This window comes from Equus asinus, chromosome 3 (assembly GCF_041296235.1).
Source record: "Equus asinus isolate D_3611 breed Donkey chromosome 3, EquAss-T2T_v2, whole genome shotgun sequence".
NCBI lineage: Eukaryota > Metazoa > Chordata > Mammalia > Perissodactyla > Equidae > Equus > Equus asinus.
In genome coordinates, this window is record NC_091792.1 from 119,130,621 (window position 1) to 119,274,799 (window position 144,179).

The following is a 144,179-nucleotide window of genomic DNA, read 5'->3' on the forward strand; positions in this document are numbered from 1 at the left end:
TCAGCAAAAAGAGGAGGATTGGTAGCAGATGTTAGCTCGGGGCTAATCTTCCTCAGAAAAACAAGAAAGAAAGAAAATGTAAAAATCAAAATCAAAACAGAAATTAAAAAAGGTGAGTGGGACACTGAATTCACAGGTGAGTTTTGCTCCAAGCAACATGAAAGACCAGAATCAGGCTCACTGCAGGACTCCAAGGCCTGAGGTCAGGGTCCCTGGCACACACACACACAAATTGTGATTGCTCACCCTACAGGTCCTAGGGCTTTGAGCAAGCTATAGAGCTCTGGAGACAGAATGAAACAGAAAGTGCCTGGCAACAGAAACTGAGCCCAATGGGCTCCACAGTTCTCGCAAATCACCACTGGACAGGAGCCCTGAGTTGCCTAGATGAGACTTGGTTCTTAAGTGGGGCAGTCCCGGTGGGGCCAGCCTTAAAACTGATAATAGGGAGAAGGGATAGCCAGATATAAGAGAAAGAGAAATAAATAAACTTTCACTGAAAATGAGCTTGCAAACCAAAATAATGAAGAAATCTAATGCTAACAGAGGTAGCCAGCAAGATAATCAAAACATGAATTCTTTCCAGATGAAAAAGTCTGATGATGCCTTTAAAATGAAGATAGTTAAGAGGATCTAGAGCAAGTTTTCACGACCTGGGCACTTTTAACATTTTTGGGCTGGATAATTCTTTGTTATGGGGGGCCTGTCCTGAGTATCATAGAATGTTTAACTGCATTGCTGGCTTCTACCCACTAGATCCCAGAAGCATCCTCCCAGTTGTGACAATCAAAAACGTCTCCAGACATTGCCAAATGTCTCTTGGGAGGCAAAATCACCGCTGTTTGAGAACCACTGGTCTAGATGGATGAAGGAATAATTGCTATTACAAAGAATGAAAATTATTAAATAAGAACAAATGGATATGAGAGGGAACCAACCAGAAAATTTGGAAATTAAAAATATAGTCATCAAAAAACTTTAAAATTTAAAAAAAATTATTAAGTAGGATAAACTATAGATTAGATGTCTGTTAAAAGAATTAGAGAATTTATCCAGAACCCAGTGCAGACAAAGAAATAAAATATATTTTAAAAGCAGTTAAGAAATAACAGATAGGGGCTGGCCCGTGGCTGAGTGGTTAAGTTCGCAGGCTCCGCTTCAGCAGCCCAGGGTTTCGCTGGTTCGGATCCTGGGTGCAGACATGGCACCGCTCATCAGGCCATGCTGGGGTGGTGTCCCACACAGCACAACCAGAAGGACCTACAACTAGGATATACAGCTATGTACTGGGGGGCTTTGCGGAGAAGAAGAAGGAAAAAAAAATACAAATAATACCTTGAGCTGCTCGAAGAAGGCACTGGAGGGGATAGTAGTTAGGGTAGGCAGACCCTCTAAAGATATCCACACCCTAATGCCTGGAATTTATGAATATGTCATGTTACATGGCAAGAGGGACTTTGCAGATGTAATTGAAGGTAAAGGCCTTAGAACAGGGAGATTGTCCTGGGTTATCCACATGGGTCTAATGCATTTGCACAAACCCTTAAACGCAGAGAAGCATGAGAAGGACTGGATGAGCCGCTGCTGGTTTGAAAATGGAGGGTGCAGTGTGATGAGGAATGCAGGGGTCCTGAAAGGGCTGAGAGAGGCCCCCAGTTAACAGCCAAGGAATTGTAAACCACAGCCCTCCAGCTGTAGGGAACTGACTTCCTGCCAACAACCTGAGTCATCTTGGAAGTGGATTCCTCTCAGTTCTCTTACCTCCAGATAAAAGCCCAGGCTGCTAACATCTTGATTTCGGCAGCAGAGTCCACCTGGACTTCTGACCTACAGAACTGTGAGATAATGAATTTTGTGTTATCTTAAGCTGCTAAGTTTGTGGTGACTTGTTAGAGTAGGAATAGAAAATGAATTCAGCAGAGAAGCAAAATTTGAAAAGATAACAGCTAAAAGTTTTCCAGAATTGAATCAAGGTACAATCTTCAGATAAAAACTTTGCATCATTCTAATTAAAGATGGCAGGTTAAATGGACACAGTAGCTTCAGCCTCCCTCCCTCCTTCATCTTTCTAAAATGACAGTAAAGGGATTTTTAAGGTACTTTTTAGAAAGACTTTAGGACAGAGAATGGTGAAGGAGACACTGTGAATAAAACAGGGACTGGAAAGCAGTTGGACAGCTGGGAACTGATTTCTCAGCCTTGAAAAGTTTGAATCCCAACCAGCAGTGGGAAGAGCTAAGAAGCAACCAAACTACTCTGTACAAACCTCAGAGGCCCAGGAACTGGTGGCACCAGGTCCCCCTGGCGGGGCTAGCAGCAGCAGAGTTTTGGGCGAAGTGTATCCCACTGTCCTGCTCTGTAGGAAAGCTTGAGCTGGTTCCGTGTAGTTTCACCTTAGTTGAGGATGGATGTTTTGTCTCCCTCACCTGCACTACTTGTGCAGGTGCCCCCAGCAGATGGATCAGTTGCAGGCTGAGCAAACTCTCCGGGTACTGACAGGCATTATTCGTGACGGACATCATCGAGCTATTTGCTGGCTGACTATCAATATGGGTCCTCTCCAGAGAGTAATGAGAAGGGCAGCTGAGAAAGCTCCTAGATACAGGTGATATAAATGCGGGGACAGCCTGTCTCCCAGAGGTTCCTTGGCACTCCTTGCTCAGCAGGTGGGACATGGAAGACAGGGATTTCCTACAGTCTGGGCTTTGATACTGATTCTATTAGCTTCATTATAAATTATCACAAAGTGGGGGGCCTCAACAGAAATGTGTCCTCTCAGTTCCAGAAGCCAGAAGTCTGAAATAGGAGTGTCATTAGGGCTGCGCTCCCTCAAGAGGACCGGGGAGAGAGTCCTTCCTTGCCTCTTCCAGCTTCTGGTGGCTGTTGGCATCCTTTGGCTTCCTTGGCTGATGACCACATCACTCCAGTCTCTGCCTCCATCTCCACATTGCCTTCTCCTGTGTATCTGTCAGATCTCTCCTATGTGTCTCTTATAAGGATACTGGATAATTATATAATCCTGGTAATCTCTTCAACGTTCTTGACTTAATTACATCTTCAAAGATCCTTTTTCCAAATAAGGTAACATTTGCTGGTTCTGGTGATCAGGATGTGGCCATATCTCTTGTAGGGCTACCATTCAACCCACCACACTCCCTCCACTAGTTTTTGAAGTTTTTATTTAGTCTGAGTGAGCAGGAAGACAAAAGACTGTGTCATACGTCCCGCAGAGCCTTACACTTGCATAAAGGTTTCATTTCTTTCCTTCCTCCCTCCCTCCCTTTTCATTTTACTTAAAAGCCAAGAATTTTCCATCTTTGCTCATTTATTTGGTTGTGGCTGGGGTGGGAGAGGGATGAAGAGGCTATCCAGGTAAAAGTGAAAGAATTTAGTGAAGTGTAAAAGCATTATTCTGCCGTTGCTGTATGCTGAAATAGAGCAGCACAGCAAAATATGAAATAGCGTCTTATTGGAAGTGAGATTATGAAGCTGGCCTATAAGGCAAATGTATTTATCAAATATATTATCAAACACATAGTTTTAAACACTAGGTCACATTCTCAGTGACTAGATGCTGACTTTTCAAGAGGCACAAGGAAATTTCGACCACCAAAGTTATTCAAATTATGTTTTTCCTTTTTTCTTATTTCTGTGTTTTTTGGCTGGGAGCATTTTGTTGAATTTGTGTAAATAAGTGCTCTGTGATGGAACTCCATTCTACATTGTTATAGGTTGTATTGTGTCCTCCTCCAAATTCCTATGTTGAAGTCCTAACTCCCAGTACTGCAGAATGTGACCCTATTTGGAAACAGGGGTTTTGCAGATGTAATTTGCTAAGATGAAATCATACTGGAGTAGAATGTGCCCCTAATGCAAGATCGCAGTGTCCTGATGAAAAGAATGCCATGTGAAGAGAAAGAGACACACGTAGAGGGAAGACAATGTGAAGACACAGGGAAAACACCATCTACAAGGAACACCAAGTACTGCTAACAAATCACCAGAAGTCAGGAGAGCAGCATGGGGCAGGTTTCCCTGCACAGCCCTCGGGAGGAACCAACCCTGCCAACACCTTGATCTCAGATTTCTGGTCTCCAAAACTGTGAGACAATAAATTTCTCTTATTTGAGCCACTCAATTTGTGGTTCTTTGTTACAGCAGTCCTAGAAAATGAATACATATGTGTTTAAGTACCAGTTTATGGCACAGAATGAATGTCACAGGTATTCGTAAAAGAAAACAATCCTTTAAGGAAAAGAACAACCACTCAAAGTTTCATGGAGCAGATGGGATCTGGATTTGAACCTTGAAACAACCAGAACTTGGATGCATAAAAGAGAGGGAGAGAGAGATTTGGGGAGAGGAAAAAGGAGGAGAGGAGATAACATGGTAAGAAAGATGCTGATGGGAAAGCATGATTGCTTCAGTAACAACAAAGGCAGCCATCTGACGGGGACAAGGGTGAACAGAGTGGCACAGATGATGAAAAGACTGGAAATGAAAAGCGACGTCAGATTACTAAAGGACTCACCAAATGGTAGATTTCAGAGCTTGAATTTTATCCATATGGAATGGAGAGTTATTGAACTTTTGTGGTTCTTTTGAGGAAGATTAGCCCTGAGCTAACATCTGCCACCAAGCCTCCTCTTTTTGCTGAGGAAGACTGGCCCTGAGCTAACATCCATGCCCATCTCCCTCTACTTTATATGTGGGACGCCTGCCACAGCACAGCTTGACAAGTGGTCCGTAGGTCCGCACCCAGGATCTGAACCGGCAAACCCCGGGCCACCGAAGTGCAACATGCAAACTTAACTGCTGCTCCACCGGGCTGGCCCCTTATGGAACCTTTTTAAACTGGAAAATCACATGATGAAATTAGTTTTGGGAAAATTAATCTGAGTAGTAAAAGGATGGAATGGAAAATGGCAGAAAACAAGGTTGTCTAGGACAAGAGTGAGAAGATTATTTTAATGATGAGATAAAGGTCTGAGGGAAATATGAGAAATATTACAAAAGAAGAAGGGGCAGGGTGTAGTGAGAGACCAGCCTCTCTAAGTGAAGGAGTGGAAGGAATCCAAGTAAATGTCAAGGCATTGAGCTTCAGAGACTGAAGAAGGTGCTGCCAGGCAGATTCCTAGATAGTACAATCAAGAAGCCCTCTTAGGGTGTGCCAGGGCAGGAAAGGGACACGGGGTGGACGGTAAGTTTGGTCTGTGATATACGGGGCCTGAGGTGATATTACAAAAATATCCAGGTGTGGCATATAAGATGTTTAGTCTTTTTCTCCAGGAACAGAGCTCCTAAAGTCCTTGGAACTTCCTGAGTGATGAGGGTGACAACAGCATCTTTTGTTCTAATGAGATGACTCTCAGCAGGGCCCTAGATAGCTGCAGGATGGGGATGGTCACCAAAAAGACCAAGCCTTGATTAGAAGCTTGGAACTTTCAGCCTCATCCCCCCCCCCCCCCAATCTCCAGAGAGGGACGAGGGGCTGGAGATTGAATTAATTACCAATGTCCAATGATTTAATCAATCATGCCTAGGTAATGGGACCTCTGTTAAAACCCTAAACGTGGGATTTGGAGAGCTAGGTTTGTGAACACATCAAGGTTCTAGGAGGGTGGCACAGGGGGAGAGGGCAAGGAAGCTGCACATCCCCACCCCCTTCCTTGCCCAATGCATCTGTTTGGCTGTTCCTGAGTTGTATCCTTTATAATAAACTGGTAATAGTAAGTAAAGTGACTTTCTGAGTTCTGTGAGCCACTCTAGTAAATTATCTAACCTGAGATGGGGTCACGGGGACCCCTCCTCCCCAATTTATAGTTGGTCGGTTAGAAGTACAAGAGGCCCAGGACTTGTGACTGGCATCTGAAGTAGCGGAAGTCTCGTGGGACTGAGCTCTTAGCTGGTGGCGTCTGCAGTAACACCGGGTAGTTAGTGCCAGAACTGAATTGAATTCTGGACCAGTTGGTGCCCAGAGAGTTGGAGAAGTGGTTTTGGAAATGACACTGTATAGTTGGCAAAAAAAACCTCTCATCTGGTGTCAAAAGTGTTATGAGTAAAAATAACTCACTAGGAAACAGTTGACCGTGTGTAGATAATATTTAGGAGAAACTTCACAGAGAAAAATCGAGGTTCCTTTTTCATGTTTATTCTCTGTATTTTCAAAACATATTCTGTGTATCCAGGTGTCATTAACTCTACTGTAGTCACTGATTATCCTCTTTCCCCCTTTAGACTGTGAGCTCCTCACAGTATACAGAAGACTAGTGTGTTCTTTATGCCCATAACCCAAGTAGAGTGTCTGTCACTTAATAAAAGGTCGGAAAGTGTGAATTGAACTGAATTGAACAGAACTGAACCGAATTGAGCTGAATGAACCAGGCTTTCTGACACCAAGTCCAATAAACACAGTTGCCTCCCTTCAGTGACTGGCCCAGAGATGGGGCAAAATATCAATATTACTGCTAGCTAATTCAGATCCTTTTATGTAAGCAGTAGGGACTCAATTTCCCTCTTGCTACAGGTGTATGGTTTGGTTGGCAATCTGATTATTACTGGCAGATAAGGCTAATGGTTACGATAGCTCCAGTCTGTCTGGAGCCTTGCAGTGGAGGCTCTGTAGTGACTTGGCTACAAAAGACGCTCAAACTGTGTGATTGATCAGATGTTATGAGAAGCTAGCTCTTTAGCAGCAGAGACTCTGGAAAATTATTCTCAAGAAAGGGTCCCTTCTAAAAGCACAATGCTCAAGTATCTTGCTGATGTCGCAGTTTATTTTGTGTATCTACAAAGACATCAGAAATTTTCAATTCATAATGCTAGTGCAAGGAATTACATTTTTTTTAGTGAGGAAGGTTGGCCCTGAGCTAACATATGCTGCCAATCTTCCTCTTTTTTTTCTTTGCTTCCCCAAAACCCTAGTAACTAATTGGGTTTTTTTTTTCTGCTTTTTCTCCCCAAATCCCCTTAGTACATAGTTGTATATTTTAGTTGTGGGTCCTTCTAGTTGTGGCATGTGGGATGCCACCTCAACATGGCCTTGGGAGCGGTGTCGTGTCTGCACCCAGGATCCGAACCAGTGAAACCCTGGGCCGCCGAAGCAGAGCGCGCGAACTTAACCGCTTGGCCACAGGGCCGCCCCACCAGTGACTAACTGTATATCCTAGTTTCAGGTCCTTCTAGATCTCCTATGTGGGACACCGCCTCAACACGGCTCGACAAGTGGTGCTGGGTCCGCGCCCAGGATCTGAACCAGTGAACCCCAGGCCATCAGAGCAGAGTGCATGAACTTAACCACTACGCTACTGTGCCAGTCCTGGAATTACACTTTTTAATCATCTTTTGGAGTCAGTGAGAACAGAGATAAGAGTGGGGGTTCTGCATGAATGAAAAGATTGATGAATACTAATATATATATTTGAAAAACCTTCTGCATGTCAAAAGTTCTATGGTCAAAAGACAAAGGATAAGCTGGGAAAAATATTTACAACTATTATCATTTACATAATATATAAAAAGCTTCTATAAGTTGATAGTAAAATGAGTAACAAATAATAGCATATATTAGGAAAGTTATTTTAAAATGGGCAAAGGTATGAAAATGTAATTCATCAAATGGCTCTTTATCATTTGAAAAGAGACTCAAACTTACTGAAAATAAGAGGCATGTAAATTAAAACTACCAGAAATGTTAAGGATGAGTAGGTAGCCAAATAAAAGGTGGAGAAAGTCAATAAACAAAGCTACTAATAAACTAATAAAAGCCATTGTGTTTTGAGTGCTTGTTAGGTTCTGTTCTAAGTACTGTGTATGCTTTACAGGTACTATTTCATTTAATCACTGTAATAACCCTATGAAGCAGGAAATATTGGCATCCTCATTTTACAAATGGGATTAAGTAACTTACTAGAAGTCACCAAGTAAGTGATAGAGTCTTGACTTCAACTCTAGAAGTTAAAACAACTCTGAATTTGGCATTCATTCTTAAAAGAAACATTCTTCTTTATATGAAGCTAGACTCTGCCCTTCCTTATGATGTGATGACCTTTCAGAAATACCTCAAATGCTTCACCCTTTGCTCACGTAACATGGTCTCCAAGCCCATTACTTATCCAGGGGCCTCCTCTGGAGTAGAAACACTCTACTTTCTCAGTTTTCTTACTGAAATTTATACCCAGAAGTGATTACATCAGATTGGGGCTGAGGACTGCCATATATTTATTTCCCTTGATATATATGCACAGCACATTCAATATATATCAACACAGCCTAGTATCACATTAGCTTTTTTAGCAACTGTCACATATTCTCCAGTGAAGAACTGTGCACAAGCCTCTTTCTATGACTAAGTTTTTAATATCTACATTTATTTTTATTATCCATTCAAACATGAGGTTTCTGGAGCAGAGATCAAAGTTATTATTATTTACACCAATAACTATCAGTCCCCTTGCCCAACCCAGCAGGGTGATACGCTGAGAGCCAGATGTCGCCCTATGTATACAGGGTTCTGTACTGCAGGAGAGGAAGCCCCTCCAAATTAAGAATCTGAGGGATTGGCCCCGTGGGCGAGTGGTTAAGTTGGCGCGCTCTGCTTTGGTGGCCCAGGGTTTCCCCAGTTCGAATCCTGGGCACGGACATGGCACGGCTCATTAGGCCACGGTGGGGCAGCGTCCCACACGCCACAACTAGAAGGACCCACAACTAAAGATACACCACTATGTACCGGGGGGCTTTGGGAGAAAAAGGAGGGATAAAATCTTTAAAAAAAAAAAAAAAGAATCTGAGAGTTTATATATGACAGGGTGAGCTCTGTCCCCGCCCCTCCTGAGAAAGGGAGGGAAAACTTTGCCACCTGGGGTACCCTCATTTTCCTTGGGAAGAGAAGAGAAAGGTCCTGGGTTCTTACCTTCTGGAATATAAATAAATGTCTCCAGGGGGAAGACAAGAGAAGCCTCTCCTGGTTTACCACTCCTGGGATGGCTCCATGGTGCCAGGTTTTGCCTCCCCTTGAAATGTAAACACACATCTCCAGGGAGGAAAATCTCTCCGGAGTTCTCTCACTACCAATCAGTCATAGTCAGAATTTAACTTCCAAAGCTTGTTCTTTAACGCAAGTTCTGGTAAAACTTGCTCAGAAAGTCCTAACTGCAGAAACAAGGAAATACTCGCTGACTTGGGCTTGATCTAAATCTTTTTCCTAGGCCCAGATTCTCTCTCTCTCTCTTACAAATCACAGGTTCCCGAGACTCAGTCTGAGTATCAGTCAACATGCATTTGGCTGCAAGTTATCAGAACACATGATTAATAATTGGTTAGGTAATAGGAGCATTTTGTGCTTTTGTAACCACGGGCCCATTTAGACCCAGTTTGAACAGACCCCATCTCTTATCAACAAAGTGATTAAGGATTGTCTTTCAGAAAAACTGCAATGTCATGTAGCCAGAGCATGCGCAAAAGAAGAAATCGTGACCAGAAATGACCAGGGAACCAAAGATCCTCCTTCCCACGGAACCCAAGGACACGGACACGACTGGAACTTGAAAGTTGGACTCATCAGAAGCGAGGGGTCCCTCATTCAGGAAGATCCAGTGTTAAAATTCCTTCCTCACCTCACCAAAAATGTTTAGAACCTCATCCTAAATGTTTAGAACCTCACCATAAATGTTTAGAACCTCACCATAAATGTTTGAAGCCCATCAATCAAAACCTGTTCTGCTGGTGTTTCCGAGTGCCAGCCTATTCTCCCTCACCTCTTAAATTTTGCCCCAAATCATGAACTGGGGAGACAGATCTGAGGGCATACGCCCCCCGTCTCCCTGCAGGTCGATCTCACTGATGCTGTAATTGGCTATTTATGTGCATCGGGCAAGAGAACCCCAATTTTGTGAAGTCACAGTCTCACTTGACAAAATACCTGGCAGTCCTAGTTAGCAGGTCCTAGTTTGGTTTGTGGTTTAATGGCGCCATCAAGGACCTGACCACTTTTCATCCTTCTACTCCCTCTCCTCAGTGGGTGACTTTTATCCCCAGACTTTTTGCTCCACGGCCACAGGATGGCTGTCACAACTCTAAGAAACAGGTCGGCATGCAACAGCCCCAAAAACAAAAAGCAAAGGCAGGAGACAGGTATTATGCGGCAAGAAAAAAAAATAGTTTTGTCTCATAGAACCCTATGGAAAAAGTCTCTCCCAGAATCCCCTAGTAGAGTTCCCTTTATTGGCCAGAACTGGGTTCCATGCCCACGCCTAGAGCAACAGAAAACAATCCTGTCTAGGAAGGTCTCCAGGAAAGACAAGGAGTCTACTGCTGCGAGAGGCTGGAGATAGTGCTAGTTCAAGGGGCGGAGGAAGGAGTAAGGGACCACTAGGAATAGAGATGCATTGACTCTTGGCTAGTGAGCTTCAAGTGAGAGACCCTGAGGGGAGGGAGGAGGGTTTCCAAAGGACCCACAAGAAAAAGAAAGAGTCAAGTTTAAACACCCGGCAGGGTCAGAGAGCAGACACTGGTTCAGAAACACTGGTCAAGTAAGAACTTCCCTGCCCCTTGCCGTCTTCCCCCTCCATTAGGAATTTGGGTATAAAAGGGTTTGAAGAGGGGTTGGGAATAGAGGAAAGCAAGTAACCACTTCCCTTTTCTTCTCTGCCTGCAGCAGGCCAAGCTAGGAAAGGGTGAGAGCATTGACCATTAAGCCATGTTTAAAGTTTTGGTTATCGCAGGATAAGAAACAGAAGTCTCAGGAATACCCTCTGCAGAGACTTAACGCCTCCAACAGATGGTGCGGATGTATAAAAACATTCAAGCAGAGTTGGAGAAATCAACGGATGCCAAACAGGTCATGGGAGAAGCTGATGATATTTCAAGGGATACCTTTAGTTTTCTAGTTGACAAAACGCAAAGTCAAAATCAGCCGTGCTCCCCAACTCGACCCGTCGGCACATGTGCCCAGGGCAAATGTGCCTTTTCCACTGGGAAAGCCAAATCCTGGGCTGGATGCTCTATGGGTCTGATCCAACATAGTAATTACTTTTGCTGCCTAGAGCTCCCATAGCACCCTATGCTTCTTTTCCTAGCATTTAATACTTTGTATTGTAATTGATTTTTAAATTTATTTAGCAGGATTGTGAATTTAACTCACACCACTTCTCAGAAGTATGGAGAAATTAGAGTCCTTTTGTTAACTAATTCAGCCTTCGTCCTCAGTCCCCACCTGCTGGTAAGCAGTAAAAACAATTAATGTTTAAATTCTTCCTGGTTTGGGGCCGGCCCGGTGGCGCAGCGGTTAAGTTCGCACGTTCCGCTTCTCGGCGGCCCGGGGTTCGCTGGTTCGGATCCCGGGTGCGGACATGGCACTGCTTGGCAGCCATGCTGTGGTAGGCGTCCCACGTATAAACTAGAGGAAGATGGGCACGGATGTTAGCTCAGAGCCAGGATTCTAGAGGAAGATGGGCACGGATGTTAGCTCAGAGCCAGGATTCCTCAGCAAAAAGAGGAGGACTGGCAGTAGTTAGCTGAGGGCTAATCTTCCTCCAAAAAAAAAAACAAAACAAAACAAAAATAAATTCTGCCTGGTTTAAACTTAATCTGACCCAATAATTTAAAACACTCCCTTTAAAAGGTGGTGTTAGTCTGTCCAGGAAAATAAAAGCTCAGTCTGTCAGATTTTTCATCCTTTCATCTCCAAAACGTTAACGGGGTGTATGCATGTGGGGAGGTGTGGGGTTGCTTGATCATGTGGCTGAGGGGCAGGCTGTGGTCCTTGGAGACCTCCCTTACCTTTGTCCATCTGGTTGCTCTCAGTGTCTCCGGCATTGCAACTGAAGCCTGTAGCCGGTGTGATGCACGGATCTCTCCCTCTCTCCGATGGCCCTCTCTGACTCACTCTGCCTCCCCGGGCTACTCCTAACACTACACACTCCTCTGACTTCTGGCTGTGACTCCCACATCATCCTGACCCATCTCGCAGTCCCTCACCCACCTCTCTGGAGCTATGGACCCCCAGCCAGATTCTCGGATATTCTCAGTCACAAGGGCCCCATGTGGAAAGTATAGGTGACTCTAAAGTTAAACCTCAGGACCTCTCTCCGCCTGGCCATGCTGGCCCCACTGGGGTTGATACACGAGGCAGCCTGCAATGAAGCCTCGTCTTAGAGTCCCAAATGGAGAGTGGGGGAGAAGAACCCCCTTCTGTCCTTGGTGTCTCCCCCAGTCACCTGCTACACACTCAGGACGCATGTCTGACAGCTCTGCTCCTCTCTTGCGCTCTCCTTCCTCCCACAGTCCTGGGGCTGAAGAGGAACAGCTTCCCTCCCGGCTTCCTCTGTAGCACACCTTCCTTCTACCACAGAGCGGTTAGACCCCTCTGTGGGTGTCTGCTCTCCCCAGGAGAGAACTCTCTGAGCCAAGGCATCCAGGCTTGGTTTCTAATGGATGGAGGGTGAAAGTGAATTCTGAGGCTGTTTGGCTGGACAACCTTATTTTGAAGGTCAAAAACTGATTATTAATTCTATCTTTCTTTTCGCATTACCTGTAAGTTGCTTAGAACAGTGTCTGCCATCCAGTAAGCCATGAATGTTCTCATTCTGTAACAAATCTCTTAATCTCCTTCTGAGACTGGTTGATGTCTTGGGCCAACCAAATGAAAAGCGAAAGAGAAAAATCATGTTATTAAGATATAAGATATTCTAAGATATTAGATATCTAAGACATTAACTTTCTAAGATATTAACTTCAACATTTACATTTTACCATATTTCAAAATTACCAGCTAGTATATACTTGTAGCAGAATTCAAACAATGTATAAATATCAAGATTACAAAGTGAAAGTCCCCACTTAACTTCTTTTTTTTTTTTAGAAATCTTTTTCTTGTTTTTTTTGAGAAAGATTAGCCCTGAGCTAACATCTGCTGTCAATCCTCCTCTTTTTGCTGAGGAAGACTGGCCCTGAGCTAACATCCGTGCCCATCTTCTTCTACTTTATATGTGGGATGCCTACCACAGCACGGCTTGACAAGTGGTGCCACCTGGGATCTGAAGCGGCAGAACCCCAGGCCGCCGAAGCAGAATGTGCAAACTCAACCACTGCACCACCGTGTTGGCCCCTGTTTTTTATTTTTTATTTATTTTTGCTGAGGAGGACTGTTACTGAGCTAACATCTGTGCCAATCTTCCTCTATTTTGTATGTGGGACCCCACTACAGCATGGCCACTGATGAGTGGTGTGGGTCCAAGCCTGAGATTCAAACCGGTGAACCTGGGCTGCCGAAGTGGAGTGTACTGAACTTAACCACTAGGCCATGGGGCTGCCCCTTTTATTTAGATTCTAACCTTTTCCCTGTCCTGGCCACCCCCCTCCCTCTTCCATTTTATTCTTTTCCCTGAAGACAATGACTGTAAGCATTTTGGTTGGATCTTTTTACTTGTCTGTCTCCCCCATTACCCTATGAGCTTTTGAAGCTTATCTCTGTAGCCCCACAGGTCATCAGTAAATGTTTGATGAATGAACAAATGATTGAATAATGAATGACCAAATAATATAAAGTAAAAGAAATATCTTTAAGAAAAAACTTACTGTTATATAAACTTGTGAAGATGCTATGCAGTTATTTTTTGAACTTCCTTGATAGGATGACATCTGATTAAAATAGAACAGATTAAATTATGAAGTTTTATTTGCAGGTATTTTTTAAATGCTTCCTGTTGTGCTTCAGAGACCTTATACTGAGTAATAGAATGAACAGATTGAATAATGACACAGCGTTTCATCAAGGCTTACGTGCGTTTATGTGAATGTCTGATACCACAGCAGTAAGGTCCAAAGCTTTCATGGCTTATTTTATTTTTGATGTTATAAAGCAGCCAGTACAGCCTCTGCTGTCTACTGTGCTAGCGTAAAATGGAAGGCACTGGTGATTGACCCATTGGATTTGTCAGTGTTTTGAAAGGTGGTAATATGATCCTTTCTAAATTAAAAAAGACATAACTTTGGCAGTCTGATTAAAATGGGGAAGAGACATGCCAGTCTAGCGAATAGATTATTGGCCTCTGATTAAGAAACAGGACTCAGTTTGTGTCTAGTTTCTAGGATTGGTGGCCGGGGCTCATCCCCAGGTTAGTTTGGAGAATTCTACACCAATTTCTTGGAAGGCCAGTTGAGGATAGAAGGCCTTTTCTTGTGCTTTGTCCAAAGTGGGCAGGTAGTAAACATCTCTCTCCTGGGGAGACAGAGCTGGGTACAAGCTGTGCCCAAAAAGCACACATGAAGTCAGATAGGCCTGGGTTGGCTCCATCACTTCCTATCAGTGTGACCTTGGGACAACAGTATAACTTCCCTAAGAGGACTTGTTGTAAGAATTAAACTAGATCATGCATTCTGATCATAGCGCTTTGCACATGGTGCTCAAGGTAAATTACAAACAACTAGCCATCTCGAAATGAGGGCTCTGTTTCTAACCAGGATATGTTTGTGTTGCTACTGGAAGAAGCAAACCTCCACTTCCTGCATCCACATCTGTAGTCGTCTAAACAGCACATGTCCTCTTCCCTAGCACCATCTCACAGGTGGAGTAGGGAGGCTATGGTGGTGGCAGCTATGGTGGTGGCAGTGGTGGAAGCCATGGGTTGCAGCTGTAGTGATGTGATCTTGAAGCAGAAAGTTCAGTGGCGGCCCTCTGACTCATGGCCTTCTGCCACTTGTTGATTTTGTAAGCACTTAATTTCATGAATTAAATTCCTTTCTTTTTGAAATATCTGGAATGTTTTTTATTTCCTGCATTGAACTCTGATGGATACACAGGTTCAAGACCATCTTAATAAAGTCCTGGCTTTGATCCTGGGTCCCCATCTGGGTCACTATCCTTTTCTTCATAATCAAGCTTCTGGGAAGAGGAGTCCTTCTATACCATAAATCTTCCCCTTATCTCCTATTTGTACTCAATTCCACCACAATCAGTTCTCCTCTCTGCGACTGAAGTGCTGAAATGCTTTGACGAAGGTCAGCGATGACCAACCAAATGCCAAATTAAGTGGACTCTTTCAGTTCTTGTCTTATTTAACCATTGGACACTGTTGATCACACCTTTCTTTCTGGAACCTGTTCTTCTCTGGGTCCTTGTGACACAACATCTCCTGACCTTCTCCTACCTCTTCGGCCATCCTGGTCATCCTCTGTCGTGAGCTCCTTTTCTTCTCTAATCCCATTAAATGTTGGTGCGTCCCAGTTCAGCAATTCCTCAAAAAGTTAAGCATAGTGTTACTATTATGACCCAACAATTCCATTCCCAAGGATGTACCCAAGAGAAATAAAAACACATGTACATACAAAAACCTGTACACAAATGTTTAGAGCAGCATTGTTCGTAATAATCAAAAGGTGAAAACAGTCCAAATGACTATCAACTGATGAATGGATGAATAAAATGTGATTTCCTTTATAAAGTCTTCTTTGACTTTATTAGGCCACAAATATACCTAGCTCCTTGGAGCTATTGCAGTATTTGCTGTCTGTATCATTCACTTGGCACCTATCATTTATTGTCTTACATAGTTTATTTGATTTTGTGTATATGCATGTTTTGGCTGGCATCAAGAGGGGGTCTTTGGTTGCAAGCTACAGAAACTAACTTCTGCTAACTTAAGTGCTCCCTACCACTCCCGGACCTCAAAATGGGAAGAAGCTTGGGTGACTCCCAGAATCAAAGGAAAACAGAATCACCTGACCTTGGGAGGCATAGAAACCGGGACAACTCTGGGGATCTTATAGAAGACATTTATGAATGGTCTTGTTTGGTATGACCACTAGAATGATTTACTCCAAGTGCCTTCATTCCACCCAGTGTCACTCTGCTCAAGATTCAGATTCCTGGCAGAGGCAGAGTCTGATTGGTCTGGCTGGTATAGTCATCTGCCTAATCCTTATGGAGCATGGGGACTGTCATGGATAGTCCTACCAGGATCCAGGATGAATCTACTGTGATATGGAGTGAGAAACAGCTCAATTCATTTCTAGAGTATTTTGATAAATTTTATGCCCCCTGATAAAAAGCAATGTAATTTTTCAGGCAGAAAAAAGAAACTGTGGTCCAAAGACAAGGGTAAGAGACAGGAAATCATTAAAAGGCAAGGGACCCTGAGAAGAAGCTGAGATATCATGATTCTTAGGATGATGCCCCAGGAAGAGGCATATTACTTTAGGCTTCATCAGTAAAAGTCAAAGTATTCAGTGCATTGTACTCTAACTGTTTCTCCTCTCTTCTGTTTAGAGAACGGTTCACTCTGATAAATCTTATGGTTTGATAGGTCTTACAGCAGATTACTCCTCCTGAGTAAACAAATATGGAAACGAATTTTTATGAGCACAAGTTAGATGTGGTACATTTATAGCTATAATTTAAAGTAAACTTGGCTTAAAAATCTTAGGTAAAGTTATAGTAAGTAAATTTTGATACAAACCACTTCAAGATTTTTTCTTCAAATTAAATTTTGGTGCCTACAAACTTTCTTCCGAAAGCATGTGGTGCTTTGGATTAAATGTATTATTCCACTACTTAGAAATCCTTTCAGAAAGTTCTCTTTCCCTAAGTGCTATAATATTGACTGGTCAATGCTGACCTCAAAATAGTGGCAGAGAATCGATATTGGCTTAGTTACAGCTTGGCAAAGCCCGCAGGGTAAACTAATAGGAGCTGTTCGTTCAGAAAAACCATCCAAAGATAAGGGGCTCTTTTAAAGTATAGCAAATGCAAGATATGTTAAATGCTAATGCAACAATGTAAAATTTCTTCCAAAGAACTGTCAGACTTTTCTGCATGTATTATTACTTAAATCATCCACAAAACACAAAAGGACCATGACTGTGCAATGAAAGTTAAATAGAAACCTCTGATGATTAATAGTAACTTATGGATAACCATTAAAGAAATTAAACCCAGTGCCCTAAAATTTCAAATAATTTCACTTACTCTGTTTACTATTTGTACACATGTTATTTTTGCATATTTGCTATTAACGCACACATGTCATTCTATGATTTACATTTTTCTTTGATTCCTCAACATAATCCTCCTACCTTCACGGTCACATCTGCCACAGCCCTAATTGTCTCTTCATTTCACAACATACCAAGAAGGAAGTAGACATAGAGGCAAAAGTCCCATGTATCTCAGGAACTTCCTCTTTTGGAAGTTCCTCTCTGATCTCAGAGAAGATGCCTTCTTAGGATTGCTGGACAAGCAGTTTGCTCATAGATTGATGTTGCTTTGTCTTGGTTGCCATGGTGTCCATTGCCCCTTTGTACCTCGTTTGTCTTTTTTCATACATTCCTCTCCCTCTTTCCATCTATCTCATTGCCTTTTGAGTGCTTTCTCCATCCTCTTTTGGAAATATGAATTACTCCTAAATGAACTTAGTACCACACTCTCTCAGGACTTTAGGTAAGGGAGCATTGTATCACAGTGCCGCCAAACATAACAACTGAGAACTCTTTTTAAACCACAAGCATAAATGTCAGCTGTCTCCCAAAGGAGAAAAAGCCAAATTATCCTAATTTGCTCAGAGGTATGAATGATGTAAGTCTACACTGTAAAGCTTTGCAACTCAAACTGTGGGCTATAGACCAGCAGCACTGATATTACTCGGATCTTGTTAGAAATGCAGAATCTCGGACTACACAAAACCTGCTGAATCAGAATCTACATTTCAACAAGATTCCTGGTTGTTTCACATGGACATTAAAGTTTGAGAAGCACGGATGGAAAGGATCCCAAAGCATATACTTATGCAAATTAATAATCTTACTTTTTTGACACAAATCTACTATTATGTATTTAACCTTCCTGGCACAGCCATTTTTACTTAGTACTTTTTCATTTACAGATATTCTCTAAATTATCATTTTCAATGGTTTGTCTAAGAGGTCTGTGTTCCTCTTCCTCTATCCTTTCTAGCAAACCATAGCATAGATCTTTAAGGTCTAGAAAACTATAGCTAATGGGAGTCATCCACTGTCTTTTCTTTAAATAAGAGCCGTACACTTTCTGTTAAAATTAACCGTTGCCTGTTAATGGAGATATTGGACAGTGTTTGCTCCTTGGATGGGATGTGTATTTCTATCATTCCTGCTATCAGTCGAGAAAAAGAAAGACCAGCCCTTTGAGAGGAAGTTTAGTGTTGTGTATCAGCTCTGTTAATACCTGGCTTGGACCTTGATCAAGTCACTGGGTCTTCTTTGGCCCCAGACTGTCATCTATAAATGTCCAGATTTCATTATATAGCAATAAAGGTATATATATACACACACGTATATAATATATATGAATTTGATTTTAAGTTTTTAAATGAAATGTTGCACTGATATAAAATAAGATTTGTAAGGTGTATGTAAGGTATAAAGTGTCATGGTCCAATGAAACTCATGTACCCACTGCCCAGTTCAAGTAAAAGAACATTACAATATGCCTTTAAAACCCTGTGTGGCCCTCCCACGTCCCATACCCTTCTCTTCCTGCCCTCTAATTACTCTCCAGAATTTTGGGATCACTCTCTTGCTTTTCTTCAGTTTTACCACATTTGTAACCCTAAACAATACATTGCTTAATTTTGCAGTTGTGTGTACACTGTTGTGTGTAGCTAAAATTCACTCATTTTCGCTACTATATTGGCATTCCATTGAATGATTATACCTGAATTTATCCATTCTATTGTTGATGGACATTGGGTTGTCTGCAGTTTTTTGCTACTACAAACGGTGCTGATAGAGTCTTTGTTAAGACTTTGCGCTAATGCCTAAGTGCATGAGTCTCTTTATGGAAGTGATTCTCAATCCTCACTGAATATCAGAATCACTGAGGAGCTTTCAAAAATTGTAGAATGCCTGGACTCTGCCCTGACGCAGTTGAAATCTAACGTCTGGAGGTGGGGCCCAGGCATCTGTATTTTACAGGGACACTTAAGTAGTTTGTGTTGAGCTTTCCTGCTTTGGAGCACACCGTTAGGAGTAGAATTGCTGAGTCATACACTACACTCGTCTTTAACTTTACTAGATAATGTCAAATTGTTTAAGTAATTATACCAGATTATGCTTCTTCCAGAAGCATTTGTGTTCTGGTGACCTCACATCTCTTTAAATTTAATTCACATTTCTGTGATGTCAAATAAAGGTGAACACTTCATATGCTTATTGGCCATTCTGTTTCCTTCTTCTGTGAAATGTCTGTACAAGTTTTTCATCCTTTTTGTCTATTGGTTTGTCTGTTTTTTCTTTTTACCTGATTTTTAGGAGTTTATAAGTTTTGGATACTGATTGTTATATGTTGCAACTTTTGTCTCTCAATTTGTGGTTTGTTGTTTCACTTTCATCAAAAGATGAACACAAGTTCCTAACTTTAACGTAGTCAAACATAATTTTTTTCTTTATGATTTGCAATTTTGCATCTTGTTTAACAAAATCCTTCTCTGTTCTGAGATTAAAAAGATACTCTCTTATACTGTCTTCTAAAGGTTCTATGGTTTTGCCTTTCACGTTTGGGAATTCAATACACGTGGAATTCGTTTTGTCCATGGTGTGAGGTAAGGGTTCAATTTTTACATTTTCTCTTTTGGACAACCTGTCCCAGCATCATTTATTCAAGTCTATCTTTTCCCCACTGATTTGCCACACCACAGCTGTGATAAAGCAAGGGCCCATAGTTGTGTGGGTCTTCTTCTGGGCTCTCAGTTTTGTTTCACTGGTCTACTTATTTATCTTTGCACAAATACAACGCTGCTTTAATTATAATAAGGAAATTCCTTCTACCTCATTTCTCAAGAGCGTCTTGGCTATTAGATTTTTGTTTTTCCATATAAATTTTAGAAATAGCTTTTCAGGTCCCACAGAAACCAAACCAAACCAAAACAGTTGTGACCTTTGCCTGGAATTGCACTGTGTGTTTAATCTCCAAGTATTTTGGGATTTTCCTGTTATCTTTCTGTTATTGATTTCTAGTTTAATTCCATTGCAGTCTGAGAGCAGATATTATATCATTTCTGCTCTTTTAAATGTATTAAGGTGTGTTTCATGGTATAGAATGAGGTTTACCTTGGTGAATGTTCCATATGACCTTGAAAAGAATGTGTATTCTTCTGTTACTGGATGAAGTAGTCTATAGATGTCCATTATATCTGTTTCATTGATGGTGTTGTTGAGTTCAATTACATCCATAGTGATTTTCTGCCTACTGGACCTGTCCATTTCTGACAGAGGCGTCTTGAATTCTTCAACTATGCATCAGTTTTTACCTGATGTATTTCAGTGCTCTGTTGTTAGGCTTATACACATGAAGGATTGTTATGTCTTCCTAGATAATTGACCTCTTTATTATTGTGTAATGCCCTTCTTTATCCTTGATAACTTTCCTTACTCTGCAGTCTGCTCTTTCTGAAAATTTTTTTGAAGTATTTTTGTCTTTTATCTACAAACAACTAGCATTGTATCTGCCATAGGTAGACATCTTGGATGACCCATCCAAGGAAGGTCACTCAGTCCAACTTCATGAAGCCGATGTCCTTAGCATACTTGCAGAAGCACTGGTGGCACATGTTGAGGCCATTATTTCCAGATCAGGCCGTGCTGGTTGGAGTAGACATGGCAAGAACGAGAACCCTGGCCAAATTTCCTCCAATGTCTTCAGTAGAGCTGCTGGTGACCCATGTTGCATTCTCTTCTTTCTGAAATTAATATATGTACTCCTGCCTTCTTTTGATTAGTCTTAGCATGGTATATCTTTCTCTATCGACTTACTTTTAATGTATATGTGTCTTTAAAGTTTCTTGTAGACAACATATAGTTGGGTCTTGATTTTTGATCCTCTCTGAAAATCTCTGTCTTTCAATTGGTTCATTTAGACTATTGACATTCAAAATGATTTTTGATAAAGTAGGATTAATAGCTACCATATTAGTTACTGTTTTCAATTTTTTGTCCTTGTTTTTTGTTCCTAGTTTTGTCTTCCATTTTTCCTCTATTGTTTGTGGTTTCAATTGAGCATTTTATATCATTCCATCTTCTCTCCTTTCTTAGCATATCAATTATACTTCTGTTTAAACTTTTTTACATGGTCGGCCTAGAGTTTGCAATATACATATACAACTAATCTAAGTCTTCCTTCAAATAATTCTATACTGCTTCGTGGATGAGTCCCTTATAATAACAAAATAATCCCAATTCCTCTCTCATACCTTGCATCATTGCTATCATTCATTTCACTTATAGATAAGCATATATCTGCATAAATAATCGAACATATTGTGGTTATTATTTTGAACAAACTTTTGTCTGTTAGATCAATTAAGAATACGAAAAATAAAAGTTTTCTTTTACTTTTACTTATTCTTTCTCTGAGGCTCTGCCTTTATGTAGATTGGAGTTTCTGACCTACATCATTTTCCTTCTCTCTGAAGTTCTTGTAACATTTCTTGCAAGGCAGGTCTATTGACAACAAATTCTCTCAATTTTTGTTCATCTGAGAAAGGCTTTTATTTCTCCTTCATGTTTGAAGGATAATTTTGCAGGGTGCATAATTCTAGGTTGGTGGGTTTTTTTTCTCTCAGTACTTTCAATATTTCACTCCACTCTCTTCCGTCTTGCATGGTTTCTGAAGAGAAGTGGAATGTAATTCTTATCTTTATTCCTCTATAGGTAAGGTGTTTTTTTTCCTCTGGCTTCTCTCGGGATTTTTTCTTTATCTTTGATTTTTCTGTAGCTTGAAAACAATATGCCTAGGCGTAGTTTTTCTGGCATTCATCCTGCTTGTGGTTCTCTGAGTTTCCTGGATCTGTGGTTTGGTGTCAGACATTAATTTGGGGTAATTATCAGTCACTATTGTTTCAAATAGTTCTTCTGTTCTTTTCTTTCTTCACCTTCCAGTATTCCCATTACATGCATATTACACCATTTGTAGTTGTCTCATGGCCCTTGGATAGTCTATTCTGTGTTTTTTTTCAGTCTTTGCTTTTGGGTTTTGGAGGCTTCCATTGAGATATCCTCAAGCTCAGAGATTCTCTCCTCAGCTGTGTCCAGCCTACTAGTAAGCCCATCAAAAGTATTCTTCACTCCTTTTACAGTATTTTTATCTCTAGAACTTTCTCTTGATTCTTTTTGGAATTTCCATGTCTCTGCTGACATTACCCATCTGTTCTTGCATGCTCTCTACTTTGTCCATTAGAGCCCTTAGCATATTAATCATGGTTGTTTTAAACTCCTGATCTGATAATGCCAACATCCCTGCCATATGAGAGTCTGGTTCTGATGCTTACTGTGTATTTCAAACTGTCTCTTGCCTTTTACTTATGTATTTATTTTTTGCTGAGGAAGATTCTCTCTGAGCTATCATCTGTGCCACATAGTATTTATGTGGATCACCACCACAGCATGGCCACTGACAAGTGGTGTAGGTCTGCCTGGGGAAGTGAACCTGGGCCGCCAAAGCAGAGCGTGCTGAACTTAACCACTAGGCCATGGGGCCGGCCCCTGTTTTTTGCCTTTTAGTATGCTTGTAATTTTTTGATAGCCGGACATGATGTACCGTGTAATAGGAATAGTTGTAAATAGGCCTTAAGTAATGTGGTGGTAAGGTGTTGGGGGAGAGGAAGCATACTATATTCCTATCATTAGGCATGTCTTTTAGTGAGCCTCTACCTCTGGCCTGTGAACTTCATCTGTGCTTTTCAGTCCCCTCTCCCCCTTTAGGTGGGAAAGGATGACTAGAGTGGGCTGAAGTTGGGTATTTCTCTTTCTCTGTGTGTAAGGCTAGAACCAGCTGGAGTTGGGTATTTCCCTTCTCCCAGGTCAGTTAGGCTCTGGTTAAAGTTTCTCCTAAGTGCAGACTTTGTTAAGAACAGAATATGGGGCCAGCCCCAGTGGCCCAGTGGTTAAGTTTGGCACGCCCCGCTTTGGTGGCCCAGGTTCAGTTCTTGGGCATGGACCTACACCACTCGTCTATCAGTGGCCATGCTGTGATGGTAGCTCACACACAAAATAGAGGAAGACTGGCAACAGATGTTAGCTCAGAGTGAATCTTTCTCAGGAAAAAAACCCCCACAAAACGGAATACACTGGCATATTTCAAAATGGTTCCTTCCCCTCCTTGTGCCTGCAAGAAGCACAGGGGATTTTTCTTTGATACTCAATGTGACACCTGTGATAGAGCTCTAGGAGTAAAACTTACAAAAGTTTTACCCCCAGTGACTGGGTCCTCCCTGAATTTTTATTTCTCAGACTTATCCACACTCAGCCTCCAGGACTTTGTCAGCTACAGTTCAGTTTTCTCTCCCTCAGCACTGGTTCCTATAGAGGCTTCAACTTGGGGGTTTCTGCTCCTGTAAATGGTGATTCTCTGTAATCCCCTGTCAGTCTCTCCAGTTGTGTCAGTGGTTCGCCCTGTGACCTCACTTCTCATACAGATCTAAGAGGAGCTGACTTTTCAGTTTGTTCAGTTTTTTACTTGTTGTTAGGATGGAGAGACTACTTCCAAACTTATGTGCTGGACTGGAAACTGGAAGTCTGCAGTGAATCTTTAAATTTAAGAATGACTTCTCTTTCTACTACATTATGTATTGTTATCTAGAAACATGAAATACTCCTCCAATTATTTAAGCCTTCTTTAATATCTTTCAATAGTTTTATAATTTTCTCCATAAAATTCTTATACATCTTGCATTAGTCAGTTCAGGCTGCCATACAAAATACCACAGACCGAGAGGCTTAAACAACTGAAATTTATTTTCTCACAGTTCTGGAGGCTGGAAGGCTGAGATCAGGGTGCCAGCTTGGTTGGGTTCTGGTGAGGTCTCTTCCTGGCTTGCGATGGCCACCTCCTTGCTGTGTCCACAGATGGCAGAGAGCGAGCTTTGCTGTCTCTTCTCAGATCTACTGGATCAGGGCTCCATCCTTATGACCTCATTTAGCCTTAATTACCTCCTTGAAGACCTTATCTGTAATACAGTCACATGAGGGGAGCAGCTAGGGCTTCCACATCTGGATTTTGAGGGGGACGAAATTCATTCCTTAGGACATTGTGTTACACTTAGTCCGAAGTACTAGATATTTTTCATGCATATTATAAACGGTTTTATTTTTCTTATTACACTTTTAAGTGTTTTGCAGTAAATGAACACATAATTAATTTTTGTAGATTGATTTTCTAAGAAGGTGCTTTTATATATACAAAAGAGCATATAACAGATCTAAGAAAATTATCAAATTTCAACTTTTTTGAAAATTTTTTAATTTCAGAATCATTGCTACACAGTCACATAATCCTCAAAACCCAAGTTTACAACTGCTCATCACAAGATCCCTTATCCACATACACATTAGTTAGAGGGAAAAAATTCTATACAATGTTTTAGTAGTTACATGATTTGTAAACAAAACTGAATTAGTGAGAGCTGAAGAACTCTCAGGGTATTACACAGAGGATACCTACTCTCAAATACAAGAAGCTGGGCAATCAAGGAAAATTTCCTATTCAGTCATAGAAAAAGGCTAAAGGCATTTTATGATGCGATAAATACTTTAAGTTAGTACACAACCTACTGGGCAAATAAAATTGTTACATAGGTTGGTACCTTTGCCCTTGAATACTTGTAGTATGGTATTACCCATTTATCTGATACTTAATAATACACAGAATTTCAAGTCTGGGGGCCAGCCCCGTGGCTGAGTGGTTAAGTTCACTTGCTCTGCTTCAGCGGCCCAGTGTTTCACCGGTTTGGATCCTGGGCGTGGACATAGCACTGCTCATCAGGCCATGCTTAGGTGGCGTCCCATGTGCCACAACTGGAGGGACTCACAACTAAGGTATACAACTATGTACTGGGGGGATTTGGGGAGAAAAAGCAGAAGGAAAAAAAAAATTTCAAGTCTGGGTTTTCAAAACAGTTGCTTGATGTTTTTGAATAATGTACTCAGACTGCTTTTTCATTTATCTTTTCTCCTTTCATACAGTTTAGTGGGACTGTGCGATGCTGGAGCAATAATCCAGAATGTCCTGAATAGTGAATTCCATTGTAACACCAGATCCAGGGTAACAGCGAGCTATCAAACCTTCAAAGTGCTTGTACTGGCGTATAAATTCATCCTGCATGGAGTGCCATACCACCTATTACAAAAACGAAAATAAAAATCATTTAACTATGAATGGAAATAACACAGAGTCAAGTAGGTAGAAATAACATCAAGACATAGTCTAAGAATTTAGAACATAGTTGAGCACATAGTCATAGTTGAGAACATGCATTCTGGAGCCAGAATCCTAGCTCCTCCTACTTACAAGATTTGTGACGTTGAGTATGTTACATCACTGCTCTGTGCCTCAATTTCCTTATCTGTAAACTGAGGTAATAATAATAATGCCTTCCTATAAGTTTATTGTGAGGGTTAAATGAGTGAATGTATGTTAACTGCCCAGAACAGTGTTTGACACACTAAGCACTCATGCTATTTTAGCTGTTGTTGTATCTCCTCCAATATCCAACACAGATGTGAATATGCAAAATTATATATGGAAAAAAGACTAGTGATTAAATGAAATGCAACAATTAATGCTTAAATCTTATTTCAGATGAAAGTTTAAAAATTTCTTTATCTAGGGGCTGGCCCCGTGGCCGAGTGGTTAAGTTCGCACACTCCGCTGTAGGCGGCCCAGTGTTTCGTTAGTTCGAATCCTGGGCGCGGACATGGAACTGCTCATCAGACCACGCTGAGGCAGCGTCCCACATGCCACAACTAGAAGAACCCACAACGAAGAATACACAACTATGTACCGGGGGGGCTTTGGGGAGAAAAAGGAAAAAATAAAATCTTTAAAAAAAAAAAAAATTTCTTTATCTAAAATTGATGATGTGAAACATTGCTTGATGCCGCAGAGGACACCAAGATGAGGCAGACCAATTATCAGCATCCAAGGAATTATAATCTTGGAGTGGGAACTAACATGTAGACAACTATCAAGACAGAGTCTGATACGCACACTGACATAGCAGCTAATATTAACAGGTTACATTTATTGACACTTGCTCTATATCAGCACAGTACGAAGTGCTTAATGTACATATTATTTTATTTAAGTCTCACGACAACCTGGTGAGGGTGGATACTATGATCATCATCCCTATCTGACAGCTGAGGGAATGTATTCTTCCACAATTTTTCCTTGTAAGTCTTAAATTTCATAAATCCTCAATTCCTGTCAATTTAAGACTATTTACTGAACAGTATTACACTTTTTACTTTTCATCTTTTAGCTCATGGCATTTCTTCCACCTGGAAGCAACTCCTCCCACTTGATCTGTTAATTTACCATCTGGCTCTCAGAGGCTAACACAATGCAACACCCCCCATGTAGGCTTCCATGATGTTGAAATCAGATTTATTCTCACTCATCTCTGGGCTTTTCGGTATGGTTTATAAAGAATAAGGGCTCAATATGGGGTTTAAATCTCGCTCTACCATCCATTAGCTATGGGATCTTGGTCACATCACTCCATCTCTATAAGTTTTGATTTTCTCATCTGTAAGATGGCAATGACAATACAGAAGTGCCCACTATACAAGAGAGGTATTATTTCCGCTTTTCAAATAAGGACATTGTGGCTCAGAGAGGTTAAGTAACTTGCCCAAAGTCATGAAACTTAATCTGGAGCCAGATTATGAACCCATTTCCAACTCCAACCCTCATGCTCAGAATCACCCCACTGTACTCTACTATATTCCATTTCCTTCCTCCCCTCAAATCTAAAAAAACAAAAAAATCCCATTCCAAACAAAAGAACAACTTAATGCCTTAAAACAATAAAACAGAAATGTAAAATAAATAGGAATAGCCATATAAACATATAAATATTACTTTCTTCCTCACAATTCATTAGTGTGGTCTGTACTTTATGAAACTTTCCTCTTACATTAAAATTCGAAATCTGTAGCATTTCCAGAGGAACATTTCAGAGAAGGTAACATATGCAAGGATGTTCAAGCTAGGATGGTTACAAGGGCTCAGCGTACCTGCAGTAAGTTCTCCTCTTCACACAAATGCTTATCAACCTTCTTGTAGAGGTTGTCTAAGCCTTTTTTCACTTCCTTTCCAGGGTACTCTTTAATAACTTTACGAAGCTCTTGTTTGTTAAATGCAAGCTGATAGCTTACTTCTTCCTCTCTTATACCCTGGGCTACACGAGCTTCAACGCCTTCAAAGAAATGCTTCAAGGAAATGAAAAGAAATAATGGCTAAGAACTGCTTTTATTACCACTTAAATTTTTAAAAATCTGATTATAAAACAGTATATATTCACTTTGTAAAAAATCAGACACTGTGTAAAAGCATAAATGATAAAATAACAATCAGCTATTATCACACCACTCAGAGATAACCACTGTTAACATTTTAGATTTCTTTCTAGTCTTTTGATGTATGTAAATGAGACTATAATTTTGTTTGTTGTAGTTTCCATTTAATATTATATATGTTTTTTCCTAAGTATAAATTATAATGGCTGTATAATATTCCACCCAATCACAGAGCCATAATTTATTTATTCATTCCTCCAACACTGGATATTTAATATTTTTCAGAGTTGGCAAAGTCTACTCAGATTTTAAAAAATCTATTATAAATACAGTTTTCAGAAATATCTTCTGTACATAAGTATTTACCTACATTACTGATTACTTTTCAGTATAAATTTCTAGGACTGCAATTCCTCACTTGAGAAGTATAATTTTAAGTATTCTGAAGACTCTTCACATACACAAATTACTTCCTGAGAAAGTTCAATTTATAATTCTGTCAACAGTCTATGAGACTGCTACCTTACCATACCATCATTAGCATTATCACAATTTAAAAAACACCGCCATTTTGATGAGTGTAAAAGGCTTATTTGTTGCTTTAGTTCGCAATTCTTTGGCTATAAATGAAGTCAACCTGCTTTCACACATTTAGTAGTGTATTCAGGACCCTGGTCCATTTACATAATGGGATCTTACTGCTTTCCTTGATTTAAAAAATATCTTTACACTAAACATCTGATTTTGTTGTATTCTTACAAATATTCTTCTCAGGTTGTCTTTTAAGTATATTTGTTTTTTTAAAATGCAGTTTCATTGACTGGCATGCATTTATTTGAGCACTATACAATATGATTTAATACTGACAAGTCAAATCCTCTTATATTACTTTTCTCTAAAATTTTCTTAGCAATTATTATGTTTATTTTTCATTATTCTTTTTTTGATAACTTTTTGATAAGCCTATTCCTGGTTGCTCTTAAAATTTTGTTTCTACATAAGTTTTTAACTGATTATTGCTGACATGCAGGAAATAAATTGTTTTTCTATATATTTATTTTGAATCCTGCCACTTTACCAGAATGGCAAAATTACCAATAATTTCAACATATTATGTACAGCTAATTATAATTCTGACTCCCCTTTCCATATAATTTATTTAATGTTTCAGGTCTTATCACACTGGCTACTGTTTCCATAACAATGTTAAATAATAAAGGATCTAGCAATGTTTCTGCTTTAAATCTGATTCCAAAGGGAATGCCTCTGATGCTGCCGGTAAGTATCACGAAGGCTTTAGGTCTGAGACAGACCCTTCACCTAAAGGAGCATCTGTCTGTTCTTCAGTTTTACAAGGAATTGATTCTGCATTTGATTAAATGTGGTTTAAGTATTTCTTTGAATTGTTGACAAGAGATACGTATTTTTTATTTGACTCTAATCTCAAGATAAAAACACATAAAAGATGTCTAATCATGGTGCGGACAAAGTTAGAAAGGGCCATTTAAGCTTCCACTATGTTGCAAAGTTCTCTAAAACCATCATTTCTTATTTTTAATTATCAGACTTGCTCTGGGGAATGACAAGTCAGGAAAGAAAAGGAAAAGAAAAGCCAGTGAACAAAACAATTTTTGGTTTTATCTTGATAAAATTTTTGAAATCTTCATCTGTAGTAGGGATAAAGGTTGGCCATTCACGAGGTAAGAGTGAGAGTGTGGTATGATGGAAAGTTCACTCCCCCGCTTTACTACTTACAAGCCATCAAACCCTCAAGCAAGTTTATTCACTTTCAGTTTCTTCATTTGTAAAATGGGAATGATGCTATCTCACCCCACGTCACTGTTTACAAGAATTAAATGAAATAATGTATACAGAGCATCTAGCAGCATCTTGGCTCACTGTCGGCATCAGTGACTGAGCCCCACCTTCCTTATCCTCCTGTATCAACACATGAGCAAATTTAAGACACAAGTCTGTTATATTATTCATACCTAAACAGATGTATACAGGTTCAAAATCAGAAAAAAAATACTGAATGAAAATACACTTACGTTTAGCTTTTCAAGAGGTTGTCCTAAAGAGTAAATGACGTAAGACTGAAGGTGATCGGTGTATTTTTGTTTGGCTTCTTTTTTTTCAGCTTCTAGACATGAGATTTTCAAACGAGACAGTGTTGCAAAAATATGGTGAAAGTTTTCCATCATAACCACATCCCTGGGGGTCTTCTGGCTTTCGTTTGCTACTTTCTCCACTAAAATCAAAAGGAAAAATATCCTGATAGGAGTATGACCATATTTAGCTATATTTACATGATTGATTATTTTCATTTGTAGGTTTAAGAAGCAAGCACATCTCTGGACTTAATAAAATATATTGTATTAAAAGGCCTTCATATCCACCCAAGTCTAATTAAAGAAAACGCTATAAAACAGTTCCAAATATATATGGAAACCTAGTATATAATAAGGAATTGATTCTGCATTTGATTAAATGTGGTTTAAGTATTTCTTTGAATTGTTGACAAGAGATACGTATTTTTTATTTGACTCTAATCTCAAGATAAAAACACATAAAAGATGTCTAATCATGGTGCGGACAAAGTTAGAAAGGGCCATTTAAGCTTCCACTATGTTGCAAAGTTCTCTAAAACCATCATTTCTTATTTTTATAATAGCAAATAAATGAACACAATCATATGTACTAGGGAAAATAAAGCTAAGGGAAAAAAAAAAAACTTTGTGATAGTGTGACCTTTCTAAGAATGGCCCCAAACTCAGAAGTCATAAAGGGAAAGATGAGTAAATTTGACATAAAATTTGAAAACACTTGCACGGCAAAAAAATACCCTAAACAAAATCAATTTATAGCCTATGAGGTTGACAAAGAATAAAAAGATTGATAACATCTAGTAATATTTAGCATTGGTGCAGATATGATGGAAACTTTCAACAAGTGTTCACAGCAGTAAACTGGTACAACCTTTCCACATAGCAATTTGGCAAAAGCCTTGAGATATATCCAAGGCTTTTGATCTAGTAATTCCATTTCTAGTAATTTACCCTAAAGAAATTATTGGACAAGTATACAAAAATATACGCAGGAAACTGGGCAAATAAATGTCTATTAATAGGAGATTTGGTAAATAAATAGTGATATGTGGAATACAATACAATCATTAAAAATGATTATGGTTATCAATATTAATTGACAAGGAAAGACAGTAGGATTATAGAGTCTAGCAGGTTCCAAAACAGTATGTAAGATAAGAATTTTTATATTAAAGCGCATCTGCACGCGCATACACACACACATACCATATGCACATATACACAAGGGAGAGACATATTAAAAAGTTTGGAAGGACAAAAATTAAATGTTATCTCTGCATGACGAGACTACAAATTATCTTTATTTTCTTCTTGTTTTTAAAATCTGTTTTCTGGTTTTTGGGGGTGTGTAATGAGCATATACTACTTTACAGTCAGATAAAGCAAAGCTACTTTGAATTTTAAAAACAGTATCAGCCATACATTCAATCATGTAATTTATCTGTCTTTCTCCTAGACTTGCCTCCACTGAAAATGTTATATGTAATTGATGAAATGATTCCACTTTCTGTCAATTTTTAGCTTTTAAAATTCCTGAACATATGCAATCAGATAATTTATTTCAAATTAAACAACATGTCCACATTATTTCTGTAACTTTATTGTGGGATCTGACACAGGAAGACAGTGCATTATAGTATTTTAGCATTAATCCACCTCAAGTAACGGATGTGAAAACTGAGGCCTAAAGAAGTGAATTGATTTGCTCATGATTACACAGACATCACTGCCTATTGTCTCCAGAAGACTCCTGCTGAAAAGAAATGTAATCAGGAGGTCATCTTTTTATGTTTAAAAAAATGAATTTCAATTTTGTGTAGTACTAAGCCCATATGAGCCCCAAAATATAAGTGGTTCCTGATGAATATGAATGGGCTTTATGTACTGACTGTTTTTCAAATTCAAGAAACCTTTAATTTCAGAAAACTTAAAAAAGACTATAGAATATGAAAAATAATGAACATACCTGTTCCCCACCTTCCAAGTTACCAGAAACAATGAAAATGATCAACCAAAATATTCTTTAGAACATAACAAAAGCTTACCATTAACAAATACTCCTCTGATAAGTTTAGTATATGCTTTATCTAGATCGCCACGACGCTCAGCATTTTTAAAGATTGATTCTGCAAGTCCAGCAAATTCTTCGAATTCAGTAACAAATGGAAGAATTCCTACTTTACTCTTCTTGGAGATCTTTACTTCTTCCATTTGCCTTATTTGGTTACTCTAAAGTTAGGCAGAAAAAGCAAGGGAGAGAAGTAGCCAAGCAACTCAGAAACAACATATAATTACAACCAAATGTATACATCATAGAGGCAGGACATAATTTAGTACCTAGAACATTTTGGAGGCTCACTAATTAAAGATTAATACAATAAGGATAACTAAGAAAAACTATTTCTATAGAATAAAAAGTACACATATTTTATTTAAGAAAATGAAGTCAAGGGGAAAAATCTAAACTATTTAAAACAAGATGCAATCAAAGCTTGTGAACCTCAAGTCTTTGTTCAAAGCAAAAACAACCAATAAACATTTCTACCATTTATGAAAGATAAGCATAAGGCGATTGCCCATTCTGGGGCAGAGCAGTTATCAGAGCACACACAGGACCTCTCCAGGTTACTTCTGGTTGTGGCCAAGTTTCAGAACCAGAGCCATTTTCCAATTCTCATGTTCTGTATTTCTGGGGTATGAGAACAGAGAGGGAGAATAGGCATTTCTACTACAGATTTGTATTGTATAGTTAATCATGTATCTATTACTTATTCTAAATTAGTTCAATAAAATGCTAGTGTTTGATAGCGACAAAGTGCAAAAGGGGATGTTTCATAGAGACAGAATCCAGACATCTGTGTTCAAAAGAATCCATGGATTCAGTTATGGTTCTTCGTACTTCTCAGAGGATCTAGATCTACTCACAGTAAGAATTACACTGCTGAATACTGTTGGATTATTTTCAACTTCTACCTAAAATTTCGTTGTGGAGAGATTTTGGGGGTATAATTTGAAAACCGTTTGACACATGGATTAGAAAAGTCATTGTTTCTAGGCTGCAGGCATTAGTATAAGAAAGCCCTGCGAGTGCTGTCAACCATTTCATATTATCTTTACTACCATTCCACCTCAGCAGTATTGATAACTGCGAGGAGTAAAAATGCATGCAGTAGGGAAGGCAGTGTAAGACTGCAGGTGCTGGAACCAGGCTGTCTGGGTTTAAATACCAACTCCATCACTTTCTACCTGTTGACCTGCGGAAAGTAACATAACCTCTTGGAGCATCTCCCTTATGTGGCGGGGAGGACGTTGTGAGGATTAAATGAGGTAACGTATGCAAAGTACTATCCAAGTGCCCAGGACATAGTAAGTGCTAATCTATGAATGCTGGTCTATTGTTATTAAGCTGCATGAAGATTTTTGTTCTGTGTGGCATTTTAAATGCACTGGATACAATTATAGCCTGAATAAACTTGAACATTAATAGGAAATATTCTAATGACAGCTGTCTTCTCTGGCTTTGTAACTGGGATGGTAGAAACAGTGTATTCATTTAAGAAAAGAGCCATCCATGAACTAAATTTCACAAAAATAAAACTTCTCTCACGCTAAAGCTATGCGTATTTCCAGCTGACTGCCCAATCATACTGCCAGCACCAGAAGGACACAGAGGTCATTCAGTGTTTAACACTACAACTTTGACGCTAGCCATATATCACTACATTACTTGTCCGTCCTATGTCCATTGCAATCTGACCAAATCATACCATTTTCAAAGGTTTAAGAGAGCAAATCCACATCACTATAGTGTGAGGAATCCTGAAAAGCAAACTAAAAGCAGTGAAGAAATACATTGGACAGCAGAGTCCAGCTTGGTAGTACTCGATGCGTCAGTTATTTGCTAATTTTAGTTCTAGTTCACGCTAGGCTAGCTTTCCTGGCCCTGTTCTTTGAAAAAGACCAAATACTTTGGGCTTCGCCACCAGATGAAACAGCCAATCTCAGGTGCTGTCTGTTGCATTTTCTGCAGCCATTTGACATTCATGCTTTTGGTTCAATACACACAGACCCATTCATTATCTTCTGAAAGTATGCCCTGGGTCTTGATCTTGTCCCAAATACCAGAACATATACCACTTACTGAGCACACACAATCTACTAGATACTATGGGAAGACTCGAATTAAAATAAGAGACAGAGGGAGATGATAGGCAGCAGAGGGAACCATCCTTCCTTTGAGTGACAAGATAGATCCTTTAGAAATACATGCAATTTAGAAGAAAATATGAGTTTATACCTTTGTCTAGGTTAATTTTACTTCATTGCTCCACTACCTGTCTTGAGAGTAACAAGAATATTCTTTAATAAACTACTGTAAATTACTAAAATTACTACTACTATCACCACCACCACCATTACAAGCTATCAGTTAATAAGCTCTTATTCTGCACCGGGCAAAGTGTTAAGCTCGTCACTCGAACCCATGTCGACATCTACCGGATACTACATCCTATGCTTTTAACTGTTATGTTCTACTGCATTGAGAGGTATTACCTACAGTTATATTTTACTGATAAAAGCAACAAAGCCTTCATATTCTGGAAATGTAGAGTGTCCCCATGATCTAGTGGTCCAGATATGTCACACGGGGCTCCTTGTTTTAGCCTTTGGTAGCTCTTCCCTTTCTTTGGGTTATCAGCTTACAACCAGACCTTCCAGGTTTACCATCACCTCTGGAGAAGGTGCGGAAGGGAAGAGGATAAGCTTAAGTGGTCAAATTTCACGGGATTTCAAATATCAGGTGAAATCATTTGGTTGGGAAAGAGGATTAAAAAGCGTATTGAGGCAACTTTTGAGTTTCTACAGTCAACGTAAATGGCTTTTACAATTTCAAAAACCCAATAAATACTATTTTTTAAAAGTATAAAAAATGATATGGATTATAACTGCCTTTAATATTTTTATCTTCCATTATTTATGGATATTCAACAGCTGAATAGAACTTAGAGGTTACATGGTAGAAATATTCAAATGATACCTATCCACCTCTTCATACTAAATACATTAATAAAATGAAACTGTCTTTCAGAATCTGGTCCAGGCCAATTCATACCTACAAGCTTACCGAAACCTAATAGACAAAAATAAAGTCATTAATGATTTTTTTCCTATTAGGAGGAGGAAAACAAAGATTGCTGGAAGTTATTATAAGAAGCATTTATTCTTAAAAGACAGCAGTAGGATTATTAATTAAACCTACTGAACTAATTAAATAAATAATTCAACTAAATAATTTAAACAATCAGTTAAAATAATTGTATTAAAATAAGATTAACTAAAACAATCCTAATTTTCTCATTAGAATATATTAAAACAACAACAATAAATCCAAGTGATAGTTTCAATTGTTTCATTAACTCTACAGTTACTAATCAGTCAACCGAGATTTTAGTAACATACTGGATCTCTTAGGCAGGTGATGCCTCTATGCCACTACTCCAGAACTTGCCAAGAAACACAGTGTAGAAGGGCAACTAGCCGGCATAGTACCATCCAACTAACTGTTCATAGAAATGGCAGCCAACACTCTGCTTCAAGGCTTTGGGGGATGTGAACTGTAGAGTCCCCAATGGAAAGGTGGAAATTTCTTGATTTAAATACATTTACCTATTTTTTGCAATGATTAGAATTCTAAGTTATTTTTCTTAAAAAACTTACAATGCATTTGTCAAAGTTTCTTTTGATGGTCACCAAAACATTTCCCAATGTAGTACTTAGAAAAGAAGCAGGGTCCACATTTTGTGCAGTCCACACGTGATGACTCATTTTGACGAGCATGTAAAGGGAGTTAAAGCTATCAATTTTGTCTCCTAATGCAATGAGATTGTTCAGTTCTGGCTCAATGCAGCGAAATATTTTAATCATCATTTGGCGGATCATATCTTTCCTGTTCAGAAAACACAAATACAGAAAATTGTTACAAGCTTCAGGTGTATTCATCTTTAACTTTAATCCAGAGTATACACAAAATGAGTAAATTTGATATTTCAACTAAAAATGCCCAAATATAATGAACGAATTATTCTACAGCACTTTCCAACATAAAAATAATTTTTGAGGTTAAGTTTTATCACTCAAAATAACTTTATGTCATTTATAAAGCTGGGTCTTGAAATGTGCTTCATGACTTCTGAGAAACGCACTGCAATTCAAATGCTACTTCCTACCGGCAAACATTAAAACTGATTGTGTTTTTTTGTGATTACTAGAGCAAAGATGAGCCAAAGGGCCATACAACAGGACCAATTTTAATTCAGCAAGATGCTTGATAAGACACTGGGCACATGTCGGTGTCTCTGTGTGCCATCGGGTTACTGAGAGTCATCTGGACTCCTCACGGAGCAGCACACCTCTTTGCTCAATTTAAAGTCTTACTTTTTTCCAAAATAAACATAGATAGTAACGAACACATACTCAGATGAGACAGGCAGTGGTGCGCCAGAATTATGTTGCCGTGCTAACGTTCCTCCGTCTAGGTCCTCTGCTTCAGTCTGCAAAAATTATTCAGGACTTTATATAATAAAAGACCAACAATTTGACTAGTTTATATAGCAAAAGCCTGCCCAGTCTTAAAATTCCTAGGAGAGAATACATTATGAAAAATTATTTTTAAAGGTAGTATTACCGATAAGACTATATAATTTAGTATGCTGTTTAAGAATGTTCACGAAATGCTTTATTCTTAGGTTTTATCCAAGAATCATTGTAGGGTGAGAAATTGTGTTCGTATGTGTGCACATGAGGGGAAAGTGGGGAGAGAGAAAGTACAGGAGGCTCAGAGCGGGTGTGGGAATGGGAGGGCAGCTCAAGAAAAACCAGAAAACATCCAGAAACAACTTTCAAGAGAGAATTTTAAAAATTAAAAAAATCTCACCAATCATTCTAACAAAACTTTGGCATTTAAAAAAATGCTATCAAAAATTCTTACAGAAGCTAACAACTAAGCAAACTTACCGCCACCACCAGCTACAACAAATCCCCAACCATTTGAAACGACAATTAATTTCTCATTCATTTCATGACTGCTATTTATATCTTGGTTCTCCTTTTGAAGAAGACCTTAATTTAAAAATTGCTCTATTTGTATTGTGCTTTCCAGTTCTTTGAAAGATTATAGTAAATCTCTCAGTTTATTTTCTTACATTTATGCCACTTAAGAGGCATGCTGAACAGGCATTATTATACCCATTGCACAGATGAGGAAAACCAGGGATTAAATAATTGCTGTAAGGTCTCATAGCTAGTTAGTAACAAAGTCATAACAAAGATTCAGATTTCAAATCTCACCATATTTTTTCTTCCTTTTTTTTTTTTTGCTAGACCATGGTACATACACTCAAACATTTTTTTTAAATTTTATTTTTTTCTTGATTAGTACTAAAATGCTAAAATTGCTTTTTAAATGTTTTTTGCCAAGTAAATTCAGACATTTTTTCCCTTCACTAATTTAGAGAATGTTTAGGTCTAAGACAGGCTGGAATATTAATTTAGATGCCCAAACTCTAACTACTACTGTTTTTATCTTGTGGATAATAAAATTATTGACAAAAATTAATGACAAAGATTATTTTAAAAATCCTTACATTGTATAGTCTTTCTTTTTCTGTTCTGGATATTGAAATTGTGACAACACATTAATTAGAATAATTATGCTACAGATCATAAATACTAGCCAATAAATAACTGTGAGCCATACCATACTTCCAGGCATACTTTGATGTTGCTGTAGTTTGAAAAATTTACTTATGAAGTCCTGTTCTGCCAGACACAGAGGTTCCAGTTCACTTAGCACCTGTTCAAAGATCTGAAGAAAACCAAAATGATCCAATAATGAAAGAACTGCACCAAATGCTTAAAATAACATTCCACATTTAATTCCTTTCTCTGCAGGGACCATATATGCTTTATCTATAATCTCAATAGAATCCCAAAAACAAACTCTTCCAAGACTGACAGGACCATGCAGTACTGTCAGAGCATAAGAGGGCCAGAACATATCTAAAATAAAACTCACAACAATTATTCACTTGAAATCTGAAGAGAGGAACACAGAGATAAAGTTTTTTTTTTCTGCTGAGGAAGATTAGCCCTGAGCTAACATCTGTTGCCAATCTTCCTCTTTTTTTTTTCTTTTGGTTGAGGAAGATTAGCCCTGAGCTAATATCCGTGCCAATCTTCCTCCACTTTATATGTGTGTCACCACCACAGCATGGCGAGATGAGTGGTGTAGATCTGCGCCGGGGATCTGAACATACAAACCTGGGCTGCCCAAGTGACGTGTGCCAAACTCAACCACTAAACCATGGGGCCAGCCCTGAGATCAACTTTTTAAACTTATTTCATGCATTGCAGAGAATAATTTAGCTTCATAAAAGCTGTTATTTCCTCTTTACTCTATAGTTGCTCAAAGAACTTAGATTTAATATAGATGTAAGCACTTTATGATTTATAAAAAAGTTTAATAAAGCTGTCATGTCATTTAATTGATACTTTATATTTTAGTTGCCATTTGACTAGTAGTTTTCTCAGATCCAGAATTAGAAAGTAAGATATGGTTAATTAAGAAGGCCAACAGAGCCCAAATCTTGGAACACACTTAAAGCAATAGCAAACTGCTATTTTTTACCTTATCAAATTTGGTTCTGTCGGCAACATCGAGATCAGAGGCAGACATGTTCCCCATATCCAGCAAGGAAGACGACTGAGATCTGCGATTCCCTGAACTCTGAACGCTGAGTTTATTTAGACTAGAAGTAGATCCAGTTAATTTCCCAGAACTTCCATGAAGACCTAAGAAATAGTAAAACTTTGAAAGTTGTGACTTTCGTGAATAAAGGATCCATAGCATAAACCAGGGCTGCCGTCCACTGCCTTGGTCTTCCAGGGCTCATACTAGCTAGTGCACAAATCTACTGCATGGGATGGTTGTAGAGTGTCCTCCTCTTTCATTAACATTTGTGTCCTATTCTCGAGCACACTGTAAAGAGTAGTGAAACTATGCAGATCCGTAGAACAGGACTGAAAGGGATCCTAAAGATCACATAATCTAGCCCCGGCCCAGCCTCACCATAAAGATAAAGCTGCCTGATGCTATCTCTAGACGAAAGTAGATGAGGATTTCTTTCCCATTCAAATGACATGAACACAGATGAAGGTCACGGATCCCCTAGTGTGCAAGCTAATAGGACTTTGTGATATTTTTGAAGAAAATTGCCACATTCCAATATGACTCGCCTCCACATTAAATCAACATTATTAGGTTGAACTACATGAAACTGCTAATACTTGATCATTCTTGCCCTACAAAAAGAGTGAACTACATTCAGTTCAACTTACTACACTCCTGAACCCAGAAACTCCGCTTTTACAGTAAATGAACTGATTAACTACAGTTTTTAAAAAACGAAACAAAATGAAGAGAAAAAAACCACGTTGAAAATTTGTTATATTTAAAATACAAGTAAAATATAGTACATACATCATTAACTATATTAACGCAGGACACCTGTGTTTAGATATAAACATAGGTATCATCACAGTTGTGAGGAAAAATGAGAAGAATATGGTTGGACAATATCCTGTGTACATCAAAGAATTAAGGATTCTATTTTTACAAGAAAATGTGATATTTTTATTCAGAATGAAATATAAACAATAACTTTTTTTATTCTTGAATATTTCTCAGTTAAACCTGTATTATTTGCTGATGGTCAGAAGGGGCAAATGAAGATATAATAAGGACAATTAGAGACAAACTGGTTTCATTATGCAAAATCTGACCATATCTCTAAGAATTTTTTATAGTTTCTAAACACAGCCTGAAAACAGAAGTATAATGGTTAAGCTTTTCCACAAATTTCTGACTACCCACCATATATTTTTAACGATATTACATATTTCTTGTAGCCATACCACGACCATCACATTGGTTTTCTTTCACCAATACCTGGCAACTCAGAGTGATCAGCATTTTTGGTGTAACGTTTTTCAAGACAAATAACTAATTTCTAGACAGTAAACGAACATGCATCGAGAATACCTACTAATACACTAAGCATACTCACTCTCTGTCTCCTGTTTGACAGCACTTTCTTTTCGAGGCAGTGTAGCTGTGATGGATTAGGTTGCAAGCATCAAAGACAAAGACAAGTTAATAAACTGCAATTTGCACAAACCATGCACAAGAGGAAGTTAAAGCTCTAGTTTAAGACACATGCAAAGAACCATGAGCATCAAGTAACGAGAGATGCAACATATGTTTAGTTGGTCAGCTACTGTTTGAAAGATTATATGAGAGAAAACACTTTACTAGGCTTTTAATGTATTGTTTTTACTCAAATATTCAGGCAAAAATACCCATATTTGTAAATCCCCCCCATTTTTTAAATAATTTTTTTTTTAAGTTCATGAAGCTGATAAATTTAAAAGACTACATTTGCAAGTTTTGGTTCTGAAGAAAAAATAGTTCAAATGAATAATTTAAAACAGCAGAAATTTATTAGAATAAAGTTGTAGATTTAGACATTAAATGCATCAACAACCTGGCATTCCCTGGAAACTCCTGAAATGCATCTCCACTGTACTAAATAGTTTTATACTACTTCTGATAAAAAAATTATGTGAGTGGGGCTTTAAAACCATTTTAAAAGATCAAGCTGAACTACTTAGTTACTGGCTTTGTGAACACCTAGAATGAAAGACATTATCAAAATACTCATCATCAGGAGATGGGTGGATGGAAGGGTAAAGCTGAGGGAACAGGTTTAATACAGGAATTTGAGCTCTTTTAGGGTTATTTGGCATTTCTTTTATTCTAAAACTTCACTCTATATAATATTTATTTGATCAATTGTAGAGATCACCTTGTGAAATTCTAAACTCAAATTAGAAGTTAACGTGAAAGGCAAAGAAAGAAATTATAGAATGAAATGGAAGATTAAAGAATATACACCGTAACCTAGAAATATTTTAAAAACAGAGAACAATGTGTGAACTGTCACTATCCCTGCCAAACTTCAAGGCAACAGCCCAGGTACAAGCTCCTAACTTGCCACATGAGCGACATGCGTATCTTCCCAGCCTTGGTTACCGGAAGCTCATGGGCATATGAAGCCATAAGGCTGGACATTAAAGTGGCAAGCAGGGTTCGTGCTGGAGCTATCAGATGGCTTATCTGAACAGTACTTTCTGGTGGCCTTAAGGTGTCACTATGCTAAGTTCACCAGTTCCAGAAGTTCCTAACACTTCATATGCAGTCACGCGTCAATTAACAACGGGGATTTGTCCTGAGAAATGTGTTGTTAGGTGGTTCTGTCATTGTGTGAACATCATAGAGTGTAGTGAAGGGGAACCAAATTTGCCACCCCACAATGTGTCTCTTTAACATGAGGATTATTTTAGGCTGATTATTTTTAAGAAAGAAAAAAGACTCAGAGAGTTTTTCCTGTTACCTCCCCCTTAACTGCCTAAAACAATTCAGATAAATGAACTTGTCTCAGGAAGCAAGCTACTACCTTAGCATAACATGAACTAGATGGCAGACAGGGAGGAAGCGAGAGAAGCCTGTTTGTTGGGGTCCTCTCTGGGTCCTTCTGTTTCTGTGTGGCCAAACACTTGTTTTCCAAACATTCGCTTCTTTTCACCTACCTGTGAATTGCCTTTCTTCCCTGTGAAGTCCCTGACTCTTCCCAACCCCAACATCTTCTTTTGTCTTTAGCTGAGGATGCTATTTAAGGTGATGACTTCGGCCGTTTTGGTGAGTTATTCGATTTTCCTGGGTTTCTCCCACGTATGTATGTTATTAAATTTTTATTTGTTTTTCTCCTGTTAATCTGTCTCATGTCAATCTAATTTTTAGACCAGCCAGAAGAACCCAGAAGGGAGACGAAAATTTCTTCCTCCCCTACAGTACTTACACAAACCTAGATGCTACAGCCTATTATACACTTAGGCTATATGGTACTAAACTAATGGGACCACCATTGTGTATGCCATCTGTCTTTGACTGAAACATGTTATGCACTGCATGACTGTACTTTTCTTTCTTTTTTCAGTAGTGAATAAAGAATACATAGTTACTAGTAGTGCCTATCAATTATAATTTGGGGCTCATAAAAAGCCTATATTATTTATCAGCAACAAGCAACAAGATTCAGGTAAAGTTTTAAACATCTTATATAATCCCCACTAGACTATAAACTTCATGAGGATAGAGTCTTTGCTCATTGCTGCATTCTCAGTACTTAGCAGTGCTTATTATATAAGAGGTAATTAATATTTATTGAATGAATCTTCCAGCCAGCACTGAATTCAGTCTTGTATTCAAGACTCCCTTTGGAATTAATAAGATTTCTTAGTTTAGTGGAGAAACGGAATAAAAAAATAATACCATTTTTAAAATTTTGGAACATTAAATACGAGGGAGGCAGTAATTGTATAAACGCATATGTTAGACTAAAATAATATATGTGTGTGTGTCATCTCAGCTGTAGAAAGAAACTGGTAATTTTTAAAATAATTACTAAATTTCCTTTGCCTGCCATTTCGTTAAGTACATTTGCAGAATACAAAGGGGAGAAAACCCACTAAAATATCCATCTTGGGGGGAAAATTCTATGCCTCTGAGGGTATCAAAGTAAACCTACTAATCAAAAAAGGCAATGACCTACATAAAGATCTTATCACAAATAAAAGATACTTTACTGGCATTTTAACATTATTTCGATTTATTTGCCTCAAGTCAAGAGTGGTTCAGAAAGAGAGTATTCCCTTAAATCTTTATGACTATACTGACTATCCAATTTCCTTTTGTAAAACACATTCAATCTGACTTTCTAGTCTCATTAGCATCTGTGACCTAGCATTTTTTCAGAGCAAGTAAAAGCAAAATAAATTTAAATTTTATTTATAATTACTTAATTTTGATTCATTGACAAGTTATCTTCCCCAAATTTCAGGTTTCTAGTTTAATTATAATTACTATTAAAAAATTGATTTAAACATAATTTGAATCATTGAAAAGATATCTTTTAAAGAATTTACCTTCTATCTTATTTAGAACTTCTTAAGTCATTTGTGTTTAACTTGAAATTTATTTTTAAATGCTGACTAACAAGTTAGATCTTCAAAGATGAACCAAACCATTTTTATCCTCTGAATTCTGTTTTTTAGTTTTTCTCCTCTTGTAGTAGTTGATGATATCAAAATAACTGAAACTAATTTTCTGGCGCCATCAACTGTCACAAATTACTCTCCTATTCCTTAATTATTTAATAGATACACAGAAGAGATGTAATTTTACCACTGTTTTAAAACTATAACAGTGCCTTCTAAACTTGTATTATGTTAATTTAAGAATATTTTTAACAAGATACTTTAAGAATTTCTCAAGGGGTAAGAAAAGAAAAAATTTAGGTTTCAGGTTAATGCAGTGATACCATTAACAAGATACTATTGTACTTGATTTAAACTATATTTTTATTATGTCATTTATCTCAATGTGAATCTTAGGTTTGATAAACTATTTTGATACCGGGATTAATGACCTGCTGAGGAGATATTTTTAGAAACATTTCCCTTTTACCTCCAGTTTTCATATACTGGAGAAGAGTTCTCTCAAAATAAAATGGTTCACTCACAAGTGGTGACAAATATACTAAATGAAAACATTAAACATGGAACTGCATTAATAATACGCTGTTTACTAAAATAAAAGCATAACATATCCACAGTGAAACACTAACAAGGATATAAACACACTGCTGTTTAAGAACAATTAACCTTTAGGATGAGTTAGCATTTCTGTTTCCAAAAGCCTATTGTCCTAAGATTCTTGTCAGTATCTTTACCTAAATGTGACATACTTGTACACAGATTCAAGCCATTTCAAAAGTCTGGACTAGTATAATCAATATATTAGTGTTGTATTGAAAAAAACCAAACCAGTGAATTACTAATAATTACCTACTAAAGACAGTCTTCTCTGTCCTAAAGAAAAGAATGGAAAAATGTGCGATCAATTTCAATCCTGTTTCCCGATTACCCAAGCTGCTTAGGGCATAGGCTCCTTTCAACCAGCAAATGCTACACTCATTATTCTAAAGGGGAGCTATGCAGACACACTGAGGAGTACAGACTGTAGCCATTTAAGGCCAGGTTTTGACTTGAATAGGCACAGAACTCCATCCAAAGGGAACTCCAGAGATGGGTACATGCAAGAGCAGAATGTGGCCTCGGCAAATCAGCTTCCTCGTGACTTGATACTTTCACTGGTTATCCTTTAAAATCATGTTTTGGTCCATTTAACATATTTAGAAGCAACAAAAAACACATTTCAAAAATATCTTTTTGGAAAAATAAGCTATAATCACAGGAGAAATTTTGCTGACATTTTTATAGCCCCTTGGCAGGGGAGAAAACACTTTTAAGCTTTCTTTTTGATTCAATATAGCCAGTGAGAAGTAAGAAGCCGGGAATCACTTTCATTTCCCTGTGGAGACCAACACTTAAGAGATCAGTGACTCGCCCCCAGCTGCTATAAAAGGTCTTTTAGGAAGTCAGAAACTCAACTCTCAACCTGTGTCTCTTGGTCTAATACTTGCTCTACCAGACTCCACTTCATTTTCTGGCCAACTGATTTTCCTATGAATATATACTTTTAACCATAGGATGAATACACAATTGATGTCAGATGCACATACTGCAGAATTTTAATTAGTAAAAAACGTATTTACAGATATATTTGTTCTATGAAATACCTATAAATCAGACCAATGCATTAGACTTACTCTTTCATTACTTCTACTGTATCTTCTTCCACCTTGCTTAAAAAGTCTCAGAAATATTTGTCATAAATAAAACTATTTTTAATAGAATAGAAAACAATGAACTGAGTGCCTAAGCTTACCAAACTTCTTGCTTTCTTTAGTTGTGCCAGTCATCTTGATCTTTGCAACTTCAAAGAAATCTTTAATTTCTCTCTCATACAGTCGTGATAAATAATCCATGTAATTCTTAAAATAAAAGTAACACGTACTTCTTATTAATGAAACAAATACAGCAATTTCCACTTTTTAATCCCCCCAAATCCTTCATGCTTGTTTTAAATTTTGTGGTCTAAAGTTCTGATGCATTTCAGAGGCTATTTTCTGTCTTTAAAAAAAAAATTGAACAGGTATCATAACATTAAATTTACAAAAATATGAAGTTAAACACAATCACATTTATATTTTCATTTTTACATATTATCTTTCACATATTTTAAATACAGTTGCAATCATATTGTATAGGATACTGAGTTGGAGCAATCACATGTTCCAATCTCATACTTTAATGACTACACAGTATTACGCTTTGTTGATGTACCACAATTTAGTAAACCGATCTTCTAACATAGACTACTTAAATGGTTTCAATATTTTACTATAATATGAATTGTTTCCTTGGAATAATTTTCGAAGGATGGAATTACAGGGCCAAAGAGTATGGGAATTTTTGTGACTCTTTCTCCTTGCTGCCATGTTCCTTTAAAAATGATTATACCAATAGACAGTGTCAATGGCAACGAAGGAGTACATTTAGTTTTACTGTACCGTGTTGTCTTGGGACATTACAACCAAATATGTTATTTTCAATAAGAATTTAATTAGTATATTCTAGTTTTCATAATTAAATGATTTTTAAGAAACCAATTTAATTTATTCTAGCTCAAATGAAAACATGTATTATTTAGCATACAAACTCACTTTTCATTGTATCTGTTTATCATCACATAAAAATATATTATACCCTGAGGAAGGATTCTTCCAACAGTGAGAGGCCATATATTTTTCCAAGTCCTAAGTTAAATGCCATATACAGAGTTTGACTAAATTTAAATAAATCCAAAGCAGAAAAATTATACCTAGCTATTCTTTTAAATTTATCATGGAATCTAAGTTTCAACTTCCTTTATTACTTCAAGTTAATATATCCAGTTTTGGAACAGGTTTATTACCTTGCTTTAAATATCAGGTGCACCCTTCAAAAGGTATATATTATATAAATATTTGTAAATTGATTAATAGTTCATCACTGATTTTCTTAGATATTTTATAGACAGATCCTTAAAAAATACTATTTGAATGAAACATAATATGGATCCTACTTTTTTCAATTTGCAGGTCATGTACATTTCCCAGATAGTCTCCATAAGAAAAGATAGTCAAACGGGTAATTCTTGCCTGTCATCTTTGCATAACTTTAAAAGCAAATATAAATTAAAATATACCCTAAAATTAATTCTATTTCATTGTGCTCTTACTTTTTCAATGTCTCATTTTTTTTCAAGTTTAAATTCTCATAAAAATATTGATCATTGCAAATCAGTAAATGATTGACAAATGGCAAATTAGTTTCACACAATTTGTAAAATCTTCATCAGTGGTTTCTACTCAAATCACTCAATACAACAGATGGCATTCCAATACCCAAATTGTTTAAAGTGCACATTACTACCCAAGGAATTTAAACAGTTTCAAAACAGCTATTTTGGTATCTAGAAAACAGCGACTTGAGCAGACTATTGAAAATCACCCCCTTTTCGAAAGCAACTCAAATGACTGGATACCTTTTCTCCAGGTATTCAACAGAACTGTGGGAAAGGTCACAGGCAGGTGTGACTATCAGTTCATTCATTTACCAGATTCTGAAAGATGTCTCTCTCTGAACATGTGTTCCTTTTAGCACTTTATATACAGCAACTAACTTGAAATTTAACTATCATAAGTTTAAATATTATCTCAGGCAGTCTTTTCAACTCTATTTTGTGCTGACTGTAGAGTCTTATGGAGATCTCCATGTTTTACGTTTTCTTTACACAAAAAGGTAATTCCACAAATGTATAACTGAGGTTAAGAGAAAATGCCTGAATAATCTTCAAGACTGACTGTCCATCTCAGAAGGTTATCAGGAGAGGAAAGCTCATTTGCCACCCAAGCACTGATGGATCATCTCTATTATTAATAGCCCTACGTGCATAACCCAGAGCCACAGATATGGGTGATAGTCCTGGGGAGGAGGGAATCTAGACGGCTGAGCTCATTACATGACCAAGGCACCTCTATTTTCCATAGGCTCTAATTATGTAGACCAAAAACCAGGGCTTTCCCTAGATTCAGCCATAAGAGCAGCTGGGGCATTGCCTAGCGTATCTTATCCCTAAAGAATTTGAAACACACTTTTCCTATTCCTGCCCAAAAAGTGTGAGATGTGTACACCCAATTGAGTGCAAACAGCATCTGGATTTAATTATTATTTCTTAGTAAAGAAACACTGGTTTGTTTGTTTCCTTCTTTTCTTCTTTCATTCCTTTCTTTCTTCTTCCTTTTTAATAAAATTCCTGCTTTTGACAACACTTCAGCAACCAAATCAGATTATGAGGTAAAAAGTACATAGTTTGTCAAAAGTTCAAACCACAGGATCAAGTAACATTCCTGGGAAATAAGTCAATTTCATTTTAAAAAGCTCATTAACATTGTCAATCAGAAGTAGACTATGAACAGATAACGATTCATAAATCATTGCTATGTTGGCTATAGTCTTGTATCTTCACTTTAAATTACATTCATGAATACTGCATTATATAGAAAGATAGGGCAATCATACTCACTGAGAACACAATTAGGCAAAAAGCTTATTGATTACTTTACTTATTTGAATATTCACTAGGGGACAAAGCACTTGTTGGCACAAAACTCTTAAGGAGATATAATAATGTTTTAATTATTCAAAATATTAATCCTCCTAAAACTTCAAAAGGCAAAGAATTCCAGTAATGTACATATTTTTCCTTAAGATATCTCCAAATCAGAATTCTGTTGAATGAAAACAAAACAAAACAAAATATAACACAACAGTAGAGTTGCATTAACACTTAAAAGACTAATTCTGAGAACAAAAATAATCTTATCTAAAATAGCTAGCCAGATAAGACATATACAAACACCTTAGGATATTTACATTCCCTTTGAAAAGGATTTTTAAAATTGTAATTAAAAATATTGTTTATTTTACCACAGTTTATGTCCCCTTTCTTATGATCTTAGTTTAGAAGTAGAGGGAGCCAAATTTTACTTTAAATGGGCAAAGGCACTTTGAAGAGAAAAATACATGAAGACTGATACATGAGAATGTCCTACTGCCAAATACGTTGCTATCAATGCATTGATAGAAAGGTATGGCCTGCCTTTTTCTTATCATCACACTGAACCTGAGACACTGGAGAGGAGTTGTAAGAATTATTTCAGTAAGCATAAAGATAAAAGCGGTCATGTATAAACATTAATTCCCTGATAGAGAACAGTCTACATTTATAAAACACTCTGAAAGAGAATATCACTTTCTGAATAAAATTAGGCAAAAACTAGGAAAAATTTTTGCTAGCAAAAAATAAGATGATTTTGCTATCTAGATTCTCTGTTAGGAAATTGTTGGTCTCACAGTGGAGAAGAAGAGCCTTTACATTAACAATCCCAATCTTCTCACGCTATAGAGACAAACACAGCACTCTTTCCAATTCAAGAAAATCTTTTAAGTCATATTGTCCACATAATTTAATTATTACTAATTATTAAAATAGCTTATGTATGACTTGGATTTTTTAAACTCCAAATTCATAAAAACTTATAAATTAAAGATTTTAAATATTTCTCAGGGTATTTCAGAATTTTAAGTAAACTACTCTTATATGTAATGTATAAACATAGCTACTTATATATTTGAGTTAGGAATCAATTCTTTAGTTCCCTAAGTGACAAGGTCAATTCCAATACGAAAGGTCACAGCATAAATGCCAGATAAGTACTGTACCCATGGCTTCCTGCTAAAATGACCATTTATTACATCAAAGTCAGATCATGTCATTCCACTGCTCAAAGCCCATCAAGACGCTTTCCCTCATCTCTCTCACCATAAAAGCCAAATCCTTACAATGATGCACAGTTCCTTCCAGATCTGCCCTGTCCCACCCCTCCTTACCTTTCCCAGCTGCCCCTCTAACGTCCTGTCCCTGGCTCGCTGTGCTCCAAGCACGCTGGCTCCTCACTGCTCCTCCAGCACAGCAGGCTTGCTCCTGCCTTAAGGGCACTTGCACCGTGCCGGGAAAGCTTTCCCCCAGCAACTCCCACTGCTCACCCCTGCTTACTTCTAAAATCTGTGCTCCAATATCGCCTTCTCTGACCATCCTATTTGAAACTGTGACCTTCCCCGAGTCCTGGAAGTCTCTGTTTTATTTTCTCCAGAGCCCTCAACTGCACTTTCTAACATATAACTGACTTTTTTGTCAGTCTTTCTCAGAATGTGCACTCTGAGAAGGCAAGTGTTTGCCCATTTGAGTGCTGTATCTCTAGTGCTTACAACAGTGTTAGCACAAAACAGGTGCTCAATCCATTTGCTGCATGAATATGTGAATGAATGACTCTCATCTTTCCCAACTGATGATATGCAGTCAGTGGTATATTCACCCCTGTTCTTCTCATCTCTGAGCCAAGCAAGTCTGGATCATCCCTTTTTGGTTTATATTCTCTATTCCTACCACTATCTTCCTGGTTGAAGATTTCATTTCAAACCTGAATTACTACATTAAGTTCTTAGTTAATTTCCCCCTTCTAGTCTTTTCCCATGTGTGAGGAATGCTGTTAGGTCTCACGGCTCATCTTTATCAACCTAATTTCTTACTGCTCCAGAACATGAAATTTCTGCCTCCGTCAGGCTTGCCTCCTCACTGCCCTGGGAAAAGCGCATATTTTCCCACCTTTATCTGTACCTCTTGCTCCTCACCCTGGAATGCTCTTCCTCTGATTTCTGGCTTATCTAATCCCACTCATCAGTTAAAACTCAATTCAAGTCCGCTATCTTCCATGAAGTTTCCCCCCATGGCTTCAAGACATAGATTTCCCTTCTCTAAACTGCTATACATTTAAACTAATTTCCAGTTTAGTTTAGTATTTAATTTTTTGCCAATTGTTTTAAGCATAATTGTCCTTCCCAGTCAGACTCAAAGCTCTTTAGAAGTATACACTTGTGTGTTAGGGCCCGTGTGCCTGGAATAGTGGAATGCTTGCTTAATAAAGAGGCACTGTGCACTTGCTTAACACAACAGACTACAGATTCTTAGGGGGGAAATGCCTCATTCACATCTTCATACTCCCTAGTTTCTATATTGTACACAAAGAAACTTAGGAAATAATTATAGCATTTAACCAAATTGAATGATGCTTCAGGCTACAATATGGCCTAATACTATATTAAACTGAAGTACAAAATTTAGCTCTTCTTTATCCAAGTAAATAAAATAAGTGTTCCCCCTGGTTAATGGGCACTCAGAAATTCAATTATTTTCTGCTTTGCTAAGAATGCACTACAGTATTTCAAACGTCACTTGGGGAACTGAATTCATGACCTCTGGATTCTAAAAGATTATGCTCTATACTCAGTGAGTAATTGTTAAAGTCGTACCTTTGTTAGTCCCTCATATTTCCCATAATCTGTACTCTTCAGCCACTCCATCAGCTTGGCATATCGGAGCAAGTCTCTATGAAATGGATGATGATTGGGTAAAGTCAGTTCAACGGAGTGCTGAGCAAGAGTTGAACTCTGATCATGACCCTGGAGTGAGCAAATAAATAAATAAATAAATATCACTGACAGTATAAAGAAACATTGTTGTAATTGAAAATTCTGAACAATCACCAAATTGGCCAAGCAAAACCAAGAGAACAAAGAAAAATAAAAACCAAGTACTTACTTGTCTTCTTTTCTCATCCTGTGTATATCAACTGAACACCATCACCATAAAATAATCATAAACACGCCAGAATGGCACTCTGATAAATCAATACTCATTTCATCTTCTAAAGGAGAATGAATGTTTTAATCAAGCTTGTCTCTCCCATACCATATCATTTTACAATTTAGTAAGCAAATAAACTTCTTGATACAAACTGTATTAAGAAATACACCAAACAGGGAAGTCATTCAAAACAAATTATCTACATCTATGGTATTTTCATTAGAGTCTATAATATTTAAAACAACAGATAAAATATATAGGATATAAAATTTTAGAACTAGGAAGGACTATGAATACTATATCCTAGGTTTTCCAAGATAACCTCTAATAATAATGTAATTTTAATTTTTCCATATTTGTTAACTAAATAACTATATGATTTTATTTTCAAACCTTGACAAGACTTTTATATAAGAAAATTAACAGATTATCAAACAGCCTTAGACAGATGATGTATCCTGACTTCTGTTTTGAAAATATAGACCTGGTAGATCATCTAATCCAATAACCTTATTTCCTAGAAGAAGAAATCAAAACTCAAAGGGTTAAGTGATTTGCTCAGGTCACACAGGATGAAAGCTAGAATTGAAATCTTAAATCACATGAGTCCCACTTCTGTTTTCTTTTAAAAACATGTCAAACAAAATCATTTTAACCAGACTTAGAAATTGTAACTGCCTACTAGTTACTGCTATCTAAAAAATAAACAAATAAACAAAAATAAAAATCTTCCCAAGCCTTTTTTGAACCAATCTAGCTCTCCTCCTCTGGTATTTGGTCGACACTTGTCATGGAACTCAAAGCCAGAGACTAAGAGATGGGGAGTTGGAAGATTAAAGGAATAGAATCCCCTTGAAAATGTAAGTTCCCAAGAATAGGAAAGGGCAAAAAAAAAAAAAAAAGATTCATTTGAAGTCATTCTGACTCAATCTGATTTGCCTAGATGGTCAGAAGTTATTTGTTAGCATGTTGTGAAAACTCTATTAAAATGACACAGACTGTTGGAGTTATGGAGTCGGTTAACTCATTTCCTGGTAAAGTTAACTAAAGGTAATTAAATGTGTATTATACTAGTTGATATACATTAGCTTATAAACATCTTGAATTTAAAGAATTTAAATTTTTGTAATTTAAAAGAGATTTCTTTCTTCTATCTAATTTATATGCTTTACTATATACACAAACTAAGAATTTAGTGGTTATGGATTTTTTAAACAATTTCTTTTAAACACAAAGTATTCAGAAAGAAAAATTCCTGGCCTAGGGATAAAGAGTTCTCTAGTAATTGAGAAGTACCTATGGAGTAAGAAAGATGCAAGTATAAGGCACACCAAATACTAAAACTATTATTATCTGAATCCCTTCTTTGTTAAAGTTTTCAAGTCAGTCTATTGGAAAATTTTCTTCTTGTAAAAGTATATCCCTAATTTAAAATGGAAACAAAAAGAAAAATAAGAACCCATTATATAGAAATTACATATAAAAATATGTAGAACAATATACTTCTAAGATTAACCTTACTGATACCTACTTAGGTTAACTTGGGAAATGACGAAAGCAGAAAAGTATCAGAAAACTAGACTGGCCAATTCAAAATAACAAGAACCAGAGGCAACAGAAATTTACAGCTATCATAGTCATTATATACAAGGTATATTATGTATATAGGTCCACAATCCCTTTCTACAATTCTAAAATCCAAAAGGTCTGAAAACTCAGTTTAAGTTTGGGGCCAAAACTATTTTGATAGCAAAACTTGACCTAGACTGACATGAGGCTATTTGTAGTGTTTAGAGTGACTATTCACATTTTTTGCTATAGAAACATTCTGTGCTTGATTACAGGGCCCCGCTCCAGACCCTGCAGAAGTGGTTACATAATATACAGTATATGCATTATATTACTTCTCTAAATCTGAAAAATTCTAAAAACACAGCTGACCCCAAAAGTTTTGGATATGGGAGCACCTGTGTGAATGCTCTTTTTTAGATGGCTGATTGAATATAAAACAATCACATCTCCCAACAGAATCAGCGAGGACTAAGGGTCACAGTGTTGAAAAATGGAACTATTCGGTATATTTGGAATGCCTGGGCACCTACGTGCTTTCTATGAAGTAAAGACTAACAATAAATATGAACAAAATTAGTAATATTAAATAAAACACACAGGTATTACCACTGGACTATGCTCTATCTTATTATAGTTAATACGAACGTTACATACAGGAATGTCTTCTAATGGTTACATCAGAAGGATGATCAGGATTCCATTAAATTGCAGGTATTAGATACTAATCATAGATAGACATTATAGTTGCCTTAATTAGTTATAATGATTAAAGGGGAAGAATATTTGACAGACTTGTTACAGCTTATAAATGATTTTCAAATATTCTGTCTTCATTGATAACGATGTTAGATATCTTTTCATTATCCAAGACAATCTTCCTCATTCATTTTTCTCAGTGATTCAAGACTCAAAATTATCATTTATGTTTTTCTACCACTGTTTTTACTCAGGTCATTATATGTTATCTTATTTAATTTAGTGCCATGAAAGCGCTTCAATTAAAAACCCTCTCTTCTCCTAAAAATTGAAGAATTAATTATTAACATTTGTAGAAGATTTTACAGTTTTTAAAGTTTACAATACCCTCAAACCATTACCATTAAGACAGAGTAAATGTTACTAATCTTAACAAAAAGATTTAATTTTAGAGAAAATGGTTCCAAAATAATTACAGAAAATAGAAAATTTTAATATTTAAATTGATTCAATCAATAATATAGGTAACTATTACATCTAGAACTCTAATGTGCAAAGAATTTTATTCTTTATATTTTTTAATTGACCATTTAAAGTTTCTTAGTATAAATAATCATAAGTTAGTAATGATAACACAATTTATTGAATGCCTACTACCATGCTAGGTACTTTATATCTATACAAATTCTAATCTTCACAGTAACCTTGCAAAGTATTTTCCCCCTCATTTGCAAAAATAGCAAAATTCTATTATTAACATAATTTAAAAATAGTATGTTAGGGGTCGGCCTCGTGGCCGAGTGGTTAAGTCCGCGTGCTCTGCTTCGGCGGCCTAGGGCTTCACTGGTTTGGATCCGGGCGTGCACCTAGCACTGCTCATCAAGCCATGCTGAGGCGGTGTCCCACATGCCACAACTAGAAGGATCCACAACTAGAATATACAACTGTATTTGTATATTGTTGTATTTGAGCTTTGGGGAGAAAAACGAAAAAAATAAAAGCTTAAAAAAAATGTTGAAGATATAATAACACATTAACGTTCATAACAACCCTATGAGGTACATATTTTTATTACTCCCTTATTTAGATAAGGCAACTAAGGTGGCACAGAGAGGTTAATTAACTTGCCCAAGGTCACCCAGCCAGAAGGTAGCAGAGTCAGGATTTCGAATCCAGGAAGTTTGGCTCAGCATGCACTCTTAACCACTGTGCTGTACTGATTGTCTAACAGAAATGACACATTCACGTCAAACACTGAGTACATTTTCAGGATTTGGCAACTCTTTCTTTCTATGTTATGGCATGTTTATTTTTGTTTTCTTAGAGAAAAAAGAAAATCTGAGCAAAGTTCCCTCAAACATCACAAAAACTGATCTTAAATAATCATAATTCTTTCTAAACTTTTAACCACAGATATCAACCTATGTTTAGAAACTTGTGACGTGCTTAAGGAAAGAATTTTTGTGAAATGAACTGAATATTGGTGGTCTATTACACAGGTTTTGTTTTACTACGTAACATTTCTATAAATATATGTTGAAAGAAAAATTTCCAAACTTATTCATATAGCAAAAAACCCCCACAACTTCAGTTTTTTCCTGGTTGTACTTTTAGTTCAGCCCATAATCAGTCTCATCATGTTGCTAAGGGCAGAGCACAGCAGCATGAGGTCTCCGGAGAACCAAATGGGGGAAAAAGGGTATAGAAAAGTTATCTTTTCAAGACAAATCTTTCAGAAAACAACCAAAAGAATTTTTTAAAGGACATATTCATTATGCAAATATTTCCTCAATTTCATTAGCCTTAATTAGACTGCCTCTTTTCAATATCAGAATCCTAATTAGTGTAACTGGCCTGATTCTCCCAACTGAATACCATTCTAGATACATGAATCCTTAAAAAATAAAAATTATAGCTAAGAGTCTGCAATTTCAGTGGAAGCTGAGTGTGTAAGAAGCTCTAAAAGAGCCAAAAGAATCTAGTCAATTCTTAAAAATATTGCTCACATATTGTATTAAAGTAAGAAGTGAATATTAAATAAAAATGCATTTCAAGTTTTAAAATATAGCTATGCAGAAGTATTAACAAGAAGCTTGTGTCCTAGACAGCACGCTCTGGGTCAGTGATTCCAAATGCAAAGATGTTTTTACTGGCCTACAGCAACAAGAAGTAAAGTGATGAAATTTAACTTATTTAAAGGAAATTTAAATTATTAAATTTAAAAGTCTGAAATTACGTTCTTCCTTTTCTTTTAATGCCAAAATGTCATTTTAAAAACAAAAGGATAGTAAAAGTAGACGGCAGTATTTCTTTTTTAAGGCTTTTATGTGGTAAAAAAAAAAAAAAACTGGTGAGTTGGACAGTCTCCAAATTTTATTTCTTTTAATTTTATTGACGTGTGAGTTTTAAAAAGACTGGGAATTGATGCTCTTAAATTACTGTTACAGTGTGATGAAGAGAATATTTCCACTGGATTCTTCTGTACAGTAGTTATGAATGTTACAATATCTATACATCGGTTGTAAACTGCATTGCACGGAGCCTGTTCAAGTCTTGTCCTATCTGTGATGCCATATCTGACTACTTAAGTCTTCAGTAAACTCACTTTTGATTAAACCTCCTTAGCACTTATACATATGTATACTATGTATACATAGTCATATAATTAGCAATTTAATATATTCTGTTTTAGAGCTTCAGGTCTATTAGTCTGAACGCCTCCTTACAAGCATCTTGAGGGTGGGAGCCATTTCTTTTTACATACGGATGACAGTGAGTACATAACAGTCACACAATGAAAATTTGGTGATCGACAAAGACATGTACCATAATATGGTAATCAAATTTTCCCAGGTATTTTGTCCCACAGCCAGAAATAGAAATACCCACGTTTTCCAACTCTTTTGCTAGGTGACCTGATGCACTGAATTCAACACACAGAAAATCCATAGAAGGTGGACATCCTCCTCTACCTTCTTCAGCACATCCCATGTTGTTGTAACATTCTGGTTTTTAACATGCATCACTCACATGTAACAATACGTATTAGATTTTCAGAACTTGGAAGCATTCATTTTAAACCAAGCCATTAGTTTACAAGACAAAGAAGCAAAATCACAAATAAATGCACGTGACAACAAACAATTAAGAGTGCAGAAGGGACTATTGTTTACTGACTGCTATTTTCAATAGCATCTACAAATGTGGATAACATCACTGTCAGCAGTGTCATTTTTAAAAACTAAGCAATTGTGTAGAAATAGATATTATTGAAATAATACTGTAAGAAAAATGTGAATTAGTATTTCCTATGTGACTTCTGGGTTTACTTTTTTCTTGGCACTTTCCAAGTCAAGTGAAATGTTAAGAGAGTCTTCCCCAGCGCCCCGCTCGCATGCTTAGTTAGGTGCTCTTCCTTTACACTCCCATGGCATCGCTATCCTAAACCGTACCCTTCCTGAGTATATGTGTCTATGTCCCTTCCCTAGGCTGTGAGCTACTGGAGGGCAGGCTCAGCCTCTCATCTATCCCAGTAAATGTCTGGTCTGCATCTGAATCACCTGGTAAATGACTTCTAAATAAATGAAGGAGTGAGTGAGTGTGTGAATGAAAAAATAAAAGGAAGAAAGGCAAGCAGAATGAGATTAAATGCCTTTTTGGCCAAAATAAACTTTTTGCTATGAGACGTTAAAAAATTGCTACAAATATGGTTAACAGGTAGCTTAAATCAGTAAGTTATAATCTACGAAGATTCTGCTGCTGTTTAGTAAACTTTATAGAAAAAAAAAAAAAGAATCAGAGAAGCTTGAGCCAAATTTGATGTACTCACAGGCACCGAAAGAAAGTAGGACCTGTTATAGAGTTGAAGGAGGGCCTGAGTAAACTAATCGGAAATAAAATACAGTCAATACAACTGTTTTAGAATTCTGCAAAGTGAAAACAAAATAAGAATCCAATGTTTCAGACAGCATTTCTTGATGAACAAAATTTCCCTCAATTTTTTTTGCCCCATAATCCTAATTAAAAGAAGAGATTTAAAAATATAAGAAAGCTAATTTATTACACCAGATATTAAAATGCCTTCTTTTCAAATCCCTGTAAGTCACTCAATATTATTAATATTAATTTTATTGCCACAACCTTAATTATAAAATCCTTTTCCATATAAAAATATAGACAAAGGGTTTATTTAAGATTAAATCAACTGGAATTTACAATTGAACTATAGTCATTTTTCTCATCTAAGTACACACAGCCAGGGAGACATTTGAAACACTAAACCAAGTCCTGGTTCTCACCTCAAAATGTTGAAAAACAAAACAGGCCAAATAGTAAACATTTAACAAGTTTGGACTTATTTTTATAAATAACATCTAAATGGTATATGCAATAAGTAAGCTTAATTATTTGATGATGTGTAGAATCAGAGGGTTTCAGCTGAAAGGAACAAGACTGTCTACCTAAGGAGGTAGTTGAGGCTCCAAATACATCTGTGAGCAAATAGGCACATATTTAAAAATCTTAAAATCAAATAAATGTGTCAAGGAATATACTGTGACCCCAATTAAACACATTAAAATGTTTTGTGGGAATTTAAGTTTAAGGTAATATATAGAAAAACCTTCAGGAACATGCCAGTTTTAATAATGAAACAAAATTACCTGTTGAACAAAAACATTGTTGAGGTGATTGGCCAGTCTCCGGGCAAACTGCTCTCGCAGCTCACTGAAATGCTGCTGCTGCTCTTTCACGGCCAGAAGCATGTCATGGCCTGAAATCACAACATTTCTTGACTGATGTAACGGGTAAAGAGATTTCCCCAATTTTAATGAATACATTTATAACAGTATCCATATTTTAGTTTTGAAGAAGCCAAAGTTTTATTGGCTTATTTGTTATCTTTGTAAAAGAAAGGTAAGCAAGAGAAAAAAACAGCATAGCACAGCGGACCTCAAAGTGTGGTCCTGCCTCAGCATCGTCTGGGAACTGTGAGAAATGTGGATTCCCGGACCTCAGCCCAGACCTACTGCATCTGGGGGTGGGGCTTGGCAATATGTGTTTTAACAAGTCCTCTAGGTGATTCTGATACAAATTTGTTTTGCACCTACCGGCCTAGGAAAACCTCATGCTCTCTGGTCTAACCCAAGCATCTACTTTGTGCTAGATTCTGTGGCTGGTACTAAAGAAAAATCATGGTATTAACAGAGTCATTGATGGCCAATCAGACGGAAGTGAAATGGAAAAGTTCTTAGTGCCAAGAGAAACACGTTTGGAAATAAGTGAAACTTCTCAGAGTAGCTAATACTATAACTCTAAACCACTTGTCCCATGTATTTCTTGTAAAAAGCTTTATTCCAAGTTATAGGCTTAGTCTCAGATTCTTGGTCGGATGTTATCACTTCCAGGGAACATACCTGGGCGAAGAGCTACATTCATGCACTGCAGAAGGGCATCAGCGGCATTGGTGCAGGCTTCGATGCCTCTGGAAGAAGCAAGATCTCCCTCCTGAAGGGCCTTTATATGACCTTTGGCCAAGTCCATGTGGTTCTGGAATATACGTAAACATCCAATTTGCATATGTACTTGTGGGAAATTTACAGGTAAGATGCTACTCAATCCTATCACTAGGCCTTTGGAATTATTTTTAATCTTGCTCTCACAAAGGAATTAGAAAATATTTACAAATGGCTTTTATTGATTATTCTTAGATTTTTTTGTTTTTTGTTGTTGGTAATTTATAATCACACTCACCACAAGGAACTCTATCTCAGACAGGAGCTTTACGTTATTAGTGTTACTAAGATGAATCAGGTGGTTGCTTTCAGAGATCTGATCCATTTGTTCTTTTACACTCTGGAGCATTTCCTCATAACTGCTCAGTTTCAATTCAATCTGATCCACCTCCTTTAGAGCCTCATCAAGCAACTTCATCAGGATGTTCACTTGCTTTTCAGAGGCCATGATTGACTGGATGTTGGCCTACAAAGTTAAAAACAAAAATAACACTTCATATTATTTACATGTGCAAAAGAAGTATAAAGGTGAAATACTGCTAAATCTCTTTGACAGCAGAGTAACAAAGATTGACATACATTGACACATCTACTTTAGTTTATCACTTTATGTTTACATTCCACCTTTTACAGAGTATTTCAAGAAGATACTTTGTCTCTCTATCAAGGTTAGGGACCATCCTCTGTATTTTATACTTTCACAGACTGCACAAGTAAGGTTCTGCCCTACAAAGTATCATCAGTAATGGTAATTCCCATTTCCGTAAATTGAGGGGCATTAGACTATGTCACCTCTAACATTTCTTCAAACTCTACCAGCTATGGGAATTTTTTATACTTCTTAGCATTTTTTTTGTGTGTGTGAAGAAGATTTGCTCTGAATTAACATCTGTTGCCAATCTTCCTCTTTTTTTGCTTGAGGAAGATCAGCCCTGAGCTAACATCTGTGCCAATCTTCCTTTATTTTGTATGTGGGATGCCTCCACAGCATGATTGATGAGAGGAGTAGGTCCAGCGCCCAGGATATGCACCTATGAACCCAGGTAGCTGAAGTGGAGCATGTGGAACTTTAACCACTGGGCCATGGAGTCGGCCCCTATACTTCTTAACATTTCTGTAAAATGCTAAATAGAAGCATAAACACCTATGTAATACCTTAGCCTAAAGGGCAGCAGTGGTATAACAGTCTTCGAAGGATACATGGAACTTATTTACTGTAGTACAATTTGTATTAATAGGATGTAGTCGAGCACATGACCATAAGACAGCTCCTTCCACTGTCTTCTTTCCTTTCTTTCATTTGCAACTATGCTTTTTTCCAGGCAAAGCAGTAACAAACCACCACCCCTTTACCCCTGTTTTCTAAATAATTATCAGTGATTCTGAATTCCCTGAAATATGGAGGCTTCTGGATCGAAAATTAAACTGCAAAACAATATGACGACTTGGAACATATATGCAATATTGATTAAAAAAGAAAATATAAACCACTAAGCCACATTAAGAAGGCAGGTAACATGGTAGGAGGAAAAAACTTGAACAAAGAAGGAGAAGAATATCATTGTACAGCTGATGCTGTAATTTCACACGTATTGTTTTATGTTATTCATAATAACACAACTGTAAGTGCAGCCCAACTGTACGAGTGAGCAGGGCTCAGATCCACTGAGTCCATCTCTTAAGCGCAGACCTGGGGCTTGAACCTGTCTGGGACAATTTCCACTTTACCGTCTTGAAGTCTCTTCTAAGCTCTCCTTCCAGTGAGTTTCGTAAACTCGTAAGCTTGGACTATTCATGTAATCCCTGGGCTTGAGTTCAATCTCATAACTTCGGTACCTTTCATGTATAAAATACCAAAATTCTTTAAGCCTTTAAAATATTCCTTATTCTCTGAGGATTTTTCTTAAATGCTTACCCTATCTAAACAAAACAAAAAAACCCAAATATTCCTGTTTTAGATTTTTCTCATGTAAGTGGTGTTACTTTCAGTTATTTCTTTTAATTCTTTACTTTCTAAAGATGTGCATTTAGATTACAGACTCAGAAACTGTGCTTACAAATTAAAAAGATCTATTTCAAAACAGTTTAGCAGAGGAATAAAACATCTTTTTCCCTGGCTCTCCTGTTTTTACCACAATATTCTGCTCCCTTTGGGTAAATGACTCACTTATTTCAATTTAATTTCTCTATTTCTGATTTATATATATATTTTTTCAAATCACAAAAATGGTATTCTTTTGCATTGAACTATTCTGAGGTGTTTCAGAGGCTGGCAGGAAATAACGCCCAAGTTGGTTTCTGGTTGGCTATTTTTACTTCCACCACTTCATATCAGGAATCTCCCCACATCCAGAACCTCCGACAACTGCCTTCACTGGTCTGACTAACGGGAATGCTTCTGTCTTCTGAACAAGAATGGCGAAAGACTGATGGCATCCGGTAATGTGCTTATAAGGAAAGACAGCAATAATCACACTATGAAGGCTTAAGCGCTGAGGCAGTTAAATTTGAACATCACCAGTCTTCTCAATCTACTACACATCATTCATTTATGGATTACAAGAGAGTCTTACCCCATCCAGCACTTGCAGCTCTCTGGACAACCTTTCTGCAAAGGCCTCAGCATTAGAGATTGCACACTCACAGCCTTCCATCATTATTTCAATATCTTGCTCTTCTCGTGCGTTTAACTCTTGGTATTCGTCTACTGCTTCTTCATCACCGCCTGTCACACTCTGATTTTCTCCGCTTGGAACAGATTCTTAAAGATGGTAAAAAAAATAAAGTAGTAAAAAAGTAGGAAGGACAATAACACGATACTTATAGGTAAGGTCAGTTATAAGCACAGGTCACACTTAGTGGCTGAAAAATAGGAAAGAATGATCCAAAATATATGAAAAAAACCCCTTTATTTTTATAAAGAACTGCATGTGTTAATACAATGTTTATTATAACACATAAAAAGCATGCAGTCTAATTTGCTGACTTGTGTTACAAGAAGCTTTACACAATTTCCCCAAACATAACTAAGCTAAAAAACAAATATAAAAACAGAAACAAGACACATAGAAACAAGCCTAAGCTTTTTTTTCCTACCTGAGGTGGTGGTTGCTCTAACAAAACAATGATTATGAATTCAGGACACAGAGAAACAATTTGCTTTCCTTTTTTTTCCCCTGGTAACATTCTTCTTCTATTACTTTTGTTGTTTTTGTCTTTGCTATGTTCTTTTTCCCAAATAACTTTTAATTGAAATGAAAAATGCATTTAAAATTCACAATCTATTTTGGGCACTGAAAATATTAACTGAATTTTCTATTTGTTTTAAAACAATTTCACATGCATTGATAAAAATTTCTCAAGATCAGCTATAGAAGCTTTCTCAGTAACTCTATAGTAAGAAGAGCAACAACAGGGCTGTTTGAAATTACAAAAATTTAAGTGGTCTTTATGCTTCATAACAAAGGACCAAGAGGTCAAATCTGAGGTGCTTTCTGGATAAATGTTTGAGTCCAGTTTTTTGAGAGAATTCATTTAGCATGTGGGATTTTATAGAAAGCTTGAAATTAGGAGAGGCAAAATGAAAAAAATAATTTTTACCCCCTAAATAAACCTCTAAGTAAAGTTACTGATTTTCTTAAGGGGACGTGATTTAAGTCACAAACTCTGGATGCTTTAAATATTCACTATTGTGTACGAAAAGAACATTCACCTTCAGTATGAACTGACATACGTTAATTTGTCCTAGAACAAAAAATAGCTATTTCAAAGTAACAAATGATTTACTCTTTAAGAATGATAATTTGGAAGATTTAGAAAATGTCCCAGAGAAAAACGGAGGGGAGTAAAACTTTTGGTACAGGCAATTACAGATTATAGTACATAGTTATAGGCTCTTTAGAGAAGAATCATCTCCTTGTCCTTTGAATCAGTCCATTACCTCATTGTGGAAATGTTAAACTGCCATGTGTGACAGCTTATTAGCCACCAGGGGGCAGGGACTGCCCAAATCATTCTGTACTGCTCCTTACACAAGCAGATATTTAAAATAAACAAATATTTTAAATGATCATAAGTGCTTCAGAAGAATTTTCTATCACATGAAACAGTCCTTTGGAAGCCTATAATAAATACTATCATTAACTTTATTACTATATGGATTTTGTAGAAATGAATTTGTCTCTATACACAATTTCATAAAATATGCAACCAACAGTATATAACAATGGCAAGTAATAAAAATATAAGGAATAGAATAAGAAGAAAAGGTGTTACGCACCTTCTGTAACTTTAGGCAGTTCTGGAGAGTAAAAAGGTATGAAAAAAGCAGAGGAAAGTAAGCAAAGAATATTAGCTGGGTAGAAAAGTATACAGGTTTAAAATTTTTAAATACTACCCATATTTTATTTGAACTTCATGCTAAATTAAGGTTTAAAAGACAACGTCAAAGTCAACCACAAAGTGGAAAAATCCAGAGAAGCTAAGTTTCCAGGGTTCATTTTTCTTATTCTTTTTCTGACAGTGACTAAAAATACTTCTATCTTTTTGTTTTCTCTGAATCTTTTAAGAAACAGCACTGACTAGTCCTTGGAGGAGAAAACTGGGAAACAGATCACTTCCTGGGGATTATTTTTAGGTCACTTGTGACTCATGCATTTAGTCTAGTTATTTTCACTCAAGGCCCCAAAGCTTTACCCAGACACTCCCTCACGATGGATTAGTCATAAAACACTGTTAGAAAGGACAAGACTGAAACAATTTAAAAAAACACACGAGATATCAGTTCAAGCTGGCTTTTAAGGATTCAAATCCAAGACTTTTTCACCTGGTTACAAGAATGAAAAAAAAAAAAAGGCCCAAAACTCCATCTACTTCAACTGCTAACAAAGTCCTCTTTCAAAAACCTTAAAAACCTTCTGCTGAGAAGCCCCAATTATTAGCATGAATGTTCAACTGCCACCAATAAAAACGACTAAAGTTGCACGGCTAGCACTCACAGGAACAGTCATTTATGTGGATGATTATTTATCTCTTAAAAGTAGATGGTGATAATTTCTTATTTGTTTTCTAACATCACCCAAAGATTAGAGACATTTATTATTTTTTTAATGGGAGTTAACTGCTATGATTTCAAAGTCTATTAAAACATTAAAATAAGTTTGTAGACATTAATAAAGCTGTTCTCTGAATTCTATTAAACCAAAGCAACAGTTATTGATTTATAGAAAGTGATTTGCAAAATGAGATCCTTAAGGATCTTCTCAGTATTCTTAAAATCAATCTCAATTAGGGCTAAAGTTTATAAACTTGAAAATGTCTACAGTTTTGGTTTAGGTCCTGAAAAATTAAATGCTCTTTTTTTAAAGCTAGACACTTCATTCTAAAAGATAGCAATATTATTCTTATTGATTTTGGTAATATTTCTTAATGAAGTAGATCCAGGTAGGGTATGTATTTTCTCATATTGTTGATTTAATTAAATATATTTGTTTAAAATACATCTCAGGCAACAAATAACTTCTGGAAATATATAATATTTGAAAACAGAACAGCATTTACTCATCAGAATGTTCAACTCTGAAACGGTAAAAAAAAAAAACAGCCACTCAAAACAAATTAAACAACTTTTCAAGGCATGAAGAAGTACCATCAATTTATTAAAGGTCATTCTGTCAACATCCTCCATCGCCAAGACACTGGGGTCTAATGTTGGTGAGATGACAGCCCTGAGGGCTTCTACACCAGGCCAGGCTCACTGGTGAGAGGAGCCAGGACCTGAGAGATGTGACTTGCCTCTGCCAGTTCTAAGCACCAAACCTGAAACCAGTAACAGGTTCACTAATTAGTAAGTGCTGAGAAGGAATACTGTATTTACGGAAAGATCCAGAGCCAAACAGAAAAGGAGTAAGTAAAATAAAATAGAGAAAAGACAGAGGCAAGTGACTAAGTAAATGAGTAATTTGAAACATCTGGAACTGACGTTTTTGTAGGTCAAAATGGTTGAACATTGCCAATTTCACATGTTTCAACCTGACAGAACCTTCTATTTTTACACGCTAATATACAACTTAGGAGAAATCTAAGTTTTCTTTCTAATATACAATTTAGGACAAATTTAAGTTTTTTTCTTAATAAAGAGGAGCAACAACTCTGTTCACCTGCATACTAGCTGTTTTTTCAATTACTTTCTTTGAGATAAAGAATACAACACAAATCATATCCACAAGGCATACAGAACCATTTTCTTACAATGTTTATGTCCTTCTGAAAGAAATTTTAAAAGAATAAAATCTCATTTTATGTTTTTAATAATTAACAGTAGACTTTCTGTCTTATAATCCAAAATAATCCACGGTAACATTCCTGAAGATATACTAATCAAAAATATCCGATTTAATTTCATGTCTAAGGATTTCATCCTGGTAATAGCTAATATTTATTGACTACTTACTATATATCTGGCATTGTTCTTATCATGATATACTAAGTCATTTAATCCTCACAACAATCCTACAGGGTGGATACTATTATTACCTCTATTTCTGAGATAAGGAAAACTGAAACATAGAAGGAACCCAAGGTCACGCAGCCAGTAAGTGACAAAGCCAGGATGTGAACTGAGGCAGTCCGACTCCAGAGTTGTGTTCTTAACCACTATACACTCTACAAAAAAATACAGCTACACGGATATTCACCTCAGAGTGGCTTAAAATAAGCAAAGATTGGAAAACTAAAAATAAATGATTAGTTAAATAAATTATAGTATATCCATACAATGGAATACTATGGTGCCATTAAAAATAATGTTGTGGTAAGTATTTAATAATAACAGAAAATGTCCATGATACCTTGTATCAAAAAGTACATTAGGAAACAGAATGTAAACTTCTTTATTTAAAAAAAGTATTTAAATATGCATAGGAAAAAGACTAGAAGAATATTTAACAAAATGTTAACAGTAGATATTTCTGAGGATTAAGGTTATAAGTGATTTTTATTTAATTTAATGTATCAATTTTCTATAGCAAACAAGCATCACTCCTGCAGTAAGAAAAATTATTTTTAAATTCCTTTACAATATAAGGTAATTCAGTGTTCCAACTACTTTGAATAATGTCAAATTGTATAGTCACTTATAGATACACTTGATTTTAGGTATACATTTTTATTTAACTTTACCTTCCAAAAGCTGTGAGCTAACATTGACAAAATCAATTTTCTTCCGGAGATATCGCTGATTCAATTTCCAAATGCATGAAATAAATGCATTCTTTTCAGCAGTGCTGCTGGCAACCCATTTATAGATTTTTTCAAAATGTAAATCAAATTCAGGATTTTCCTGAAATAAAAATATAAAAAAGATATTGTTTTTGATCATATCCTTTTTCATTACTGTAAAATCTATATTTGAAGAAAACAAAAAGAAGTTGAGGGGTTGGCCCCGTGGCTGAGTGGTTAAGTTCACGAACTCCGCTTGGCGGGCCCAGGGTTTCACTGGTTCCGATCCTGGGCGCGGACATGGCACCGCTCATCAGGCCATGCTGAGGTGGCATCCCACATGCCACAAGTAGAAGGACTCACAACTAAAATATATAACTATGAACTGGGGGGATTTGGGGAAAAAAAGTAGGAAAAAAAAAAAAGACTGGCAACAGTTGTTAGCTCAGGTGCCAATCTTTAAAAAAAACAAAAATAACTTGAAGCTGTTCTTGAAAAAAGAACACCATTAAAAATTAGCTAAGTGACTTGCAGAGAATGGTTCAGAGAATTCAATTTATAGCAAAAACTTTACTTAGCTCCCAAAAGAAGTTGAATAAAAAACATAGTATTTTGGTAATTTCCTCTCTATGCCCCTTAAGTCTATGAGTGGAGGTATAGGATGTCTACTTAATGGCTTTGTGTCTCAGCTTCCTAGTTTGTAAGATGACAATAGTGTCTAGTTTCGATGTGCACCTAATTTTTCCTTCTTTCGTCTTCTTTTTTTGCTTGAGGAAGACTAGCCCTGAGCTAATAACTGTGTCAATCCTCCTCTATTTTTTTGTATGTGGCTGGCGAGTGGAGTAGGGCCGGAACCCAGGCCACTGAAGCAATGCGTGGGGAACTTTAATCACTCAGGCATGGGGCCGGGTCCTAATGTTTCTTTTTAAATTGCCTATGGGGTTTTGAGTTACACATTTTCTCTGATAATGTACTATTCATAACTGTGATTTGACACTAATGCCTTGATAAAGAACATACCTTTCAATTATAACATATGAGAAAAAATACAATCTACGTCCTGGTGTGCTTTTCAAGAACAAATGAGGTGAAAAGCAGGGATTCCTGTTTTCAATCCTGAAAATATAGAATGATTAAAAGCGTCTCAAAAGTCAAAAATGCTGGTAGGTCTCAAAGTTCTTTCACATGAAAAAGAAGCTCAACCGACATGAGTGAATTCCACTAGCCTCTCTATGTGGCACTGAAGCCATATTACAGCAATAATTTCATGCCAGGCCAAGATGTCTCCCTCAAACGTGGAACTACTTGACTACTAGACAAAAAATGAAAACATATGGATGTACACTTTTCTTCACATCGGAGAAGTTTTAAAAATAGGCTCAAATGTTCTTAATGTTCTACAGAAGGCTAATAATATATTCAATTAATTTAAAGTGTTATTTAGGGGGTTACAAAAAGTAAATGAAGACGTTAAAGGCAAGGGAAGTTGTCTCAGACTTTTCTTATGAAGACTTGGGATAATTTAGGATCAGGACTTGACCTGCGGTACAATCATATTACAGTAGCAGACAGCTACTAATTAGTTTAATTTATAGCTCAATAAGCAACAAGACTTGAAGATCAAAAGATTAAAAATCTGCGTTTACAATGAAAGGTAATTGCATTATTACTTATTAAAAAATCCAAGAGTATTGGCAACTAATAAGAAACTTGATGGGAAATGATCTCTTCCCTGGGAATATTTCCCATAATGCCATAAAAAAAGCTGAGTGCCCCAGTGGCAACACTCACACAAATCAATGTGTGATACTAAATGGCTAATGTTAGGCTAGGTATAAAAATTTTATGTTTTATATCCCTATATAGTGTACACACACCGAGGTGCCTACATAAAATGAAAAAAAAATCCATTAAGCGAGTCAGCAATGAGGTGTCAGCTGCGAGAAAGCATTTGAATAAGCATTGAGCAACATAAGTGAATTATGTAAGTCAATGGGCTTATGAAGTGCAAAACTACTGAAGGGAAAAAGGCTTTTTAATAAAGATGGATTTCTAAAAAGTCTTCCAAGTATATTCTCTTAAACAGAAACCTACCAAAAAAGTCTACTCTTGACCTTTCCCCATGGTAACAGAAATTATTTATTAAAGTGTTTCGGGTACTCCTTAGGGATAAAGCAATGGCCCAGTTTGCCTAAAATACTTAAAGAAAAGGCATTCTCTATATTTGGGAGAAATCTGAATTCTACAGATATGCTGGGCTCTCCTAAAGTTGTTTTTGCTTCATTTAAAAAATATTGTGCACCCGACTCAATTGCCTATCATTTTGTCCAGCTTTTAGTTTCTTAGAGGTTTCTACTAGGGTAAGGGTGACACCAGAGTTTTATTTTATCAGATTGCTCTACAAAGGTAGTTTTACTTCTTTATGCTCTTTTTTGTCCCCTCCCCAAAGCCGCAGTACATAGTTGTATATTCTAGTTGTAAATCCTTCTAGTTCTTCTATGTGAGCTGCCACCGCAGCATGGCTACTGACAGACGAGTGGGGTGCTTCCACGAGTGGGAAATGAATGCAGGCCAACAAAGTAGAGATTGATGAACTTTAACCAATAGGCCATCAGGGCTGGCTCTTCTTTGTGCCTTTTTAACAAATGTATAAGACTTTACAGCTAAATCAAAGACTCTACAATTATATTAATGTAAGCCTTGCTATGGGCCCCATCAACAGTACAAGTAGCTGTGGGGCAAAGCATTCCCCAGAGCTCAAGAGGGGCCTCTGGGCTGCAGAGGAAGACGACGGGCAGGGCTGGAGAGGAGGAGGAGGAAGCACCTAATTTAACCAGAGGAGCTCTACTTGATTTCTGTGAAAAAAAGGTATTGCTGTGAAAACCCTTGAATTGTCAGGAATAAAGGTGGCGCTTCAACATGATTATCACATTATTCAACTTTCTTAGAGTTTGAATGTGGCTTAAGTAAAAGATGTAATATTTACATTCTTATATATTATTCTTTAAATTGCTTAAAATAACGTGTGTAACTCACTGTCGCTTCCTTTACTTGAACCACAAACATCAAATCTTGGCCTCAAAAGGTCAGGTTGGGGATTCTATATTAATTCGTGAGGACTAACCAAGGACTTACTTTGGTTATATTAGACATGATTTTGAACTAGGTATTCCCAAAACAATAAAGATTTTTTAAAAACCACTCATATAACACCACTTTAAAATCTGCACTAATCTATGGATTTCATACCAAGTATATATAACCTAAATACAGAAATTATAGTCAAGGTTATTTTGCTCTACTTTATGAAGCTTGTGCATGAACATATTGTAGATTAAAAAAAAAGAAGAAAAAACAATGAAACAAACATATATATGTACTTATTTTTAGTAGTGTGAGATTGGGGAGTGGGAAAGGTTGAATAATATACTTTAGATTAATTCTTGGTTAGTTGGTGGACTAGTGGGTCATAAAACAACAAGTTTATATGGTCTTAGAAGACAGAATACTGCTATAAAAAGAAAGACGGTTTCTGAACGCAGGTCAGAGAACTAAGAAAAACTTACTTTAATGGCATCCTTGGCATCTACCACAGCAAGGTCTCGAAGGGCCCAAGCAATCTGCCTTTTGTAGAAATCTCCTTTATCAGATTTCTTGACTTTGACCACCTTCACCTGCACGGGGCGTTCAGTTGTCACTGTTGAGTAAAACACCCACTTTCATTAGAAATACTACTCACTCACTCATTCTTCATTTACTGCAAAAAAAGCTGTCAGGTGCCTGTACATGATACTAAAACAGAGTAGTGTTTCATAACACATGCTGCGACTGAGGAATGTACAGAACACTAAATGGGCCGTCTAAATCAGACGAGAGGACCAGAGGCAGATTCCTGGAGGAGTAGAGCTACAGACCAGTTTTAAAAGGAATAGTATGAGGCAGACAAAGAGCGCCCTAAAGAAACAACGTAAAGCCAAAGGGGCTTGAAAAAGTATACTACTATTTCAGAGGACAGCAATAAGCAGTTCAATATGGACTGTACATGTAACAAAGTGGATAGAAATGAAATTACTAAAAAAGATGGATGTTCAGATCATAAAGGGTCTTTTTCTAAGTTGTGGGGGTGCTCTTACAAGATTTTAATTAGAGAAATGACATTCTCTAATTTCCAGTTTCTAAAAATTACTCTGGCAGCAGAATAGAGGGTGGACTGGAGTGAATGCCAATACATTTGAAAACTTAGATGAAGTGGTTGACAATCACTAAAAAATGTAACTTATCAAAACTGACTCAAAAATGGAAAATATGGAAAGTTCTATAACCATTAAAGAAATTGCATCAGTAAGTAAAAATCTTCCCCCCCAAAGAGTTCAGTACAGTTTTACTTTATCTTTTGCCAAGCATTCCAAGGAATGAATAATTCCAAACATACATAACTATTCCAGCGTACAGAAAACAAGGGAACACTCCCCACCTTACTTTATAACTTTATAACTTTGGTTCTAAGGCCAGTCAAAGATAGTATGAAAAAGAAATTACAGGACCATGTAACTAATGAATATGGATAAAAAATTCTTAAACTTAATCCAAGGGTTTATACAAAAGACAGCATTTCATTTCATCAATTCTGAGATGTACATCTTCTTTCACATTCAAAAATCGCTGAAATCAGGACAAGTCTTAAACAATTGATGCAATATCATGGCATTTTTTTTTTAGTGGTACATAAAATAATAACATATGCTCTAATCAATGGCATATGGTATATCATGATTGAGTTAGGTTATTCCAAGAAGTCAATTTATCATTTGAAAAACCAAGTACAATAACTCACCACACTGACAAGGTAAGGGAGAAAAGTATATATGATAATCTCAATGATTTGAGAAAGCATTTTAAAAAATTCAACATCCAGTCATGATTAAAAAAAAAGAGAAAAAAGTGTAAGAAGCCAGGAATAGAAGAGAACTTCCTTAGCATTGTCAAGGATAGCTACAAAAAAACTACAAGCAAATATCATACTAAAAGGTGAAGCCATTCTCTCTGAGATCAGGACTGTATTGATGGTCTTAATTAAGAGACTAAGCAAAAAAACCAATAAAAAATATAAAGACTATGAAGGAAGAAAATATCACTACTTACAAAGAGTCTACGGACAAATTATTAGAATTAATAAGAAAGTTTAGCAAGATTGATATATATAGAAATCCATATAAAAAACCAACTGTATTTCTGGATGCCAATAGTAAATGATTTTTAAAAATGTGTTAATGTTTGTTAAAATTAAAAAGCTTCTGCTCTGTAACAGGCAGTATGAACAGAATTAGAAGATAAGCCACAGACTTGGAGAAAGTATTTGCCAAAGGCAAATCTGATAAAATTTTATCCCAAATATACAAAGAATTCTTAAAACTCAACAATAAGAAAACAAAAACCCTATTAAAAAATGGGCCAGAAACATCAACAGACATCTCACTAAAGAAGATATATAGATGGAAAACAAGAATATGAAAAGATACTCAACATCTTATGTCATCAAGGGAATGCAAATTAAAACAACAAGATACCACTACATACCTAATAGAACGGGCAAATTCCAGAACACTGACACCACCAAATGCTGGTGAGGATGTGGAGCAACAGGAATTCACCTACACTGCTGATGGGAATGCAAAATGGTGCAGCCACTTTGGAAGATAGTTTTGCAGTTTCTTACAAAACTAAACATACTCCTACCATACGATCCAGCAATTGCGCTCCTTGGTATCTACCCAAAGAAGCTGAAAACTTATGTCCATGCAAAAATCTGCTCATGGGTGTTTACAGCAGCTTTATTCATAACTGTCAAATTGACAATCAAGATGTCTTTCAATAGATGAATGGATAAATAAACTGTGGTACATTCAGACAATAGAATATTAGTGCTAAAAGAAATGAAGGATCAAGCCATGAAAAGACATGGAGGAATCTTAAATGCGTATTACTAAGTGAAAGAGGCCAATCTGAGAAGGCTACATACTGTATGATTCCAACTATATGACATTCTGGAAAAGGTAACACTATGGAGACAGTCAAAAGATCAGTGGTTGCCAAGGGTAGGCATGGGGGAAGAGATGAAAAGGCAGAAGACAGACGATTTTTAGTACAGCGAAAATACTCTGTATGGTATTACAACGATAGATATATGTCATTATACATTTGTCTAAACTCATAGAACGTACAACACCCAGAGTGAACCCTAAAGTAAACTATGGACTTTGGGTGATTATGATGTATCAATGTAGGTTCATTCTTGGTAACAAATGTACCATTGTCATGAGGGGTATTGATACAGGGAGAGGTTACACATATGTGTGTGGGGGGGGGGAGGTGGCAAGGGGCATATATATATATATATATATATATATATATATATATATATACCATATATATATATATAGGAAATCTCTGTACCTCCTCAACTTTGTTGTAAACCTAAAACTGCACTAAAAAAAAAAAATCTTAAAAATGTATTACTGCTAATGAGTGTTATCATTTATGAGAGTATCAAAAAATCTAGGAATAAATAAATACCTAGGAATAAATACAACATATGTGCAAAATCTTTAAAACTATATACAACTTATTCAAAGCCTTGAAAACTATAAAACTTATTGAAAGGCATTAGAGAAGACCTAGATAAAATGGAAAACGGCACCATGTCCACAGACAAGAAGACTCAATATTATGAAAATGTAAGTTCTCTCCAAATTGAACTACAGATCAAAACAATTCCGATCAAAAGCCCAATGAAATCTGCAACTTGACAAGCTGATTCTAAAATTTAGGTGAAAGAATAAAGAACCAAAACAAGACAAAATAAAAACCACATATAAGAGAGAACCCCAAAACAGACATTCTCACATTCATTGCTACACAGGTTAATTAAAGGCTAAAATGTGAAAGGCAAAATTATACAACTTTTAGAAGATAATAAGGGAGAATACCGTAATTACTCCAGGGTAGGGAAGGATATCTTAAATAAGACAAAAAAGGGGAAGCCATAAAGGATCAGATTGATCAATTTGATTTCATTAATATTATAAATTTCATTAAAAGGCAGCATAAAAAGCAAATACACAAGCCACAAACTGGGATGCATATAACCAACACAGGATTAGTATCCAGATTATATAAAGAACTTGTACAAATCAGTAAAACAGCAACCAACACAAGGGAAAAATGGCCAAAAGGCTTCAACAGGCACATTTCTTAGACAAGAAAACTAAATGGCCAATAAATTCATAAAAAGATGCTCAATTTCATTATTAATTAGGGAAACAAAATTTAAAACCACAGTGAGATACTATTTCACACCCACCAGATCGGAAACAACAGTTTGTCAAAACCACACGTCAAAACCAAGTTTTGACTAGGACGTGGAGAACTCAAAAGACACGTGGCTTGTGGGAGTGAAAACCAGTCCAACTCCTTTCGAAAATCATTTGGTAATAGAGTCGTGTTGAGCATTCAGATGCCTACAACTCAGCAGTTCCACACTTACGTATCTACCCGAGAAAATTCTTTCCTGTGTACACCAGGAGAGAAACACATTCACAGAAGTGCTGTCTAAATAGCAAAACTGGAAACAAACCTAGCGTTCATCACTAGTACGATGGGTAAGTAAGCTGTGGTCCTCTCATGGAGTAGGATACTACACAGCGGTGAAAACGAAAGAATTACAGCTACGTGAAAGAACGGCGACAAAACTCACCAACAGGAATATAAGGTTGAGGAAAAAGTCACAAACACACGCATTATGATTCAATTTATGTAAAGTTCAAAGACATCCGAAACTAAACAATGTATTAGTTGAGATTATAAATATATGGGTAAAATGATAAAGAAAAGCAAGGAAATAGTAACCCAAAATTCGAGATGCTAGCTATCTCTTAATGAGGGAGAGGAGTGAAGGGGACCACGGAAGGGCACACAAGAGACTTCAAAGGTAATGGAAACCTTCCACCAGGTGGTGGGTGTACAGCATTCACTGTATGGTTAGTCTTCACACCTTACATAGATGTTACGGAAATTCTTTTGTATCTACTCAATGTTTAATTTAAAACAATTTAAAAAAAATGAATTTGTTGGCCCAACAGTTTTTTCAATTATAGAGACAGTGCGAATATTTAAAACAAGGAGGAAATGTCCCCTAGGAAATAAAAGAATAAAAGAATGCCAAACAAGAACTTTTTCTTACTAAAGACTCACCTGTGGCGCATAAAAAACAGTTCTTTTTCTTTTTTCCTGCTTTGCAGACATTGACAATACTCAGCAGGCGCTCATCGTTTGGTGTAAAAATGTCTCTCTGTAATGCATGCTTGATTGCTGTCATCTTTACTCAGCTGAAAAAATTCAGAGTACAGATATTAAGCTCATTCTCAAAATCATTCTATCTTACATTGTTCCATTTATGATTTAAAAATGATCTTATTTATGGCTAATAAGCATAGGAAGAATGATTTAATATATTAATACACCTACCTCATAAAAATAAAAAGCTGTATGTTTGGAAAAGAAATTAGAGAACCAGTGTCACCAAACTCTAAAATCTTTGGAAGTGCTCACCAAATGTAATACAAAAAAAAAAGATTGAGGGAAAAAAAAATTAAAACGGCATGGTCAATCTTTTTTTCCTTTGGTGATCCTAATCATTCCTTTTTATTCAATGGTTTTTGAGTGAGTGGAAGAAAACCCATTAATAGCTATCAGTAATTAAGTTGTAAAAGTTTCCTTGTTGACAACATTTTTTTCTCCAGTGCACTTTCTCTGTTAATCCTCCCCTGAAAAAGGCCTACTTTGCTTCTACTGCCCATTTCTTTAACTAACAAAATTTTTCATCTATATCCCCATATAGTTGTCTGATATTTTCTTTGCAATAATTTCCCAAGAAAGGAGATGCTAGGTCCAAGAATACTGTTTAATTTCAAAGCTTTTGATACACATTTTCCAACTGTCCTTCCCAGAAATATTGTGTCAACACGCCATCCCACCAGCATTTTATAAGGGTACCTTAGTCCCTGCACCCTCACCAATTCTACATAAAATCTGCAAGCTATTTCTTTGCCTATTTGAGTTTATTTATACATGAGTAGAATGTCTTCTTCTATAAGTCTGTATTTTTTGAATAGTAGCTATGTTGAAATATGTATTTGTAAATTTTCTGTTTGTCTTTTAGCCTCTTCATCTTATTGGTTTGAAAGAGCTCTTTATAAAATAAAAAAGTAATACCTTCCATGTTCAATCTTTAAATATAAATTTCCTATATAAAGAACTTTTACCATTCAACAAAAAACAACCCAATTAAAAACTGAGAAAGGATCTGAATAGATATTTCTCCAAAGAAGATATACAAATGGCCAATAAGCACATGAAAAGACACTCAACATCACTAACCATTAGGGAAATACAAATCAAAATCACAATGAGATATCTACCACTTTATACCCACTAGGATGGCTAAAATTAAAAAGACAAGCATTGGTGACTGTAAAATGGTGCAGCCACTTTGGAAACAGTTTGGCAGTTCATCAAAAAGTTAAATATGGAGGCAGCATATGACCCAGCCATTCCACTCCTAGGTATATATATACTCAAGAGAACGGAAAACACATATCCACGCAAAAACTTGTACATGAATGTTCACACAGCAAACAGCTCCAATGTTCATCAACTAATGAAATGACACAACAAAATAAAGTATATCTATACAATGGAATATTATTTGGCCATAAAAAGGAGACAAAGTACTTATACATGCTACAAAACCAATGGATCTTGAAAATACTTTTCAAGTGAAGAAAGTGAAAGAAGTGAAAGAAGCTAGTTACAAAGAACCACATATTTTATGATTCCATTTATATGAAATGCCCAGAGTAGACAAATCCAGAGATGATGATTTGTGGTTGCCAGGGGCTGGGGGCAAGGAGAAATGGGTAGCACCTACTAATGCATATGGTGTGTCTTTCTGGGGTGATGAAAATGTCCTTGAATTAGATAGTAGTGATGGTTGTATAACCTTGTGGATATACTAAAAACCACCGAATTATACACTTGGTGAATTTTACGGTATATTAATTATATCCCAATAAAGCTGTTATTAGAAAATAGGTTTCCACTTATCTCCTTTTTCTCATCTAATTCAACACCTTTTTTCAAATATCAACTTAAGTTAAACATTTAAAAAAATCTCTTTTCAATTTTATTTCTGAATATATATGTATGTATATATACTATATATTATATATATTCACATCTTCTGTGTGTGTGTATATATACATATATAAATCACATCTTCCCACTTCCATCCCTCTTTTATTTCATCTCAGCCTCTAATCTTCTGACCATCCCCTACTTCTGTCCCCTACTGTTTTCTTAGTCTATCTGATCTTGCCAAGCTTAATTTCTTTTCCAACCTAGCCTACAGGCAGCGTTCACTTCCCTACACCCACACTATCTCCTTCAATTATCTTTGTAGCCCAGTTCACCCTGTTCATCAATCTCCATACCTGTATTTTTTCTCCACTTTTCTTGGGCTACCATATGCCACTTAAGAAGGTCACATATCCATGTTCATTGCATTCATTACAAGAATCTAAATCCAGTCAGCGCTAGACTTTCAGTGTTGCTCAGCAATTCTTTAACACTTCCTTTGATAATTTCTCTTCCTACTTCCCATCGGTGTTGTTGCAAATCCTTATTTCCCTCCTTCAACCCCCAACTCTAGTGTCAGCTTCCTTCTGCTCTGCAAATGACTTCACCATCTACCCTGCAGAGACTACAGAAGCCATGAGGTAGAATGTTTCCCAATAGCTTTCTTCTCCATCTCTCTACATCTTCAGCCATCTTAACCTCCATTCTGCCTATTACCAAATGTCCATGTTACTAATCCCTTACTATGTTCTCAGGCCTATACACTGTGTTAAAAGCTCTACTCCATCCTATGCCCAAGCCACACAGGATACTGGCCGGTTTACTTTTCTATCTCTGGGCATGCAATTTCCTCTTCTCAGAATTCTTTTCTCCCCAGGAAATTCCAACGCATCCCTCAAGATCCTGCTAAAACGTCCCTCTTCTGTGAAGCAGTCACCCAACAAAAAGAATAATTACTGTTCTACTTCTCTAACATTTCCCCTCTTCGCTGCTAACACAGCGCTTATAAACCATGTTTTCTAGCCAGTTGTATTCTCTCCCTTATTAAAAGTAGCTCCTGTAGACAAGACTATGTCTTACTCATCTTTGTATTCTTAGAACTTGGTAAAGACATAGCAGGTATTTAATAAATTAACCAAAGTGATAACACCAAATAACATGACAACTATAGCTTCCCTAAGGCTCCCCCTTCCCAACTCTCACATCCGTAAGCAACGGTCCAAGTTCAAAATCTGTCATATTTGATTCTCCTCCTCCATTGTCAACATGAACTCTGCTACCACATTCTCTTGATATCCCCTCATCTACACATAATTTATCCTTCCTTTCTCACCTCACCATCAACACACTGACCCAGGCTTACATCAACTATACCTATTTAACACTACTGCATCTGGTTAGCTCCTTGCAAGCTTCCACAACCCCCAAACCCTTGACAAACAAACAACATGAAAATATAGCTTTCATCACAACATGCCCTTGCTCAACACTTACCTAATGTTCCCAAATACAAACTTTCCAGTCCACACCCTCTGTTCATTCGCTCTTTAAATCTTTGCTTAGGTGCTTTTCCAGGGAGGGAATAGCAACTATCTAAACTCTAATTACACTTCATGGTTTATATGAAGTTGATTCAATAAAGATCTCCATCCAAACTGATCTCTCCTCTCAATTGCTATAGCATTGATTGTATTTACTAAACAAGCACTAATTGGTTCATGAGATCATAAGCTCCTGGATCTCAAGAACTTTCCTGAAAGACAGGTGGGGGAGACAGGTACTGTAGCGCGGCGTTGTGTGCTTTTTTAGTAGGTACTCAACAAATACCTCTTGAGGTAACCTGAACTGACTAGTAAAAACTGGTCAAATGAATGACTAATAGTAGCCAGTATCTACCACACAGTCCCTCTTTGATCAAAAGCAACCACTGACTGTATGGTAAGTAGCAAAACAAGACAGGACTGGGCATACCTCACAAAGGAGTTAGGCATAATGAAAAGCACTATGTGATCCTCACTGATTCAGCAAATATTGATGCCCACTAAGTACTAGTCACTTTCTAGGTTACAAGGGTGAACATGACAGACATGTTCATGAAAACAGGAAGAGCTACGCCGCCAAGGGCATTTACATTCCAAGGATGGAGAGATTAACTCGCCAGTCTTTACTTTTTTTGTAAGTCAGTGAATATATCACTAGAGGTCCTCTAAAACTATCTTCCAGGGTTAAGAACCACGTCTGACCATGTTCCAAAGGCAGTCAGCCACAATACTGTGTTGGTTCTTGTTTCTTTAAATTCATTTAGATCATAACCTGTCAGTGTCAGTGCCCGTGTGGATTGGGCCCTGTATGCTATTGAGACATCTTAGCGCGTGGAGAACTGCCATCCAGAAAACTGTGCAGAGACAGGGAAATGCACCTGAGAAATTTAGAAGAAAATGTGGATTTGGACAAAGAAGGGGAAGGCATCGTCACGCCCTCCTCTCCTGGTCCACGCCAAAGAGCAAATGATCAGCGTCGTTTTTCTTTTTTTTTTGCAAATGAAATCTGGTTCCTATGGGCGGAACCGGAAAGGGATGCGTGAGGACTGCCCTCCCGGTGCCCAAGACACCAAGGGGCTGGGGGATACTCCGACCCGACTCTGCGCCTTACCCAGAAGGGCAGGGAAGAGAAAGGCGGCCTGATGGCGGAGGGAGCGGTGCCCAGTGCTGGGCGCTGAGCCAGCAGTGGGACTGAGGAGCCGCCTTAGACCTTGGCGCCCGCCTGTCCGCTCGTCTGCCCGCCGCCGCCGGGACCACCGGGCAGCCGCGGCCCAAGGCTTACCGCAAGGCCGGACCGAGCCCGGCTGTGCCGAGGCGGGTCCTCCGAGATGGAGATGCGATGCGGCGAGCGCTACCACCACTACTGAGACGCTCCCCTCAATTGAGCCGTGAACGGGAAGCGGCCGTTCCGCCACCACTTCCCATATCCGGACACGTGACAAACCTCCGCGCCGGAAGTCGACCCTGTAGAGAAGGAAGGAGAGGCGGCGGTGGGCGTGGCAAAGCGGGGGCCAGCTCTCGCCGGAGGGGCGTGGCAAGGGCAGGCAGGGGCGGGGCCTCTGTCACTCGGAGACTGCCTGGGATTTGGTGCTGCATATTGCTTTCTCTAGAATAGTTATTTATTCAGATATTTTTAGCAAGTCATATAAGAAGAGATCCGATAAAGTGTTTTCTCTTTTGCATATGTAAAGCTCTGTTAACTCTAGATCCTTGCTACTTCTAGCATAGAGAGTTTAAATGAGTTAAATCAGAATCTCTGGGGTGGAGGGGGCGTGGGACCCAGACATCAGTACTTTTAATATCTTCCGAGAAGATTCTAATATGCAGCCACGGTCGAGAACTACTGATGTAGTAACCTTGATATTCGAAAGTGTGGTTCGGCGGACCAGCTGCTTGGGCATCATCTGGCGCTTCCTTAGAAAAGGCAGCCTCTCCTTCTTACCTCGAATCTACTGAATGGGAATCTGCATCTTAACAAGATGGTGGCTATGCACATTTAAGTTTGAGGAGCACAGATGATGCCAGTGTTGCTGGTTGCAAGGCAAGTGATTCATTTATTCTATCTTCTTGGCACCTGTTTTATGCCAGGCACTTTGATCGAGGTTCAGAGGTGATTCAGACATGAATCCTGCCCTGCGGATGTTCACAGCATGGTAGGGCTAAACAAGATAAACATACAAATACATATAAAATAAGACAAAATAAGTGACCAGTGAGAGGTACAGGTCAGATAAGTGTGCTGGGAATTCAAAGGAGCCATTTCTTTGCTCCTGCTCAACGGAGTCCTTCATAAGTGTTCTGCAGAGATCCCTTCAGGCAAGCGTTCATTTATTTGATAAACAGTGCCACCTCTATGCCAGGCACCGTGTAGGTGCTGGAGCTACAAAGACAAGGATCCCACTCAGAAGGGGACACACTGTCATTGGGGAGACAGAATTAAATAGATGGATAAATTACAATCTACTAAGGTAAACCCAGCAGCAAAGGCAGAAAAAAGGAGACCACCATGGGAATGCAAAAGAGGAAGTAACTTACTTTTTCAGGGATGGATTCACTGAGAAAGGGACAAATGAGCTCTGCAAAGTATCTTTCAGTGGTTATCTGAAGATACAGTTTGGTGGAAAAATCAGCAGAAATAGTAGGGACCTGTTTGCTACTGAGATCAATATGTTCTCGTCAATGCCACTTGGAATGCTTTCTAATTTCATTGAATGACTTCCTCTTTAATAGCAAGATCTGAATCTAGTCCTATCTTTACAAAGACTCCTTAGGTCCTTCCTGCTTGGTCTCAGAAGGCTTACTGTGGATGCTATATGACAATTGCATGTGCTATTTTGTCCTATTATCTGTCTTATTCTTTTTTTTTTTTTAACCTATGTATTTACAGTCCTCTTCAAAGTTGAGAAGTGAATTGCATTTCAGAAGCCTGGACTTCTTCCCAGAACCCAAGATTTATGTATCCACTGCCTCCTCAATATTTCCACTTGGATGTCTGTTAGGCATCTCAAACTTATATGTCCAAAAATTAAATTCTCCTCTCCCCTCGTGGATTCCCCCAAAAGTAGAGGCTGAAACAAAGACTTATGTGCAGTAGTTTATTTAGGGCTTTTATACCAGGGAGCGAGAGTGAGAGAAGGGGCAGGGGAAGTAACACAAGGAAGAGGGAGAGGCAATTTAAGGATGTGTTATTGAGTTGGTCATCACCACATTTTAATGTGTTCTTGATTCCTTAGGACCAAACTTCAAGAGATGAGTCTCAAAACTGTCCACTGAAAGCTCTGTCCTCTGTCAGCTCCTGCCCATCTTTGATCAAATGTTAATGCCCCTGGACATTAATTACTCCACACTTCCAAATTGCACTATTGTGAATGCCAAGCTGACTCCCACACCAGAAAAGTCCTGAGGCAGGAAGTAAGAGGAGAGGTGCTGTCATGGCGTGCTTGCCCAAAGCTCGTCAAACTCTGTTCAGAACAGGTTGCTGCAGCGGTGGTTGGAATAAGAGGCTGAAAGGATTTGAAGCAGTGACAGAAAGACACAGAGGCTGTCCATTCAGCCTGCTCCTTGTACCACTCGTATCTGCTTGTGCCCTTGGTTAAATCTAGTCCTTCACAGAGGCCCTTTCAAAATGATGGCCACCCACAATCTCTGCAAGGACCTAAAATAAGAAAGTTAGTGGAATAAGCTTCAGTCCCCACTGCTACACTGAAGCCAAGACCATCCTTGTACTCGTTCACTCCCTCCTCCATGATCCATTCTAACTTCCTTTCACCCTTGGCCAGCACATCAGCTGATCTATGTTGTTTCCCCAGTGGGGTAACCTGGACCCTCAGCCTTTATTTTCTTTGTTCTGGTTAGGCCATGAGCCTAACCATGTAATTGCCTGCTCAACTTATCCCTGGGTACAAAAACACCAAGATAAACCCAACCGAATTCTTTGGATTCCCTACTTCTTCCTCCCTACTGCTTTTGTGTAGCAGCAATCCCAGATTCTTTTGCTAATCACAGTTGATTACTCCCACTGGTATAGTAACTCTTTTCTTTGCCAGCTGGTCTACTGCCATGAAAAGCCCAACGTGACCAAATGATAGTGAGAGAATTTCAAATTCAATGCATCTCCTACTGTGTATCCTGGGGGTAGCAACCTCCACACAACTCCTGGGGAACTAATTATAGTAATCTAGTAAACCTAAATTTGAGAGGCAGGAAACACAAATTCTGTAAGTGGGTCACTGGGAGTAATAATAAAATGGGCCAACCCTGCTCCCATTCCTGGGTTTCTGGAGCCATGTCTTTAGCTCTTGGGGGTGCTCTTTATTGGTTGGTTTTGAGCATTTACCACATCCTGTAGGACAACACTCCAATCCCAGGCAGGCACGTTAGCTGAGCCAGTAACAAGCCGTTCACCATTTTTATAAGGCTGGTTGCTTCTGAGTGATGAGGGATATGACAATATGAGTGGATTCCATGGTCATGTGTATACTGTCACTTTTTTTTTTTTTACTTTGAAGTGTGTTGCTTGGTTGAGGTAATGTTGATCAGGAATGGTATAATTCTTGTGGTTGTGGATGTTGGCAAAGTCACTTCAGACAAGAAAGACAAACCTAGGAATCTGTAAATATTTTTACTTTAGATCACTTCTCTCTCTATACAAAGTAAACAATGAAGAATACTGCTCCAATAGTTGAGGAAGAGATGTCAGTGCTATACAAGTGCCATGGGAGTCTGAGTCATCCATTCATGTAATTTACTGGTGTCTTCTGGACCTGCTCAGGCTCAATCCTATACTATTTTTGTGCTTCAATAGATTGCTGCTGCTACACCCATGCACTTATGACTTGGTGGATCTGATAATATCCAGCTCATGATGGATAGCTCTAGTTTCCCCCCTGGAGAATAGTTCTCTGCCTCAGAAGGCATGGCCTTGCAGAACACTTAGGAATCTGTGCTGCAACTCTCATACTAGGGGCTTTCCAGAAATTTCATGCAGTGCTCTTATCCATCACAGATCCCTCTAGCACCATTAGATCTGCTGGAACAAATGGCCTAAGCATTAGGCAACTTGCATCACAGCCCTTCTGGGCAACATATCCAAGTAATGAGTGCTTTAGTTTCACAATAAGTTCATTCCAACATCCTTACTTCTGGGAAACATATTCTAGGGGTGGTTCTTTAGTCTCACATAATAAATTAATTCTAACATTCCTGCTTCCTTTCTCAATACTCATTCGAAGTTGTTCTAACTCTCATTTAGTATAGGCGATCATCATATCCAGGCTTTAAGGAGTATTAAGACTGACTCCAGGTGTTGTCCTTGCCAAAGCATTAAATCCAGAATCACAGATAAATGGCCCCATATCACAAATTTTCTCATCCAGCCTTATAAGCTGATTCCTCTGGTCTGATACTCTAAATACTCACTCTCACACATATTCTGCCAGTGCCTATTCATACGTAATAGCCAGTTTTGCAATTCCTTTTGAGTTAGTCTATAGTTTAGTGGTTTTTAACCAGGGGTGGTTTTGACCTCCAGGGGACGTTGGATAAAGTCTGGAGACATTTTTGGTTCTCAACACTGGGAGGGTTCTACTAACATCTAGTGCGTAGATACCAGGGATGCTGCTAAATAACATACAATACAAAGGAGAGGCCTCTGCAGCAAAGAATTGTCCAGCCCAAAATGTCACTAGTGCTGAGATTGAGGAATCCTGGTCTAGTTCTAGAACAGGGATTACAATCCCCCACACGGGATGTGCTGAGATCTGATCCTGAAAAGCAGAGCCCAAGACAAAGGCTTATGTGCTGGTAGTTTGTTTGAGAATATGAGTTTGAGGAATCAAATAAAGGGTTCAGGGGAAATAAAATAGAGAAGGAGAAAAAGCCAAATCAAGGATGTATTGTTGAGTTGACCCATGTCTTGGGCAACTGGTTGGTTTATCCTGTGTTACTTTCTGAGAAACCTTATGCAATGTGTCTCAGAATTCTCCGTTGGAGTGAAGAAGAAGAAGGAGGAAAGCATTTATCCATTGGACCCTGTCTACCATTGGTCAAGCTTGCACCACATGCTTCTAGTTGCACCTGTGTGTAGAGGTCTGGTTTCTGCAGGTATCCCATGCTGTAGGCAGGGAGTGAGAGGAGCATGGTCCTCTTCCATTGCTCTTGAGAGAAGCTGATTGATGCCTGCATAGAATTGGTATCTGTGCAGCACTTAGGATAAGAGGTGAGGCTGGAAAGATTTAAAATGATGCACGAAATATTTCTGAACACTGCTTCTCCCTCGGTTTTTTCTGTTTGAGTTAATGATATCTCTATCTTTTCAGCTGCTCAGGCCAGTCTTTGACTCCTCTCTTTCTCTCACATTCCACATCCCTTTCCAGAAAACTTACTGGTTCTACTACCTTCAGAGTATATCCAGAATCTGAACACTTCTCACCATCTCCATTACTACTGTTTCCTTGATTACTGCCAAAATCATCTTTCTCCCTAATTACTGCAGTCCAAACCATCCCTAATAGCCTCCCATACTCTTTGTTTGTCTAAACTTATCTCGCTACAGTCTATTCTTAACACAGTTGCCAGAGGAATCCTTTTTACAGCATGAGTCAAATCATGTTACCCTTTGCTCATAACCATCCAGTAGCTTCAGAATAAAAGCCAAGAATCTTATAATCTTACAATCAACAATCTTACAATAACCTCCAAGACCCTCCGCAGTCTGCCCCTTTCTCCACCACCAGGCCTTCATCTCCTACTACCCTCCTTGATCACTCTACTCCAGTTCCGTAGACCTCCTTGTTGTTCTTTCAAAAGTCCAGGATAACTGGACCTTTGCACTTGCTCTTCCCTCTGCCTGGAATGATTTTCCATTCAATATCTGCAGGCTTACACTGCATCCCTTTCAAGCCTTTGTTCAAATGTTGCCTCCATGAGGCCTTCTATGATAGCCCTATTGAAAATAGTGCCCCAACCTAGCATTCTTTATCTTCCTTTTTTGCTTTGTTTTTCTTCATGGTTCTTATTACATCCTAACATGCTGTGACATCACATCCTGATATATATGTTCTTTGTTCATTTGTTTACTCTTTCCCTTTCTCTAGATCAAAGCTTTATGAGGACAAGGACTTTTATCTGATTTTTTCATTGATGTATCCCCAGTTCCTAGAACTCATACCAATGCACTTACTATGTTCTATGTACTACTCTAAGCACTTCACATGTGTTAACTAATTTAGTCCTCACAACAACCCTATGAGGTAGGAATCGTTATTATCCTCATTTTAAAGACTGGAAAATGGAAGCACAGATTCCCAAGGACGCATAGTAGTATTTCAATGACTATCTCTTTATGTTACTATAGTCCTCTGAATAAAGTAGACTTGGCAGGCAACATAAGATAGTGGAAAGTACATGGTCACTGGGATCATGCAGACCTGGGTTCAAATCTGGTCTTTATTGGTTCAATAACCACGAGACAGAGTACTTAACTCTCTTGAGCCTCAGTTTCCTCATCTGTAAACTCAAAGTAATAATCTGCATCTTTTGGGACTCTTGTGCAATTTGCTAAGATATTTCTTTTTTTTTTTTTTTATTAATGTTATGATGGATTACAAGCTTGTGAAATTTCAGTTGTACATTTTTGTTAGTCATGTTGTGGGTACACCACTTCCCCCTCCGTACCCTCCCCCCACCCCCCCTTTTCCCTGGTAACCACCGATCAGATCTCCTTCTCAATATACTAATTTCCACCTATGAGTGGAGTCATATAGAGTTCGTCTTTCTCTGACTGACTTATTTCGCTTAACATAATGCCCTCGAGGTCCATCCACATTGTTGTGAATGGGCCAATTTCGTCTTTTTTTATGGCTGAGTAGTATTCCATTGTGTATATATACCACATCTTCTTTATCCAATCATCAGTTTCTGGGCATGTAGGCTGGTTCCACGTCTTGGCTATTGTAAATAATGCTGCGATGAACATAGGGGTGCAACGGACTCTTGAGATATCTGATATCAGGTTCTTAGGATAGATACCCAGTAATGAGATGGCTGGGTCATAGGGTATTTCTATTTTTAACTTTTTGAGAAATCTCCATACTGTTTTCCATAGTGGCTGTACCAGTTTGCATTCCCACCAACAGTGTATGAGGGTTCCTCTTTCTCCACAACCTCTCCAACATTTGTCGTTCTTGGTTTTGGATGTTTTTGCCAATCTAACAGGGGTAAGGTGATATCTTAGTGTAGTTTTGATTTGCATTTCCCTGATGATTAGCGATGATGAACATCTTTTCATGTGTCTATTGGCCATATTCATATCTTCTTTTGAGAAATGTCTGTTCATGTCCTCTGCCCATTTTTTGATCGGGTTGTTTGTTTTTTTGTTGTTAAGCAGTGTGAGTTCTTTGTATATTATGGAGATTAACCCTTTGTCGGATAAGTGGCTTGTAAATATTTTTTCCCAATTAGTGAGCTGTTTTTTTGTTTCAATTCTGTTTTCCCTTGCCTTGAAGAAGCTCTTTAGTCTGATGAAGTCCCATTTGTTTATTCTTTCTATTGTTTCCCTCAACTGAGGAGTTACAGTGTCCGAAAAGATTCTTTTGAAACTGATGTCAAAGAGTGTACTGCCTATATTCTCTTCCAAAAGACTTATTGTCTCAGGCCTAATCTTTAGGTCTTTGATCCATTTTGAGTTTATTTTGGTGTGTGGTGAAAAAGAATGGTCAATTTTCAATCTTTTGCATGTGGCTGTCCAGTTTTCCCAGCACCATTTGTTGAAGAGACTTTCTTTTCTCCATTGTAGGCCCTCTGCTCCTTTGTCGAAGATTAGCTGTCCATAGATGTGTGGTTTTATCTCTGGGCTTTCAATTCTGTTCTTGCTAAGATATTTCTTGCAAAGCACTTGGCACATTGCTTGGCATGTAGTAAGCACTCAATAAATGGTAGCTGTTACTACATGCAGGTTGGTTTAGAAGATTAAATTGGGTAGATTTATGTTCTTGAAAAACATGTAATAGTCATCCAAGCCCTGAGATCCTGCTTCCCTTTCACAGACAGAGGCTGCATATATTAACATATATCATGTATTAACATGTTACTGCAGCCCAAACTGTCTCTTCATTTAAGTCTGATTGATTTTGAGCATGAGGCCAAGGCGTCCTTATATGTTTGAAGAAATCATATGGGTTTATATAATTTCACTTTTTCCTTATTCATAATTTTGGAGACTTTTATTATGTCAGTTACTTTGATTTTTCTCTCTTCTATTTCTTATCACTGTTTTCTTATAACTTGATTATGCACATTCCTGTCTAAGAAGGGAAGAACAATTTTTCAGAGATGTCAGACCATTAATATCCACACAAAGAACACCAAGTAATTTTTTTTGGAACAATAGGAGTCACAGTGCTCCACTTTCCAGATTCTTTCTTTATAAATGGCTTTAACAGTGACAGGATGAGAGAAGAGCTGTTACAGTTATGCGCATAATGCAATTGGTGTTTGTTTTAGGTTTTATTAGAAACAGATGTAACTATCGCCACATAAGATTTTCCATTTCTTTGCAGCTTTATAGAAGGAAGTCAGAGAGCCACTAAATGAGGATGGTGATTGCTGGCCTCATTATTAATTAAATAAATATTAAAAAGAAATATTATCTAGATAATAGATACACATTTGAACAACATAGAAAAGTAATACAGTAAGTTGTGCAAATACGAGGAAGACAAAGGTTGGCTCGCAGAATCATATTGCATCATAAAGCTTTTTTACAGAGCTGCCTTATTCTGTGTACATATCGTGGGGTGATATTACAATAAAAGGTAGAGTGCTAAGCTTCCTGTACACATTCAGAGATACTCTCTGAGAAGTGCAGAGATCATCTCTTACCTAATTCTGAATCTGTTCTGGGAATTGGTCACCACGGACAAAAATAAACATATTTTGGCTTGAAGCAGATGTTAATGATTCTCAGCATGACTTTGTTAATACAAGCGCCAGACACAGGATTTTCTCCTTTCTGCACTTGGGGAATTCAGGAGCAATGCCACTGGCAAGCCTAGACCTGCACCCTAGAAGTGAAAGCAAATCAAGATAAAAGTAAATGAATACGTGGGCTTGACCATATTCATTTTTGCTGAAAATCAGATTTATTGTTGAATATTCTAACTGCTTCAAACTTATGTCTCTCCTTTATCCCCAACAGTTATTAAATTATTTATCGTTTGTATGGATAAAATTCAACGGGAAGATATATTCTCACATTTACTGAGTAATAAGTGTTTAAACAACAGTCCGTCAGTAACTTTCTGGTAAGTAGCACTTAAATTGTAAGAAAGTAAGGCTGTTGGTGTTGCTATCATCACTTAGTGACTAGAGAGGGTAGATAATTAATTTCTGCCATTAATGAAGGCCCTAGAGGAGCAAGGGCTTCCTAGAAGAAGCATGAAATGAGTCCTCAAGACTGTTGTTTCCTTAGAATTGTGTATAAAATCTGACACTTCTGTAATAAGCTTATTACCTATTTTTCCACAGAATCTTCAGTCTTTCAGGCAAAATATTTAAAGTTGAGAGAGAGCAAAAAGGAGGATGGTCAAATAATGAACTAGAAAAGCACAGTTGTTAGGAGAAATTCAGTAAAACTGGTTTGCAGTAAGTTGTCTAGCCTGAAATGGTTATATTAGAACAATGTATGAAAACTGGATGTTAGGACTAGCCATCAATAAAGTTAGTTTATTGATTTACCTGGATCAAATTTCTATCAGCATGGTTGAAATAAAAAACTTGTTTCTGAAAGCTATGGATATCTACAAAATTTGCTTTATGTTTTCTTGACAGTGAAACATAAATGTGGCTTGTCAATATCTGCTTTGGGGAGATTACAAGTATTTTTGCTTAGCTTAATATTCTCATCAGTGTTAATTTTCAGGACAGCTTATGGTTTTTATATTGTCTAGCTATTTGTTTAAGAGTGGGGAAAATTTTGAAAGCACAGTGGATTATTTTCTGAACAAATGTTTTCAGTGATGTTTTCTTTTTTTTCCAAAATTTTTTTATTGTGGTAAAATTCACATAACATAAACTTTACCGTCTTAACTGTTTTTAAGTTCAGTGGTATTAAGGACGTTCATATTGTTGTGCAACCGTCACCATCCAGCTCTAAAACTCTTTTCATCTTGCAAAACTGAAACTTGGCACCTATCAAGCAATAACTCCCCATTCCTCTCTCCCCCAGCCCCTGGCAACCACCATGGTACTTAGTGATGTTTTCTTTTAATAGGATTCTTGCATAAAGAATTAGATGATTTCAAAATATTACATAAGATTAAAAAATTTGGCTCTGGGGCCAGCTCATGGCAGAGTGGTTAAGTTCCCGGCTCCACTTCAGTGGCCAGGGGTTTCACCAGTTCGGATCCTGGGCACAGACATGGCACCATTCATCAGGCCATGCTGAGGTGGAATCTCACATGGCACAACCAGAGGCACTCACAACTAAAAAATATACAACTATGTACTGGGGGACTTTGGGGAGAAGATGAAGGGAAAAAAATTTTGGCCCTTTAAGCATCCCTATAGTATCTGGGAAATAATTGTGTTAATTTTTAATTTTCTGACTCAGACTTTTCCAAGCAGGGAAAAAAGGCTGCTTTCACCTCATGAACAAGTTATTTTCAGAGGTTGTGGGAACAAGTGGCCAGAATGTTCATCAGTTCTCTTTTATCAGGACTTGGCTCCAGTTACGCGAGAACTGAAGGTTTTCAAGCTTCTCCCACAACCAGCCTTCAAGGGTAACAAGTCAACGGACTTGCAGGATCCTAGACTTATTTGCTACTTGCTTAAGGATAAAAAAAATGTGTATCATTTGTAAATGGGAGGTATGGCAACTATCAGTCAAAGAAATACCTTTAAAATTTAGGTCTTCTTGTTACAAAAAATAAATCTGATCTGTCAAATAAAGTCTCACTTTTATATTTATAAAATACCTATTGGGGCAGGCACTGAACTATGTGCCATGAGGAATCCAAAGAGGAACAGGTTTTGAAAGACCTTGGAATGAAAACTGATGACCATTGGACATACCCATCTGTGGGGCGACCATTTCCTTGTCCATGCAATACCTTGGTATGAATTTGAATGAAGCACAACTTTGAATTTTTTTTTAAGTAAAAGAATAAAAGTTTAGGTAGTATATTGTTAAACAACCTGAACAACTCCCCCTAAAAGAGATTTCCAGAGCCCAGGCAGGCAGAATGCATTTTGTGCTATCAGTCATCTTCCCAACTCCTATCTAGGTGAGGAAACAAATCAGGAGGGCTCAGGCTTCTGAGAGTAGCAGGTGAATAAGAGAAGCAAAATGAGGAGCTTGTTAGATTGGGTTTTTGGTCTTTATTATCCCCCTGTATTCCTATTATACATTCACATCCTTGATATGACTTCATGGTGTGTGGAGTATATTTCCCTGCCCTTTGACTTTGGACTTGGCCTAGTGACTTGACCAAAGGGTTGCTAGTCGGCATGATGTGAGCAGAAGTTTTAAATGTTCTTGCACAATTAGACTTTGTGCTCCTGCCTTTGACCAAAAGAAGAAAAAAGTTGGGTAGTTGGTCCAAGGAGGACAAGAGATGTGCAGCAAACCTAAACTCAACCTGAAGCTTGTGGTGCAGTCCAGCCCAGTCCAGCCAAGCCCACCTAGATCAGTCATATTCCAGTAAACCTAAAGATGCATGAACGAGAGCTAAATACTTGTTGTTTTAAGCCACTCAAACTTGCAGTTGTTTGTTATATGGCATTATTGTGAAAATAGCAAGCTGATACAAAGAGTTGCTCAGAATGTGGTCAAGAGGGGGTGTGGACAATTGCTGGAGTGTGTACTAGTGGAACATTCCTAGGTCCTCTCCATGGGTGCAGATGAGGGTTTAGGAAGGAGGAAGCTCTCCTCCACTGTTCCATAAACTCAGCGGAAATTATAGATTTCACCTGTACATTGTCATCCAAGTTAATTTATGTCTATGATAGGAATGATTCTCCTTTAGATGTGGTACTCTTGTTGGTGTGCAACCTGAATGTCTGTATCGGTGACTTTCCCAGTCTTGGCCACTAGGCCCTAGGAGTTTCAATCTGCTCGCAGTGGCTAAGGTCAAGGAGGAGAAAAAGAAAACACTTATAAGGAAACAGTATTGAGAAATGCAGACATTTTGGCTTGCAGAAGGATTCAACTTAAAAAGAGTGGGGAAAAAAGAACATAGAGGAGGCAAAGGAGAGAGAGAAAAACCATAAAATAATGCGAATGTGATTAGGTTTTCAGTAAGTACCTAAAAAGTAGGATTTCCTTTATAAGGATTACATGTCAAGAAAATAAATACACATATCTTGAGTGCCTCTTGTGTATAACCCAAAGGTGAATCAGATACTATCTTTATTCTCTCTGTAAAGACATCACTCCAATATAGGAAGTGGTCACTTTTGTTAACCACCATCTGAACTCTTTACCTAAGAGGCAAACACATGAGCTATAATGGGTAGGTTTCTATTAGTTGGAGAGGGCAATGCAAGACTTGGCGTAGGATATATGAGATTTTTCTAGCATATCATCATTTGAACTGCTTGCTTTGATAAAAAGATGTTTTCACTTGTACTCAACTAGAGGTCACGTCCACTTTCAATCCAACTAGATAACTACGTGACTTGGTTTCAGAGAGTGAGATGCAACTAACTCATTTTTCCATGTTTTGATGCTGTATGTATATGATGGCCTTCTTCATCTTGTAGTCACTACATAGAAATCAAATATGTCTTCAAAAAATTTATTTTGAAAAAAAATTTAACCATACAGAGTGATTGCAGAGATAGTACAGAGAACTCCCACGTACTCCTTTCCAAGCCTCTTCCAGTGCTAACATCTCATGTAACCATAGTACAATTATCAAAACTAATTAACCTTAGTGTAATATCACTAAATGACAGATCTTATTCAGATTTCACCAGATTTTCCGCCAATATTCTTTTTCTGTTCCAGGATCCAATCCGGGGTACTACATTACATTTAATTGTCACATCCCCGTAAGCCTCCTCCAACATGTTCCTCAGTGTTATGGGTTAAATTTGTGCTCCCCCTCCCCCAGCAATTCATGTGTTAAAGTCCTAACCCCTAGTACCTCAAAATGTGACATTATCTGGAGATAGGGTCTTTATCTCCGGTCAAGTTAAAATGAGGTCATTAGGGTGGGCTCTAACCTAATATGACTGTTGTCCTCATAAAAAGAGGAAATTTGGACACAGACGTGTGGAGAGGGAAGATTATATAAAGACACCAGGAGAAGACAGCCATCTACAAGTCGAGGCAAGATGCCTGGAACAGATCCTTCCCTCACAGCTCTCAGAAGGAAGATTTCTTCCTGATACCTTGATCTTGGACTTCTAGGCTCCAGAACTGTGAGATAATGAACTTCTGTTGTTTAGGTCATGCAGTCTGTGGTCCTTGGTTATGGCAGCCCTAAGAGACTGAAACACTCAGTCTTCCCTCATCTTTCATGACCGTGACACTTTTGAAGAGTGGTACCTTGTAGAATGTCTCTCAGTTTGGATTTGTCTGATGTCTTCTTAAGGTTAGACCAAGGTGATGGATTTGGGGGAATACTAGAGGTGATGTGCCTTTCTCAGTGCATCATTTGAGGGGACATACAACATTGATATGTCCCATTCCTACTGGTGGTGTTAACCTTGATCGCCTGGTTAAGGGGGTGTCTATCAGATCTCTGCTACTGTGAAGTTACTATTTTTTTTCCTTTTTAGTCAACAAATATTTTAGAGGAGACATTTTGAGGTTATAAAAATATCCTACTTCTCCTTAAACTTCCACTCACAAATTTTAGCATTCATTTGTTGATTTTGCCTACAGCAACTACTACTGTGGTGTTTCAATGGTGATTTACTATTTCCTTCATTTTTTCTACATTTATTACTTTCCCTCATTCCTTCTACTTTTATTATTTGTAGTTATACCATAAGGAAGAGCTGCCCCATCTCCCCTCACTCATTCATTATTATCAGGATGAACTCATGGATACTTACTTTATTCTTTGGGTTATGTTCCAATACTTCCATTATTCGTTTTGTTGGCCAAATTTTTCCTTGGCTGGCCGTTGGGAGCTATTTCAAGTTGTCTCCTGTGTTTTTTGCTCTCATCTTTTTTTTTTCCTGAGCACTTTCTTACCCTCTGGCTCTACTAGATGTTCTGGGCTCATCGAGTGTTTTCCCTACCCCAGCCAGTCTCAAGGAACTCTGGCTCCTTTTACAGGAGAATGGTATTTCAAAGTGATCTTCAACCTTTGTTTCAGAATGATAGACGTAAGTATTCTAAAGTGTTTCATTATGAAAAATTTAAAACATACACAAAGTAGAGAGACCAGTATAATAACTCCCATGAATTCATCATCCAGTGTCAATAACTGAATTACACCAATCCTATTTTTAACTGTTCTCCATTTTTTCTTTCTGGAGTATTTGAAAGTAAATCCCCACTTCATGTCATATCACCAGTAAATATCCCAGTATCTAACTATCTTATCTAATGTGTAAGGACTTTTATAAAACATACCCACCACATCCTTATCACATTTAAAATTAACAATCATTCCTTAATATCTAATGCCCTCCAAATTCAAATTTCCCTGCCTCTTTCAAAACTGTCTTTTTATACTTGATGTATTCAAATCAGGGTCCAAACCAGGGCCACATGTTGTACTTGGATGTTATACTTCTTAAGTCTCTTTTATCTTAAGAAAGGAGATAATAATAAACAGTGCAACCCCCTCCCCCCCCCCACCATTGATTGGTTAGAGAAACTGAGTCATTGGTGCTGTAGAATTTCACATTATGTATTTGGGCATCATTTAGCTTAGTCCTTCATGCTCCATATTTTCTAAAGCTCAGTAGCTAGACCTAGAAGATTGATTAGATTCATGTTCATTTTTTAGGTAAGACTCCTTCATTGGTGGTGCTGTGTGCTTCTTACTACATCATGTGCTGAGCACTTAAGGCTGGCTGACTCGCTTTTAGTGATACTAAGATTGCTCATTAGGTTTGGGTGGTGTCAACCTGGTCGCTCCATTATAGAGTTCCCCGTAACATTCCACCTACTGGTTTCAGCATTCATTGATAATTGTTGCCTAAATCGATTCTTGCATTAGAGATTGCAAAATGGTAAATTTCTAGTTCTATCATTCCTACTGCATTTATTATTTGGAATTCTTTAAAACTTCCCCTTATCATCTATTACTTGAAATACAGTTCCTATAGGAAAGGTTCCTATAGAATAGGCCGGAGGGAGCTACTTCAAGTTGGCTCCTGTGTCCTTTGACTGACTCCAAGCAATTTTGATAGCTTCTTTTCTTTCAGGTACATCAAGATGTCCCATGTTCTTGCACACTGTCTGCCCCAGACCTAGAATCAGTAATTTCTCTGAGCAGTCTTCATTCTTTTCAGTGGGAAATGCTATTTATAGGCCACTCTTCATGCTAAGATGCTCAAAGCTCATGATGCCTTTGCTTCAAGGTCCCAGTGGACAAACCCAGGAAATGCATGCTTATTTTCTTAAAAAGGAGTTTATATTATTGAGTTTATATTAATATTTCCAGTTAAATTTACTATTACAGAATTTTAACTTCTTTGATTTTTACACTTGTATATTCTCTCTTGAACCCTTAAGATCTCAGTTCCTAATGACATTAACATGTTAACATATGCTTCATCTTACAATAAGATATATATATCTTTTTGTATATCTATTATATATAAATCATATTTATAAATTTTATATAAAATAAAATTAAATGTCAAATATAAAAGCTATTTTCTATTAAAATAAAATGTCTATTATATATCTATTAAGAGTTAAACTTCTGCATATGGTTTCAGGTTCGATGGATTTCAACAAGTGTATATAGTCATGTAACTACCACCGTAATCAAGATATTTCAGAATATACAAATGGACAATGGCCAGACTATATCAAAAATAGCCCTCTGACCCCCAGCCTGCAGCAAGCAGCCTAGGAAGCCAACCTGGTATCTTTGCTAACGTATCTTTGGGATAGACTCCTAGAAATAAAGTTAAATTGCCCAGTCAAAGAGTAAATGTATATATAGTTTTGCAAGATCTTGTCAAATTCCTCTCCTATGGGATTTGTACTCTTTTGCATTTCCAATGGCAATGAATGAGAGGATTTGTGTTCCCATTTCCAATGAAATATTGTCAAAGTTTGGATTTTTGACAATCTGATAGGTAAGAAACAGGATCACACTGTAGATTTAATTTAAATTTCTCTTCTTATGGGCAAGGTGAGTGCCTCTTCATACGTTTGAGTGTCATTTGCAATTCTTTTTCTTTGAAATGTCTGTTCATGTCTTTTACTTATTTTTCAGCAAATCACATTGTCGGTCTTTTTAACCCCTCCATTTAGGAGCATTCTGTGTATGAAGGATATTAGTACATTCCTATATAAGTTGCAATTTTTTTCAAGCTTGTCGTTTGATTATTTATAGTTTTTTTCATGCAAAGCCTTCCTATATTTATGTAGCTAAATTAATCATTTTTTTTCTTTATCGTTTCTGGATTTGAGTGATAGCTACGAGTTTTATCCATTCTCGGTTTATAAAAGAATTCACCCATGTTTTCTTCTAGTAGATTTAAGGTAGTCCTTTTGTGTCTTTTTAACAGCTTTATTGAGATATACTTCACATACCATACAATTCAGCATTTAAAGTGTACAATTCAATGATTTTTAGCATATTACATTATTTTTAAAAATTATGGTAAAATATATATAATATTAAATTTGCCTTTTTAGTCATTTTTAAATGTATACAATTTAGCAGCATTTTTTACATTCACAATGTTGTGCAACCATCATCACCATTTATTTCTAAAACTTTTTCATCATTCCAATAGAAACTCTGTAACCGTTCAGCAATAACTCCCCATTCCTCCTTCCTCCCAGCCCCTGGGAACCTCGAATTTACTTTCTGTCTCTGAATTTGCTTATTCTAGGTATTTCATATAAGTGAAGTCATACAATATTTGTCCTTTTGTGTCTGGCTTATTTCGCTTAGCATATTTTCAATGTTTATCCATGTTGTAGCATGTATCAGAACTTCATTGTTTCTTATGGCAAAATAATATTCCACTGTATGGCTATACCACATTTTGTTTATCCATTCATTAATGGATGCTTGGGTTGTTTCCATTTTCTGGTTCCTGTGAATAATGCTGCGATAAACATTGGTGTACAAACATCTATTCAAGTCCTTGCTTTTAGTTCCTTTGGGTATATACCTAGGAGTGGAATTGCTGGGTCATTTGGTAAATCTGTGTTTAGGTTTTTGAGGAAATGCCAAACTGTTTTCCACAGTGGCTGTACCATTTTACACTCCCACAAGCAATGTATCAGGGTTCCAATTTCTCTGCATCTTTACCAACACTTCTTTTTTTTTACGTAGCCATCCTAGTAGGTATGAAGTGGTACCTCACTGTGGTTTTCATTTGCATTTCCCTAGTGACTAATGATGTAGAATATCTTTTCTTATGCTTATTGTATACCTTCTTTGGAGAAATGTCTATTCAAATCTGCTGTCCATTTTTTAATTGGGTTGTTTGTCTTTTTGTTACTGAGTTGTAGGAGTTCTTTATATATTTTGAGCATTAAATCCTTATCAAATATTGATTTTCAAATATTTTCTCCCATTCTGTAGGTTTGTTTTTCACTTTTTAGATAATGTCCTTTGATGCAAAAGTAATTTTGATGGAGTCTAATTTATTTATTTTTCTTTTGTTGCTCATGCTTTTGATGTCATAAGAATTCATTGCCAAATCCAAGGTCCTGAAGATTTGCCCCTATGTTTTCTTCTAGGAGTTTATGGTTTCAGATCTTATGTTCAAGTCTTAAATCATTTGATGTTGATTTTAATATATGGTGTAAGATAGAGGTCCAGTTTCATTCTTTTGCGTGTGAATATCCAGTTGTCCAAGCACCATTTGTTGAAGAGATTTTTCTTTCCTCCTTTGAATAAACTTGGCACCCTTATCAAAATTCAGTTGACCATAGATGTATGAGTTTATTTCTGAACTCTCAGTTCTATTCCATTGGTCTATCTGTCTATTCTTATGCCAGTACTACACTGTTTTGATTATTGTAGCTTTGTAGTAAGTTTCAAAATCGGGAGATATGAGTCCTCCAACTTTATACTTCTTCTTCAAGTTTGTTTGGCTATTTGGGGCTCCTTGAAATTCCATATGAATTTGAGGATTGACTTTTCCATTTCTGCAAAAAAAAAAGCCATTGGAATTTTGACGGGGATTGCACTGAATCTGTAGATTGCTTTGCGTATATTGACATCATTACGTTATTGTCTTCCTATCCACGAAAACAGGATGTCTTTCCGTTTAGTTAGTTCTTTCAAGATACTTCTTGATACTCTTTAGTAGAATACTAATTTAGGAAAAGCCATTCAACTCCTTACAAAGTAATCAAGGAACACATCGGCAAAAGTCCCAAATGTTGAATGATTGCATTAAAACACATTTCACTGCAGTTCACAAAGCATCCCTTTATTTTCATATAAATGGTAGTCACTCATGAAGGGGGAAAAATGTCATGATTATCAATATTTGCCTAGAGAACCATTTTCATAGAACACTGATGAAAGAACATAGTATACCCCTTCAGAGTGGCAGGGGACACAGGGACAAGCACACTAGATTGAAAGCATAAAAGCATATTCTCATAAGAACCAAGCAATCCTTGTTGTTGGAGGACCAAATGGAATCATCATTAATGTAAGTAGAATCAAAGTTCACGATCTGTAAGTCCTTCTTAAGATACGCATGATTCAGCTTATTTACAGTTCTAGCAAAGGCATATTTAGAAGCACAACTATATGCTTCCAAACTGTACACTTTCTTGAAGTGCAGATCAAAAAACGGATTGTCCTAGAAGAGAAAGAGAGACATGATTTTGTTTGTAGCCAGGAAAGTAGCTAGATTTCCTGGATTCTCTCTTATTCTCTGGCGTGTGCTTATTGATTGTAAAGTATCAGTATCAAACATACTTCTGAAATCTACAAATGAGCTTTCCAAAGCTACCTGCTTCAAACATATTGCTTCTAAAAAGAACAACAAGAAAGATTATTTTTGAAGCATCTGTGATTTTTCAGTTGTACAAATAACATGTCTCAGAATGTGCAGTTATCAAGTCTTCCCAGGGTAGCAAATTTGAGAGGATGGGTAGTGGTGGAAGAAGAGAATAAACTCACAGACTTCTGGAGGGAAGAAAAGGTTTCTTCCTTTCTCTACTAGAAGGTTGGTCCCTTGCGCTATTCCAACGGTAGAAGGGGGAAATCCTTGCTGACTTTGATGTTAATAGCAAGGATAATTAAATCATTTAGCTGAAACAGACAAATTACTAAAGACTGCCTCTTTTTGGATTGTTCTAGGGTCTTGCTATACTCCTAGTGGAGATGTTTCGAGAAAAAGTGGACATCAAACCTGATCTAGGTCCTACATGTTAAAATAATAATAATTATTACTCTTACTAATAGCAATAACAACAATGCCTTGCATTTATAAAGTGCTTTTCAGTTTACAAAATGCTTTCACGTTCATTATCCGCCTAACTCCTAACTCTCCTTGAGGGCAGAGGTTTTGAATTATTTATCTTTGTGTTCCTAGTGCTTATCCACAGCAGCTACTAAGTTCTCAACAAATGTGTGTTGAACTGATCTGAAGTCGTCCTATAAAAAGAGAAGCAGAGATAAACATTGCTCTAAATGACAAGGAGGCAGAGAGAGACCAAACCAAACCAGGGTGTTAATTTGTTACCATGTAGTGTGTAAACGTTATATAAAAACAACTTATGTATTTGCCAATTTCTTTTTTAAATAGGAAAATTCTTGCAGGAGGCAGGTAAAAGAACACAGGTTTTGAAGTTGAAAACCATTTTGAATCTCTAATATAACCATGGGCAAAGTACTGATCTGATCTGACCCTCACTTTTCTCCTTATTTTAGATACAGTTGCTATGACGTTTACATGAGATTAATCACATAGAATGCCTAGTATGGAGCTTAATAAATAACTTCCTTTCCCAAGTCTGCCCCCAAGCATCGTGATACCTGTGTTAAGACCACCTTGCTTTACACCATTAAAATTTTTAAAAAACAAAACAATGCTTTTAGAAAAGAATGTACAAGGGTGATGGGATTTCCAGTGCGGTGCTCCCCCAGTCACACCTCACAAATTTTTTCCTAGCTCTCGTAGCATCTTGAAAGACACTTCTGCAGAGAATCTCAATAAAAAGAAATCACACCCATCGCATCATCAGATTTAACCACGCGCCTTACGTAGTTTCCTTACTGAGACATTTGCTCCTTATCCTGCAGAAAATATCCTTCATGCTTTTGAGATACTTGGAGAGGATTATTTTTTTCCTTTAGCCTAATAATTGAAGCCTGAGCATGCTTATACATAGACTACAAGTTCCACCCACCCTCATTCCTTCTCTTCCTCCCTCCCTTCCTTCCTTCCTCTCCTCTTTTCTCTCTCTTTCTTTCTGTCAAAAGAATCCTAGAGCTAAAAACGGATCTCACAGGTCATTCAGGATTCTCTTATTTATAGCTGGGAAAATAGTTTCCAGAGAGGTGAAGCCCAGGTTACACAGGTAGTTATTGGCAGAGCCAGGGCAAGAACCAAGATCTCAATCAGCCCAACCCTGTTTTTCGCTACATCATCCTCTCTCCTGTTGCACCACGTCAGTCTCCAAATACCCAGTCATTTTGATTTTGACTTTATAAATTGACTTCGATTTCAATTCCATTCCATTTTAAAGTTGACAATTTTCTGGCTCGACACTACTCTATTTAAAACTGTATCATGGCTATTGAGAAAAATATAATAAATGCTGACTCCCGAGGATTAATTCCAAGAGAGAGAAGAAGTGGAAATTCCCAGAAGAACTGGGATATTTTTACTTCAACCATAGAAAAGAATCTTTAAAAGAATTACACTTTGGATATCATAGTTTTTCTTCTGGCCTTTTAATGTTTCAGGACCTAAAGTGATGAGAAAAATAGAAATACTCAACTTCTCTTTCGTATCCACTTCACTATCGAAGATAATGATCTTCATCTGGGAAAGGGAAGAATCAATAGTGGGATGAAATTAAAGGCCAAAAAGGTGAGGAGGAAATAGAGCACAGCTAGCTGCTTCCAAGGAATTTAAGTTGACAGCTTGATAAATACATCCCCAGGCACTGACCAAACTTGTAGAAAATAATTATGACATCAGTAACATTTGAGAACTTGAGAAAAAAATAACAAAAGTGGGCAAAAGAAAAAAGAGATGAGGATGATTAATTCCTGAAACTATAGATTAGTGAATTTGATATTGATTTCTGATAAAATTCAATGTAATATAGAAATTTTACTAAGTATATAAAACTATAAAGAAAATAATAATTAAAAAATTTGCAATCCTATCACACAGAGATTATTGCTAAAGTACTGGCTTGTTTCGTATATACATACACACATACATATACGTATATATATATATTTTTTTTTTGAGGAAGACCGGCCCTGAGCTAACATCCATGCCCATCTTCCTCTACTTTATATGCGGGATGCCTGCCACAGCATGACTTGACAAGGGGTGCCATGTCCACATCTGGGATCTGAACCGGCGAACCCCAGGCCGCCAAAGAATGTGCGAGCTTAACCACTGTACCATCAGGCCAGCCCCTACCTGTATGTGTTTTTTGTATTAAAATGCAAGGTTCAGGGGCTGCCCCGTGGCCGAGTGGTTAAGTTCGCGTGCTCCGCTTTGGCGGCCCAGGGTTTCGATGGTTTAGATCCTGGGCACGGACATGGCACCACTCATCAGGCCATGCTGAGTTGGCATCCCACACAGCATAACCAGAGGCATTTGCAGCTAGGATATACAACCATGTACTGGGGGGATTTGGGGAGAAGAAAAAAAAAAAGGTTCAGACTTCAGTTTTCAATGATACGATAGACTAAATATGCAAAATTGAAATAATAATTATAGAAAAGTTTTGTATTTGACTGACATTTAAAAAACTTACTAAATGGTAAACAATTGTGTTCTGAGGTATTCTTTTGGAAATATGATTTTTTAATGGCTGTGTAATATTCCAGCATATTGATATGCAATAATATATTTAATTATTTCCTGTTTTGAACATTTAGGCAGAATGTATTGTCGGGAAAATGCTATGTGAGGACACAGGAAAGAAAGCAATGAAATCCAGCATGCTTTTGTAACCACGGGCACTCTAGGACCAGTTCAAACTAACTTCATCTTATCAACAGAAGGTTTTGAGGGGCAAGCCAAAAAAGTTGCAAAGTCACATAGCCAGAGCATGCACAGAGGACAAAATCTTGACCTGAAATGACCCCAGAACCAAGATTGTCTCTAGCACAGAACCAAAGGACACGACTGGAACTTGAAAGTTGGACTCTTATCAGAAGTGAGGGGCCCATTGTCTAGGAAGCCATGGTATTAAACCCCTTCCACACTTACCATAAATGTTTAGAACCTTACCGTAAACGCTGAAGCCCTCCAGTCAAAGCCTGTCCTGCCGGTGTTTCGGGGTTCTCCCTAACCTCTTAAATTTTGCCCCAAATCCTGAATTGTGGACACAGATCTGAGAAGTTATGCCCCCTGTCTCCTTGCAGATCAATCTCACCGTAAAGCCTTTTGTTTTCTCCAAAGCTCATGCCATAATGATTGGCTTTTTATGTGCGTCGGGTGGGAGAACCCCATTTTTGTGTGGTAACACTTTCACCAAGAAGTCACGCCAAACACCCACATATTTAAAATAGGATTCCTAGAGGATAAATCAAGATAACAGCAGGCAGCATATATTGATTTCAGTAAAGATCTTAAGGGCAAAATTTAGGTATGAAGACTAGATAATTAAGTAAGTAAGGCCTAGCAGGGTCTGGCATAACATAAATTCTCAATAAATGAATGAGTGAATGAATGAATGTATGCATATGTTGAGATGTTCAACAACCAGTCCAAAGAGGATAAATTAATACCTTTCTGGGTAAAATCTAGCTCCACCACAAAATAGCTCTGTGAGCTTGGGCAAGCAATTAATCTCTTTAAGTCTCATTTTCTTCATCTGTAAATCGAGAGTAATAATAAAATCGAATTCATGGGGTTTTGTGATGACTATGTGAAATTATACGTGGAGAAAGCTTTCAGTGGCTCCTGGCACCTGGTAAGGGTTTACTAAGAGTGAGATGGTAGCTGGCTGTGGTACTCCTGGAAGGACTAACGCTAACTTATCAGTTACCTAGAGGTATGCACTTAGCCCTGCCTGCTTCATCATGTTTATGGTGGACTTGAATGAAGTCCTAAATGTTGTGCTCATTAAATCTGCATCATACCAAAATGAATATTAAAAAATCAAAATATTGGAAGATTTGATAGGTGGAAACCATAGGCCAGACTGAGACTATGGCATTCAGTAGGATTAAGAATAAGGGAATTTAAGTTCTAATTCATCCAACAATACACAAATATTTATTGAGTGCCTTATATGTATCAGGCAGAAGGCTATGATAAAAGATGAAAAGTCATGGTCCCAGTTTTTCAGGAGTTTTCCATCCAGAGGGGAGATAGCGTGGGCCAATAATCACAGTTTTTAGGATTATGGCTACAACACATTTACATCCACAATGCAATGAGGGTAGAGGGGTAAGGAGACATGAGTAGAGCCCCAGGGGGAGTCCAGGAATGGGGGGGAAGATGGAGGTGATTGAGCATTCTAAGCCGCAGGAGTCCTTAATTAACTACTATGGATGTATAAAGTTTAAGGGGGAATGACCAGAGATAGAAGAGCCAGATAATCGAGGGCCTTTATTTAGATTTCATTCTATGTAAGTAGAGGGTACGGTAGACCATGTTAAATACAAATTCATGCACAAAAGACCTGAGATTTCACTTAAATGTTTAACAGAGAAGGAATCCAGATCAAAGGAAATGTAAACTAGTCACACTAATTCTAAAGAATTGTATTTAATTCTGGAAAAACTGAAGCATCCCAGAGGAGGAAAAACAATGTAGTCAAGAGTGTGGAAGCAAGGTCATGGGAAAAAATAACAATGGTGCTACTTCTTAGTGTTTGTATTGTCCTGTCGTATTATCTTATTTGATCTGCATATGAAAGTTATTTAAAGAATGAAATGGGTACATTTAACTAGAAAAGAGAAAACTTGAAGGAACATTATAATCATCTTCAAATGTTGGAAGGGCTTTTATGTAAAAGGAGGATTGGATCTGTTCTGGGTCGCTCCAAATGTCAAAACTAGAACTGTTGGGTGGATATTATAGTGAAGCAGATTTTGGTTAAACGTAAGTAGGGAATTTAAAAATAAAGTATGGCAATTCAGAAATGGAATGGACTTCCTCATGTGGAAATGAGTTCTCCATCAGTAGAAGAGTTCAAGGAGAGACTGGGAAAACCACTTATCAAGTGATCATTGGCGTATATACCCTTCCCCCCCTTTTAACTCTAAGGCTGTAGGATTTCCAAGAGTTATTGATCCTTCTGGAGGATCAAGTGGCTAACTGACACTAAAATCTGAAGAAGATGAGGGAAGGGATCCCCAAAACTCACAGAGGTAATCAGGGTGGGGAGAGTGGTGGTGGAAGCATCATATATTTAAAGTTTCAGGATTGACTGGGAGATTGTGTTTAACCTGTTAAGAAGCTCCTGGGAAAGATGCTTTTAAATTTAATAGACAAAGTTCAAATTTAAACTCATAAAAAAAGAACAAAAAAACCAGTAGATCATCCCAGTAGATTAAACCATGCCACTTGAGAACAATCATCTTAACACAGTACATGCCAAGAATACACGAAGTAGGATATTAAACATAAAGATCTCCAGAATATTGATCCCACGTGTCCCTTACAAAACATAACACTTACAGTGTCTGCTTCTTTTCCATCAATCATCTGCAGATCGTTCAAAGACCACTTTTTTGTTACTTCATATTTTTCATCTAAACCTATTCTGTAGTGTTTCACCATAATTATTTGTACTTCTTCGTTTTTGGTCACTGTAAGACAGAAAAACACTTAGTTTACGTAAACTCTTAGAAGATAATAAATTATTCAAGTCATACTTTTCAGTATTTATGTATCTCCTTTTCATATAATGAGCTTGAACCTACATTATATCTGCACCCCAGTTCTGAACCCCAATGTATCTGAAGCTTCATGAGGATGCCTCCAAATTTACTCAACGTGTTAACTTTATTTTTGCTACACTTGTGGTTATGTATTGCCACAGTAATGTCTGTCAGATAGAACATCGAGCTATGTGCTTTCAGCTACGAGCTTTGTGGTGGAGAATGGGGTTCAACTCGGGGCAGGAAATAAGAGGCTTAGTGTTAGCATGCAGCCAGTGCCAAAGTGTTTACCAGAACAAGTTGGAATTTTAATTTATGACAGTATAAGAAAGTGAGGTCAGGAAAGTAAACAGTTCTGCTCACACAGCAGCAACACAGTGTTGAACAGTGACCGTGCAAATGCTACTGTGTATGCTTTCTTTTCAAGTCACTGTGAGATGTGTGAGAGAGAATTGCTTTCATTGCAGTTACTGTTAACCTGTTTGGTATTGTTCGAAATTTTTAATCCTTTCTAGTGTGTCTCCAAAATTCTAGTATTCAAAGTGTGCCACTGAGACAAAAAGTTTCAGTGCTCTATTTAGAATGGTGTGGGAAAGTGTAGGGGACTGGAATTGGCCACCCCAAGATATGTCTCTTTGGCATGAGGATTATTTTGGGCTGGTTACTTTTGAAAACTGCAGACAGGAAAGAGACTCTGAAAAAGTGGAATTTACTTACCCTTTGTTAAGAGACACTTACATTGTAAAGGAAATCTCCGTCTGTAAAGGTGTCTTCCTTTCTGTACCAGGAAGGAGGGGGATGACCTTATCTCTAGAAACTCTTAATCAATGCCAAAGGCAAGGACTTAAATCTGCATCTTGTTTATTGTACTTGTCTGGTAACCTCCTGTAACTGACTCCCCCCACCCCCAACATCCTCCTTTGTCTTTAGCTGGAGATGATATTTAATGTGGTGGCTTTGGCTATTTTGGGGAGTTTCTCAGGTTGCCTGGGCCTCTCCCAGGTATACATGTTATAAAGCTTTTTTAAATTTTCTCCTGTTATTCTGTCTCATTTGAATTTAATTCTTTCTCTGGCCAGAAGAACCCACAGTGGGTAGAGGAAATGTCTTCCTCCCCTACAAAAGTCATTGCTTATTTTATGTGAACAAAATGAAGGAAATAATTTCCTGGTCTTAAAATCACTCTTTGGTCTCACATGAACACATCCAAAGAATCAATATTTGACGTTAGAGCTCTGGAATCGAAAATTATCAGTAAGTTAATAAAGAAATATTTACTGAGTATTTGCTATTTGCCTGATGGAACTATTATAGATGCCACAGGGGTACAAATATGAGAGAGGGTCCCTGCCCTCTAGAAACTTATGGTTTTGTTGAGGAGACAAGACTAAAACACATGAGTCATATAAAATATATATTTTAAAGGTATATATGTATATTATAAAGAGGTGGCAGGTGCCGTTTGAATGTCAAACTTTTTTCAAGATGTATGATGTCACTTAGAGAGTTTCAAGCTGGTTCTGTTTTCTAAGAGTGAGGCTGGAATTTGTCTTTGGGGAAGACTCTCTTTTGATTCTGGAAAGTACCACTTTGGCATGCCCTCCTAATCAAGAAGACAGAAAGCAGTATATTACAATATAATCATACTGATAGACAAACAATGTGAAGCAGACTATAGGTTTAACAGGAGTGCTGAGAAGGGAGAGGACTGGAATAGTTAAGAAAGGAATTGTGGAGAAATAGAATTTGAGGTGGGGCTTTAAAATTAGTCCGGTTTGGAAAGGCAGGTATGATACTGAAGGCATTTCTAGATGAAGGTCAGCCTGAGGGAATGGATGGACAATAGAAGCTGAACTTGACCAGGCAGAGTGAAAGAAAGCATACTGCATAGATTCATTAGTGTTAGGATATGGTGGGCAATAGGATTAACTAGGTTGAGAAGGTTGTGAAATGTTTTCAAAGAGTCCGGATTTGAAAAGTGACAGAAACCACGGTGGACTTGTAATGTCTGGATCCCCTCCTCTGGCGGAAGGGAGGGGCAGCTGGCCTGGACAGTGAGGACTACAGAATTGGAGCTAGTGAAGGGAGTAATTATCCTCTGAAGGTGCAGGTGCTACTGAAATTAAGGCAACCTGTTGAGCCTAAGGGTTGAAGATAGAGCTGAGTTCAGTCCCCTAGAGGAGGGAGTCTGAGCAAATCTAAGAAGAGGGCACTGTGTCAAGTGTTCAGTGAAAGCTTATACAGTAACGTATTCACTAAGTCTCCTCCCTCCTTGAACAAGAGTCTAATAAAATGTCACCCCATTAAAGGGGTACTTTTCTGGAAGCAGTGATGCACAGGAAACATTGAAGAAGAAAAGAAAGAGGAACTGGAGGACCCTGGAAGAGGCACTGAAGCTTAGATGGCTCTGGTGTTAGACATTCTGGCTTCAAATCATGACGCTACCTCTTACAGTGTGATCTAAGTAAATTGTGTAATCTCTAGAGAGATTAAACCTCAGTTTTCTCACATTGTAAAGTGGATATCAGTGATACAAACTCACAAGGTGTAAAGATGAAAGTAGATAAAGTATATAAATGACTTTGGATAGTGCCTGGTTTATAGTAATAGTTAAAGTATTTCATTTTGTTTAAGAGGCTGTTGTAATCTAGGCATAGGATGTGGGCAATGGAAATAGAAGTGGCAAATCTAAGTAAGTTTCAAATGAGGCATTGACAACACTGTATGGAAATAATGCTGGATAGAAACCAAAGTAGGAAAGTATGGAGGGCGAGGTGGGTAGGTGGAATAATGAATTTAGTTTTTGACAACAGATGATGTGTCCACAAACTGTCTCAGACGAGTTGGAGATGGACAGTTATAGTGAAGGAATGGAGATAGGACTTGGGATTTTTCTGGGTGGATACATTTCCAAGACTAGTTTTACAGGGAAAAGAGGATGAACGAGATGAGACAGGGTGGAGAAGAAAGAGGTGCCAGCAGAGAGGTCTGAGAAGGGACCATCAGAAAAGGGACAAGTTCAACAGTGCAATGCTATGGAAATCAAGAAAGATAGAAAATTGTAAAGATTTGGAGACAATCCGGCGAAGTCATTTCGTTGGGTAAAGCAGAGTTCAGTCCTGGCACTGAATCTGACTTGGGGAAGATCATTGATTTCTTTCCTGAGGGCGGTTTCTCTAGAATGGTGAGGGCAGAAGGCAGCTTGCAGAGGACTCCTTCATGCCATAAGTGCGTGCTGTGCCAGTTCTTGGGTTAGGTAGGGTTAAAAAAAGAAATAGGAAGAGAGGCTGTGATTTAGACGACGTATTCCAAGAGTTTGGAAGAGGAGGGATTGCATATTTTGAGGACAGAGTGAGTGACGTGGGGCATGTCCTGAGGAAGAGCTAGAGCAGATCTTAACCTGGGGTCAGTAAACCGGCTCAGTCTGCGAGCCTCCTGATGCTGTATGAAAAGTTTCTGTCCATGTATACTTCTCCAGCCTAAAAGCAGGTCCATCTCCACCGGTCTAGATGTTAGCTCTGGGAAGAGGAAAGGATTAGACGAGAAGCCATTAGGCTGGTGTGCTGAAGTGGAGGCACAGTTGATTCTCATACTTACCATGGACAAGATTTTGGGGGCAGCTCTTTCCACTAGGAGAATGTTGGGTTGGCTCAGACAAAAGCTCTACGTTAGAGGACAATATTCTTGTTCTGGTTAGCTGTCTCACTAGCTGCTTAGGGGGTGGGAGAGGATGGAGATGGGGAGATATGGAGATATAACTGGATACTGTAGGAAAATGTAATTTGAACCAAATTCCACTGCCTCACTTACATGTTATGATAACCAGCTAATTGACTGTAGGCCCACTAGTTCATTAATTCAATAAATATTTGAGTGCCCCTTTTGCACAAAGCCCTGTGCTAGGCATTGAAAAAATGAATTCCCGGAAGGCCCCATTCCTGCTGTCACTGAGATTACAGGGAGAGGGGGCTTCAGAAAGAAAAGATGTGATCACAGCACTGTGAATGAGGCAGGATAAGGTAAATAGGAACATGGATTGGGGAACATCTTCCTGTGACTGAGCGTCAGAGAGAGCTTCCTGAAGAAGGTCACTGAGTTGTAGAGAGCAGGGGGAGTTAGCAGAATGAAGAAAGGAGTAAAGGGAGTTCTGGATCAGCATGTGTACAAAAGCATGAAATACTTGACACTTCTGAGTCATTACAAGTATTTGGTGTTGTTGACATGAAGTGTGAGGTAGGAAGCAGGTTAGGCAAGAGCTAGTTCCTGAAGGGTCTAGAATACAAGGCTAAGGAATTCAAATGTTATCCTGAAAGCTATGTAGGGGAGGGGGGTTGGGAGGGAGGATTGTCACTGAAGGATTTCAAGTGAATAGACAGGCTGAGCTTTAATTTTCAGAAAGTTTTCTTGAGTTATTCCATAAACAATGGGCTGGGGTTGGTGTGGGGCAGGGTGGATGGGGAAGGAGTTGGTTAGAAGGTAAGATCTACCAGTTATCAAGTTTTCTTGCGTTGGTGGTCACTGTCCCACTAACACTAAACTAAGAAAATAAAAAACCATGCTTTAAAAGTTAATTCTTTGAGACAATGACACAGAGACAGTACAGCCTCCTTAATTTGGCCAAATAGCGTCCTCTGGAGCCAAGGAGGCTCCAAGAATTGTCCTTAGCCAAGAGCCAAAGAAGTCAGGCTGGAGTGGGCCCAATCCCTGATTTCCATGCTTGAGCTCTGCTGCCAGCTGAAATTAAATGGCCATATCCACATTAGGGCAGTGGCAAAGTGGAAACATCACACTGTCTTAAAACAGAAATGTGTTTATAGAGTGAAAAGGTTAGAGAATTGGTTTCAGAAACTTCAGAGGTGTCATTATGTAATTATTGTTTAGTGATATCTGTAGACCCGGGGAATTTCAGAATGAACCTGCTCCAGTTTTAATATTTTAGTTAGCATTCTCAGAATTACAATCTTAACTTCATGCCAGCCTTTTATTTGCACTTTTAATTTCAAAATAAACACTGTCATTAAGAACTGCCTCTATAAACATGGTAATATAGTCACTATTATTCATGAGGCTAAATGGAAAGAAGATCAGCCAATTGAACCAATGTAATTTGGCAGAATAGAGGAAAAACAGTAGCTCACCAGTAAGCTGCACAGAAATGCTTTAAATAAATAAATGACTGCTATTTTATGATTCTAGTGTTATATAATTGTTTTCATCATTGAAATTAAATGATAGGAAAAAATTACCATGAGATATCAAAGATAAGAAGCCTCATTGAGAATGTTACAATGTATGATGATGTCTTGGGGTTGTTGAGAATGTTATTATTGATTTCATCAAAAAAGTAATTTTCCAAGAATATTCTTCTAGAGATATTTTTATAAAATCAAATTTTGGGCTATACTGGGTACTACAGATTGAATGCTGTGTCCTCCCAAAATTCATATGTTGTAATTCTAACCCCCAAGATGATAGTATTAGGATGAGGGGCCTTTGGGAAATGATTAGGTCGTGAGGGCAAAGTACTCAGGAATGGGATCAGTGCTCTTATAAAAAAAACCCAGAAAAATAAAAAGAAAAGACCCCAAAGAGGTCCCTTGCCCCTTCTGCCATGGCAGGTTACAGGGAGAAGACGACCGTCTATGAAGAAGCAGGTCCTCACCAGACACCCAGTCTGCGGGTGCCATGATCTTGGACTTCTCAGCCTCCAGAACTGTGTGTGTACAATAAATCTTTGTTGTTTAAAAGGGCTTCCAGTGTCTGGTATTTTGTTTCTTTTTCTTGTTACTTATTCTTATTTAACACTGTTATTGTTAGCATTCTTTTTGTAAATGATTTGACAAACTTGTTAGATTCTCTGGTTCACAGAGAAGTTCCATTCTGGCATCAAAATGTAATATGTATGGAGAATTTATCCATATTGTTTTTGTAATTCTGGCAAATGCCATTTATTTTCAAATTAATATCTATGAATGGAAATGTTTTTCTAAATATTTGTATTTAAAAATAATCTGTATCTGAAAATGTATACAATTTTTATTTATAAAATATATAATATATATAAATTCTTCATTATATATTAGTAAACATACATATATATGTTTTTGGTATATTTTATTTTTATTATAAATATTTATTACAATATATACTATTTGTGTATATATATATTTCAGCATAAATTTTCACAGCAAATATATGTTTTTTGTATATTTAAAAATATAGCCCTACGTTTTATTTTATTTGGAATATAATTTATCATGTTTGTTTTTTCCTTGTTAGGATTTAACAGGACGGCACTATGTGCAGATGTAGGTGTTATTATTTCGATTTCAGAGGTGTCAATACTGAGGCCATAGAGGTCAATTATCTTGCCCCAAATCCCACAGCTGGCAGGTGGGCAGAGCAGAGCCAGGTGTCACACCCGTTGGTCTGATTCCAAGCATTCCAAAGTCCGTTCCACCATGCCCTGCTACTTCCCATTCGATTTTGGCTAATGGTTTACATGCTGTTTCAAGTCCTTCAGAATTTCTTTAATTCCTTTGCACTCTCATTATTTCGCAAGTGACTTATCGCTTTCTGGGGCCCACACATAATCGAGCTCCTCCCTCCTTCAGAAGATGCTGCTTTTAACTGCCAGTGATAATGATGTTCTAGGCTCGGGAAGCTAATCCCTGGGAGAAATGACCATGCAAACTCCGAGGTGGGAGGAGACAGAGGTGCCAGGAAATCCTCAGTGTAAATGCTAGCAAACTACAGAGAGATGGGCTTTCTGATAGCTGAGTTTTGACATCAACCAGGTAAAGCATCAACAGTAAATCCCAATGATCGCGTTGTGAGACCCCTGCAAAAGACACTCTGATCAGATAAATGGAAAGTCTGACTTATTTAAAGATGTCTTCTTTAATTTGAAAAATGCATAATGGAATTTGATTACTCTAGACTTGTGATTCTCGCAAATTAAGAACTGCTGGATTGTAGGATATAAAGAGGAAATCGTAATTATGCATCTCTCTTCTCCTTGAAGGTGGCCACATTCAAAATCTGGAGTTGCCTGCCTCCACAGCTGTGATATGACCTGTTTGATTTTTATCAATGGACATTTTCTGAGTAAGGAAGTATGGCCAAAGATTTAGGACTATCAAGCATTACATTGACTTTATTTTAAATTACTGTTCTGTCTAAATGTATCTGAAATGATTGTAAAGGAGTGTTACATTTGGGGAAAGTGCTCTCGAATTAATGGATATGATATAGAGGAGAGTTGTGAAAAATGAGCGAACTAATGTGACTTATAATGTTAACTTTTATCTGGAATATCACAATATTACCTTCTCTTCCTTATCTCTGAGAGGAACTTATTTTTTCCTTGCTTCTTACATGACAGAATCATTGAATTTTACTAATGAAAATGATCACCTACTTTACCTGGTCATTTTCTAGATGAGAAAATTGAACCTTGAAGAAACTAACTTCGTATATGTCACCAATGAATCTTAAAAGGATTCATGTCATTTATGAAAAAATATAGCAAGTGACCCCAGCCCACAGTGTTTTTCTCAGTATTCAAGGATACCAGAAAAAAAAAAAATCACATCCATTTACAAAAATTTTTTTCCATGCCAGATAGAACAAGTTTAGTTAATTATGTGGTGGGAGAGAGGCATTAAGATGTATTTGGTAAATTAGACATATACATTACTGTGATTATTTTGTTGTTTATAAGCTTTTCTTTCAAAATCCTTGTATACTAATGTTACATGATGAGTAATTAGCTTTATAGAGTAGGATCACAATAGGTATACAATTATTAAATGTTAATGTTGAAGTAAGCTTCTTCTCTAATATATTAAGTCAAATATTTTAAGACATAGTGATTTGATGGTTAGAATATAATACAGTTTCTAAAATGATTTCATTTAACCTTTTCCCCATAATTTGATTTCTTTTTTTTCCTGGACCAATTAAGTTTTTTACCTTGCTGATATGCCAAGCCCCCACGTTTTGTATTTATATAGCAAAATATGCCAGGTAAAGTATTAAATATTACTATTGTTATTATTAAGTAGATATTTCTGTGCTTATTAGGAGTTATAGAAGTTAAGGGATTCTTAGCACTTTCTTTAAAGATGTTCTACTTTCCTCATAATACTCCCTCTTGACAACTTTAGAAGTCTTTCTCAGCCAATTATCAGGAAGGGAATTATAACAAGTTGTGTTTTTGAAAATGCTGAGGTGTGAGGTGTGTGCCTTAAAAGGAAAAGTCCATAATGAACAGTTAGAATTTCTAAGCTCTTTGCTCCTAAGTCCCTGAAAAGTATTAAAAGGCATGGATTGGGAAAAACGGAATGCTGTATATTAAATTCAATAATGGCACAAGCATTTCTGTCTAAATTCAGCACAAAAACTACAAGTTAGGCAAATCATAACTGATGCGAAAGCCTATTCACACCTTTAGACAATTTTTGTGAATTTTAAAAACATTAGAGAAAATCTTTATTTTAGTTTAATAGTTGAGAGAACATCCCCTTATCCTTAAAATTCCATCTTTGTGAACTAATTTGTGCCATTAAAGTAATGTTTCTGTGAGCATACTGACTATAAGAGAATTTTTAAAAGATCATTTCTCTTTTCAAAATAAACCAGCAGAAGTCTAAGTAAGCCTTCGGAAGAACATCTAAGGTCTTTTTTCTTTCTTGGCATGAAAAGGAAGACTGGTTGGAAATAGAGCTGTACAACTCAGTTCTCCAACGTATTTAAAAATATGCAGAAAGCTCTCTGCTGAATTTTTTAAAATGAGCTTTTACACAATAAAATTGCATGCCATGCAAGTGAATTAAATAAAAGATTGGAGACAAAATAATCAAATCAGGAAAAGTACATACCCAGTTTCATTTCTGAACAAGTAACCAAAATATTCTTGTACAATATTTTTTCCTGTCTTCCATTTTAGCACTTAAAAAAAAATTCTGTAGACTCCAAATTCTTAAACTTAGCATAGTTAAGCTCTGTTGCAAGAGGACACACGTGCTGTTACCGTATAGGAAAATAAAGGCAAAAAATATCCCCCTATCACGCAAGCATCTTAGGGTTATTTACATTTTGAAATGACAACAGAAAGAACAGATTACCTGACACACAGAGATAATACCTGTCCTGGACTGAGAACTCAATTTCAATAAACTCGTACAGATTCTGCGAGAGTGGCTTAAACAGTTTCTTCTCCAAGTCCTCCTTCACCAATGATGACATTTCCTCCAGTTCCACTTGGCCTGATACCTTGGCTCAGCTCACCCTTTCTCGCCTTGTGCTCTCTAGATCTCTTGTTTTGGTTTGCAGCTCCTTGGTGAGTCCTGCCCACCTCCCAGCCCTTACTCTCTTAACTTCTCGTTCCTAGCCAGACCCAGGCTCCCCGAGAGCACTCAGCGCCGTCAGACCCCTCACTGCGGTATCTGCCCTGTGGTAGCAGCAGCAGCAGCAGCAGCAGCCAAAACACAGCAGCAGCACTAGCCCCACCGTCAGTCTTCAGCATCTAGGCTCAAGGAGGCTGCTCTCTGGAGCTCTCCTGTGGTTTGTTGATGGGGAACATATTTATGAACACCAGCAGAGACTTGTGGAGTCCCCTGGTTATTCTAGTCTGGTAGCCTTTCCCCTTTCACATCACTCTGCAGAGGAAGACCACTGCTTCAGCTTGATTCCATTATATAAATCAGCTGTCTGGCTCTATTGATTGGGATCATCTTCCATTAAGAACTTTGCTATCATCGGCAAGAGGAAAAGCATCAGTGCTTGCTCCTGACACTTCCAACAAGTGTCTTTCTCTCCTTTCTTTCCTCTCCCGCAATTCATTCAAACCTTTGCTTCCATGAGAGTCAGCACCAACTCTTGGGTCCAAACTATTTTTAAATGAGCTCCTCCATTTTATTCCTCCATCACAAAGAAAGATTTACTAGGCCCTACTGGGGTAAAGCATTATATTTGTTTCTTGGGAAGGTGAATTTCCTATCATCAAGGAGCTTATAATCTAATAAAGATGAGCATACCAAATAATTATCATAAATGTTTAAAAGTGATAAATGGCACAAAAGGGAAGGGAATATAGAAAAGATATTTGTAGTGGAAAGTATCACAGAACGTGCTATGGGAGAAGATCCGGAGCTTGAAGAATGAGAGAAAAGTATTGAGGTGGGGGAGGAGGAGCATATTCCATGGAAGGAACATTGTGAGCCAAAGCCCTGTGTCAGTAAAGCATAGAGAGTGCTTGGGAGGACAGGAAATAGTCCAGTTTTCCTAAGATGTAGTATTTATGAAGGTAAAAGATAAGCCTGGAAAGATGGATTGGGGCCAGATCATGAAGGGCCTTGAATGCCAGATTAATTCTTTGGAATTTATTTTATAAAAGTAGAGAGCCAATGAAAATTTTGGGACATTTATTCATTCAACAAATATTTTTACAAGGGCTGACTCTGTGCCAGACTCTGATCTAGGAGCTGGGAATATGGCAAGTAGAAAAAATAGGCCAATTCCTTGCTCCTGTGGAGCTTAGTGGGGTAGATGGAAAATAAAGAAATAAACAAAGCAGGGTCATTTAGGGTGTACTCAGCTACAAGTAACAGAATACGTCACATAAAGTTGTAAGTAGGAAAGACTTTCAACAATCTCTCATTATACGAGTCTGCAAGTAGGTGGCCCCAGGGTTGGCTCAGGGCTTAAAGATGAGAGTCCCAAGTGCCGTTCTTCTGATCCTCCATCCTTGATGTTGGCTTTGTGATTTCAGGCTGCTGTTGTTCAGCTCCAAAGACACAAAGAAAGAGAGGATGGTGGTGGTGGTAGCTCTTGAGTTCTCTTTTTGTCAGAAGCAAACTCTTTCTCAGAAACCAGTCAGCAGACTTCTCTTTACATCTTGGTGGCCATAACTGGGTAACATGGCCATCCCTACAAAAACAAGTATTTGTCATTTTTGGTTCCTATCATGGGAAAGGGATTTTCTAACAAGGAAGAAGGGGATGGGAATGACTGTAAGCATTATTAAGTGCCCATAGTGTCTGCCATAGCTGCTCTCAAGAAAAATGAATGGCGTGTCTGTGGCTAGGCTGAATTATGGTGTCCTGGGTGAGACATTTGCATTTCTGAGCCTCAGTTTCCTTATCTGAAGATTGATCTCCAGGGTCTTTTCCTACTTTAATATTCTCCTATTCTGTTTGTGATTCCAGGCGTCTATTAGAATAATTTGGTAAGAGGACCAAAGAACTAGGACTATGCTTTTGGATATGGAAATGGACGAGGAGATGAATATAAGATATATTTGAATAATAAAATCAATAAGTGGTGGTGCCTAATTGGATGTGAAAGGTGGAAGATGGAGTCAATATGACACAACTACTTTCCACTTCCATCTAGGGAAGGAGTAAATGGGCTCACATCACAGGAGGCAGGGTTTCAGAGAAGAAATTATTTACAGCTTTTACACGTGAAAAACCATTTCCTGGATGTTACAGTTTTCACATGGAGAAAAAACTCCTCTGGTATGACAATCAGAGCAATTCATCAACAATATTGTCATTGAAATTTAATTAGATATTTATTTATGTGAATCTTTGCATTATGTTTTTCTTCTCTGCTAGACTGTAAATTTCATGAGGACAGAAATCGGGTTTTTCCTACTGGCTGTATATCCAGGATATGTGGTGTTCAGTGCCTAGCACATCCTAGGCATTCTTGCATTCATTTATTCACTCAATTTACTCATATATATTTACTAAAGGAATAAATGAATCAAAGAATGTCATAATGACTTAAACTATTTTTGTGTGTAGCTGATTATGCAGTTAAGGTATATATCCTCCCAGCTGGAGTGGACAGTTGTTAGTCTTACTAATCATTCATCCTGTATCAATATCTATTTGCTTTTGTTGCCATGAATGCATGGTCTTTAGTTGTGAGAGTCTCAAATGAATTTCTGAAGGAAATACTACGACTTTCTCTGGAAATTCTTAAGAAAAGAGTGGCTGTGCATTCCAGTATGATCATAAGTAACATTGAAATGAGAGGCTCAGTAACTGACACAGTGACCTCTTAGTTCCAAAACGAAATGTTTGCTGAGTGTGTTCAGAAATGATTTGCCTGGGCTGGTCTGGTGGTACAGTGGTTAACTGCACACATTTGCTTCAGCGGCCCAGGATTCACCAGTTCAGATCCCAGGTGCGGACATGGCACTGCTTGGCAAGCCATGCTGAGGTAGGCGTCCCATATATAAAGTAGAGGAAGATGGGCAAGGATGTTAGCTCAGGGCCAGTCTTCCTCAGCAAAAAGAGGAGGATTGGCAGCAGATATTAGCTCAGGGCGAATCTTCCCCCCAAAAAACAAAACAGAAATGATTTGCCAATGGTTTGAATATATATATATATATATATATATATATATATATATATATATTTTTGTAAGGAAGATTCACCTTGAGCTAACATCTGTGCCAGTCTTCCTCTGTTTTGTATGTGGGACACCTCCACAGCATGGCTAGTGAGTGGAGCAGGTCCACACCTGAGATCAGAACCCGTAAACCTGAGCTGCTGAAGCGGAGTACGCAGAACTTTAACCACCCAGCCATGGAGCCGGCCCCCTGAATATTTAATCTGATTGACAATCATAGAGGAAAAGTCATGTTAAAATGCTAGTAAATATCTTCCTTAAGCTTCTAACTGGTTCTATAAGAATGATCTATCAAAACATTTAAGTTATAAAGAATCAAAGGATTCAACCTTAAAACAAGTGCAAATGACAATTCATTAAAAGTAGAAATATGAAAAATCTTTAGAGACCCTAATTTCCTTGCTAATTAGGAGGAATATGGTACTAAACTTTTGGAAACCAACATCAACATTTGGTTTGTTATTTTTAACAAAGCGTTCATTATGATATTTAATAGAGCTATCAAAACATTCTTTCCTCACAGCCAAAGATTATTCTAATCTGTAAAAGTATTTTCTGAAATGCTATAGAATTGTCAAGGGGGATGAGGAGGAAATCATTGAAAAAAATGGCGTTTTTCTGGAAACACTTATTTTTAAAACTTCAACACCCCTCAGATGTTTTTTCTGCAGGGAAGGAACTTTTAATACCTACTGTTTCACTAATGAGGCTCAGCTGGTCCACCATCCTGGGTAAAGTAATGAAGTTTATATCTATGTAGATACAGCCCAGCTGGTGTGCAGAGAGGCAAATTGCTCAGGAGAAAAGACCTCCTTGCATATAAGACTCATAGATTAACTAACCTTTGTGTTAACAGAGGAACTGAAGCCTGAATTCTAAAAGATTCACGACTAGAGGAGTGAACTATAATTTCTAAGTCTATGAACAGGCCAAATATATTTTATTCTTACTAACGTTTTTGCAAAGACTGAGGAACTATTTTTAATTTCCAGTTTTAGGATCTTGCTTAAATCACTTCCCAAACTTGTCTCTGAAAATTTTGCATTCTCTTGCAACCACAGGATTATTTATTTGCCTAAGTAATCTGGGAGTAAGTGTCCTACCTGTCCACAAGTAACAGGATAATAATGTGTGCAAATGATAATATAATTCTCCCTTTTGCACATTCACAAATTATAAGAATGATGGGTTGACACAGAGCTCAGAGCTAAGGCAGTTAATTCGTCCTCTGGAGTTGGCCTAAGTGGAAGGTCGTTGAACCAAAGTTCTGCTCTTCTCAGGGTTGCTCTGTAGGTGCATGAGGAGCTGGTGGTAGACACTGTGAATAGGGACTGGACGCCCGCTCTGTGTCTTCTTCCAGACCCACGTCCCAAAGCCCTTTTGCTTAAGCAAAAGGCTACGGTTGTATATGCCTTCACATCACTAGGTCCCGGAGTGGCCTCCAGGAGAGGATGGAAAACGCTGTTTATCAGCACTAATCAATGGCAGGCTCTTTGTATTGGCTTTCGAAACACAAATTGTTTAGCTTAATCTTCCAACAAAGCTAAGAGGGAGATATATGATTATCTCCATTTTCCGCAGGAGGAAACCGAGGATTCTGTGGACCTCTGATAGCCCTCCTTAAACTCAGCAAGGAGTGGAATGCATTTATGTCCCACATTTATTGCTTCTACCTTTAGTAATGATGTCTTTAGTAACAACATTCACTGTAGCTAAATCTTCTTCATTAATAGAGTCCTGAACTTGATACTTTTTTATGTGTAATTATACACCTGATTGAAAAATGCCAGTTGTGTGTTGTATTTCTTAAACTTTTATCTGTAGGAATCAGGACAATGTTGGCTCTAAAATAATCTTTTTTAAACACACAAAATTCTATTATTGTATCATATCATGTTTTACTTAATCCAGGAAATATTTGTTCTTTAATCCAAGTACTTCCTTGGTAATTCTAGTTTACCAACATTGTGTGTGTGTGTATACGCATGTGAGTGTGTGCAATGGACTGGATGTTTATGTCCCTCCAAATTCTTATGTTTTATCCTAACCCCCAATGTGAAGGTATTAGGAGGTGAGGCCTTTGAGAGGTGATTAGGTGATGAGAGTGGCGCCGTCAGGAATAGGATTAGTGTCCTTATAAAAGAGAGCCTACAGAACTCCCTTGACCCTTCTGCGAGGAGGACACAGGCGAAAGAACCAGGAAACAGGCCATCACCAGACACCAAACCTCCTGGTGCCTTGATCTTGGACTTCCCAGCCTCCAGAGCTATGAGAAATAAATTTTTGCTGTTTAAGCCACCCAGTCGATGGTATTCTGTTATAGTAGACTAAATGGACTAAGATAGTGTGTATGGGGCCTGCCCAGTGGCGCAGCGGTTAAGTTCACACATTCAGCTTCTTGGTGGCCCGGGGTTTGCTGCTTCGGATCCTGGGTGCGGACATGGCACTGCTTGGCAAAAGCCATGCTGTGGCAGGCGTCCCATGTATAAAGTAGAGGAGGATGGGCATAGATGTTAGCTCAGGGCCAGGCCAGTCTTCCTCAGCAAAAAGAGGAAGATTGGCAGTAGTTAGCTCAGGGTTAATCTTCTTTAAAAAAAAACAAAAAAAGATGGTGTGTGTGTATGTGTGCATGCAAACACATTTTGATGATTTAGGATAAACTCCACGTGGATCTACTTTGTGAGATGTTTTTCTCTTGTTCCCATTTTTCTTTTGGTTGTGGATACTCCCTCTCGTCCCATATGTCTGACTGTTGTAAGAATTCTCAGAAAACACAGCACCTTCCCTGAAAGGAAAAGAAATGCAATTCCTTCTTTTTGTGACTGCTCCCCTGACCTTCCAGCGTTCACCGACGACGACTTGCTGAGACGCTCGCTCTCCCAGACTTCAGTTTATCCCTGATGCTGCAGAATGTGTCACAACTGGAAGGCTTCAGCGGTTCACGGTCAGTGCCAGAGTCCTCATTAAGAAAGGGCTTCTCTGACTCAGCCAGAGACAAAGTACATTTCTTGCTAGGAATGTGCTAGTGTCATTTTAAAACATTGGGTACACAGAGGCAGTTTCCTTTCAAAAGTGAAAAAGAATAAATTCTAAGAGTACTCCACGAAAAAATATTCTTTTGACAAAATATATACACAAATTCATTTTCAGGCAAGATTTGGTCTTTTTGTACAATTTAATGAACATTTAAGGAAAGAGGATTTAAAAAAAATCTGTATTTTCTTTGGTATGCTATAGAATAACACCAAGAACAAGTTTTTGTTTGGTTTTATTGGTTTCTGTGGAATATATGATTTGGATTCATAAAGAGGCTACTTCAGTCTCAAAAGATAGTGAAAATAATAAAACCATTCCTATAGAATGGCCTCTTTTGTGGGTGCTAAAATATACAGAGCAGTTAGATGTTTTCTTTTTTTCTTTAAAGATTGGCACCTGAGCTAACAACTGTCGCCAATCTTTCTTTTTTTTCTTCTGCTTTTATCTCCCCAAATCCCCCTGGTGCATAGTTGTATATCTTAGTTGCAGGTCCTTCTAGTTGTGCTATATGGGACGCCACCTCAACGTGGCCTGATGAGCAGTGCCATGTCTGTGCCCTGGATCCGAACCAGCGAAACCCTGAGCCACCTCAGCGGAGTGCACAAACTTAACCATTCGGCCATGGGGCCTGCCCCTGTTAGATGTTTTCAAACAAGTTTTTTTCCTATTTTGGAGATAAGGGGATTTCAAATTAGTTGATGGAGAGAAAGTCACATTGCTCGATATCCAACTAATAATAGCCGATTCTCAACAAGTGCTAATAGTCATATGGTGCCTACTATGTGCCAGGAGCTGTTCTAAGAGCTTTATGGATGTCGGCTTATTTATTCTGTCTGACAATCTTATGAGGTAGGTATTATTGTTATTCAGATTTTACATATGAGTAAACTTTGGTGCACGTTCTCAGTTTTTGCCCAGTGTCACATTGTAGTGGAGCTGGATTTGAATACAGGTGGTCTTTCTCTATAATTTGTACTCTGAACCACTAGGTCATACTACTTTGTTCCAATGTGACCCTGAGTAGTATTTAAAAACTTTGCTATAAAGTTGTAAACATATTTCTTAAGACATTTTAATCTGTAAATAAAGGTACCATTTTCATGTCTCAACCTTTTTTCCAACTGCCTTTTCATTTTTAGACCTTTCAATTCTGCCTGTGCCCACAAAGATGCCAGGAGTTCAGGACTAGTAAGGATGAGCTCCTCTCACAGTAGGTGATTAATAAAACATCTCTTCAATGAAGGAAAATGTGATCTTAAAGAAAGGCCTTACTTTTCCCTTTCCTATACTAACAACCCCAAACGGAACCAGACGTTTTAAGATCAATATACAACATACAAAGGATATCCACTGTTTCTCTTTGCTTGAGACTCTTTCGCTTCTTGTAGAAGAATCCATCTTTTCTGTGAAGAAGTCATTCCATGCGGAAGGGTGGGGCTCCTGCCCCTGCCATTTGCTTGACCACACACAGGCAAGAGCACATGACCCTGGCTAGTCTTAGCTCATGAGAGTCCTCCTTCCCCGGGTCACAGTGACTGGTTCAGGGTTGTGCATAGGATCCAAGCAGGCAAGTGCCTAACTTGTCTCTCAGCTCCAAATCCATCCTTCTTTGCCTTGCTTTGTGATCTTGAAGCTGGGCTCTGTAAACATTTCTCCTTTACCTGCTGGTGGAATGTTAAACCCCATCTATAGAGAGGGATGGAGCGACCCTGCAAGGCAATAGCAGCAGGAAGATACTTCCCTCCCAGGTTCTGGTCCTCCACTATTATCATTCTTTAGGGTGGGAGGCTCACAGCTGCACAGGAGAATTGTACTGTACCCTCAGGCCATGCTCTCCCCATCGGCAGCCATCCATACCCTCTGGCAACAGTTGACTGCTTCTACAGACCAGTTGCAACCTGTCTACCCTCTCCCATGATGGTAAACTGCTTCTCTTGGCTGGTCCTGGCTGGTGCCCTATGGCAAGTTTCTTTACCACCAGCAGGCTTCTGGTACCTGTGTTAGCCATGCCCTCTTCAAAGAGGCCTGAATCTCATCCTTGATGGGGAGGGGGATCCTTTCATCCTTAGTCTTTTATTGTTCACTCATCTTTAGTCTAAAGTTAGTACCTGCTGTTTTGTTCCCTGTTTAAATAATCAGTGTGGTTTCTGTCTCCAGACTGATAGAAAGGTCTCTGAAATTTTACGTAGAGATTTTGGAAAAAAAAAGGATGGTTTCTCTCTCCTTACTGGATCAAGAGCTGTAAATACAAGGTAAGCTGGAGCTGCTGGAGGCCATTGTTCCCAAACACAGAGAGGCTATTTTCAGTTAAAAAAAAAAGATGAGGTCATGAATAGAGATAAATAGATGTGAGAGACAAATGAAGATGGAGAGAATTCTGATGACAGCATTTGGCCCCTTAGATCCAACCATGCCAGAAGATGGTCTTCTGGTCCTATGACCAATAAATTCCCTATTTTTCCTTAAGCTGGATTTCCGTCTCTTAAAACTGAAAGAACGCTAATTATGATATGAAGTAGTTTTGCCGCAAAAGAAGTAACCACTCTCATTTACTTTTCATTTTTAGTTTTAGTACTATCTTTAATTTTAAAGGGATCACTTACTTATTTGACTTTTATTCACGATCTCCTGGAAGGCAACCTCTGCAGGCTGTCTGCTGTCAGCCCTCCTTCACTGAAGGGGGATTGCGGTGACACACTGCAGTGTCCACCACAGGGGTGCCTAACTTAGTCTGAGAAATCAGAAGAGGCCTTGCTGAGGAGATATGTTAACCTGATCGTTCAACAAACATTTACTGAGTCCCTCGATATTATGTACAAAGTACTGTGGTGGGTGGTAGGGATACAAAACTCAATAAACTCCCCTACATTTAAGGAGATTGTATTAACTATGTGCTTTATTTTCTGTATTCTGATGCTTTGATGTCTGGGGCCTTGCTTATCCTGGAGGGGTCACGCCCCTATCACCTTCCTAACTGGGCTCTCATACTCTGCGCCACCTGCCATAATCACCCCAGGGCCAAGGACCCGACATCTAGGGACAGCCCCTGAGCCCCAGAGTCCACTGAAATCAATCTAACTAGCCTAAGCTTTCTCACCCTGCCTTGCTCATTCCTTCCGGTGGAAACCACAATAATGACTCTTGCCCGTGATTTCCCACTCTCCCTCTGCCTCCTGACAGACCCCAATGCTTCCTCATTTGGTTCCCGGTGGTGTGGCATGCCCCCTCCCGTTGGGATCTGTGAATCTGACAAGCCATCTTTTCAAAGGCAATTGTCTCCTGATCTGTTGGCCTTACCGAACCTCCAATTTTCTATTTCTACATTACATTTTAAAACAGAGACAATGTCAGGGAAACTTTGAAATGTTTTTCTCGTCCCCACTAATCTAAAGCTCCTTGAAATCAGAGGCCACACCCACCTTATTCACCATTGTATCCCCCTCATTAACTCTCAGTTACTATCATAATTGTCCTACACGGATTTCCAATCATTGTTCATCTACTATTGCTTTATTCATTCCTTCTTTCTGATTTCTACCAAATCCGCTCTACCTCAGGTCGTATGACAGCTAACTAGGCTCACTTTTCTTGTCACTCCCTTCATCTTTCCTTCCTTCAGGTTCTTGTTCAGGGTCAGTTCAAATGGCACCAGATGCAAAGCCTCTCCTGACCATCTCAACCAGGCGTAGGCCTTCTAGTTCTTTAACTGCCACACTGATTTGTTTCCCACTTTAATTGCACACTCTACCTCTTGTTCTAGTTGTCTGGGCCCTTGTTTTATCTCTCTACCAGATTGTAAGCCTCTTGAAGAAAATAACTGTATTTTAGACATCCCTATATTCTTAGCTTCTAGCACAACGTCTGGTAGGAGGTGTTCCACAATCGTTTGTTGAATGCATAGAAAAATACTGGATTCTATACTCCTTCAGTGCAGGAATCATGTTTAACTTTTCGTTGTATGTCCTGAAATGTCTATCACAAGATCTTGCCTGTAGATGATCTATAAATATTTAGTGAATTGAGTAAGCCTATGAAGTAGGTGGAATAAGTTGTCTTAATAATCCCATTTGACAGATAAAGAAATTGAGGCTCAGAAAAGTTAATGTTTTTCCTAAGGTCACCAGGGTAGAATGAAGTAGTATAGCTGGATTAGAACCCAGATACTTTGCCACCTACTCCGGAGTATTTCCTGCTACCCATCATCACAGTAATAGCTGGCCTAACTGTGTGATTCTTAAGTGCGAGGAAGATAAGAATGTCATTGAGAAGTCTCTCACTAGGCAAGGTCTTGTTCTCTATTATATATGTTGTTGTGGACTGAATGTTTATATCCCCCCTAAGTTCATATGTTAAATCCTAACCCCAAGTGTGATGGTATTAGGAGGTGGGGCCTTTGGGAGGTAATTAGATCATGAGGGTAGGGCCCCCATGATGGGATTAGGGTCCTTGTAAGAAGAGGATAGAGAGTTAGCTCACTCTCTTTCCTCCAATTGAGGATACAAAGAGCAGTCAGCAGTCTGCAACCCAGAAGAAGGCTCTCATCCTCTGACCAGGCGGGCACCCTGCTCTCAGAATTCCAGCCTCTAGAACTGTGAGAAAGAAATGTTTGTTGATAAGCCACTTAGTTTATGGTATTTTGTTTTAACAGCACAAACTGACAAAGACATGTTTTTGAAACCCTCTTGATTTTCATAAGATTAGAAATGCATCATGACCTTTATTGACAATAGATACTTGGATATGTCTCCAGTATTGATTTAATAAAAGGTGAGCATTTAGAATATCATTGCTGCCTAAGATGAGGAATTGGCAGGTATGAGTATTTAGCCTTATTTTTTTGAAAATGACACATCGTAAGTTGATCTGAATCTCTTTGATTTCCCAGAATTTTTACTGGCTGGGTTTATTCCACACACACCTCCCCCCTACCTTGGCAATATCTCATGAGCTATTGATAAAGTTCTAATGCAAACCCAAGTGCCAGGATTAACCATAAAAGTGCGTATTCATCAGGGTCTAGTCAAGATGCAGGAAACACAACTGTTACTTTGACAGAGAAAATACAAAGAATTGTTGACTAGGTATAAAGAATCTTTAACTGAAAACGTAAAAGCAGCATTCTGTGTCATGGATGTGGCAATTGCAGGAAGCAACCACCATGCCCTGGGACGGGGAAAACAAAGGAAAGAGCTTGAAATGATAAAGACTTAGAAACTTAGAGAAGAGGCCCCATGAAGCCAAAAGTCAGGTCTCTGAGGAGGGATACTGTTCTTGAAAGATATACCAGGGATTGTTCTTAATTAGGTATGGTAAAACACGCAGACACAGAAATGATTTTCATGAAGGAAGAAGTTTATACTCACAGATCTCTGGAAAGAGGAGGCCCAGCATTCCATGCAGGAACACATGGGGAAGCACAGGGTGACTCAGGAAGCAGAAGGAGGAGGAAAAAGCATGGGTATAAGCCTTTATTGTGATCTCCTTAGGAAAGGCAAGGCAGGGCATATCAACCAGTGAAAGATTAGGTAGTTCAAATAATTTCTGCAGTCTCTGGGCTATAGAAGTGGTCCCTAGCTATCCAGTACCTGGCCCTGGAATGAATTAGGGCAGGGGGAATATTGGCTTGGCGTGTGTGAGTTTGATAAAAGAGGTGGTTGGGGTACAGGCTCTGAATTGACTGGTTTGCATATAAGGGCATGCCCCTGGGCAAGGTTTTTGCTATCTCTAGAAATTAGCTACCCCCTGGGAGGGGCAATCCCTCAGGGTCTGCAAGGTCCCCACAATGTCAAAGCATCATAAAATATAGAAAATAAAAATCATGGTTAATATAGCTCAGCTCAGTTTCTGAGTTCTGAGGGCTGCCAGCTACTTTCTTCCCACAAACTAAACTTCCTCCCTCCTCCAGGATCAGAGCAGGCAGCTAACATCTAGCTTTCCAAGGGGAGGGAATTTCTGACCCTAATCACTGAACATAAGGGCAATCCAAAGATTCCACACTAGAAGTGATGACCTAGATATTCCAGGTGTCCTAGAAGAATATACATATCCACCTCCTCACCTCACTGAAAGACCTTCTCTTCTAGGCTCTAGGTTCATTAACAAACATCAAATATCTGCTGATAGCAGAGATGTTAAACTGCTTTTTAAACTGGAGAGAAATGTAGAGGCGCGTGATGAGCATTATTACGGTTATCTTCTACCTCTTCTGCGCCTCCTGCTCTATGCCCCCGCTCCCCATTGCCAGAACTCAGGAGATTGCAGGAAAAAAAATCTTCATCCACAATAATTGCCAGCTGAGTTTGTGAAAGGATATGTTTAATTTGTAAAAGTTATATTTCTCCAAAATGTAAGCTTTTATGACATGAGTTGGGTAGAAAATAGAGCCCAAGACAAAGTGTTCATGCAAATGTTTAATTGGGGAGTGCAATCCCAGGACAGCAAGAGCGAGGCGGAAAGGAATGGGAGGCAGAGAGGGAGGTGGAACACTCCTGCACTGGTCACAGCTTCAAAAGAAAACACAGCTGGCACTTTGGGCACACAGGATGCCTCCAGATAGGCTATACGGAACCATTGCATGTTGAAGCAGCGCATTGTGAGAAAGAAATGAAATGAATTTATCTGTTGGTTCCTTCCTGTCTTCTGACTTTTACTGGTCAAAGTGTGCCCCATTCATGTTGTGTTATTTGACACCTTTGGACAACTGATGGGGAATCCGTATCCCATGCTTCACAGCACAGAACATCTGTGGGTCTGTAAGACTGGACTTCGTGTTGGAGCTGTCATAGCTGCTGCCATGCTGGGTACGATGGAGGTCATGCCAGCCTCCAAGCTTCCCTCTTGGAAGGAGGAGAACTTCAACAGTGTTAGGAGGAGAGGCAACAGTGGCAGTGGCCAGAGCTTTCCACTGAGCAAGCGGAAAGGGGCAAAGGGCTAATGTGAGGATGTGCATAAATTGGATCTGACATAGATAGTAATGGACGAGGTGGAAATCAGAGATTGGAAATATTTGTAAATATAAATGAAAGTAATTGGAGAAATGGAAAGTTCCAGAAGGATATGTCTGGCATATGGATTTGTAGAGCATGGGAGACAGAGGCCTTTGTCAACACATGGAACTAGAGTGTGTGTGTGGCGGGGGCAGCCCTGGCTCAGGAGGCAGGAGACCTGGCTCCAGCTCCCTGTCTTCTCTTAGCTATAGCATCATCTTGGATTAGTGTCTTCATCTTTCTGAGCCTCTGTTGTCTTATTGAAGAAATGGGAGAGAATTAAAGCTGACTTTTTTCAGTTCTAAGATATACGTTTCAGAGAGACAATTTCGCAGGAGTAATCTACATGTACAGTCTTTTCAAATTTCCCTATATAAAAATGAGAAATTAGGGGCCAGCTCCGTGGCCGAGTGGTTAAGTTTGAGCGCTCCACTTCAGCGGCCCAGGGTTTTGCCAGTTTGGATCCTGGGCACGGACATGGCACTGCTCATCAGGCCATGTGGAGGCGGCGTCCCACAGAGCAGAGCCAGAAAGAACTACAACTAGAATATACAACTATGTACTGGGGGGCTTTGGGGAGAAGAAGAAGAAGAAGAAGAAGAAGAAAAGGAAGATTGGCAACAGATGTCAGCTCATGCGCCAATCTTTAAAAAAATTTTAAAAAATAAAAATGAGAAATTATAGTCAAGAGCATTATCAGACAGAAACTCATTTTTTAACTAGTGGGTCTGAAAATGAGCTACTGCACTGGGAAGTCAGCCAATCTGAATTCTAGGCCTGGATGTGTCAGCAGCCAGCAGCCAGCAGCCAGCAGCCACATGTAACGTTTACCTCTGGGCTTCAGCAAAGCTCAAGCTCTGGACTCCAATCCCCTTGGCTGGAGTCCCACTGTTAGCACTGACCAGCTGTGTTGTCTTGAGCATGTTGCTTGATCTCTCTGATTCTTTTTCTTTATCTGTACTATGGGGTCATAACAGCACCTGTCCGGTGGGGCTGCTGTGGGTACATGTACATCAAATGCCTGATGTAAGTGTGCACTCAAGTGTTCATTAGTATTTCCTTAATTGTAAAAAGAGGTAGACTAGGACTCATTTCAGCTCCAACATCCCATGATTCCATCCTCTGATTCATTACTTATTACAAATGCTTAAGGAGCATTTATTATCTATGTAGTCCTGTGCTACCTGTCCTCGGGAAGCATACAACCTGGTTGAGACAGCCACATAAGGTTAGAAACCATACACAGTAATCTACACTGTTGTGACAAGAAGTGATATCTTAAAAGCATAATAAATCTTCTTTAGAGTTCTAAGATTGTTGACTTACCAAGCACATTATTCTGGGAAAAGGCCCTTTGTCAGTGTTGGAGGATATGCTTACAACAGGTCCTTACAGTTCTTTAAAAAATTATTTTGCAGATGTCTATTAGTATATTAGTATATGTTCAACTGATAACTATTGGAGTATTGTTGGAAGAAGTGTCCACATTGGGTTTAGTCCTAAAGTCTGAAGCATGGTAAATTATATATCATTGCTTAGTCTAAGTACTCTTTAAAATTAATAGTAAACTGGTGACTTGAGTTGAATTGAAATGGAAATACTTTCTGTTGCCATAAATGTTACCATGGTTAGGATTTTAAACTCACTACAAAATACTCTACCCAAGAAATAAAGGAGCATGTCTTACTCACCAACAGCAAAGACTCGCCAACCATTAGGGAATCCTACATTCAAAAATCCCATCCGATTTGAATTACTAACACAGAGAAGAGAACTAGGAAAAGTGTGTTACTTCAAAAGTGTGTTTGGATTAGAAAAGAGTTCATTTTTAACAAATAATGCTCGGCAAAATAGAAAAATTTGTAGTATTATTAGGCATTTAATAAAACATGAAGAAAAGTAATTTAAGAAGGCTTAAGGCAGGACTCCCAGAAGTTTATTTTAGGATGCTCAGGAAGATGCTATTATAGGATGCAATGTGTTGTGGTGGTCAGAGCTGAAATCGGAGTTAGAACATGTTGGTCCAGAATGCTCCTTCATCTGTTACTTACCGTGTGGGGCTACCTCGGCCAAGGGTTCTACCCTTTCCACGATTTGGTTATCTATAAAGTTGAGGCACTTAAACAAATCATTTCAAATCGATTATGATAATTTAGTGTCATCAAAATTTTACATGCACATCATTTAAAGCAAAAAATCATTTTACACGCTGGTTTGAAAAACAGCATCCCTTCCCTACCATTTTCCCATCCTCGGAGGAAAACACTTCCAACTCTTAGAGCTGTGATTTTTAGTATTTGCCTCTGTATTTCTAAGTTATATGTTTAAATTGCTAGTTTTAAAAATTGTGGTAAAATAGATATAACATAAGACTTACCATTTTGACCATTTTAAGTGTACAGTGAAGTGGAAATAAGTAAATTCACATTGTTGTGCAGTCGTCACTGCTAGCCATCTCCAGAATTTTTCACCATCCCAAACTGAATCTCTGTACTCATTAATCAATAACTCTCTATTACCTCCTACCCCCAGGCCTTGGTAACCTCTATTTTGCTTCCTGTCTGTATGTATTTGATTACTCTAGGTATTTCATATAAGCAGAGTCATACAATATTTGCCTTTTTGTGTCTGGCTTACTTCACTTAGCACAATGTCCTCAAGCTTCATCCATATTGTAGCATGTGTCGGAATTTCCTTCCTTTTTAAGGCTGAATAATCTTCCATTGTATGTATATACCACATTTTGTGTGCCCATTCATTTGTCAATGTACATTTGGGTTGCTTCTACTTTTTGGCTATTGTGAATAAAGTTGCTATGAACTTGGGTATACAAATATCTGCTTGAGTCCCTGCTTTCAATTCTTTCAGGTATATATCCAGAAGTGGAATTGCTGGATCATACAGTAACTCTCTGTTTAATTTTTTGAGGACCTGCGACACTGTTTTTCATAGTGGCTCTACCATTTTACATTCCCACCAGCAGTGTACACAGGGGCCCGTATTTATTTTAAAAAATTTTATTGAGATTACAATAGTTTACAACCTTGTGAAATTTCAGTTGTACATTATTGCTTGTCAGCCGTGTTGTAGGTGCACCACTTCACCCTTTGTGCCCACCCCCCACCCCCCCTTTCTCCAGTAGCCACTAATCTGTTCTCTTTGTCTACATGTTTAACTTCCACGTATGAGTGGAGTCATACAGAGATTGTCTTTCTCTATCTGACTTATTTCACTGAACATAATTCCTTCAAGGTCCATCCATGTTGTTGTGAATGGGATGATTTTATTCTTTGTTATGGCTGAGTAGTATTCCATTGTATATATATACCATATCTTCTTTATCCAATCATCAGTTGATGGCCACTTAGGTTGCTTCCATGTCTTGGCTATTTTAAAAATGCTGCAATGAATATAGGGATGCATGGGACTTTTGGAATTGCTGATTTCAAGTTCTTTGGATAGATAAGGGGCCCATTTTTTAATTGAATTGTTTGTTTTCTTATTGAGTTTTACTAGTTTCTGTATATTTTGGATAACACTTCTTTATCAGATGTGTCTTTTGTAAACATTTTCTCCTACAGTATGTGGCTTGTCTTCTCATTCTCTTCATATTGTCTTTCACAGAGCAGAAGTTTTTAATTTTAATGAAGTTCAGCTTATCAATTCTTTCTTTCGTGGATTGTGTCTTCGGTGTTGTATCTAAAAAAAGGCATTGCCCTACTCAAGGTCATCTAGGTTTTCTCCTATGATGTCTTCTGGGAGTTTTATAGTTTTGTGTTTTACATTTAGGCCTATGATCCATTTTGAGTTAATTTTTGTGGGGTGTAAGGTCTGTGTCTAGATTCATTTTTTTTGCAGGTGAGTGTCCAGTTGTTCCAGCTCTATTTGTTGAGTGCCTTAAATAACTATGACTAAGGTGCTCAGACAGATAGGAAGAGATATTTTACCCATAAAAGAAAAAAGAACAAGACACTATCTGACTTCAAGACCTACCGTAAAGTTATGGTAACCAAGGCAGTGTGGTATTGGTGAAAGAATAAACAAATAGATCAACGAAACAGAGTGCAGAGCCCAGAAATAGACCCCCATCAACAGTCAGTTTCAGTATTTTAATGTTTAAAATCACATTTCTTTCAACAAATAATAACCAAAGGAATGTATCATTTCAAAATGCTGTGTTTGTTCAAAATACTTTCATGCCTATCCCATGATTATACTAATTACATGTGGCATGTTCAGATAAAGAAACTGAGGCATGAAAGCCCAGTCAAATAACCTCCTTAAGTATATAGAATTAACGAGAATCTTTTTGGGATCAGGAAAATCATAGTTTTCTCCTTCATCCGTCTCCTCATCACTTGGTGGTGATAAGGATGTATCTACCCTAGACAGGAGTCTAGGAGGAGATTTAGGGGCAGAACTGTTAGGTTTTGTAACTACTATTTCCTGAGCATCTACTAAGAGCCTGACTATGTGCAAATGCTTTCCATGCTTTGTTTCATTAATCTTCCTAACGATCCTCTGTCTTTACACTTAGGAAAACTGTGACCCAGACAGGTTAAGAAACTTGCCGAAGTGCACACAATTTATAAATGCAGAAACTGGGTTTGGAACCCAGGTCTCTGATGTGAAAGCTCAGGCTCTTTCCTCATACAGCTTCCTTTTGGGCATAGGTTAGGAGCTTAGCCTCGTGGTGAAATCGAGGGAAACAGGCTATTACAATACTGTGTGGTATGGGCTGTGGTGGGGTTACGGAGTGATGTCATGAGAGCCTGTGGGAGGGGAGTCTCAGAAGCCACCTGGAGGAAATCATCTAATCAGAGACGTGATGGAACAGCAGGAGCTAGCCAGGGAAGAGAGGGCCAAAGAGGATTCCAGGCTGAGTGATCAGAGAGACCTGCCTGTACCTAGGGGAAATCAGAGTAATTTAAGTGCCATGGGAAGGAGGTGTAGCAGGAAATGGAGAGGTGGGGAGGGTAAAAACAGGTGAGGCTAAAGAAGAAAGTGAGGGAGGGAGGCCAACTAGAAAGAGACTTTAAAATCTAATGAGGGACTTAGGAGTTTATCCTCAGGCCAATGGGGAATCATTTAAGAATTGCTAGCAAGGGAGTGATATATGTACAAATTTTCATTTTATAAAGATCATTTTGGTTGCTGCGCTGAGAATGGATTTGAGAGGGGCTGGCATGGAGGAGGAGTTAGGAATGATTCTCAGATCTTTGTCTTCTCTAAGCAGACAAGGTGGTGCTATTCACTGAGACAGGGAACAGCCTCAGAAAAAACGTCTATTACAGTATCTGGAAGAGCGATCTGATTAATTAGAGCTGATTTTGCACAAGAAAGTCAGTGTATGTTTACAATGAACTGGATAGACCCTGTGTTCACGATCATTGTGTATATTAGGTTCTGAATCAGCTTAAACATTTAGAGATTTGGGTATCCTCGTACTCATCCCTGTATACTTCCCTAGTTGAAAAAAAAAATCTTGATTATGTATGTAACTTTAAAAAAAAATTAAATTGAGGGGCCGGCTCTGTGGCCAAATGGTTAAGTTTTCGAGCTCTGCTTCGGGAGACCAGGGTTTTGCTGGTTAAGATCCTGGGCATGGACATGGCACCGCTCATCAAGCCATGCTGAGGTGGCGTCCCACATAGCAGAATTAGAAGGACCTACAACTGGAATATACAACTATGTACTGGGGGGCTTCGAGGAGAAGAAGGAGGAGGAGGAGGAGGAAGAGGAAGAAGAAAAGATTGGTAATAATGCTAGCTCAGGTGCCAATCTTTAAAAGAAAAAAGAAACTGAATTATGCAAGCAACAGTGACTTTCATAGATTTACTGTTTTAGATGAATTTCCTTATAAAAAGGAAATATCAACACGAGATTTTAAAAATATGTATTTATAGTATCAGATTTACAATTTTTCTAGGTACTGATAATTACTTAAAATGTACAAATCTGAAGGAGTAGTGAAATTTACACAATACATCTTTTCAAAAGGGGTGTGGCTACATGATAAAGAAAATGTTGCCTAATGTAATATACTTGCTTATTGATTCCTTCTTCCAATATTTATGATCTTTAGGAAATGTTACTGTTGGTTGTTCTGGGCATTCTGTAGATTATACAATATTAAAAATAATAAAATGATAGAGCTGGAAAAAACTTTTAGATAATTCAGTTCTTTCATTTTACAGTTGGGGAAACTGGGCATCAGAAAGTCCCTTCTAGTCAGTCACTACTGTGTCCTTGGACACTGCATACTATTACAAGAAAGGAAACTGGCAACTTCAGTCTTCATGTCTTATCAATGCAATGAAAAGTGGAAAATAATATAGTTTCATAGAGAGGACTTGTCTTCTCTCTTAAACACATCATTGGGTCTTAATGTTTGTTTTTAGATGGAACAAAACATCTCTACAGTTGGTTTAGGAAAGCAATAACATCAATTAACTTCTCATTAATGGTGCCAATAGCATATCTGTACATAAGACATTGGTTTGAAGAATACTAAAGTGGAAACCAATTAATAAAGGTCATAGTGTATAAATGAAATTGTTACCATTAAACATTTGTAGAGCTTAGAGTGTTTACAAAATAGCTGTCATTTGCATGACCACAATTTCCACACTTTCTAATAGTTAAATTTCTTGTTGAAAGTTGATAAAATATAAAGCACTTCTAAGAGCTACGTATTTCATACACATTTAACAACACTGTACATCCTAAACGGCCTTTACTACTGTTACAGCAAAAGAGAATAATTTATATTTTTAGCCTGAGTAAAATAAAGTAGGTGAAAAAGTTTATTCAAATAATCTTGCCTGATAAAACATATGGTTTCTAACATGTTCAGTGATTGATTTGAGACAACATAAAACTTACAAATTAAATACTTAATTCTTCATTATTGGAAATAATAAAGCACTATAGACATTCCTTAATAAAGGCAACGTAATATTTAGTGTATCAGACACATCATACACAGTATAGGTTATAATCTGTGTGTGAGATAACAGAAAATATATATATTGGTCTCTGCCCCTGGTTGCTGACACAGAGCTCCTAAAACCCTTGTAAATTCCCAAGAGATAAGAGCACTAGAAGCATCTTTTGTTCTATCACAGGGACTCTGGGTGGGCGCCTGGATGAGGGCTGGTCACCAAAAAGACAAAGCCATGATTAGAAGCTTGGAATTTTCAGGCCTGCCCCTCGCTTCTCCAGAGAGGGGAGAGGGGCTGGAAATGGACTTAACAATTGCTCATGCCTACGTGAGGAAGCCTCTATAAAAATCCCAATAGCATGGGGTTCAGAGAACTTCCAGCTGGAGAACACATCCACATCCTGGGAGGGTGACACACCCTAACTCCCTGGGGAGAGAAGCTTCTGTGGTCGGCACCCTCCCAGACCTCACCATAAGTAGCTCTTCATCTGGCTACTCATCTGTATCCTTTATCACATCCTCTAATAAACTGGAAGATGTAAGTAAGTTTTTCCCTGAGTTCTGTGAGCTGTTCTAGCAAATACTCGAATCCAAGGGGAATGCCGTGGGAACCTCCAATTTGTAGCCAAATCAGACAGACGTTGTAGGTATCCTGGGGACCTACTACTTCAGTGGCATATGAGGTAGGGTGGGAGCAGTCTTGCAGGACTGAGCCCCTAACCTGTGGGATCTAACACTATCTCCAGATAGATAGCGTCAGAATTGAGTTAATTTGCAGGACACCCAGGTGGTGTCGCAGAAAATTGTTCCATGTGGGGAAAACCCTGCATACATTTGGTGACCACAAGTAAAGTGTTTTGTGTATGTAGTAAAAGAGAAGCACGGGAGAGAGACACAGGAGGAGAACCACAGGTTTTTCCAATTCACTGTTTCTCTCTTAGGCCCTTCACACTTGAGAGGCTTCCAGAAGACAATGTAACTCTTCATAAACCTTTACACTTGTTACTCTTTTTTTCTCCAAGAAAAAATAAAAAGGCAACCTCCTTTTACATTTGCATTTTCTCTCAGCTGTGCATATTGCCATCGACATGCCATATATTTCTGGCATAATTCCATTTTGAGACCTTTCTAGTGGAACGAACCTGTAAAAACTGCAGAAGACCAGTTCATTACGTGGCTTGCTGCGTGATAGCATTCTAAGTACTAAAAAAATAACTAAAGCGTATTTAAGTTCGTTTCACAAGAAATTTAAAACAAAAGGGACTAGTGGTTAAGTTGCTCCACCAAAACGGCAATAACTTACAAATCAGCCTGGTAAGAGAATTTCCAGGGCCCTTTGAGCCATCAGCCAAAGGAGAGACGTTAGCTTTCACCGCCCAGGTCCCTAAAGTTCTGCTTATGGCTTTTCTCCCCTGTCCTTTCAGTTTTCTCCATGACAGCCCAGATGCAAGTCACACGCTTTCCTTGTAAGTGCGTTTGACTCGGGGCGGGGTCCGCGGTCCAGGTCCTACTTTGGCTGGAGGGGGGAATCCACGCCGAGCGCAGCCCTAGGGTGTGTCCTAGATCCAGACCCGGGGCGCCTGGCGGGGTCGAGCGACAGGAAAGCAGCGTCTGCGTACATTACAGCGCTTCTCAAACTTGCACCCAAGGGCACCTCCCTGCCGGTGGCCACCCTGAGGGTCTCCCTCATCCCCGCTAAGTTTAGAGTCATGTATTATTTTAAGAACGAATGTAAACGTTACATCAACCTCCACAGCTTATCTTGATTAGTTTCAACATAAAAATAGAAGCTCAAATTCCCCCACCTCCACGCACTCATTTTCCGTTCCGGCTGCACAGCCAGGCTTGCGCCCCGCTCCCCGTCCTGCGCTCACTGCGAGGGCAACTGTGGGGAAGGCTCCCGTCTCCAGCAATCCAGAGTAGAGAAAACCGAAGGCTCCTTCAGCCCGAGAGGCGGGGCCAGAGGCGTGTCCTCCCGGGACCCCGCCCTCCCTCCCGCCAACTCCGAGGAGGTAGTGGCGCCCGCGAAGTCCCTGGGAGGGCGGCTCCGGGCGGATGGCATGCTGGCGCACGTCTGCGAACTGAGCCTGTGGATGGCAAGGTGACAGCCGCCCAGGTGGCGCCCGCAGCGGCCAGGCCGCGTCCCCCACGGCGCCTACCCTTGGGGCGCTGGTTCCGAAAACGAGCCGGACCTCGGGGCTCCTGAACCAGCCTTGCAGCGAAGCCCGCCCCCTCCTCGAATTTGCAGGCATTCCTTTGGGAGGAAAATCGCTGCCTTCCCTCTCCTGGGAGCCGTGTCTAGTCGCCGCTGACCCATCCTACCTTCTTTAGACAGCTATGAGTAAGAGATGTCGATTTGGTGTCCAGAACTAGGAGACACAACCCGAAGAAGAGTCTACGTTTTCTGTATTTGCCTCTGGAGAATGCAAGAATCAGAGGATTGGCTCCTGGGACTTGGATTTTTAACTGTCGCTCCAAGTATGGGGTGTAACTTTTTGGGAATTCTGTTGATTGAGGAAGCTTAGGTGAGAGTATAGCCTGCCAACAGCTCACAGCTGCACTTTCTCTCAAGAATTGCCGTTGCTGATGGAAGCTGCCCCGCCGGGAAACGCCCGGGAGGTTACACCCAAAGGCTGTTAGGTGTGGCCTGCAGCTGACGGATGGCTGCTATGAGGGTACCTCCCTGCCTTAAAGGGGAACACGCTGCAGTGTCGTTCATGCCCTACAGCTATGTGTGCGATCAGGCTGGAGTGGACTGCAGCTGGACCCTCATCAATATGCCTTGCTTCTTCCCTTTCCCTCTCCTCATCCCTCACTTCCTTAGGGTTTTCACCTAAGAGCCTCAAATCGCTTGCACAAGAATGCTCAACTCAGGCTCTGCTTCCGTGAAACCCACCCTGACACAGCTACTCTGCTGTACTGGGTTGTGAAGTATTCAGGGTTTTGTTCTTTACTCACCAGAGAGATTTCTTTTGATGGAAAGATAGACAACCCACTGGTTTCAAATATATATCAGATGACATTCTCTTCTGATTAACACAATGAAATATATTAGGGAAGCTATGCTGATAAATTACTGCTTTATTTGTGTAAAGGAAATGATAGCATGGCGTCCCTAAGATGGTGTTTGGCCAAGAAAACTCTCTTCCTACCAGGGATGCAGATAACCAGAGTGGGTGATAGATAAGTATTTGATCATTGATTTCTTGATTGATGAAACTGGTTATGAGAAGGAAGCATATTAATACTGTTTTTAACAGCTTTATGGAGGTATAATTGACATGGTGGAAGGGTACAGTTAAATAAGTTGATATATATGTATATGTGATGTATATATATCATCTAAACCATCACCACAATCAAGATAATGAAAATATCCATCACTCCCGAAAGTTTCCTCAGCCCTTTCTAACCCATCCTGGCCCCTAGCAACTACTGATCTGCTTTTTGTTATAGTAACATAAGATTGAAAAAGACCTTAGAGATCATGAGCTTCAGTCACCAAGTAGTTGAGTATTCCTGAGCACAAGGCACGTGGGGATCTCTGTGGGATAACAGCAGGATGGAAGTTGAAGTAACTGAGGCCAGGCTGCCCTCTACTTATGGGAAAGGAGGTGGGTACAAAGCTGGACTCTGACGACAACTTCAGCATCCAAGGCACAGATTCCATAGTGTGTGGCAAATTCAGATGAGGTTCAGGCAAACTTGGGGATTGGGGCAGTCCAGGATTTTGTTACAGGTTAAAGGAGGCCCGAGGGAATGATGTCAGCCTTGAGATGCACAACCAAAATAAAAACATACAAATGAAACTCACACCAAAGCCCAGAACTCCAAGGCTGGCCCTGGAAAGGGAATCTCCTGGTGATTTCTATCCTTCAAGCGCACTATCCCCTTGGTTCTCTTCTTGGTCACTGTTGACTATGGGAGACCCACCTTCCCATTTTAACCCTTTGGCTCAAGTTTGCTACCTTGCAGTCCAGCTCAGGCGTGGTTAGAATGTTCTGAGGCCCTGCTGTTGGTTCCGGCAAAAGCAACAGAGAGAGAACACGGTGAGAACCATAGTTTTAGATAACCTGGCATCTAAAACATAGTTTTCTCATCTTTGATTTATGGTCCTCCTCAGCTTCTATACTGTCTCCCATGCCTGGAAATCTCCTTCAGTGACTCCTCGAAGTCCAGGGCAAACCCAGTTCACAGCTCCTCTCTCCTCTCACTTCTTTCCTCCTTTCTGGAGAATTCTTAGGGCACAGCAATTGATGGTTAGCTTCGTAATCTAGCCCTTGATCTCAGTGGTCTACATCTCAGTGGCCCACACCATCACTGTCCAGTAGAAATATAATGCAAGCCACAAATGTGAGCCATATATAATTAAAACATTCCTAGTAGCTGTATTAAAAAAAGGGGGGAGGGAGAAACGGGTGAAATAATTTTTAATAATATATTTTCAACCTAGGATCTCCAAAATATCATTTCAACAAGTAATCTATATAAAAATAATTAATGAGATATTTTACATTCTGTTTTACGTTGTCTTCAAAATCCAGTGGATATTTTGCACTTACAGTGCATCTCAATTTGTACTAGCTGTATTTACATACAGTGCAAATCTAGATATAGCATTATGGTCTGGATCCAAAATTAACTAAGTGTTCTGGAGGGGAAGAGGTGAAGATTGTGAGTTTTATTTTGGACACACTGAGTTTGGGGTACTAGAAAGCATTCCTGTGGACAACGACAACAGGCTTTTGGAAATATAATTCTAGAGCAGCAAGACGGAGCACCTTTCCCCTTCCTTTGTCAGAGGTATATATAACCGCCTCCACAGGAAGTTGCCAATTTCACCTTGTGTTATGAATCCATACCTTTGAGTTTTTCCCCAGATCCTAACTTAACCTGCTATGTTAACCTGTGTATGTTCTCCTTCAGATTTATCTCCACATTAGTTTGTTTTCTTGCACTTTTTCTCTATCAAGTAAGTACTCGTCATATATATTTTTCCATATATTTATATCATGTCCCCTTCAGGTACATTGAAAAGAGTCGAGCAGAAGAATGGGCGTTATTTCACTTGAACATGAAGAATCAGTCAGGTAATGAACTGTTACTCAGTATGAGCAATTATTCTAAATATAACTTGGTTAGTATTTTTTATCTGAATTTTAATTAATAGCTTTTTAGTTTTAAGAATAGTAAAGTCTGTAATATCTTAAAAATTTCTTTTAAGTTATAAAAGCGATGAATAATAATGATGTTACCTTGTAAAACTTTTTTAAAAAAAGGGGTGACAATACTCAGTGCTTCAAGGATATGGGGAAATGGACATTTTCATCCACTGATAGTGCGTTCCTACAGGGATTTTGGAGGGCAGTTTGACAATATGTATTAAAATTCAAAATGTGTATACCTTTTTCTCTGCAATTCCAGTTTTAGAAATTTACCCCATGAGAATAATTGGATAAGTGCACAAATTTGTGCGTGCAAGCATATTGATCCTATTATCGTTTATAATTTCTAAAAAAGGAAACAACTTATATTCCAACAACTGTTTTTTGAGTGCCTAGCTCTGCTGGGCACTGTAGTAGGTACGGGGCAACAGGAATTAATCAGATGTAGATGGTCCCTGCCCTTGTATAGCTTAGGCTTTAGGAAAGAAGACAGTCAACTGAACATTCATTGAGTGTGGTGTTAATGGTATAGACTGTGGTTGAAGCACGTATGAGGGGAGCTGAACCCAGACTTGTGGAGGCAGTGAAGACTTCTTGGAGGAAGTGATGTCTAAACTGGGTGCTGAGGGGTAACTGGATTAAATGTATTATGATATATCATGTAATGCACTATGATGCAGCTATTAAAATTGATGATTTTCATGTGAAAGGAAGTAAACAGTGTATCATTGAGGAAAAAAATCAGGCCACCAAACAGAATAGTGTAATTTTATTTTTGTAAAATTGTATGTTTTACACGTGTACATATATGTCTGTATATATGTATATATATGTTTGTCAATATATATTCATATACACACATAGAGAAACAGAGAGAGAGATGGAGAGAGAAAGATCTAGAATGCATCAAGATTAAATATAAATATAAATATAAAAGGGATTATGTTGGTAGAATTTCAATAGATTTTCACTTTTAAATGTAAATGTATTATTTTCATAATCAGAAAAAATTGATGTAGCTTTTTTCATTTGAAATAAAATTAAAAAGTACAGGTGAAGTGTAGGAAATTTGGAAATTATAGAAAAGTTATAAAAAAGGAAATAAAAATGACTAAAAATTCTATCCCTGAGATAACAGATGATCAATTATAACTTTTTGGTGTATTTCCCTCCATTCTTTATATACATATGAGTGTGTTAGCTGTTTTCATAATCATATGTGTTTTGTAGACTGGTTTGAAATTTTAGTATATTTAATATTAAAAATAATCTGAGGGGCTGGTCTGGTGGTGTAGTGGTTAAGTTCATGCATTCTGCTTTGGCGGCCCAAGGTTCATGGGTTTGGATCCCGGGCATGTACCTACGTACTGCTCATCAAGCCATGCTGTGGCAGTGTCCCACATACAAAATAGAGGAAGACTGGCACAGATGTTAGCTCAGGGTCAATCTTCCTCACCAAAAAAAAAGAAAGAAAGAAAGAAAGAAAGAAAAAAGATTTATTTTTCATGTATATATTTTATGTATCACAGAGTAAAACAATTCTAAATTACTGTTTATTATGTTAACAGAGTTAAATTCCTTTATATATATGGGGGAATATATTGACTTCAAATAAAATAATCCATTTTCATCTTTTTCTTTTCATTTGGTACAATTAAATTATTATATGTTAATCATATCAATAATAACTTTTTGTTGCTGGCATTCGTTTGAGTAGATTACAGGGTTAAACTGGGTAAAAGTTCGTTTTTCATGAGCTCATGTGAAGACTGTTGCTAGATTCCACTAGAATAGTGCCAGCGTTAATTTGCTTCACACTCTACAGTGTAGTTCCCAGAGTAGGCAGGAGGTATAGAGGAACAAAGTTCCTTGACTTAAGGGGTGTGTGTTGCATCATCTCTGCTATATTGCTTTGGTAGACTATAGTAGTGCTATCATTCATTTCTTTTTAAACATTTTATTTTTTTCCTTTTTCTCCCCAAAGCCCCCTGGTACATAATTGTATATTCTTCGTTGTGGGTCCTTCTAGTTGTGGCATGTTGGACGCTGCCTTAGCGTGGTTTGATGAGCAGTGCCATGTCCGCGCCCAGGATTCGAACCAACGAAACACTGGGCCGTCTGCAGTGGAGCCACGGGGCCAGCCCCTCATTCATTTCTTTTTAAAAATAGCTACTAAACCGGGCTGGCCCCGTGGCCGAGTGGTTAAGTTCGCACGCTCTGCTGCAGGCGGCCCAGTGTTTCGTCAGTTCGAATCCTGGGCGCGGACATGGCACTGCTCATCAAGTCACGCTGAGGCAGCGTCCCACATGCCACAACTACAAGGACCCACAACGAAGAATATACAACTGTGTACTGGGGGGCTTTGGGGAGAAAAAATAAAATAAAATCTTTAAAAAAAAAAAATAGCTACTAAACCCCAGAAGAATTAAGTCAGCATATTCCCTGTGTGTTATTCATAGGCATGTTAAATAGACAGGAGAGTTTCTTCCTTACATAGGAAGCCAAAAAATGTAAACTGCTTTCATGGGTTAATACAGGTAAAATGCTTGGAGTAGTGCCTGATACCTACTAAATACTCAATGAGTCATTATTATTATTACTATTAATAAGAGCAAACAAGTTATCAGAACAAGTCTAGGAGTGTCTTGGATGTCTATTCAGATTCTCATCATCAGGTGTGGGATGTGAAGACTAAATTGATATCATGATACAGGATGAAGGTCATACTTTTTCATACTGATGCTTAAAGCCTGGAATAAAAAGTTAAAGAAAGATACTGTATTGAGATGAATAAACTCAACTGAACTGAGTTGTATTTCCCCTTATAGCGCGGCCCTCAGTCAGTAACACTGTTTGAAACTGAATTCCCTAGAGAAAAAGGAAACAACTACTGTTGATACTCTTGTATAGGTTCATGGAGTCTCTTTGGTGAATGGGATCTGTATTCAACTGAGTTGACATGAGGTTAAACTACATTCACGGGATGACTCATACCTATAACTTAAGAAATAGCATTTCATCATGCAAACAACTCTGAATTTGCTGTAATGGTCCTGTTGTCTTAGTTATAATCAAACTTGTCCATCTATAACATGACCAGTGAATCCCATACTTGGAGCTTCAATTGTTTTGTACATCTTTCTTAAAGTTATTTCAACAAAGCTTATGTGCAAAGTTCAAAGTCAATATTACATAAATGTAACACTCTGCATTCCCCAGGCTATCAATCCTTTCCAAATTTTTAGAAGAAATTGTATCCATGGAGACAGATAGGATGCATTCAATGTAAATATATTTTGTTTTACAGAGCAAAGATTTTGAAAATCTGGAAACATTGTTGTTCATTCACCCTAAGCAAAGAAGCAAAGAAAATCTCAGAAAGGTAAAGAAATAAAAAAAAGGTTTTTTCTGAAATAGGATTATTCCAATGTTATCAATTATGCTTCTCTTCTATCATTTTAAGCAAGTACAAGTTAACACTATAAAAACATCATGTCAGGGCCAGCCCTTGTGGCCTAATGGTTATCTTCAGCACACTCTTCTTTGGCAACCTGGGTTCAGTTCCTGAGTGCAGACCTACACCACTCGTCTGTCAGTGGCCGTGCTGTGGCAGTGGCTCACACACAAAAACAGGAAGATTGGCAGTGGCTGTTAGCTCAGGGTGAATCTTCCTCAGCAAAAAACCCCTCAAAAACACAATTTAAAAACCCCATCATGTCAAATTATTTTTCTTCTATTTCTACTCTCCTAATCTTTGTCTTAATTTTAGGGTTTTGAAAACAAAATGGGATTAAATAAAGATGTTTGGAATATTTATGTTTTCTTTTGGTCTAGTAAAGCACTTCTTTCATTTATTTTATACATTGAATAAAGAAATATTAATCATTAAGTTCCTACTATGTGTTATATTTGAGATATATATTAGAGATAAATCATTGATTTTGAATAGAAATCTATTTAAGCCTATTAAAATGTTTTCTGTAATTTTAATTTACTAATATTTGAACGATCTTTAGTGATCCATTATGTAGATATGGATTTCTGTCCCTAAGGGATTAGATGAAACTTCTCTGCTTCTATTAAAATTTTAATATACTTAGGTAAATTGGATTTGCATTTGTTGTTTTTTGGCCTCTAAAGAATGTTTTGTAAACCAGCTATAAAGTAAAAAGAGGTATTGATTTTTAAACATTTTAAGATATAAAGCATTTCAGAGTATCCTAAAAAATAAAGTGCTGTATTACAAGTATTCATCATCTTTGGCATCAGATGTTTCTAAAAGTCAATGTTTTCTGTGCTTATAACATTGCCTTGAGTCGACCCACACCATTTTAGTCTAGGAGCATTCAATGCTAGTATATATTGTTGCCATGTAAGTTCTTGTTACTATGAGCTGAAATTCTTGTGTGGGTACAGACAGTACTCAACGATGAATTTACAACTTGGAAAAAGTAGTGTAAATAAACATAATTTAAGTTAAATTGATCTTTCTCATGGAATCTATTTTAAATAGAGAATTGTGTTCCTGAAGGTGTAAAACTAGACACTATATTCACTCAACTCTTTATGAGTCATAGGCATACTGTGAAGTATACAGCTTTCTTGAGGATGCATGAAGCAATCAAGATGGCATTAGATTACCAAGAACTTGTGATTTACAGGCAGAGATCACCAAATAGGGTTTTCCAGGATAGGAAGAAGTGCTGGGAGGTGGCGGGGTGAGAATTCTGATGGCTTTCAGAGTCAAGAGCTGAGGGCAGGGGATCTTGTGTAGTAGCACACTGGATCCTAATCATTCCTGCCCCATGGACCCCAAATTTTGAAAGGTCTTTCCCTCCTAACAAAAGTCATTCATTAATAGTGAATTTATCTCTTCGCTTTTTATTTTTATTTTTCTTTTCTTTTTTTTTAAAGATTGGCACCTGGGCTAACAACTGTTGCCAATCTTTTTTTTTTTTTTCTGCTTTTATCTCCCCCAACCCCCCCTGTACACAGTTGTATATCTTAGTAGCACGTCCTTCTAGCTGTGGGATGTGCAACGCCGCCTCAACGTGGCCTCAACGTGGCCTGACGATCAGTGCCGTGCCCGCTCCCAGAATCTGAGCCCTGGGCCACCGCAGCGGAGCGCGCGAACTTAACCACTCAGCCATGGAGCCAGCCCCTCTCTTCGCTTTTTAAAATCAAAGATATATCTTACTGTCAATCAGCACTTTTGTTCAGCAAAATGCCCAGCGTTTCCATACTGATTTGACGTGACTCCAGCTGAAGCAAATAACGTTTACGTGTTATTCCGGGCAGCTTTATCACAGGTAAATTAGTGATCTCATTAGATTTTTGGAAATATTCAAAAGTTCACAAATCTCCACCCACCCCCAGACACCTTTTACTTCTTCAAGGAGCTCTAGAGGTGACAGATGGGAAATCTTTGTTCTAGATGTTGTCAAAAAGATGGCAGGGATGGATAATTTGTATGTAATCAGATAAGAGTAATTGTTGGTGCAGGAAATAAAATTACTGTAAGGCAGAGAATTTCCTCTGCATTATCCTAAATGTAGATGCCTACCTCAGTGCTACATGCATTTCAGGTAAGGGAAAAGCACTGAGCTGAACATAACTACACTCTTTATGCTTAGTTGCCTTTCCATAAAGTGCCAATTATCATCAACTTCCATTTGCTTCGCCTCACCTCAGCCATACCACACATCTAAATCACCCACCAAAGCTAAACTATGTCCACGATCTGGGGCCTAGGAGGAGGAAGGGATTGAACTGGAGGCTGATTCTCCTTAGTCTACTGCAGGGCTACAGCGGGGTGTGTTGAAATAGGGCTGCCTCCCAGAGCAACAACCAGACAGCTCCCCTAGTCAATCTCCTCTGAGCTTTTGGTTTGGGAAACTTGGACACTCGAATTGTGCAGGTGCGAAATGATAACTGGTTGCTGCTGATTTGCTTTTATTTGGGGCTTCAGTCATCTGGGATGGAGACCCATTCATTTCGAGTTACTGAGTGTAACCCCTGTGTTTAGCTGAAGCTAAAAAAATTTTAATCTTTTTATTTTGCTAATTTTAGGCTTATAGAAGAGTTGTAAAGAAAGTACAGATAGTTCCTATATACTTTCTACCCAGCTTTCCCTAATGTTAATATCTCATATAGCCATGGTGAAATGATCAAAACTAAGAAATTAAGATTGGTTTGACTAATACTGTTAACCAAACTACACATCATTTAGATTTCCCTGGTATTTCCATTACCTGTCTTTTTTAGGTTCCAGGATTCAAGTCAGGATACCACACTGCCTTTAGTTATCACGTCTCCTTAGTCTCCTAAAATCTGTGACAGTTCCTCAGTTTTGATGACCTTGACACTTTTTTT

At 38.2% G+C, this 144,179-nt stretch overlaps 2 protein-coding genes, 1 long non-coding RNA gene and 1 pseudogene across 22 annotated transcripts; 1 reads left to right on the forward strand and 3 right to left on the reverse strand.

Moving 5' to 3' along the window:
• Window positions 1-20,516: 20,516 nt before the first annotated feature.
• Window positions 20,517-20,688, reverse strand: LOC123284337 (small ribosomal subunit protein uS14-like; annotated as a pseudogene).
• A 3,550-nt stretch (window positions 20,689-24,238) lies between these two features.
• On the reverse strand, window positions 24,239-78,536 carry EXOC1 (exocyst complex component 1). Of its 18 annotated transcripts, none has more exons than XM_070505812.1 (21): window positions 78,330-78,492; window positions 73,566-73,699; window positions 68,882-69,012; window positions 65,277-65,436; window positions 62,377-62,397; window positions 60,671-60,858; window positions 58,336-58,563; window positions 57,999-58,131; window positions 57,246-57,355; window positions 56,414-56,467; window positions 49,983-50,132; window positions 44,395-44,500; window positions 39,554-39,598; window positions 38,116-38,279; window positions 37,186-37,293; window positions 35,904-35,980; window positions 35,148-35,376; window positions 31,475-31,658; window positions 29,373-29,572; window positions 27,040-27,234; window positions 24,239-25,138 (listed from the first exon to the last, which is right to left on the reverse strand). In XM_070505812.1, exons 2-21 carry the CDS (start codon window positions 73,687-73,689, stop codon window positions 24,986-24,988), a joined length of 2,760 nt encoding a protein of 919 aa, XP_070361913.1. In that variant the 5' UTR covers window positions 73,690-73,699; window positions 78,330-78,492; the 3' UTR covers window positions 24,239-24,985. The 18 variants fall into 18 exon arrangements, with proteins under 18 accessions (XP_070361913.1, XP_070361918.1, XP_070361914.1 ...); XM_070505817.1 differs by lacking the exon at window positions 39,554-39,598 and adding an exon at window positions 43,452-43,475 and having other exon boundaries at window positions 78,330-78,490; XM_070505813.1 differs by having other exon boundaries at window positions 78,159-78,463.
• Window positions 78,537-86,620: 8,084 nt separating this feature from the next.
• LOC139044865 (uncharacterized) lies at window positions 86,621-89,047 on the forward strand. The gene is made up of 3 exons (XR_011502227.1): window positions 86,621-87,136; window positions 87,243-87,348; window positions 88,761-89,047. It is a non-coding gene; the product is annotated as an uncharacterized lncRNA (long non-coding RNA).
• Window positions 89,048-96,619: 7,572 nt separating this feature from the next.
• Window positions 96,620-134,553, reverse strand: EXOC1L (exocyst complex component 1 like). Of its 3 annotated transcripts, XM_070505827.1 has the most exons (5): window positions 134,448-134,553; window positions 123,190-123,302; window positions 112,380-114,183; window positions 103,049-103,179; window positions 96,620-97,021 (listed from the first exon to the last, which is right to left on the reverse strand). In XM_070505827.1, the coding sequence occupies exons 3-5, from the start codon at window positions 112,498-112,500 to the stop codon at window positions 96,755-96,757; spliced, it is 519 nt and encodes a 172-aa protein (XP_070361928.1). In that variant the 5' UTR covers window positions 112,501-114,183; window positions 123,190-123,302; window positions 134,448-134,553; the 3' UTR covers window positions 96,620-96,754. The 3 variants fall into 3 exon arrangements, with proteins under 3 accessions (XP_070361928.1, XP_070361929.1, XP_044622636.1); XM_070505828.1 differs by lacking the exon at window positions 123,190-123,302 and having other exon boundaries at window positions 112,400-114,183; window positions 134,448-134,549; XM_044766701.2 differs by lacking the exon at window positions 123,190-123,302 and having other exon boundaries at window positions 134,448-134,549.
• Between the last annotated feature and the right edge of the window lie 9,626 nt (window positions 134,554-144,179).

Coding starts and splice junctions, on each gene's coding strand:
- EXOC1 (XM_070505812.1), bottom strand. CDS start 73,689: ATGACAGCAATCAAGCATGCATTACAGAGAGACATTTTTACACCAAAC. Junction 50,133..56,413: donor CCTACTTTCTTTCGGTGCCT/GTGAGTACATCA, acceptor TGCTCACTCCAG/GGTCATGATCAGAGTTCAAC. Junction 31,659..35,147: donor GAAACTTTGACAAATGCATT/GTAAGTTTTTTA, acceptor GCCTAACTTTAG/AGTAACCAAATAAGGCAAAT.
- EXOC1L (XM_070505827.1), bottom strand. CDS start 112,500: ATGTCATCATTGGTGAAGGAGGACTTGGAGAAGAAACTGTTTAAGCCA. Junction 103,180..112,379: donor GTATTATCTCTGTGTGTCAG/GTAATCTGTTCT, acceptor TCTGTCTTACAG/TGACCAAAAACGAAGAAGTA. Junction 97,022..103,048: donor ATGGAAAAGAAGCAGACACT/GTAAGTGTTATG, acceptor TTTCTCTTCTAG/GACAATCCGTTTTTTGATCT.